Below are 138,265 nucleotides of genomic sequence, written 5' to 3' on the forward strand. Positions count from 1 at the left end.
TTTGCTGTACTTACGAGAGTCCTTCGCATTGCTACAGCTGGCCACGCCCCACTTGCACTTTTTGCCACAGACAAGGGTTGCTGCTTCTGCTGCTGCTGCTGCTGCTGTATGCTCTGCGAGTCCTTTATGCCTGTGTGAGCGTATCCTCGCATGTATGCCAACAATAGCCTGAGTGGCGCACATATAAAAGTCAAAAGGACATGCATAACTCAGCTCGCTTTCTAAGCTTACATAGCGCTTAAGCACACTCCTCCCTCTTTCAACAGCACAGCCCCATTATATACTACACTTGAGCTAAACGTGGCTGGTGACTGGTGGGTGGTGGTTGGCTTGGTGAGCTCCTGGTAGGGATATCAAGTAAATAAGTCATCATTGTCGCTTGTCGATAGTCGTCGTCGTCATCAGCGCGACGAGCACAACTAATTTGCGGTCATAATAAAAGTTAATCTACTGACTCTTGCTCGTTTGCTTTGCTCCTTTGCTGCTGCTTCTTATTATGCTACTCTTTTTTTAATAAAAACACTTGGCTGCTAAACACTTCTGGTAAAAAACAGCAGAAAGCAACTCAATTGTGATAAAGATATTTGCACAAAAGCTTTTTGAATATTCACAAAGCAATTAATCAACAAAAAATTAGCTACATAATTGAAATTTATTAAAATTAGTTTAGGAATTTTAACAATTGAATAAAGAGACATTTAAAAGTGTTCAGGACTATATTTGTAAATAAATTAATATTTTTTCAAAAAGCAGCAATGCGAATTGTTGAGTAATAGCAATTATTATGCGTGTATAATTTATTATATTAACTTGATTTATATATATTAAAATCTTGAAGTATGCATTTGCACCACTGTGCACGCTGGCAAAGGCATTCTAATAAGTGACTGAACAACAACAACAGCAATAATAATAATAATAAGTAAGGCAAAACAAAATGGAGGCAAGCCGAGGCAGTTCAGTTCAAGGCAGCGAACAAAACAAGAAAATTAAATTTTTATTGTTTTCACACAAATAAAATCAAATAAAAAGGACACAACAAAAGCGAGGGCAGCATTCAGCAAGAGCGACAGAGAGCGCGAGAGTGAGAGTGAAAGAGAACGCAATTGCTAGTACATAAGCATGCAACGCGTCACGTGCCACATGCGGCGGCGCTTGGCGACTGGGCAAACAGCAACGACCAACCACCGTGGAGCAACCCCTAAATGCCAAAGGACTCGACTCAGCTGTGCGCAGTCAAGCTGCTGCGAGGCTAAGGCTACAGTTTGAAACCGTCAACAGTTCAGTTCGGTTCAGTTCAGTAAGCGCTGCTGAGTCGAGTCGCGCATACGAGTCTCGCGTACGAGAAGACGCGTTGCAAGTTTAGAAACAGTTTAGAGCGAGTGTTAGACGTAATGTCGACGGCATTTCTGATGGACAGCTTATTGCATGCACAGCAGCAAAGTCAGCTAAAGTCGAGTCTGAGCGAAATGCTGCTAAGTCGCGCAGCTAGCGAGGAGGAGCAAGAGGCTGAGGCCGAGGCCGAGTCGGAGTCCGTAACTGAGGCAGCCACCACATGTGGCTGCAACGCGCGCTACAAGTGCGTCAAGTGTCGCGAACAGCGTGCGGAAAGCGTTGATAGCATTGAGGAAATGGATTTGGAAATGGAGCTGGATGAGGAGGACGAAGATGATGATCCTGAGGTGCTCGATGCCGAGGAGCTGCCCAGCGAGGCGCCACTCAAAATGCCCAAGCTGGAGCCCAAGCAGACCAGAAGCTCGCCCAGCAGCGCCACCACCACCATACTCAAGGACAACAACAGCAAGCCCATACTCAAGTTTAGCGTTTCCGCCATCCTGGGCGATACGCGTGAAGGAGTGCGCGTACGCAACGGTAAATTCAACGTTTGTGGCATGCAACCAACAGACAATAGCGCGCGCTTAAGCCCTTAGCAAAACAGAAGATAAAAAAAAAACGTATTTGATTCACTTACTATTTCATGCTCCTCGTTCTCGTTTTGTATTTTGTTATTTTTTGCTGTCCTTAAGCCCCTTGAGGGGCGCAGGCTGTAAAAACAGTAGCCGCTAATCATGTTTAAATTATTTCCATTGCTCAACCAAAGCAAATGCGCACAACCAGTTCTCCCTACGATCCTTGGCGAGTCCTTTTTTTATTGCCAGGATCAGCCTCGCACACAAAAAAAAGTAGGCGTGACTAATACGCCATCAGTCAATGCAACTGCGCAACGCATTTGATTCTTTTTTGTATTTTTGTCTCTGCTCTGGATTGTGGGATTTAATTGTCATGCGATTAGGTTTATCATGTTCTTTATGGCCTCTTTTTATTATTAATGAGTGGGCTGTGACCTGTTCTTTATGACAATTGCAATAGTTGCTTGCATAATCCTATTTTGTGGTGAGCCAAATTTATACACGCGACAAATGGTTATGGCTTTGATATTATCCACTAACAGCAATATTAATTCATTTCAAATCAAATCGAATTCATTGCAAATACTTTATGCATATTACAATTGCAGAAACCAATTTGATGGAATATCTATCTATATAATTACTATTACAACAAAGGTTTAAAGAATTTAGTCTGAATCTCAAACCAATTCGTAAGAAGCGTAGAACATAGAGATAATTATCGCTAGATTTTGATTTGAAAGTCTGTGGCACCCCAGACTAATTTTATGAATATTATAACTGTTTAAATAAATAGTTCTTGAAGTCTTAAGTCTAAAGATAAGAATGGTTTGCTGCTAAAGTATGAGCAATAAATCAAATGCTTGCCTGTGTAATCTAAGCATAGCACATGCCTGTAGACTAGACAGCTTTATAATCAGCCAAAGAGCCAACTAATTTCAATCAAACATCTGCCAAACTATCCTTAATGGATCTCCAATAACTGTAATCAACATAATCTCTATCAATTAAATCAGAGCGCGTTTGCCGCACTAATTGCCTGGCAAAGTGACTTTTTGCATAAAGCACAAACCGCAAAAAGAATTTGGTTTTTGTTTTTGTTCTTCTGCAAATCAAATGCTTAAATCAACAACTTTTTGCCCAAAAAACAGACGAGGCGCAATGTGAGCAATTATAACTTAATTTGTGCGCTCATTAGGCGCTCAAAGCGCGCACACATGTGGCAGACACACACATACACACACACATGTGGCAAGTAAAAACTTTGGCCACAAGTGCGTGGAATTATCGAATTAAGGCAAACAAACAAACGCACAAACAAACTAAAGAGGCGTTAATACGTTAATTGTTTCAATTTCTCTCTCTAATCGAATTAAAATCATATCCTGCAGCGTCTGTCAGTGCGCGCATGTATGTGTGTGTGTGTGCGTGTAAATGGCGTCTGCTGTATTTTTGGGGGTGTTTAATTAGAAAATGAAATGCAGCCCCAGCCCCAACCTTAGACTCCAACACGCGTTACCAAAAGCATCAAAGGCACTAAAAACTTTTGTTTGCCTTCCACATGAACTGAATTCAACAAATGTAGGCGTTGATGGCGTCTGCTTCCAAAGGTGTGTATGTGTGCATAAAGTTTTTAATATATGTGTGTGTGTGTGTGTGTGTTGATGGGTGGGGCGTGTTAAGCTCTGCTGCTGTGCTGGCTTTTGGCGCTGCGAGCTGTTTAATTATGCCAGAGCTTGACACTTCAAAGCAGCATCCTGTCGGCTTGCCAACTGCGAATATTCGCCAAGGGTATTGCCAAGCACACACACACATAAGCATATGCAGATGTCAGCTATAGATAATATGTGTGAAGCATATGAGCAGCCAAAGTGTTAGGGGAAACTTTTGAAAATGTGTTTTGGCTTTGTTGGAAATCTTTAGGTTATTTACAGAAGTTTACAGATTCGACTTTTACCGAAAGTCAAGCATATAAAAATAATTTCATTGAATTAAATTGTAGCACTTAATAAACTCCACGCATTTGTTTAATTAACAGAGTTTATGCAGCCGCAGCATATATGGCCTTATCTACAACAAAACTTTATGCAACAGCACTCACATCAATATGCGCAGCAGCAGCATCAGCAGCACACGCCGCCAACGCATCATCAGCACCATCAGCAGCAGCAGCAGCAGCAGCATCCACATCAGCAACACCATCATCCATCGTTGCCACTGCCATTGCATCCGCATCATGTGCACCATGCACACTTTCCGCATCCCGCATTTCTAACGCATCAGCAGCACCAACACCAACAACATCAACAGCAACAACAGTCGCACGGCAATAGTTGTCAACCGCAAACCACATTGACGACGGCCGCATCCTCGTCGTCACCTGGCAGCACAATTAGTGATAGCGACAACAATCACATCAACAACAACAACAACAGCAACACCAATAACAACAACAATAGCAGCAGTAGTAGCAGCAATAGTCTGTTGGATGCTCGACCGCATGATGGCAGCGACCAAGACAACAGCAATCGAAGATTAACGCAAGAAAAGCAACAACAGCAACAGCAGCAGCAACATCAGCAGCACCAGCAACAGTTGCTAAGTGGTCAAGCAGTCAACCCGCCAACAGCAGCGTCTGGCATGCATCCAGTTATAGCCAAGCCTATGCCGAGTCGGCCCACACCCTTTCTACCCCACACGCTCAATCATCCGCATTTGCATTCGTTGCTGGCACATTGTCGCAATCCCTACATGAGTGGTAAGTAGGAGTAGCTCCCCAGACTCGATTTCTAATTGCTGGGCACCCCAGTGTGCAGTTTAACAAGTGTTTTGGGGCTGCATGCCTCACTGCCTCACGGCCTGCATGAAATGCATCTATTAATGCATTTTACTCACAACAATTGCAGTTGGCGCTCAAGTGTTTCCCCTGCCGCCGGGTCAAGGCTTTCCCTGGGCGCATTCGACACGTGGCAAGCCACGGCGTGGCATGATGCGTCGTGCCGTTTTCTCAGGTTCGTAGTGGAATGGGGGGACATGGTCAAGTGTTGCAACTGTTGCTTCTCATTCTCCGCAGATTCACAGCGCAAGGGACTGGAGAAGCGCTTTCAGCAGCAGAAGTACATAAGCAAGCCGGACCGCAAGAAATTAGCCGAAAGACTGGGCTTAAAAGATTCTCAGGTGAGTTCAATTTAATTGGCTAAGCAGTCAACGCGAGTCTGAAATTTAGAACAATTGCAATTTCCATGCTTTGATGAAGCCAACAACTTTTTAACATAAACTCGTTGTAATCAATACGACAGCTATAAACAAAGCGCTTAAAATTCAACACAAAAGTAGCTATAATGCAAGCTCATAATAATAAATAACAAATAAAGTTATGCAGAAATTATATACATACTTAGCTATATTGTTAAATATGTTGCGGAGCAAAGTTTTCAAATCAGCTTTAATAGGCAATGGCGAATAACAGTATATAGACGTATATACACGTCAAAATAAAACTCCGCCCTTAAAAAGCTCTCAGCAATGGCTGCGCAGCTCAAAAATGGTAGCAGACAGTGGGGCTGAGCGAGTGAGACGGGGGGTGGGGAGCAAGACTATAGGGCAAGTGTATAGCGTTCGCTTTACTTTAAATGCGCAGTCGCTTGTCTTGGCTTATATGTATATATGTGTGTGTGTGTGTGTATATATAAAGGTCGAAATACATATAATGAAATTATAACGAGCCATAAGAAATTCATTTGAGCTTACCATAAAGCAGTTGGTGGTGTGGCGGGTGGGCGGCTGACTGGCAGACAGCTTTTATTGATTGCGCTGGCAGCGCTGTCCCGGATGTGGCATACATAATTAAATTAAAAATAAAAATTTCCCTTTTGCCTGTTTTATTGTTGTGCAACTTAAAAAATGCCAGGCGACATCATTTTCACATGACTGCAACAGCAGCAGCAGCGGCGGCAACAAGAACAATCATTTTGGTGGCATAACCAATTTGGCCTTGTCAAAATGCAATCGATCACAACTCAATCACAAAACTGATGCACTGATGAGGGGTAGTAACAGTGTCATGCCAAATTAGTGCAGCGACTGCAGCTTCTTCCTGCTTTTACTTTTGTGCGTCAGTTCGTTAGTCTGCTGTGGTATAATTCATAAAAATTTCATAATTACGCAATAAGCGTGTCCAGTTGCATTTGTCAGCGGAATATGCAATGCATTCATCAAGACCGAACATCATCAGCATTATTATCAACTCATTGCCTTTGCCACGTTGCAGTTGCTACGCCCATCTCTGGGCTCATCCATCATGCCAGATCTTTTATCCTAATGATCGTATAATGCGCGCTCATTCCTTTCTGCAGGCCAAGCTATTGAAATTCAAGCAGTTACCTATGTAATCCCAAATCGGTTGGTGTAAAGTTTGCTGCTCTTTAATTTTAAATACATCATGTAATTAAATTCAACGACCGCAACAAGACTCTTTAGATACTAAGAGCAAACTGTAAGTGATTGTTAAGCCATTTCAAGTCTGCAGCTTATGCGCTTACGATTATTTGATGATTATTGCCCACTCCATAAATATTTGCCTTAGAATTAGACATTGAGTGGTGTAGGAAAATCCAAAGCATTCATCAATTGCACTTTGTCAAATGGGAAAATGAAAATGTCGACGTGGCTGGCTGACCAGCGGCAGCAAAAACAAAAGAGAAAAATGAAAGCTGCAAAAAATAAAAAAATTGAAAATGTGGAAAAATGTCAGAAAAACTCACAGTCAAATCGCAGCAGTTGGTCCAGCTCCAGCTTTGCTGGCAGCCTTGGGGACAAAGGACCAAACAAAGTGTTGACCAGCCGGCGGCAATGGTGACACCCACCAATGGCTCCATTAACAAGAATGTGAAGCAGTGTGGAGTGTGTGGCAGGGCAGTTTGTGGTGCCACACAACGGGTGGTGAGGCTGATGAACGAGTGCGGATATTCACACTCAAGTGACACACACACACACACACACACACACACACGCGCGCGCAAACATGTGAAGTTGGGGCAGAGCTCTCGTGTTGAAATGCAACGCGCGTAGTGGCGCCTAGTTGTATGCAACATGATTTAAGAGGCAACGAGGCAGCGTGTCCTTTAGCTGCACTTTTTTGCGGCCTGCGCTTTTGTTGTTCATTTACTGTTTGGCTGCCATAAATATTCGCACACAGTGCATTTGGGGCCATTGCAACGGCCGCCGCAGTGCTTTGGCAAAAATATTTGTCGCGTGTCCTGTGGTTGACAAACAAAACGAAAAGCAAAAATAAGTCATTGCATTGAACGTTCTCGCTTTGGCTCGCAGGTGATTCATCATCTCGAGTGTTGTTCATTGCAACGTTTATTGCCATTTTTACAAACGCACTTGAAAATTATTTGAAGCGTTTTTCATTCCCCCCGCGCGCACTGCCCCCAGTCAATTAAATTCGCGTGCGCGTGGGTTTCATTGCAATTGCATTGGCAATTTTTGTGGCTTCTTCTCAAACGTTCACCACTTGTTATCGATAAGTCCTTACATAATTCTGCACTAAATAATACTAGCTTAAATACTAACAAGTAGATTAAGTATACGTGCACTTCAAACATATTAACGATTCCCTTTAAGTCATAAATATTTATTTACTCTAGCAATAGAGTTTGTGTCTGCAATTGACAGCCACGCACGTCTCATAATCCAAGTAAATCTAGCTATAAATTTAATTGCCATTAATGACACTTCAAAAGGCAAAGGCGAGGACTGCAACACGCCTGCCAAGCGCAGCGAGTGGTAAACGTTGTTAAAAACATCTTGCGGCTAAATTTCTAAAGATCACATCATCTACCAAAAACTGATTTGCATTTTTAAATCAAAGTTCAGTCGCGCTGCTGTTGCTGCTGCTCAGTGCCCTTGGCTAAACGAGTTGTGCGTTCGCTCTTGCGCCCACAAAGAGCTTCAGCCTAAGAGTCATCCCCCACAGCAAACACACACACACACGTGTCTGTGTATTGAAGCCGGCAGCAACTTTTTAAGTGTCATGTCCAAAACAAATTCGTCTGTTTTTGATTTGTCGAATTTTCGTGGGAGGGCAAAGGCATGAGAGCAAAACGATTCCAAGAGCGGCAACGCACATCAACTGTAAAAATGTTGTTGGGTACTTTTGGCATTTTGCACGTTATAAATACAAATCTTTTTTAGCTTTTATTTTATTTGTCTGCCGCGGGAACACATAAAGGGTAGGAGTGGAGGAAGGCACAGGCTGTGAGGGGTGCAGCTTATTTACTTTTTTATTATTTGTTTGCCGTTCTGATTTTGCTGCCATTTATTTTTTATTGACTCGACAAGGCTTTAAATCAATTTGTTGGATAAGCAGTCGCATGAGGGTTTGCTTAAGAGATTTAATGTGACCACATTTGCAGTTAGAGAAAAAGGTTGCAAGGATTAATTGATATTAAATTTATGATTGTAAATACATAATCGATTCTAGATACTATAGATAGCGTAGCTTACAGCTCATTTCACCATTTATTGGTTATAATTGATGCCAAAACATGCTCCTTAAGCACTCCTTAAACGTTTGGGCAATCAAAAAGCACTTGAATCGAAAAACAATTTGCACATAACTCGGATTTCATTTCCTATGCCGCCACCACCACCCGTAACCCTTATTTTGAGAAACATTAAAAACCATCATTTGCAGCTTTGGTTACAAAATAAATCTATGACAAATTGCCAAATAAATGCCACAAGCAAAAGAGCGAGAGAGAGAGAAGGAGAGAGAGTGGGGAGGGTTGGCAGTACACAAATACTAAAACAATAAACGCTGCTTGAATAAATTGTCCAAACTGTTTGAAAGTGGCAAAAATTGTTTGGTAACCCAAAACGCACTGAGAAACTGCTACAAAATGACTTTGGCAAATACTTTGGCAGATTGAAGTTTATATAGCAGACTATTTAATACGCTATTACGGCAGCATATCGAATGACAGAGCGAGAGGAGAGCAGCTTGCTCGCAATGGTTTGACAAAATCACCCTCGAACTGCCTCATTAGTTAACATATGTTGCCAAGTTCTAACCGTCAGCTCAGTTCAGCTCAGGACTTCCCCCACCTTTCCGGGAGAGTGAGCGAGAGATACAACAGCTTGCGCTCATTGCCCGAAAGTCAATTCTCGGCCAAAGTCAAAGTGAAAGCAATTTGAGAAACCATTTGCCACACTCCCAAGCTTCCCAGCCAACTCCATTTATATCAGCATTGCTGCTTTATAAAAACTTCAAACAAATGCGGAGCGATATGTCAGAAAAATGTGTTACTTGCAGGCCCAACAAAAACTCAGTGCTATAATATGATATGTGGGAGGCAGGCACACTTATTCATTTAGTTGCTTGATGGAACAGCAATATTGTTGCTTATTTATTAAAAACTAGATAGTTTGGGCTAGTCAAACATAACTGCCTTTCAGTCGATTGTCCATTAGTTGCGAACAATGCACAGAATTATTTGCATAATTATGCAAAATGCACATAAAATCCAAATTCATGTTCAACATAATTTTAATAAGCTAGAAAAACAAGTGCAATATTTGTAAACAAGCTAAAAATGTTGTAGATAAATGTTATTTGTGCTAAGCGAACTATGCACATTTGATTGCCAATAATTTATATATTTTCTATTTTGTTTCATACCCAATTTAAATTCAAGACTGTTCTGTTGACAGTTTGAGCTTAGAAAGTTTAAGGCCTGGAGGCGCGACTAGTTGGACTGTTTTGCAATTTTTTTTATTTTTGCTTGGGCGAAACCGGACGCATACTAAATTGCACGCTTTATAATTAATTTCCATCAGAAACAGACGACGGCAACAACGAGAGACGATGAAAATCCTGTGCCAGCTTTCTGGCTGGCCAGAGCGCAGAGGGGGGTGGAACCCATAATCATTAATCTTATCGCCGCCTGAGCTTATTATTTCAATTGTGGGAGTATGCGTGCAATGGGAGGAGGCTGGCTGGCTGGTTGACTGGCTGGCAGACGTTTAAGTAAAAACTCAATGACCGGAAGTAAAGTAAAACAGCAAAATACAACAGCAACAACAAGAACAATAATGTGGCACGTGGCAGCAGCAGCAGCAGTGGCAGCAAAGAGTGTGAGCGAAAGGGGCAGGGCAGAAATCTCTGCGGTTAATCGCTTGTTTAACATGTCAGCATATTTGAGGATTTACTCTTAAATTATTTCAATTTGATTCATTTTAATTAACAACTTATTGCATTTGATTTAAATTGAAAGTTAGCCGGGGGTTGCGTTGCATAAATTGTTGCAAATTGGTTTTTAGCCAACGAAGTGCGTTGCCAAAAGTCCTGCTGTGTCCTAGACACGCAGCCAGCAACAACTTTGTGCCTTTGGTAAACACCCATTCGATAATAACTCAAAAACAGTCGCAACTTGGGCAGTTGTTCACTGGCTTTAGGGTTGTCAGAGCTGCCTGCTCTCAATTTGCGCTGAGTGTTTGCCGGCTACTTGTCTCTTAGCTGTTGCTGTCAGATGCAGTCGCAAACACACACAGGATCAACTTTTGGGGTAGAGCACAGTGTGTCAAAAGCTAAGCATATGATAATATTATGTGGGTCTAGTTTGCATACGAAATAAAAACCAATATTATTCTTTAAATGCATAAATTATAAATATAATAAAATTCATCGACGTAATTATTTTAAGCCATAATAGAATGTGCACCACTGTGCTCTCTCTAATCAATTTGTAGCCGTTTAGCAAAATGTCTCTAATTTGCATTTATTATGGATATGCCAGCGTCTGCTGTTGGCATTGCAGTTCAAACTTTTCTGCCAGAGCCACGCCCATGCACACGTTTACCGCCCACACCACCCACCACCCAATCTCGTTGTAGCCTTAGTTTTGCAAGTAACGCAGTAAAAGTTATGCTGACCAAAAGTGAAAGAGGCAGCAATAGCGAGAGACAGTTGTGCCTGCGGTTATGAAAACTTTTGGGTCAACTGGAACTGGGAACTGGGATGTTGTTGCCTGCTTTGGACAGGCATCCATCTTGCCACACACAGAGACATGCTTACCCTTGGAATTAACTTATGTTGTATTTTTTGCAGGTTAAGATTTGGTTTCAAAACCGCCGCATGAAGTGGCGCAACTCCAAGGAGCGAGAACTGCTGGCTAATGGCGGCTCACGTGATCAGACGCTGCCCAACAAGAACAATCCCAATCCGGATCTGTCGGACGCCAAGTGCGATCGACCGTTGACGCCGCTTTCGCCGCCGCTACTCTCGCCCAACGGCAGCGCCAGCTCACCCCCACCCCAGACGTCTGTTACTACAAAGGATGAGCCAGGAGCAGCAGCTGTCACGCCCAAGTCACCGTTGACTGACGGCAGCTCACCCAGGCCACAGCCCACACCTCCCGCCGCCGCCTCCTATGGTTGCCTGCAGATTAGCTCACCGCCGCCGTTGCTCAATAGCCTTAAAATGAGCGATCAATCAGCTGGAGCTACGCCTAGTGCCACGCCCACCACTACCACAGTATCTTCGGCTGCCTCCTCGCCACCCTGTGGCGTTGAGTTTCAGGCCAAGCTCAATGCCGAGATGCAGAAGCAACTAGTGGCCGCCGATCTCAAGTTCAAGCTCGAGTCCAGCATCCAGGAAGCCAAGCAGCGCCGCTTTGAGCAACTGCAGCAGCAGCTGCATCATTCGCCACACTTCAGCGCCATGCGTGAGGTCGAGCTTGCCGCTGCGGCCGCTGCTGCCCAACTGCATCATCATCATCATCAACAACAGCAACAGCAGCAGCAGCAACAGCAGCAGCAGCAGCAGCAACAACAGCAGGCCACGCCCTCTGCTGAGTTTATGAAACTGTATTACGATGACTACGAAGATTCCAATTCGGATAGCGATGAGGAGATTAGCGTGACGTGATCACCAAGCTTAAGTCCAAGCTTGCTGTAAATAAACTTAAACACACAGTCGACTTTTAATTGTAATTAACCTGCTAATTATAAACTTAATTAATTTAATTGAAACTATGCATTAATTAATTACTGTATTTAATGTATGCATATTTTTTCGAATTTAACATTTCAACGCGAAATAAAGCAAAATTAACAAAAATATAAAATAAATTTATAAAGGTTTTTGATAAGCATTAGACACTAGTAAAAATATACAATATATTAGTTGCAAAAAATACTGTCAAAAGTTAGGGGCAACCAACGGGTTAACCAACGTGCTTAGACAACTAGAAATAAAATCACTCTTTCGACTATGCTTACACATATTATAGGTATATAGGTTTATACATAAGTAACTATAGACTTGTTTAGGTTCGATGTCGACTACAGGCTACTACAACAACAACAGCTTTGTACATGGAGGTTAGCGTTACACTAGGAATAATTCGTCTGTTTATGAATTTTGATTTATTTGTCGCTTGTCTCATCGTCCAATCGTATGGCTAGATTAACATGTCCCTCGTCGCCGCTTGTGTCCAGGGGCTTAACCGTAGTACTTAACTGCACTGTAGTGGGCTCAGCCTTGCAGACTTCCTCCGACAGAGCGGGATTATCAATGCCCTTGCTGGTGATGCGCAGCACGCTGCGTCGTTCAATCATTTCAATAATTAGAGAGAAGAGCCAGCCTAGAAAGACTGTGAGTAGACAGCCGATCATGCTGAACCACATGTAACTCAGCCGAAATATGGACCAGGAGCTGCAAGCAAGGGAAACGCACAAAATTAAAGATGGAAAGCTGACATTGAAGTTTGGACTTACGCAAAACCCTCTGCTGGCAACGGCTGTAAGCTCTCGGTTAGCAGCTCTTCTATAATGCCAGTCACATTCATATGACAATTGCAAAGCTCCACCGAAGTGGGTAATGTTGGAGTCTCGACGCTGCCCAGCTGCGCCATGACGCCGATGAAGACGACCAGCGCCAGCGACAGCAAGCCACCATAGAAGGCGCCTTTGGCATTCGCCTGCTTGCAGGCAATGCCCAGCACGAAGAGACCCAAGGTCACACCGCCAATGAGTCCATTTAGTGTTAGCGTAGCCTGCAGCACGCCACCCAAGTGCTCCACTATGAAGACCAAACCAAACGAGGCTATGCCATAGCCCAGTGACATCCACTTGGCATATGTGGCGCCTTTCTCCGGAGAAATCTTAATGTTCAGTCCATTGATTAACAGATCCTCGCAGGTGACAGCAGACAAAGAGTTCAAGGCGGAGGCCACAGTGCTGCAAATCAATCTTATGTATAGAAGAGAGAGAGAGAGAGAGATGTCTTTGGCTTACTTACCCCAAGCTGGCGGCAAATATTCCTGCTACGAAGATGCCAGCAATAGTGTAAACCTGCTCATAAGTATTGATGACATAGTAGGGCAGCAGCTGATCCGAGGCCGTGATGCGCGACACGCTCAAAGGATCACAGTCGGCATAATGATTGAACACCATGAGTCCAGTATAAAAGTTGAGCAAGAAGACCAGGATTAGGCCTATGATGGCAAAGCCCAACGCTATTTTGGCCAACTTTAAGGACTTTAGGGACATGCATTTTTGCACTGAAGCCTGATTGGTGCAGAATAGCGAGGTCCAGTAGAAGAAGCCGCCAATAACCACAGACCAGACTGTATGCCGTGTCGTTGGATTCGGATCAAAGCTGTACAACCATAATAATGTTAAAAATAAATAGTGAAGATTGTAGCTGCAACTTACTTGAAAAACTCCAAGCGACTGCGATCGGCGGCGGTGCTGAAAATCTCTATGGGATCACCGCTATAGAAGGTGCCGAGACCCACCAGAAGCACCAAGGATACAGCCAGCACAGCGGCCTACAAACATAATACAAGACAATTACAACTAAGTACTTTGCTGATGTTGTGTAATCTACCTGAAAGGAATCGGCGATGACACACGCCTTGATGCCACCCATAGAGGAGTAAAAGACACAAACAACATAGATCAGCACAACGGCAATTTTGGTATTCAAGCCTGTAGCCGCAGACAAGGATATAGCGGGGGCTAGGACAGCCACAGCGGTATAGAAGCACATCTGATAAATAAATAAAGGAGTAAGTCAATAAATAGTATTTTATGCTGAGTCGAAAATGTTGCTTATTGCAAGCGTTCCCTGATTATAAAATAGTAATTATGAGAGTGGAACTCACCTGAATAACATAGAGCAGAGCGCCCAGTAGACGCAACTGTTTGCCAAAGCGTATACCCAAATACTCATAGCAGCTGGTGAGCTCCATTTTAAAATAAATGGGATAGAAGATCTTCACAGCTACCGGTATGACCAGCACCATTGGCACCACAATGATCACAAACTGTGTGCCCTGGAAATACATTTCAGCGGGATTGCCCAGCAGCTCAATGGCAGTGATGAAGCTGGTGGTCAAACTCAACGTAACGGGCAACAGCTTCATGCCCGAGCCAAGCAGAAACTCATCCGAAGAGCTGCCACCGGTTTGAAAGAAACCATAGAAGATGCCTATGCCCAGCGATACGACCAACATGGCCAATAGTATGAAGTAATCAATGAAGGTGAAGCTGGCCTTGTGACTAGGATCGCTGCATTCCTGCAGCGCTGGCTGCATTGTCTGCGGATGTGCATGCCTAAAGGCGGTCAGCAGCAGACTGGCGGCATCATTAAACTCCATTTGCTCCGTGCTGGATGTGCTCACATCGCCACGCACCAGCAAATACTTTTGCTCGGGGCTTATGGGCACCTGTTGCTGTTGCTGAGGCCTAAGCGTATGCGAGCTTATGGAATGCGCCAGCGCACAGAGCGTCAATAGTTTCAATATGGTGCCAAACATGTTCTCCAAACTAAACTGCAAATGCACAAATATTAAATGTTTATTAAAAATATTCACATCTCTCAATATAATTACAAGTTCGAGGTCTAGGCGGCAATTACCAAACACACACACATACACTAAAAGAAAAATTACTAAATTTTATTTTGTGTAAGCTGTGGGCGTTGCGAAGTCATTAATCAATTAAAGCCAATGCATTTATTGTATCTATGAGTTACAATATACATAACTGTAACAGGCTGTCTGTCTCAAGTTCAAGTGCAAGCAATTTATTAGTTTATTTTTATTTACACACACCAAAAACTTACAAAATTATAATTTTTATGTCAACATCTTCTCGGTCATTTTATTTAATGTATAAATGCAATTTTAGAGCTGCTCCCGCATATGCAAAATTAACCTATGGGTTAATACCATGAAGCACTCAAGCTACCTTTCGCCATACACTTTAACTTTGATGTGGGGCGCAAGAATCTCGCAACCCCTCCCACCCAAGTGAGCGCAATATGCAGTAAAACTAATTGCAGCTAATTGTTTCTCACACACACCCGAGGGTTCAGAGAAGTCAAGCGAGCAGCCATTAAATTCATAACTGATTCCAACTGATGAATATGCAATCCGCCAAACTATAAAACAAATAGATAGCAACAAAGGCAAATAGAGAAAGATGGAAAGAACTCAGCTCCTGGGCTACAGTTGGTCAATGTGCACGCAAAGCATTTAGTTTAAAGCGAATTGAACTGGTTTCCGTTGGAAATTAAAAGCTGAGCCCAGCCTGAGCCAGTTCTAACTAGAAGTTGGAGCAAAGGGAATGCAAGCCCTAAGCTGAAAGCATTTAAGGATGGCATATAAAAAGTGAGAAGCTAGTTTTGTTGCCTAAGAACGCCTAATAAACCAACAAAAACTGGTCTCAAAATTATGATAAGACGCGAAAAACAAAATACTTCACAGTTTACTTATCGTGTGACCACTGTACTGCGCTCTCGAGTTAATTGATAAGCGCAATTCTTAAAGAGCTTACAACAAACAATCGTTGTGTCTTTTATTCATAATAATTAATTCTTACAACATCCCACTGCCAACTGTTATAAACTGTTATACAGCAGCAATTTGTTTGTACATGCCATATACAAATTTATCACTATTACTTGCACTATATTAAAACAATTTTAAATATTTTTTAAAACAAATGCCAGCTGTTAATTACTATTGTAACTTATTAGCAAAAGGTGTAAATGAATTTAGAAAAAAAATGTTAAACTGCATTTGTCTATGAATTTATTAGATCGTAAGTCTGCCAACTAAATGATTTACATATACTGCACATACCTCGATTTATTATAAATAATTTACTTTTTTGTATAACTATTCAATTTTTGTAATTACTTTTGCATGCTCAACAAACATTACGCATTGAAAACAATCATTTTTTTAAGACCCAAAGCACATGAGATTAGATGGTAACAAAGGCTTTATACAGATTTAAAGCTAGTTACATTTTATAATTGCTGTCATAACAGGAAATGCATAGAATAAAGTAAATTGTTTTGGGGGCTCGACCCAATTTATAATATTATTAACTATAGCAATTCTTACCTTGTATATAACTTCAATTATCCTTGCACTGTTAATCCTTTTTTTCGACACACACACACAAGTTTTTCAACGTAAAAATGTTCTGAACTGTATTTGTAAAATAAAACCACGATTATTTTTGTATTTCATTAATTTAGTAAGCAACACTTTAAAGCACAAAATAATATTATATATTATTTTTGTTTCCAGTTTGTCCTTTTATTTATTGCATTTTCAACAGACACAACGCACGCTCGTATTAAACATTTTCGATCGAATGACTTTGGCCAGCGACTGCTGATCGGTTTTATATACCCAGGCAGATCGGACAAAGTGAGCACAAGCAACAACAACAACAAAATCGAGCGCATTGGCCAACAACTAGCGCTTGCGATATTTGTCAATGTGTGAAGTAAAGATCGCTGTAATGAGAGCAAATGCTGCGAGATGAGCTGGATGAACAACACGGAAAGAGAGAAGCAGAACTCTTAAAGAAACTTAAAGAAACCGCAGAAATGAATTAATATATATTTGCGTAAAAAATGTATTTAAATTAAAAAAAATTCATTTATTAACCCTGGTTTGTGGCCAGCCACTTCAATTACACTATGCTTGATTTTACAAAAATAAGCTCAAGCTATTTTTAATAATGTTTTTATTTAAAAAAGGAAAACATAAATAAACATTTAAGAGGCTTTCAATTAATTTGCATTGACACAGCATGAAAGTTCAACAGAATGAGACATTGAGCAAACTTGCCGCAGAAACTGGCAACAACCTCTTTCTGGCAGCTTAGAACAATCAATGGGCCAGCTTGCCACAACACACGCAATTTTGTTTTTAAGTATAGGCCAGTGGTAAGAGAAATATATATTTATTTAAAAATTACACAATAGTGTTAACAAGATGGTAAAAATATTCAAGCGTAGGTGAATCTATGAAGTAAACGTAAGCTCTGCCAATTAAAATTTTTCTTTAGCCTAAGATCTTTGATGATTTTATCAGTGCGCTTCAATTGATTCAGCTTGGTTATGTCTATATATATATATATATATATATATATATATATATATATATAGACATATATATACTCGGATAATGATAACGGGTTTGATCTAGACAAACATTACATCGCACATTGCGCTTTTTCTGTTAATAGAAAATTATTTGTTTACAATTCTTAGTTGCTAAATACTTAATTTTTATTGGAATGTATACGAAATTGGAATTGAAAGCGTCGCCGCAAAACCAAATGCAATCTATGCCTAATAAATTTTTATTTAAATGCATAAATTGTTGGTTGGTTTAAACAAATTTACACGTGTCTTTGTAATTAAGATTGAAGGCAGGCAGCACTTCCATCAATCAAGAAGATATTTAGAAAAATGAAAATAAAAATAAAAAAGAACAATTTTAGATGAACTCTGATCTGCTCTCGACTATACACACCTCTATAGAGAAAGCATCACATTCAATTAATAATTATTTTACAAACGGTAGTGGGTGTTGCAATTGCTAAAATTAACGTCTTGTGTGTAATTAAACAATTATGACTAAGTGCTATTATGACCTCTGCCAATAATAAACACCAATAAAAGCAATCTAATTGCTCATCTTAAAGAAAATGCGTTAAGTCAATTCAAAATTTCAAATTAAATCAAAGTTGATACCCGTTGATAGCCGTTTATACAATACGTTTAGCAAAGACACATACCCTTATGTGTGGCTAAAAATAATACATATATACTTTTTTAATACGGTCACACTTTGTCCAGAAATCCAGGCGTTAGCGGGAAAAAGCGAGTTTCGCAGCACTGCTGTGCATTAATAAGCAGAAGATTGTAATAAAATTGTAATATTTAACATAAAAGTTTAGCAAACCTATTAAATTATTACCGAAATGAGCGCTCCAACTGCTCTGACGGGTATACAATGCACCGCTGGTGCTATACCCGTACGAAATGAGAAAGGTAAGTAAACAATAACAACATGCACGGAATATAATTTTTGTTTACCAAATGCGTTTGCAGGCGAGATCTCGATGCAAAAGGTAAAGGTGCAGCGTTATATATCGGGTAAACGGCCCGATTATGCGCGTGCCGATTCTAGTTCGGAGGAGAGCGACGATGATGATTTTGTGGACAATCGCAAGCGCTTGGAGCGCCACAAGGCCGAACGACACAAACTGGAGCTAAGTCGACGCGACAGTGGTGATCATGGCGCACCTGCAGAGGATGAGGCTGAAGTGGATGATCCACGTCTCCGACGACTGCGTACGCGAACAGGAGACATGGAGGACTTGGAACGAGAGCGCCGTGAGCGTCACAGACATATACACGAACCTGAAATGTTAGACAGTGCCAGCGAAGAAGAGCAAGAGCTAGAGGACAATCATAAGATCGAGCGAGGTACCAATAAAATCACGCTCGCCTCAGAATCCGACACCGACTCGGAGTTAAGCGACACAGAGTTAGAGAAGCGACGCTCCAAATTGCGAGCGCGTATGCTGCAGCAGCAACGCGAGGAGGAAGTGCTGCAAAAGGAAGACGAAAAGCAATCTGAGTCCTCCGAATCGGAGAGCTCAGAGTATGAGGAAGAAACCGAAAGTGAGGAGGACAATGAACCTCGTCTCAAGCCGCTGTTTGTGCGCAAACGAGATCGTGCCACCATACAAGAGAAGGAACGTGAGGCACAGCGGCAAAAGCAGCTGGAAGCAGAGGCCAAGCGCGCTGCTAAGGAGAGACGACGCGCAACGTTGCGGCTGGTGGAGGAAAGCGTCAAAAAAGATCTAGAGAAGATTAAGCCTGAGACGAACGAAGCCAGCATTGACGATGTCTGTACAGCCGATGAGAATGATGAGGTAGAGTATGAGGCCTGGAAGCTGCGCGAGCTCAAGCGGATGAAACGTGATCGCGAAGAGCGCGAAAAGTAAGTACCAAGAAATACTTTAACCACAAACTGTTAATACATTTCACATTTTCAGTGCCGACCGCGAGAAACTGGAAATTGACCGCATGCGAAATATGACAGAAGAGGAGCGACGAATGGAGCTGCGCGCCAATCCCAAACTAGTCACTAACAAGGCTACCAAAGGCAAATACAAATTTCTGCAAAAGTACTATCATCGCGGTGCCTTCTATCTTGACGAGGAGAATGATGTGCTCAAGCGGGATTTCGCCCAGGCGACGCTAGAAGACCACTTTGACAAGACAATATTGCCCAAGGTGATGCAAGTGAAGAACTTTGGACGCTGCGGTCGCACCAAATACACTCATCTGGTTGATCAGGATACCACGAAGTTTGATTCACCTTGGTACGCAGAGACGTCGAACAATATGAAGTTTCATAATGAACGCGCCGGTGGCATGAGGCAACAGTTTGACAAACCTACGGGCTCTAAACGCAAGAAGCTGGAGTAAAAATATTTAAGTTCAATTACAATTATAATTAAAACAAAATAAACAAAACGAACAGAAATTTGTTTAACTAATGTCAAGTTTGTAGCTTTCAAGCAGCTCTACCCGATTTTGCACTAGCGCCTGCATGACGCCCTCCGTTTTGATATAGACCACATTATCACAGCTGTGCAGACTTTGGAAACTGCGCATATCATCTTTGGAAGCCACCATATAAAAACGATTTTTGCGCGGAGGTTTGGTAAATACTGTGCCGCCAGCGCATTCTATAATAGCTGCAAATCAAAACAAGTGACATTTACAATTTCGCTACAGTCGGCAGAATATCACGTAACGCACCTTTCAATTCCTGGGCAGAAGGCTGTATCTCAGTGCCCAACATGAAGTCTATGTTCCTTAATAGTTTGGCTTGCTTCGTCGTAGCCAAAGGCTGGAATTTGTACTGCGTTTCAAATTTGTCATCATTGAAGAGATGCGTTGGCTTAACTGTTATAGAACGTGTATCCTTTAGGGACTGCAGCCACTTGGTACAGAGTATGGGTTTGCCGCTGGCGACTGTTACTAGAAACTTATAAGTGCGCTCGCCACGGTCCATAATCAACACATCCGACCGAACGGGGTCTGCAGATAACTCTATAGCATCTGTAAAACATAATAGTAGATATAATTGATATTACGTTTATTTAAACGAACATACTTCTGAGCGAGCTAAGCAGCTTTTCCAATTGTTTAAGATTACACATGGACGTTGAGATTTTTATTTTGTGTCCAGAGTATTTAATGCTCCTTAAGTAGGAATTGATGTCTGTAAAAATAAGTGTTTGTGTTCTGTTGATTTTATTAGATGATTGTTTGTCTATACCTTTCAATGAGTGAAGCTGAGCAGATGCCTCGGAACTTGTTGGTTGCTCCGCCTTTGTTTTCTCTCCGTTTAGTTGGGATTTATTTAAAATTGCTTCAGCTGCTTGATATTTAAAACTCTCCGCCAACAGTGAACAATTTCTTATTCTAACCAGCCGTTGAGAGTTCAGGGAAGCTGCTTGTTTGATACTGTTAGAGTCTTCGCTGTCAGACTGTAAGTCTTCTTTTTTAGCAGCCACATGGACTTTCGTTGCTGGCGTAGAGGTAGTGGACTTAAATACTGCTTTTGTTTTTCTGTTGCGTGATTTCAGCAAGCGGTGAGCTGTAAACAGGATAAAAAGGTATTATCGGAAAGTTACCGTAGTTAGCATAGGTTTGTTACTTACACAATGCGGACTCAGAACCGCTCACTGAACTGTCTGTACTGACTGTACGCACTTTTTTTACTTTTGCTGACGCAGGCTCTTGACGAATGCGAAGTTGCTTGTTAGCTGCAAGTCGAAAGATAGAGATTTAGTTATACACTCATAAACATCTGTTTAAAAACTTGCCTGTTACTTCTGAGGTTTCAATGCTAGGTGAGGCACGTTTTCGTTGTAGGGCTACTTCACATGGCTTCAACTGCATATTAGTCTGTTAATAGCATTTCAAAAAATATGTTATCTGCACTCACCCCTGTCAATTCAAGCAGTCTGCTCTCACTTAAATTCTGATTGTCTGAGGGTGAAATCGACTGGTCAGCTAAGGCAACAAGCCCTATCAACTCGTTATCTAGTTCGTCGTACATGCTTAAAGTGTTGGTTATGTCCAGAGCGTTCTCGGCAACAACAGCTACTGTCTTTTCATTTTGTGGTACAAATAATTGCGTCGCCAGCATATCCTGCGTAGGCGGAGTAGCTTTTGGTGACACTGTAGGACTTGTAAACGCTTGCGTGGGTATAAAGTCCTGCAAGTTTTCCTGATGCTTGCGCTTCACAAATGGCTGTGTTGGTATAAAATCCTGTGCGTACTGATTATTGGAGTTATTTGTGGATATTGCAGACTCCATTACATTGTCAACTTTTGTTGAACTGAACCTGACAAATGGTTGTGTAGGCATAAAATCTTGATCATGATGCTCCTGCTCCTGTTGCTCTGTGGGCACATCCTCTGATGGTTCTAAGGCAGCTACACTTATAAACGCTTGTGTGGCAATAAAGTCCTGAAAGTTTCCCTGGTTGTCTACCAAGTCTTTCAGCTTTAAAAATGGCTGCGTTGGCAACAAGTCCTGGGCGTCCTGGTGATTGATGCTGCATCTTTTTGAGTTATTTGTGGATATTGCAGGCACCACCAAATTGCCAATTTTAGTTGAACTGACTCTGCGTGGCGGCTCCATCAGCAAGGACGAATCAAAATCATCGATGGCATCCTGCCTGACAAATAATTGTGTAGCAATAAAATCTTGCTCATGTCGCTCCTGTTGCTCTGTTGGCGTAGTCTCTGGTGTTTCCAAAGCAGCTGAAGCTTGCTGGTCCTCATTGGAATTATTGCCTTCCAGCAACTCCAATATATCCGATGTGCGCGGTAGATCTGTCGCTTCAGCTTTGCCGGCCTCATCCTGCTGAAAAAGTTCAGGTGTAATGCAGTGTCCTTCGCTACGAACACTCTGATGCTGATGCTTAGTGCTGTTCCTATTGGTACCAGTCCAATTCAACGTAGTGGTATCTATTTCCAGACCAAAGTGTTTATACAAAGGTTATTAATCAGTAAGCATAAGGAAAGATTCGAAAACTAACCTTTTACCTGGTTGCATTTGGATGCACGTGCCGGCTTCAGCAGCAAGGACGAATCAAAATCTTCGATGGCGTCCTGGGGCGTCTCCTCTGGCGTTTCCAAAGTAGCTGGCGCTTCCTGACCTTCATTGGAATAATTGCCTTCCAGCAATTCCAATATATCCGGTGTGCAGGGTACATCTGCATCTGGAACTTTACCAGTTACATCCTGCTCAAAGCGACCAGGGGTGGTAACAGACCAATTCAAAGCAGATGTATCTGGTTCCATAAATAATGAGTATCAGCAAAAAAGATTCAACAACGAACTAACTAACCTGTTGTCTGATTGAATTTGGATTCACTTGCCTGCTTCAGCAGCAAAGACGAATCCAAATCATCGAAGGCATCCTCATTCACCTCGTTAAAGTCCTGCGTACACATACGTATCTGTGACCCGAGTTCCGAGGAATCATCTTCGCTTACGTTTGGTTCTGGAGCGTTAGACAGAGCCGGCCGCACATCTTGTGTTTCGGGTATAATAAAATCATCACACATGGCAAAGTTAACAGCCTGTGTTTCGGGTATATTAAAGCTGTCCATGTTGCTTGTAGCGTTTGCCGAGGCTGGCGCCGTTTCTGGTATAAGGAAACTATCAGGCGTTATGTCAACCGAATCTTCTGCCAAGCCGGTGCTATTGAGTGCCTATAAAACCAATATGATTTAGTTAAAGCAACTTATAATTGGAATACACAACATTACCTCTTCGAAATCAATAAAGTGCAGTTTGGCGGCGGCATTGCCAAAACGAAGCTCTACCTGTCCATTGTTAGCGTCTGTTCTTGTAATGCGCCGAACTTCGGTTTCGCTTCCATTCACATAGATCCTGCCACCCACAGCGCAAAGCTTAACAGTGTCGTCCGATAGCAAGGTAATTGTGGCATGTGCCAACTCCATGGACTTCAAAACACATTAATTTATATAAAGTGAGATTATAAAAACTCACAAATGCCCACCTCATCGTCACTATGTAGCTCCAAGCCTGATCTGCTGCCTATACGGTAAATAATATCTGGCTCTAAGAACAGCATGGGCTTTTCGGAAGCAGTAAATCTAAGAGTTACCATTATGCTGAAACCTATAACACTTTTCCACTTATTACTCTACAAAAAATTCTTTTGCTTCAAGTGTAAACAAATTAATGTTGTCACAACAAGCTACAATTTACAAATGAGCGGGAATGATAAAAATATATCGATATCAAACATTTGCTGGAAGTGTGGCGGCAGGTAAATTAGCCTGGGTGGTTTTTTAGTTGACAAGTAACGCATGAAAAAATACTTATCAAACATTTGCTGGAAATGTGGCGGAAGGCTAATAAAGTCGGGGTGTTTTTAAAATACGGCCACACTGTCATTAGTTGATAAACAACGCATGGAAAAACATATAGTTTTTAAATAATTTTCTCGACATATGTAAATTTAGCTAAGTAACAGCTATTGAGAAATGTCCGCACGTATGCTCAAGAAGCTGCAGGGCGACACAGACAAGCTTGGACCGCCGCCCGACGATGATGAATACGACAATGATCATCTCACAGATAATGACGAGCTAAATCCGATTAAGAATCCCTTTGATTTGGTTAGTATTAGTACACGCACACACCTGCACACATTTGCTGACGCTTACATTGGTACTTCTATATGGCAGCTTAACCAACAGAGTTTGTCAGAAAGCGAATTCAAGGAAGACGACAACGAGACGGAGCACCCATCGGCGGCTAATGCAGCGCAGAGCACTGCCGTAGCTAAGAAAAAGAAAAAGAAGCGCAAGAAGAAAAAGTCATCCAATAATCACATTAGCAGCGAGGACAACGAACGTCAGGATGATTATTTTAGAAAAGGAGATCCATTGGTGGGAAAGCATAATGAAGTGCCCAAGCAGCTTGAAAAGCAAGTCGCCTCAAGTTCGGCCAGCAAGAAACTATTGTCGGTAGAGCTGCGTCATCTCAATCAACAGAACGAGATGCGACGTACCTTTGGCAAGCGTGTGGTAAAAGTGGAGTAAGCATGCCTATATTAATGGTTGGCTCAGTTTCTTTGTAACATTTTTATAATTTTTTATTAGAAACAAACGGGGACGTCCTAAGACCACACTTAAATCCACCTATATAATAACTGCCAAAGATTCCTGGCCCCCACTAACCAAAAACATTATAACCATGAAGTTGGTACCCTCACCGGATACACCTATGTGCTCCAAAGGTGCTGATGACCAATGGTTTACCTTTCAGCATAGTCAGTACTATCAGGGTGTGCAACATATGTTTCTGTCGGCGCTGGAGCGCATCGATTCCGAGTTTTTAATAACGCTCATCAAACGCTGTCCTTACCATGTCGACTCGCTAATTCAACTTAGCGAAGTATGTAAGATGACAGAGGATTTTGCGCTTGCCTCCGAGCTAATCGAACGCGCACTGCTGCTGTTGGAATCGTCGCTGCACATTAACTTTAGTCTGACGTCGGGCAGTTCGCGCTTAGACTATCGCCATCAAGAAAATCGGTCCTTTTTTATTGTGCTCTTTAAACATGCACAGTATCTGGAGGAACGCGCCTGTTGCCGCACCGCCTTTGAAATTTGCAAGCTAGTGCTTAGCCTTCAGCCGGAACAGGATCCTTTGGCCATGGTGTTGGTTATTGATTACTATGCGCTGCGCAGCAAGCAACACGCTTGGCTTGTAGACTATTATGAGCAATACAATACCACACGCAATCTTGCCCAGCTGCCCAACATGGCCTATTCTTATGCACTAGCACTCTACCTAACGCAAGGTGACTGTGAGCGCGCCAATGAAATGCTGCAATTTGCTTTGCTTATGTTTCCAGGTGTGCTGCGTCCGCTGCTTGACGAAATGTCTGTACAGACCGACAAGCGCGTACTCGCCTGTGCCTATTTTTACCCTGATGTCTCCGGCAAGTGAGTCTAAAGTCACCGTTGTAAACCATTAATAGCCTTTATCTAATCTAAATTGTTTATCATTAGTCAATCACCTGCTTTGCATCAGCTAGTCTGTTTGTATGTGTGCCGTGCCAAGATTGTATGGCGCCAGAATGATGTACTCAGCTGGTTAGAGCGTAATGTCAACGCTGTGCTGGATCGCATTGATGCAAAAGATCCTATAGTTCAGGATTGCAAGGATAAACGTATATTGCGCTATGGCGGGACACCACCACGTCCCATCTTACGACATGTTATACTCTCGGACTACAAGGAAAAAGTACCCTTGGCTATCTTTGTATCCAAAGAACGTCAAGCAATTATGACATACGATCCGTTGCCTCCCGCCGACACCGTCAATTTCTATCAACAGTAAGAGTGTTTTTTTTTTGCCTTACGCTTATATTTATATCTTGTATTCATTCGCACAGGCAATCATCTTCCTCCAGTAGTCCAACCAGCAACACCAACAACTCTGTATCTATGTTTTTCCAGTCGCTGTTGCCCACATTTAACTTGCAGCAAATGCAGCAGGCAGAAGCTGTAAATGATGGTGCTCCGGGCGCTGCAGCTGCACCTGCACCAGATGGAGCAGGAGAAGGTTAAAAACAAATTTTTCATTGTTTCAATTTTAGCTTAAGCATTATATCACGAAAATTATATAAATGCATTTATTGTTTATATTTGATATATGCTTATAGAACCTGGACTACAGCAGTCGCTCAATCAGATCATGACCGGCATGTACGAGTTTTTACAAAACTTCCGTATTACGGAGCATTTGCGAGCTCCGGACGCAGCTGTACCCCAATCGCCGAGCAGTAGTAACGACGACGAAGAAGAGGATGAGGAATCTAGCGATTATGTGGATTAAAAGTAAAACTTCAACTTAAGCGCCGTTCTCTGTATTTTCGTCTCGCTTATATTAATCCAATTGGGTTTGGTGTCGCGCTTTATGCAATGGTTTTCCTTTGTTGGGACTTCAAACTCCCAAACGCTTGAAGCTTTAACCTTACAAAAACATGAATATTTAACTGAAGTTATTTGTCATAAATTATGCATAAATAAAATTGAACAAAATGTCCGTTTTAGCTTGAGCTTATAGAATGTTTTATTGATTAAATGAATGCATTTTTTTCAGTTACGCTTATCAATATAACAAACAGATTTTCATTTTCATCAATCAATTAATTTTGGGATTTTCTTTTCTCTCACTTTTACATATAAACCATTCTGCAATACTATGTATATAAATATTACTATTACAAGTACAATTTCATATATAAATGTGAGTGTGTGTGTGTGTGTGTGTTTTTTTGCGTGTTGAGCTGTAAATGAATCATTCATTTTTGATCATTTGATACAGCGCGTATAGATTTCTATAATTTTTTCAGAGTTTAAATGAAAAAACTTCAACTGGCAGACATTTGTTAGATTATTTTTATAAAGATCTTTTAGCTTAATTCAAAATTAGAATCACACAAAATTGCAAAGAATATATAGAGCCAAAGTGTTTACAAAACAAATTTAGAGCTTAACATATAGCAATACTATATAGCTTGGAAAATGATGAAAACGAAAATGCAAAATCATAATTAATTATAGCATAATAAAATAGGCAGGGGAAGCATTTTGATTCTGGATTATGTCATTGTGCCAAATACGGGATTATGACGACAAATGCTGGGTCCGTATTCCTCATAAGCAGCCTTTGTGTGACACACCTGATAGAATTCGGGCTGTGAAAGAGAAAAAGAAGAATTAAACTGGCTCTGGATGAACCATCTATGGGTTTTCACTCACCGTTGAAGCCAGCATGCTGCCTCCAAACCAGACGGCATAGCGTTGCATGTGATGGGTAATCACCTGCACATCAATGGGTTTTGGCTGCCAGATCAAAAGCAAAAAAAACAAAAATGTTAAAGTGAGTCAGTCATAATGAACTAGAGAAAGTACAGTAAAGCCTTACCTTAATACGTCCCTCGGATAAATTCTCGCTGATGCGCAAGCGAGTGTCTACGGAACGTTTTATATCACGCTGCAGACGACGTCCAAAGTCCTTAAACATTGTGGAGCCGCCGCTTAGCACAATATTGTTGTAAAGTGGTCGACGCACATCAATGGGGCAGTTTTGTATGACATTGTCAACGATTTCGGAGAGCGGTATGGTGAAGTCAGGATTCGAGAATTCTGGATGAAAGAATATCTCTGGACCAAGGAAGCGCTCGTAGCCCACATCAACGCTGAATGGTTGCTGCGTAACCGTATTTTGGCCTGTAAAGTTGCGTATCCACTTGCTAGGCTCCGCATCATACTTAGCAAACTCTTTGGCAATGTCTGGACAGATGTAGCAGTGTTTCTCCTTTATGGCTTTCGCTGTCTCTAAACTCTGTTCGGGCGGTATGCCCACCTCGCGTTCACGCAACAAACTTTGTATAAAAGAAGTAATATTGCGACCTGCTATCGGTATATGCTTGATGCAAGAGCCAATCACATAGCCCTCAGCCTATTGACAATGCAAGATAAGATATGCGGTCGGTCGAGTAGAAAATGTTTAGCCTTTGTTATGCTTACCACGGGTATGACGTGTGTCACACCATCACCGCTATCCACTACAATGCCTGTGAGTGTGCGCTCTTCAGCAGAACGCGAAGCCCAGCTGGCGGCCAGTGCAAGCACTGCCTGCACCGCTATATAGAGACCAGGCACATTAAAGGTTTCAAACATAATCTCAGCCGTATATTCACGGTTTTCAGGGGTATTTAGTGGCGGCTCGGTAAGCAAAAAGTAATGATCTTCAGGCTCGGCCCGCAGATACTTGAATATACACTGCTCCAGAAAACGCTCCATAAGATCCCAATCTTCCACAAGACCATGACGTACAGGATACTACAATTTAAGCAGAATAAGAACTGTTTTCTTTTAGCTAAAAATTCACTTACTTTGATAGAGTAACCAGTGGCATCAAAGGCTTCATCGCCTATAAAAAAGTCTAAATCCTCAATGCCTTTTGTGATGCGGCGCGTATTAGTGTCGCCCACGCGTGCCGACTCCTTAATCGCAATTGCCGATGGAATAATGAATTGTGGCTCCTTGTTGCCAGCAAATCCCAATTTAGAGTATCTGTATATATGTAAACATTAGATTGCTGACTAATATACACGCACAGATAGACACACACACATTCAAAGTTAAACTCCAATTTGTAGCTGTAAACTTACCCGGTGCCCACATCAATTACGCATGCCGGTAGCCTGCCTGTCATGTTGACTGCGCTTTTGTTATATATGCCAATTGTATTGGTTAATTAAAGCTCTTGGCTGGCGTAGTACAGCGTTTGCAACTCACTTGTCACTCTGATAAACAGTTAACTTTATAAATTTTCAACCACACCTCCGATGTGTCATTTAGAAAACTTCGCTCTTTGTCATTCACACACCAGCGCAGACACCAGTGTTGGATCGTTCGTGAATAAGCGAATAAAATTTACTGAATCGTTCATCTTTTTCCGTTCTTTTTGTGAGTTGTTGTTGTTTTGCTTGAAATTCTGGCAGCACAGTGTGACTAGATAGTAGTGCTGTGTAAGCAGCGTTCAATTCGCTGAATAAGTTCGTTCGTTCGTTTTTAAAAACATGTTCAAACATGTTCATTATTCGTTGTTGTTTGATCCTTGCGCGATAAACCTATGTCCGTATTTCTGTTTACTCTTTCTAGAATATTGTTATACAATATCTCAATGTTTAACAACAAGCCTAATTTTATTTTTATTTTAGGTGCATAACACAAGTAAAATAACAAACAAAGCCAGCAACACCAAATGAACGACGAAGGGTGAACGATTAATTTCGTTCACTTTGGTGAATAGGTAAATTTAGTTCGTTCATTTGGGAACGACCCAACACTACTACAAATCTCTGCGCTGTGTGTGTGGCTGTGACAGCCTTTTCCACGTTTTTCCTATTCGCGCATATTATTTTTTGCAATTTGGCAACGGGGCCAGCGTGTTGCTAATAATATTTACAATCGTTGGAAAAATTTGTGCATAATTGCGAGAGTTAGGCGGCAGCGCGCTTTGTTTGTGCAGCAAAACCGGCGAATAATAGGAAGACTCAACCTCAACCACGAAAATGGAGGCACAAAAATTGACAGAACTGTTGCGCGCGACCATTGATCCGAATCCTGAGCAAAGGAAAGCGGCAGAGGATCAATTGGCACAAGTAAGTTTTATGTCGGGGCGGTTTTGTTTCATATGTAAATCTGTAAGTGGGTGCTTGACTTCCAAGCTGAAAAGCAAAGCAAACCATGTGCTTTTTTAATTGTTCGCTTTTAACCTCCCTCTCTTCTGCCCAACCTAATGCTCATCATTCATATCGTATGCAAGTGTGTGTGCGTGAGTATGTTTCCGATAGCTGAGAGCCATATAAGCCTGATAGTCTTAATAAGTAAAATGATATTTGGCCAAAAAGCATTAAAAAAAAAGAGAGACTAGAAAAAGGGCTTAAGGCAGGCGGCAACAAGTACCCACACAAATACAGTAAAATATAGCATGCTCATGTGTATATGTATGTTTGCGTATGCACATTATGGAATTGATTAAACATGCACTTCAAAATATAGCAAAAAGTGAAAGATAATGTAAATATCTACTGAAGCTTTTTTTTTTATATTTTTGGTAGTTTACCGTATCATCAAATATTTAATAATTATCACAGTAATAGCAGCTCAAACATATATGCATTCGCACATGGAATTTAATTAACATAATATACTCAACACTTTTGTACCAATGTGCGGGGCTAGTGTCTGTGGCGCTGAGTCTGAGTCAGCATCTAACAATTTGCATTGCCCCCTCCCTTGTCAATCGGTTAATTAACTTTATCAGCATTTATTGCAGACTATAAGCATGCTACTCACACCTCCACAGAAACACACGCACGCATGTGCTTAGAATTTAAATCAAGAGACATCCTATAAATGTATTTACACGTATTAATATACATATATACGCTATTGCCAATTGTTTTATCAATATAATTTAGAAAATGCCATTACCCCGTTCGCTCTGCTTTAAACAATTGAATAAACAATCCAGCGAAAAATATTTTACTTACATATGTTCATTTTCAGATACACAAAATTATTGGCTTTGTGCCCACCATATTGCAAATAGTAATGCAAACAACACTGGAGCAGCCGGTGCGTCAAGCTGGTGCTGTCTATTTGAAGAATCTGATCAACAGCAGCTGGTCGGATCATGAAACGAAACCGGGTGAGCCTATACCTTTCTCCATACACGAGCAAGATAGAGCCATGATACGTAGCGCCATTGTGGATGCCATTGTGCATGCACCCGAATTGATCAGGTAAGTAATTAGCATGCCGTCCTTCACATACAAAGTTTTAACTAATTATTTAACTTCTGGTCAGGGTGCAACTCTCTGTCTGCGTTAATACCCTCATCAAGGCCGATTTTCCTGGTCGATGGCCCCAGGTGGTAGATAACATTAGCATTTATCTACAAAATCCGGATGTAAATGGCTGGAATGGCGCCTTGCTTACCATGTATCAGTTGGTCAAGACCTATGAATATAAACGATTTGAAGAGCGCACACCATTGAACGAAGCAATGAATCTACTGTTGCCCATGATTTATCAGCTGATGATGCAGCTGCTTAATGATCAATCGGAGCAATCAGTGCTGCTGCAAAAGCAAATACTCAAAATCTATTATGCGCTTACACAATACAGTCTGCCATTGGAACTCATTACAAAGGAGATCTTCTCGCAGTGGATGGAGATTTGTCGTCAGATTGCGGACCGTGCTGTGCCTGATTGCACGCATCTGGATGACGATGAGCGCACCGAGTTTCCCTACTGGAAGACCAAAAAATGGGCACTACACATTATGGTGCGCATGTTTGAGCGGTGCGTAGTGAGAAAAATGCTATTTAGCAAGTTGGAAGTTGAATTTAATTATCGTTTTTATTTATAGCTATGGAAGTCCCAGCAATGTGGTTAGCGAAAAGTATCAAAAGTTTGCCGAATGGTATCTACCCACATTTAGCTCGGGTGTGCTGGAAGTGATGCTTAAGATACTAGATCAGTATCGCAATCGTGTCTATGTGTCACCACGTGTGCTGACCGACGTTCTCAACTATATCAAGATTGCGTTAGTTGCCACAACGAAATTTCACAATTTAAAATTCCGTATTTATATCATACATTTCTCTACAGTGTGAGCCATGCCTACACCTGGAAACTCATCAAGCCACATATGGTGGCTGTCATACAGGATGTCGTCTTTCCGATTATGTCGTTTACGGACTCCGATCAGGAGCTCTGGGAGAGCGATCCGTATGAATATATACGCCTCAAGTTTGATATCTTTGAAGATTATGCTACACCTGTGCCAGCAGCGCAATCACTGCTGCATTCGGTCTGCAAGAAGCGGAAGGGCATACTGCCAAAGGCCATGGCCACCATTATGCAGATCATTACCTCACCAAATGCAGATAATAAGCAAAAGGATGGTGCATTGCATATGATTGGCACCCTGGCCGATGTGCTGCTTAAGAAGGAAGTGTATCGTGATCAGGTGGAATCTATGCTAACCACATATGTGTTTCCGGAATTCCAGAATCCGGCGGGTCATATGCGTGCGCGTGCATGCTGGGTGTTGCACTATTTCTGCGATGTCCAAATCAAAAATCCTCAAGTGCTGGCCGAGACCATGCGTTTGACTACGAACGCCTTGCTCACCGACAAAGAGCTGCCCGTCAAGGTAGAGGCTGCAATTGGCCTTCAAATGTTCCTATCGTCACAGGATGAGGCGCCACGGTATGTGGAGTCGCAAATCAAGGAGATCACCAAGGAGCTGCTCACCATTATACGCGAGACCGAAAACGAAGACTTGACCAATGTCATGCAAAAGATTGTCTGCACATTCACGGAGCAACTGCTGCCAGTGGCCACAGAGATCTGTCAGCATTTGGCCACCACCTTTAGTCAGGTGCTCGAATCTGAGGAAGGCTCAGATGAAAAGGCCATTACAGCTATGGGACTTCTTAATACAATTGAAACGTTACTCAGCGTCATGGAGGAGCATCCTGATGTATTGCTCAATTTGCATCCCATTGTCATCAATGTGGTAGGCCATATATTCCAGCACAACATTACCGATTTCTATGAGGAAACCTTCTCGCTGGTCTATGACCTCACCGCCAAGTCCATCTCATCCGAGATGTGGCAAATGCTGGAATTAATTTATCAGGTGTTTAAAAAGGATGGCGTTGACTACTTTATCGATATTATGCCGGCACTACACAACTATGTGACAGTCGATACGCCTGCATTCCTATCCAATCCCAATCGTCTGCTCGCCATATTGGACATGTGCAAAACGGTAAGCATAGAAATACGAAAAGCGCTGTGGCTCAAAGGTATATGGTTAAGAACTTTATTCAAAATGTATATAGAAGTCAGTCATGTGCATTTCTAAATGCTGAATTCACTTTTTTAGATGCTTACCAACAATCCAGGCGAGGATCCCGAATGCCATGCCGCCAAGCTTATGGAGGTTATTATATTGCAATGCAAGGGACAAATTGATTCGGTTATACACATGTTTGTCGAACTAGCTTTATCCCGTTTGACACGCGAGGTGCAGTCATCGGAGTTGCGTACCATGTGCCTGCAGGTGGTTATTGCGGCGCTCTATTACAATCCGCAGCTACTGCTCTCCATACTAGACAAGATGTCGCAGCCAAATAATGAACCAATTAGCTCGCATTTCATCAAGCAGTGGCTGCATGATACAGATTGTTTCCTGGGGTACGCTATTAACTGTTGTAATGTATATCCATTATAATCTTGTACACATTGTAGCATACACGATCGCAAACTTTGCGTGCTGGGTTTGTGCACGCTAATCTCGCTTGGTGACGCAAAGCCGCAGGTGCTAAGCGAAGTGGCGGTCAAGATCGTGCCGGCGCTCATACTGCTCTTTGATGGACTTAAGCGTGCTTACGAATCACGCGCACAGGAAGAGGAGGAGGAAGAAGAAGATGAGGACAACGATGATTGCGAGGGTGAGTGCACACATCGTATTCCTTTGATATCAATTTGCTAAGCTATATCTTCTTCACAGAAGCATTATCAAGCGATGAGGATGAAATGGACGACATGGCACCCAATTATTTGGACAAATTGGCGGACTTTGCGAAAACAAAAGGCACTGCCGCTGGATTTGAGGTAAAAGCTGAGCTCAAGGACGATGATGAGGACTCTGATGATGAAGCCGAGGAGTCTGTGGGTGATCTTAACGAAACTGGCCTTGAAACCTTTACGACACCAATTGATGACGAGGAAAATGACAGCGCCATTGATGAATACTGGACATTCAAGGAAGTTATAACTGGTTAGTTAAATTGTGCCAGAAATTGTAGAACTTCACTAATTCGAAATCACTTGCAGCACTTTCCGCACAAGATCAGGTGTGGTACTCGCTGCTAACCTCTAATCTGACGCCTGACCAGGCCAAGGCTTTGCAGGAGGTGGTGGTCACAGCGGATCAGCGCAAGGCTGCCAAAGAGTCAAAGCTAATTGAAAAACAAGGCGGCTTTGCATTTCCACAAACCACCGTTCCCTCATCGTTCAAGTTCGGATCTTAATTGATAGACAAATACCCAGGGATGCACTTGGACACGGACAACTTGATAGTTTTTTTTAATTTTCTTTCAAAAAAAAAAAAAAAAAAAAACAAAACGAAACGATAACTAGTGGCTGGCAATTAATATAATGGCTGTTAAAGCATTCTCTAGATTCTCGTATATATATACGATATTGTATATATATACCACAAACACATACATCATGTGTGCGTATTCAGCGTATTGTTTGCGGGTAAAAAAGTAGATCGCTGTATATTTATTGTAGCTTTATATCTTGATTAATTTCTATGATTTTTTGGCAATTCCATGCCAACAACTAAATTATAATAACTTAAGTTCAAAGTCTATTGTATATCATTGTATGTAAACTAAACAAACCCCAACTTAGGACTCAGCTCATGGAATGAGATCGGATTCCTCCCACTTCCTCCCAGCTAAAACAAACATCGAACAGGCACACAACACTCTAAGAAACAATTATTTTAGAGTATGAAATTCTAAGGCAAAGCATTTCACATTAATTTGCCTTTAACACACATACGAAATATACTTATTATAATATGTAATAGATGGAGCGATATTTTTGAAAAATAAAAAAAGCATTTTTAACGTTTGAATGGAATGTGTTTTTTTGTTGGTGTTTTTGGCAGTCCAAACTGTAGCAGCTGAAGCAACCTTGGAGGGCCTGTTAGATGGCACGAAGGACATTTGCTTTTCTTTTCAAATTTTAGTTTGGCGCTTAAAAGCAGTCTGCACTTTTTTTATCAGTATAAAAAGTATGACCAGAACCAAAGCATATTCGTTCTGCAACACTGTCTCATTTTGTTTACACTTGGAAAGTTAGATTTGTGCATAATTCTGCATAAATATGAAAATTGCTATAGAAGGCTGCGCCCATGGTGAGCTTGAAAGAATCTACGAGACCATAGAAGGAATAGAGAAAGAGCGCAATATTAAGATTGACCTGTTGCTATGCTGCGGTGACTTTCAGTCTACGCGCAATGTGGAGGACTTACAAACAATGGCCGTTCCGCGAAAGTATCTGGACATGTGTAGCTTCTACAAGTAAGTTAGGGACAAATGGGTAAACCGTATTATAATGCTTGTCTTACAGATTTTATAGTGGCGAGCGCTTGGCGCCCATACTGACCATCTTCATAGGCGGTAATCATGAAGCATCCAACTATTTGCAGGAGCTTCCCTATGGCGGCTGGGTAGCACCTAACATATTTTATCTCGGATATGCGGGAGTGGTCAATGTGAATGGCATACGCATAGGTGGCATTAGTGGAATCTATAAAGGTCACGATTTTCTGCGCGGACACCATGAGTTTCCGCCGTACTCGGAGCAGAGCTGTCGTAGCGTCTACCATGTCCGTCAACTGGAGGTTTTCCGTCTGCAACAGTTAAGCGGAAATCTGGATATATTTATGAGCCACGACTGGCCTCGAGGCATACAAGAGTACGGCAACAAGGCGCAGCTACTGCGTTTTAAGCCGCACTTTGAGGAGGACATAGCGAACGGACAGCTAGGCAGCCGTCCACTGGAAGAGCTGCTAAAAATGCTGCAGCCCAGCTATTGGTTTGCGGCTCATTTGCATTGCAAATTTGCGGCCTTGGTGCCACATCATCGAGGCAAAAGGGTAAGGGTAGATAAAAGAGATGAAAGCAGCAGCAGCAGCAGTAGTGAGAGTGAGGATGAAACTGAAAAGGAGCAGCAGTGTTCCAGCTCAGTTAAAGCTGTACCAGTGACTAAATTTCTTGCCCTGGACAAATGCCTGCCAAAGCGACGTTTTCTGCAGCTTCTCGATCTACCTGTTAACGTAGAGGGGCCACCTATTTTGGAGTATGATGCTGAGTGGTTGTCAATCTTGCGGACAACCAATCATCTACTATGCGTTAAGGATAGCAACTATTATCTGCCTGGTAAGAAGGCAGGTAGCTTACAGGAACGTTCTAATTTCACACCTAGCGAGGAGGAGCTGGAGTATATACGCCAAAAATTTGAAGACTTGCAAGTGCCACAGAATTTTTGTCAAACTGCGCATACATTTGATGCACAGGAGCAATCAAACTATAAACACCAACATGTATCGCAACCAGCGGCTGTGCTAAATCCTCAAAGCAATGATTTCTGCACCAAGCTGGGCATAGATGATCCACTTTGTCTGGCCATACTGGCAAGTGGCAATCAGCTCCCAAAAACTGCCAATGTGCAAGAAACGACATCAGTAGGTAGAAAAGTCCAGGAACATTTACTAGTCGATCAGGAGACAACGGTGACAACGCCCAGCAAACGTAAGATGAATCTGTCATTGCCAGCGCCCACAGCCAGAGTGGAGATAGCGCTGCCCGCAGAGGAAGAGGAGATGCAGCTAGTTGAGCAGGTGAAGCAAGAGCCACCCTCGGAGTTACCTGCAGAGATATCACTTAATCTTGACGCAAACAGTCCACTTATCAAAAAACTTAAACGTCGTAATCAAAGTATATACCAAACAGTGGATAATGAGGATTAATCTTCACAAATAATAAAAACTTACCAAATACTAACTGTTTAAAGGCACTTTATTGAAATAACACAGACGCTTTACATATATGCATGAGAGCCTAGGGGATGTGTGGGGAGTAGTGGAAATAAATAAGGAATACGTTACGCGTATTCACTGCATATCAGTGACGTGACTGCCATGCGCCTCGTTGGCGCATATAAAGCCGCACTTCAAAACAGTGTCCGGGGTTTCGGCCAAATCACAATAGTAGCTAGTTGGAGAAGGGATGCGCTGTAGCTCCATTTGGCCATCCACGTCTGTTTTCGGTCGATAGAAGCGGCAGCGGCGTGGCCCATATTGCGGCATATTGGCATCATAGGGTGGACTGAGTATATCAAAGAAGGCAGCAACGCCGCTGCCCAACTGTGTAATTTGATGATAGTTGCGTTTGCGAGGCGTGAGCAACGCACTTACAGTGTCCGCTGTTATAAGGCTGGGTTCCTCCGCATTGACTTTGATGTGTGTCAGATTCTTGTCGTAGACAAGCGACTCCTGCGAGCCTAGTTGCTGTGTATAGCTCTGCACTTTTAGCTGACCCCAAAGGCCACGCAGCAGGCCATACATAACGGGATGATCATGCAGGGGTATGCAACTATTGGCGCGCAATATAAACAAGCTCATACTGAAGTTCTCATCCTCAAAGATGGGCATATAAATGCAGGGAGCTCGCTCTATACTAGGCACATCATCGCGAAAGAGTCCCTCGTTAATATGGAGATCACGGTAGGTAAGCTGATCTGTTAACTGCTTAAGTTGTTGCAAGTTGGCATTAAAGCTGGCAAGATTGTCTCTTTGGAAGGTCTTGAAGGCTTGCCGAAGAACGCACTGGAAATGTGCCGACATTGCATTTATTAAATTATTTCCGTGAGCTTTTTTTTTTGCTTATCAGCAATGCAGTCACAATGACTGACGTCAACTATATTTATACTGAACAGCTAGACACAGTTTGAACACAATTGCGTTCAAACTTCAAATAAAGTAAAGTTAAGTTATAGAGATAAACAATACTAAACAGCTGCGAGCGCAGTGCTGCCAGGCTACGCGGAATGGTGCTGCCAGATTATGCAAGGCAATTGTAAACTTATTTAAAAATCTTTTTATTTTGTATTAACAAATAACTAACTAGTAGCCCCTTTCCTTGGACTGCGTGGCATGCGTCAGGATCCAGGATTTGTAGTCGCGCTTCTTCATAGACATTTGTTTGTGACGCGGATGCGTTGGACAAATGACATAACCACGTCCCTGTCGGACTACCGTATAACAATCCTTGCACCGGTGCTTGAGACGTCCCTTTACCTTAAAACCAGCCACCTGCTGCAGAAAAGCATTAACGGGTGCCAAGAGCGAGACTATCCCTTTAGTTGCGGGTATCAAAGGCTGCACAGGAATTGGATTTGGCGTAACTGCAGTTGTGCGCATTAGTATGTGATAGCCACGTGTAGCACTGATGCCCTGCCATAGCCGCGAGCTGCTTTGCAGCAGTCTGTGTGTTAAAAACATCTGTAAATATGATTTTAATTAAACTTTTCTTTAAAATTTATACCAGCACACACTTTTTCTTACTTCTCGAACAGTGTTGCCAGTCTAACAAAAGAAAGAGTTGCCATAGCTTATTAATATAAATTTGATGTTAGAGCGCACTTAAAATACTCTTTATTTTGTTAAATTAAGGTTTTTTTGCATATATAAATCAATCAATACTGATGACTTCTACACAGGACGTATCATCATCCAGTTTTGTGCGCTTTCTTTTTGTTGGTACGGCCGGCTCTTCGTCCGACGAATCGAGTATTTCCATGATATCCTCTTGCTCCGATTCAATAGTGGGTTTTCGTTTAGCGGCAGTCTTGGGAATGCTTTCCACGCTAAGCTTAGCTGTGGCATCGCTTACCACTTCAGCCACATCATCCAGCTTAGATTTCTGCTCCTCCTCCGCGTCTTCATCTTCTTCCACAACCAGACAATCGTCGTCGCTGTCGTCAATCTCCGTAGGACGACTGCGCTTCGAAGTTGAGGGACCTTCATCGGTAATATCGGAGCCATTGGCTGCACGTTTTCTAGAGCTGGGCTCCTGCTCCTTCGGCTGCTCAGGCTCCTCCTCCTTGGGTTGCAATTGACTTTTATCAGCTATAACTTCGAAAAGAGCTTCATCACGCTCGGCATCAAAGTGCGCTATAATAATGCTAAGCTCATAGTTTTGAAAGAAGTCATCGCATTTAAGTATAACACCATCGACAATGTTCATCTCGCTGAGCAATTTTGGTTCATTGCAAGTGGTTTCCCCTTCCTCCGAGGAGATGGCTATTGAGCCCGTAGATTCCACGGTAACATCCGGATTAAGCATGTTCAAGGTTTTAATAAGCACATCATCACGGAATGCTTTCATCTGCACGCGCTTGGTATCAATACGCAAAGTGATGGCCGGATCGCTCGCGCACACATAACAATTGGGATTGGGTGGTGGAAAGAAGCCGTCGGGAACGAGAAACTGTTGACGTCCATTAAGGCGTAGGCGCGCATAGACAGCCTTGCACTGTTCCCACTTGGCATTAAGTACGCTAAAAGCACGCATGACTGAGATGCCTGCCGTAATTGCATTTGTTGTTGCTATGGCGGGTATAATGTTGCCTGCCATGGATTTGATCTCGAAACGTGTCTTGCGCTCTATATTGAAGATTTGAGAGCGCACATTTGCGCATGCTGCCACAAAGTCCATGGATGGCGGAAAGTCCTTGTCCCAGACCAAAATATTATCCGCCTCCAGCTTGAGAGCAGCACTTAATTCCTTAAGGGCATGCGCAAACACTTGTGCACACTCCTCCACGCTCCAGAGCTTATGATGCTGACGCGCAAGCTCTGATAGGGATTCAGTGTTAGTTATACCCTCTGGGAGTAGTGTCTCCCATTGCACGGGCTCTGGCGCCTTGCGGGTCTTCCAGAGATTCGACATTTTCAGCAAATAATTGATGTCATCATTGAAGAACTTATTAAACAACTTGCCCGCATCATAGTTACAATCCTTGGCCCACTGGCGAGTATTAATGCGCACCACATTACCATTGGCAGACTCCACTGCCTTAGACTCGAGTTCAGAAGAGGCATCTCCATCTGCCTGTTTATCAGCATCTTCCTGTGCTTCCGGATCAGCGGCATCGGGCGAAATATCCTCATCCTCAACAGATTCGCCAAAAAGTTGACTGAAAAAGTGGACACAGTTAGTTATACATTTATAGATCTGTTCCAGGACATGGCAGGCTACTTACTTGAACAAATGCTTGGCCCAGACAATGCAGTGTATTGGCTCGGATGGTGTATTGCGTATGGTACAACCTGGAAAACTGCGTTGTTTCTCCTTAGGTGTGCACTCATAGCACTGAGTAAGGCCTCGCTTAATCAACTCCACTTGGCCATTGTACCCAGAGGTTCCGCTTTCAATCAATGGAACGTCAGCATTTAAGCACATGCGATTCACATGATTACGCGCCGCTCGATTATCCAAAGCACTGAGCACCACATCAAATTTTTTGAAGAAACTCACACCATAGTCCGTACTGCAAGTATACATAATTTTTAAATTCAAATTCAACCCAGCCTTTGGTGCACACTTACGAGGTCACACTGTCGTGATATGCTGTTATATTTGCATCCGGATTAAAGCTGAGCGCACTCTCTTTTGCCACGCGCGCCTTTGACTTGCCCACATGCTCGCGATGAAACAAAAACTGTCGATTCAGATTGCTCAAGTCAATGGTATCCAAATCGATCTGGAAAACAGACACCACACATAATTATGTTTTCATTGTATACAAACAATTTTTCCACTTACAATTTCAATTTCTGTAAAGCCGCTAAGTACAAGATTTTTCAGCACCTCACAGCCAATGCCACCGGCGCCCACAACCAGAATTTTTGATTTTTTTACCAATTCCTGTAGTGTTGCAGGCAGCACACCATCAATTGCTGCAGCCATTACTTTTATTTTCTTACAATTGTTGTGAAAAAATAGCAATTTTTTCGCTTTGCAAAATGACGCCGGCTCGTAAACAGAAAATGTTAGTCATAGCAGAAAATGTTATTCATAACAGAAATATTTTGAATTCAGCATTGCCAAACACTAGCCTTCCAAACGTTTTAGCAATTTTACGCTAGACTTAGATATTTTTTAATTGCAATAGCTAGAAAAAGTGTTAAATTGTTATTATTATTGAACTATTTATTTATTTTAAATAAAAAATCTCTAAAAATAGTAATTGTTTAATATTTTTTATATATATTCTGATTTCGGAATTGTTTAATATTGTTTCACTTTTAGCTATTTCCAGCCATATAAATCTTATCGATTTAGCTGCTTTTCCTATACAATTCTGGTAACACTGCTTTACAACTCAAACAAATTGAAAGAATAAAAGTTAAGCAGACAGGCGCTCCGACAGAATTTTTGAAAAAATTAAATCTAAGAAAATCAGTGGCGCAAGTAATTGTAAATAATTGGCACAATGGCCGAAGTACGACGTAGAAAGCCCGAAAATGAGGCAGAAGAGATTGGTGTAGCTGCGGGTGCTGCAGGTTCTACGGGTGCAGATTCCTCCGACCATGTAAGTTTAAGGTGTTCTATTAAAATGATCAGGTGAAGGTGTAAGCGGTAGCGGGCAGGGGCAATAATGCAGAGCAGAGTTCAGCTTTGTTCTTTACCAAATTTGCATAATTAATTCAAGCGCAAAAAGCCTGTAAAATTGTATGTATACTCATTCAACTAACGTTGTGTTCGTGTGTGCAACTGTGTATGTATGTTTGTGTGTATATGTGTGTGTGCAGTGTTTTTGTTATTCTCTGACGCAAAAGCAGGTGGTAAAACCGATGTACACAGAGAAAGCAAAGAGAGCGAGTGAGAGATAGAGTGGGCGCAATAAAGAAACCCAATGCCAAAACTGCGCCAATAATTTCCAAACAAATCCAATTAGATGCAACCATAACGGAAGCGTTCTTGCCTAACGACAGCCACCACCGCTCCGAGCCACCCACTGACACAGCAACAGCTGCCAGATACACTGTCTCTTTGATTTTGAATATACTATAGATTTGATTAGACTGTTCCTTAGCATTAGCTTTTGAACAATTTACTTTCTTATCGCATCCCCTCCAAATAATAAAAAAAAACCACGTCGCCCAAGCGACCAACCACATGCTTGCGTTATTTTTCGTTTTTGCCAACCTGGATAAATAACTTAAATGCTTACTATCTGTTTGATTAAATTTTCTATATACATATATCTACATGTACACAAGCGAACGCTTGGACTTTGATATTTCGCGTTCGCTAATTTATTAATTGTTTTAATGGGATTTATTCATAGGTTGATTCAGAGGAGGAAAAAATTCCAGAGGAGAAATTTGTCGAAGAGCTGGCCAAAAATTTACCCCAAGGCACTGACAAAACACCAGAAATTTTGGACTCGGCTCTCAAGGACTTGCCCGATCGGTAAGTAGAACTATTTGTATACGTAATTTGTGTATATTCTTATATATATTCCTATATGTGTGTGTGTATGCTAAACCAAAATATTTAGGCGCGTGCAAAATTCCAAAATTATTTGAATACAGCTGCGTACATACTGTAAACAAATTTACACTAACACTAATATTAAGAAGTCAAACATTTTCCTATATTATATCTTGTTGATTCTTTTGTGCAAACAGATGGAAGAACTGGGTCATTCGCGGCATTTTCACATGGATTATGATATGTGGCTTTGCATTAATCATCTATGGCGGTCCACTAGCCTTGATGATAACGGTATGTTTACTCAGACTGTTTACTCACTGTATCTACTTATGCTTAAACGATTTTCATTGCAGACACTGTTGGTGCAGGTGAAGTGTTTTCAAGAGATTATCTCGATTGGCTATCAAGTGTATCGCATACATGGACTGCCCTGGTTCCGTAGCCTCTCCTGGTATTTTCTGCTTACATCCAATTATTTCTTTTATGGCGAAAATCTAGTAGACTACTTTGGAGTGGTTATTAATCGTGTGGTAAGTATTTTCATGAACTAAACTAAAACTCCAGCTAACGGTCGTTTATTTCTTAAAGGAATATCTCAAGTTTTTGGTAACCTATCATCGTTTTCTGTCCTTTGCGCTATACATTGTGGGCTTTGTTTGGTTTGTGCTGTCGCTGGTAAAGAAATATTACATCAAGCAGTTTAGTCTATTCGCCTGGACACACGTCTCGCTGCTAATTGTCGTCACGCAGAGCTACCTAATCATACAGAACATATTCGAAGGCCTTATATGGTTCATAGTACCCGTGTCGATGATAGTATGCAATGATGTCATGGCGTATGTGTTTGGTTTCTTCTTTGGACGTACACCCCTCATCAAGCTAAGTCCGAAAAAGACCTGGGAGGGCTTCATTGGTGGTGGCTTTGCCACTGTGCTCTTTGGCATACTCTTCTCGTACTTTTTATGCAACTATCAGTACTTTATATGCCCCATACAGTATTCGGAGGAATTGGGTCGCATGACAATGTCCTGTGTGCCCAGCTATCTATTTACGCCGCAGGAATATAGCCTTAAATTGGTAAATTACTCTAAAATCAATATTGATTTTGTTTAAACTGATTATATGATTAATTTCAGTTTGGCATTGGCAAGACCTTAAATGTTTATCCATTTATCTGGCATTCGATATCGCTGAGTCTGTTTAGCTCCATCATTGGTCCCTTTGGTGGTTTCTTTGCGTCGGGCTTCAAGCGCGCATTTAAGATTAAGGACTTTGGCGACATGATACCTGGACACGGTGGCATAATGGATCGCTTCGACTGTCAGTTCTTGATGGCTACGTTTGTTAACGTTTATATCTCCAGCTTTATACGAACTCCATCACCAGCCAAACTCTTGACGCAGATATATAATCTAAAGCCCGATCAGCAATACCAAATTTATCAGTCATTGAAGGATTCACTTGGCGATTTGCTGAACTAAATCCCCACACATACAAAACTTAACTAACTCTAGACAACAACAATAGTTTGCTTTATTGATTACTTCTCTATATATGAATGTTTAAGGCGGTCGAAAAGAAATATATACACACATGTATATGCGCATATACGACCTAGATCCACTCGGAACAAGTACACTATATATATGTATATGAAACTATTAGCTGACATAATTGTAGTTAATTTTTGAGCATAATTTTTTGTTATGTTTTATTTTTTAGTTAGACATTTATTAGTAGACATTTGTTATTACAATTTTAAGTTATTTCAAATTACGTTTACAATTACTTAATATTATGATTATAATGGCATTCTATATAGTGCAATCTGTAATTAATTTTGTGGCTGAGCGATTCCATTAATTTTAAACAAGCCAGAGATTGACTACCAATTCTCATCAAATTATAACAAAAACCAAAACAATTTAAAAGCAACAAGTAAAAATAGTAATTGAATTTAATAAGTCTGTGTACGCTCCACATTTGTGTGAATTTAATATATATCAAAAATATATAAATATATTTAATAAGCAAAAGTCGCCTATGTGCATTTGAACAACAAATGAAAAATCGATTTTATTTATGAAAAAACAAACAATTCAACTTATTATCAATATCTGAAAATTACGAACCATCTATTGATAGAAAGTCGACTTTTGATTTAACTTTATACTTATTATTAATTTAATGCTGCGTCAGCTGGAATTTAAGGATAAATTCGTAAGACAGTTCCCTAGCAATTATCACACTATATACCGATAGATATATATACTTTGCATAAATTTTTGGATGCGTTCTTAATGCTTTATATTTTGTCATCTTTAGTTTGTTATATAAACTCACTATAATTTATATCAACTATAATTTCTAGTGCAATATAATGCTAGTAAAATATTAAATATGAAAAAGATATGTACTACTTTATTTATTCATTTTGTTTTCATTTAGATTACATTTATAGACATATAGATTGTTAATTGACAAATGAATTGACGATTTCAAAATAATACTGAATAAAGTTAAGTTTCTAGCATTTGGGCGAAACTTTAATTGATGTTATGAATAAATGTGTGTAAAAAAAAATGTTATACATTCATTATATATCGTTTCACAAGACTACATACATATATGTAGCATATATATATATATATATATATTTGGCACGTACGAAGAAGATTGTTATATGTAAATATTATATATACCTTGTATATATGTTTTTTATACTAGAGTCACTAGACTTATGCTTATGTGTCATATATGTAATTGACACGGGTGTAATTTGGTCAAGCTTTTGATCTTTGCTGTTTATCGGAATCCTGATCGCTGTCAATTGAAATGGGCTTCACCAGTAGCTTGTTTATAAGCGTGGCTTCCAAGTTGTCTACATCGCTGCGCTGCAGATCAAAGTAGACGTGACGCTGGCGTGCATCATTTAAAAGATGTCGCCACATGTCCACGGACTGGAAACAAAGGTTTTGAATAAGCAAAGCTATAGAACTTTATAGTAAATGACAATCTTACTTGCAGATCATCAAAGTTTCCGCAAATGATGAGACAGCGTTTAGGTCGTGTGATGGCGACATTGAGGCGCTGATAGTTGGTCAGGAAGCCAGCGCCACGTGTGCGCGCATTAGATAAAATAATAATGTCACGCTCTTGCCCCTGATAGGCATCCACAGTTTGAGGACGTATGTTCATGTGCGGCGGTATAAGCTGGTTTAGCGTATAGCAATGATTGCTATAAGGTGAAATTAGGCCATACTTAAAACGTTGAGAGGGCATGTGCTTGTCCAGCTCTTGAAGCAATTTGGATACAAAGCGTGCCTCCTCATCGTTGCTAATGCTGCGCGTCTGTTCATTGCTGGTTTCGCTGGTGTAGCTTAGATTTATGACACAGTAGGGCAAAATGGGCGCCAAGTGACGCTTGGTGCTGTCTGCATTAACTAGCTGATCCTCATAGAAGTAGCTGTTGGGCCAACGGCAAATCTCTGGATGCATACGATACTGGGTGCTTAGCTTAAAGAGTTTGGTGTGCACTGTTTTGTGCACGCCTGGCTTGTCCAGATACTGCCGCAGATTACACTGTATACGATCAAACATCGATTTGGCCAAACCATAATCAATAGCCTTCTGCGAGAGCACTGTTGCCGGCAGCTGTTGGGTATCGCCGACTAACACCAAACCACGCACGCCAAAGCACAATGGCAGCAGCGTCCAGGGCTCAGTGCACTGAGTCGCTTCATCGACAATGCAAACGTCAAAGTAGTCCACAATCCGGTTTAGCTTAACACAGCTGGAGAGCGTGGTGCAAACTACATTAGCACGCTTTGCGAGCATCTGACTGAGCTCTAGTTCCTCGCGTGGCGTTATCGGTGGATCCAGCTGGTCGCACACTCGACGCAATTGTTGTTTCTTGTTCCGCACCTGCTGTTGCACATAGCTCACCTGAGCCGCGCGCTGCTTCAGCTCGTCCAGCTCATTACGCAGCAGCTGTTGCTGCTCCTTGAGATTCATTACTTGCTCCGCGCTGAGACGGTTGCGCTTCTGAGCACGCGCCAGTATTAAATGCTGTTCGATGGACACACAGCGCACTTTGGCATCCATTCTTTCAAAGTTGCCAAAACGCAGTACTTCAAATTTATTATGCGCCATTAAGCATCGTATGTTTAAAAGAGTCTGCGTTATATTATCTACTGCTGCATTGGAATGTGCACAGATCAGCACTTTACGATCTAAGATGGGCGTGCATGCACCATACAAGCACTGCAGCGTGAGATTCGCTATAACCGCTGACTTGCCCGTGCCGGGTGGTCCTTGTATAAGGGTTATACTTGGCGTAGCGTCATCTATCAGGCGACTCCAGGTGCGCTGGCATACATCCACTTGTTGTTCACTGAGACGCGTAAAGCCACGATACTGCGTGGGACCAATTGCCTCTTTGGGCTCTATATAGAATACATTTTCGCTGGGCTTGAGTATGCGTCGGAAGAGCAAAGAGCGTTGCAAGCGATAAACAGCATTAAAAGCACCCAGTTCCACGCGCAAATTATCCACCACTGGGCGTACTGAGAGCGTCTTAGCCATATGCAGCATATGCATGGTTATATCCTTCTGGGGTATCTCAAAGATCAGCTCAAAGCCATCTAATGCAATTATAAATTTTACTAATAACTTAACAATGTTTTCTAACATCTTTCTTACCGCCAACTCGTAGAATATGTGTATGAGAAGCAAAGGTTTCCTTAAGGTTCTTACCACTGCTCACAGTGTAGAGATCGAAGCGTTTCTCGGGCCGCTTGGGAGCTGAATTTAAAATACAATTATTTATAAATAACAAAGAGTTCTGTTCAGGATATAAATTTTTACTAACTTTTGGTAACCAAGCAGTAGCATTCGTTTTTATCATCTTTGGAGTAGCTCTTGAGTTCCACATTAAATGTGGTTTGGGACAATTTATAATCACGCTCAATGCTGGCCAGAAATTCGATCTTCATCAGCGGCGTTATAATGCTGCAATTGTAATAATTTATCATTAGATTTTAACTTACTGCAGCGCTAACTGTCTAACATACTCTTTATACTGTTTAAAGCTGCGAAATTCTGTGGGTATATGCATAAGCTTTTCTTTCTCAGCCACAGCGTCGACAGTCCCCAGCTGTAGCCACTGATTGCTCCAGGTAAGTATATTGCCCATGCTAAGACGATCAAAATTTTCCATTTTACCAGAGGCAAGCGCCCATTCGCGACGCTCGGGATATGTGCTAAGGGATAACTTCTTAGTATCCTTGTTGCTGCGCACATGCCGTGTGTTTGGCAAGCGTTCAATTATTCGTATTTGGGGCACATTATTAAAGCGCACATGGCGTGAACTCTTGGATTCCTTGTCACGATTCTCAAGCAGTTGAAATTCACGATCCATTTCGGCAAAGGTAACGCGATTGCAGGTGCGTTGCGCCCTTGCACGTTCTGCATCCTTGCGCTCTGTCACACGTGGAGCATGCGTGGCTGGCGTGGTCCTTATCAATGCTGCATCGGCTGCCTGCAGTTGCTGCGAAAAGGTTTCCACTTGCGGGCTGGTTGTTGTAGACTTGGGCTCTGTTTCCAATTTCTTTTTCTTTGGAGCAGGTCCAATTACATCTTTGGTAAGAAACTCGCCGCGGTTTCCAGTGCCCAAGGCATGCACACCTGTGTGCCTACGCTTGGTTTGCTCCTGGCAAGTGGAAGCTGCAGGCGCTTTGCTCTGCTCCTGGCAAGTGGAAGCGGCAGGCGCTTTGGGTTTCTCGCTAAGTTTTTTTAACAGCTCGAGCCGTTTTAATTTGTTGTTTGCCAATTCCTTTTTCTCCTCGCTGGGCTTTTGATACCATTTGGCTTTTAACTCAGCCTGATAGTCTGCCGAGCGTTGTCTAGACAGAATCTGCTGGCGTCGCATCGTTTCTTTGCTTGTTGCATTAACGCCGCGGTACTTGCCACGCCCACTGGGCAAATGTGGTGCATCGATAAGCATGGGACTGCGGTCGCATACAGATTGGCTTCGATTGCGTAGTGACGTTGATGTCGGCTTGTCTGTTTGGACTGGAGTCTGTTCATGACTGGAGGTTTCTTCATTCTCCACAGCTATAGTCTTTCGCCTGTTTGGTATTTTATAGGTTTCTGGACTGGAGCCGTCTTCTTGATGTTCGCTGGTTGTCTTGCGGCGTCCCCATTTCTTTTTCGGCGTTTGGGCTGTCTGCCTGGCGCTTATTTCCTCTTCTGCTTTGCTTGAGCTCTGCTCTTTGGTAAATGTGTTGCGACGTCGACCCTTGGTCAAATGTGGCGCATCTATTAGAATAGGACTACGCTTTGGAATGGCTGGGTTTCCAAGCACGCTGCGGTCGCATACAGATTGGCTGCGATTGCGCAGTGACGTTGATGTCTGCTTGCTAGGTGTCTTCTTAGGCCTGGAGGTTTCTTCATTCTCCGGTAAAGACTCTACTGCTATAGTCTTTCGCCTGTTTGGAATTTGAAACGATTCTGGACTGGAGCTGTCTTCTTGATATTCGCTGGTTGTTGTCTTGCGGCTTCTACATTTCTTTTGCGGCGATTGGCCTGTCTGCTTGGGCGTTTCGTCACTGCTGGATCCTACTTCCTCTTCTGCTTTGCTCTGCTCTTTGGTTAAGGTCTTGGGTCGTCTGCGAATTTGCTCTTTGGGCATTGATTCATCTGTCGACGTGCTCGATTCCAATTTGTTGCCACGAATAGCCTCAGCTTCATTGTTTATTGACTTCGGGTGCAAGTTGGATTTGCGAAATTTCAGCTTTTGCGGAAAGCCGCTGCCTGTCGTTAAATGCGGAGGCTCTAATCAAAAAACAAACTTTAAAAATAATTTCAATGCATTACCTGTTATCTTAGTTGCTTCCTCTTCACTGCTAGAGCTGCTCTCAATGCGCATGGCACGACATTTGTGTCTTATGGTTATTGGTGCATTATATCCATCGCTAATTTTAGGTGTCTGCTGTGCTTCTGGTTGCTGCTGATCCTCCTCTTTCTCAGGCTCTGGCGCATAGATCTGCGACATGATCCTTTGTGAGAGCAGCCTGGATGACCAGTCAGCCACCTTACTGTTAAGCTCCTCCTCGTCCGAATCATCAACCAATATAAGCTCATCCTCCTCTACTTGTATGGGCATCATGTCATCATTAACTGTATCAATTTCTGCTTTGATTTGCCAGGGTTGCAACGGTTGTGCATTATCCATGTCCAATTCATTGTCGCTTAGATCATCCCTGACATCATCGGCAAGCTCCTCTTTCATTTCGCGCAGCAAGGCTTGGGACATGGCAAAGTTTTCATCATAATCTTCATCGTCCAGTATAATCTCTTTTATTTCTGGTGGTCGGATGATAGCTCCTGACAAATCAACGCTTATTTTTTCAGCAGCCGTATCCATATTAATATTATTATTTTCACGTCGCAAGGTCTCCGAGATTGCAATATTTTCTTCATTTTTACTATTGTTGTTTAGTATATTCTTATTTTTGAGTAGCTCAGGCTGTGCTGATGGCATGTCGTCCGGCAAATCAATAGTATCACCATCGCAGATTTTCTCCGCAGCCGTTGGTATATTACTATTATTATTTAATTGATTGAAGACATAGGGATTAATTTGTAGCACCGACTCCAATAACTCTTCATTGGGTTCTCCAAAAATGTTTTCAATATCTTTGGTTGCTTGTGAGAGTAGCTCCTGCTTTACATCCGGCAGCTTGGGTAGATGTAAGCATCGTGGCTGGCTATTTTCAGAGTGTGGGTTCTTGTCAGATTCGGGCTTCCCGTCAGAGTCGGCGCTCTTACTGTCATCTTTAGGCTCTTTTAACTTGCCCCTTAACTTCAAATCTGGCTTAGTAGAATGGGACTGTTTATCGTCCTCATCAGACGATAAAACGAGTATTTCGCTTGCATTTGTATAATGTTGCAGAAGTCGAAATATGGCAAAGTCCGCTGGACACGCACTATCTGGCTCACCCGGTGGCTGATGCACACCCAAGCCAATGATATCGCGATCATTTAACACACATGACATGCCGCTCTTATAAGGTTTCGTATTCACGTAGACGCCATTCAAGGCATTCTGCATAGAAGAGCCTATTATAGGTATTTATATGTATTTTATACTTTAAACTTACCAGAACTGTTACGCTAACTTCATTGTTAGCGTTCACACTGAATCTAGCGTGAATGCGAGATAGGAATTGGTAGTCTACCAAGACGAATTTACTGCTGGAGTGCCTGCCAATGGTATTATCCGAGCCGGCGAGCACAAGCTTAATTCCTGTACTCAAATGCTCCAAGAACCAATAGTTGAGCCCAGCCATATTTGGATTTCCATGCAGCTGAAACGCTGCTTTGTTTTTACTTTTGGGAACGAACTGGAGCAGTTTTAAAACTGAACTGCATGTACCCTTTTTAACTGTTACCTGTGGAGCTGCACTACATTCGATTAAATTTGTTAATATAAACGTTATTCGTTACTGATGCTCGATGACAACTGCACATTTTTGAGTTATTCGTTACACGATAACAGCTTATCGTTTTCCGACAACTTTTTACGCGCAAAGTTTTTGCAAGTGGACCAATGTGAAGAAAGTTTTATTAATATGTCCAGAAAACATCACTGAACTGTAGATCTAACGCCCGAGCGTGATAAGACTTAATAAAGAACTGCATGAAAAATGCGCAAACTGCGAGACGAGATGAATATGTTACCTGTTACTTCTTGGGATTATTACGCGCTGCACTTTTCCAAACACTTTGGTCCTTAAAATAACTAAGCTAGTTATAAATAATACTTTGACTATTAAGTCAACAATTGTTCTGTCTGGAGTACTTTTTAATTATGTGTACCCATTTTTGCTGTTACCTGTGGAGCTGCACTATGTTCGATAACAATAGCTAATATAAACGTTATTCGTTACTTATGCTCGATGACAACTGCGCATTTTTGCGTTATTCGTTGCACGATAACAGCTTATCGTTTTCCGCCAACTTTTTACGCGCAAAGTTTTTGCAAGTCTACCAATTTGAAGAAAGTTATATTAATATGTCCAGAAAACATCACAGAAGTATAGATCTAACGCCTGAGAGTGATAAGAATGTAAAACGCACCTGCGCCGAACGTAATCAACAGTCTGCCATTAGTGAAAGCCACTTTTGGCCCGACAACGATGCAAGTTTTTTCTCAAATGTCAAACTGGAGGATATTTTTAATGGAGCTGGCGTAGTCGAGACGGCGCCTTTCAATAGCCAGGCGAGTGATAACTTTCAGAAGAGCGACTCCGACGATGCCCTCTTTCGGGACATACCACTTTCCAGTCCCGATACGCTGGCAAACAGCTTTGAGGAAATTGATTTATATAATCTAAGCCGAAATGAGATAGACGACATATTCCACGGTGCCGAAGACTATAGCGAACCAGCGGCCCAGAATACGCAAGCATTTATGGATACGATTTTCAAAATACCCAAAACGCCAGAGCGCACATTGATAGCGCCGCCGTTGGGAATCAAAGACGAATCGTTCATTTCCAAATCAATTTTGGAGGGCATAGTGCAAGGCACACAATATGAGACATGTGAGCAACTGAGGGACCGCAGTATGCCACAGACACAGCAGGAGCCAGAGAACGTGGATAATATGGACTGGAAGTCACAGACTTTTGCTGACTTTCAAGTTAAAAGCGAGACGCCCATCCTAACCAGCAATGAACTGCACGAAAAACTAAAGGTAGAGAACGTGGATAACCTGGACTGGGATTCGCAGGCTTTTGCAGACTTTCAAATCAAAAATGAGGTGCCCAGCCTTCCCAGCAAAGGCAGCTTTTATGGACTGCCTGAGAAGGTAAAGCAACTGATATTCGAGCACAAGGGTATTAATAGCTTGTATGGTGAGTAATTGCGGCATTTCAAAACTACACTTAACACAACATTTTGTCACTTGCAGAATGGCAGGATGAGTGTCTAAACCTGCCGGCTATACGAAAGCGCAAAAATCTCATTTATGCATTGCCCACCAGCGGTGGCAAGACCTTAGTTGCCGAGATTCTTATGCTGCGCGAGCTACTCTGCTGCGAACGCAATGTGCTTTTCATACTGCCCTATGTGTCCATTGTGCAAGAGAAGGTGAGCGCCATGGCGCCGTTTGCTATAGCACTGAACTTTTTAGTGGACGAGTATACGGCTGGCAAAGGCAAATGCCCGCCAGTGCCGCAGCGCAAGCTACGGACGCTTTTTATAGCTTCAATTGAGAAAGGAGCCGTGCTAATGGACAGTCTCATTGATGCGGAGCGTCCGCATGAGATTGGTTTGGTGGTTGTGGACGAGCTGCATTTAATAGGCGAGCGTGGTCGTGGCGCCACCTTGGAGGCATTTCTTACAAAAGTTATGTTTCTTAAGGGTGAGCATAATAATTGAATCAAGTGTTGTTCTATTAAAGTTTTGTTTTACTTGTAGCCAATATACAAATTGTTGGCATGAGTGCAACAATTGGCAATCTAAATGAGATTTCCAACTTTCTTAATGCGGATGTTTACACACGTGGCTTTCGACCCGTGGAACTGCGAGAGTACATCAAATGTGGTACAGATGTGCTAGAAGTTAAAGCAGCGGGCGCAACGCTTGAGGAGATGTTTGTGCCCCAACGCACAGTCAGCTTTAATGTATGTCAACAACATAGCTTTATGTATTGTTTATTAATCATTATTTATTGTAAACAGTATAGCCCTGAAGTACTGCGCGCTGATCCGGATCACCTGGCTGGGTTGGTGTGTGAATGTTCGCCCGAGCATTGCTGTCTAGTGTTTTGTCCCACTCGCAAGAATTGCGAGAATGTAGCGCTGCTTTTAAGTCGCATTGTGCCCAAGCAAAAGTTTTTGGAGCATCGGCAGAGCGAAAAGACGGATCTTATGCAGGCGCTGGATCAAATGTGTGGCATTCTTAGTCCTGTGCTGGCTAAGACATTGCCCTATGGCATTGCCTATCATCACTCTGGCCTGACCACGGACGAGCGCAAGTACATTGAGACAGCATATCGCTTTGGCGTCATTACTGTCATCTGCTGCACATCGACGCTAGCAGCTGGAGTTAATTTGCCAGCAAAGCGGGTTATCATACGTGCTCCATATGTGGGCCAAGAGTTCATGACGCTTTGTCGCTACAAACAGATGGTTGGGCGCGCCGGACGTGCCGGATTGGGCGAGGCGGGTGAGAGCTTTTTGATAATACAAAACAAAGATAATCGACAGGTGGGAGATATGCTCTTCTCGCCTATGGACAAAGCGTTAAGCTCCTTGGATCAATTCGATGCTGTGGGCTTGCAGGTGAGTCTATATATATATATATGAGATGATTACACACATTATAAACATAATTCTGGTTTTCAGTCTCTCATTCTGAGCGTTATTGGCTTGAACTTGGCTGACTGTCGTCGCGATCTCATACGTTTGGTAAATAGCACGCTGCTGGCTGTGCAGGCGGGCTCCATGGAAATAGCTGTGAATGATTTGGTCCTGCGTATATTGCGCGATATGTTCAAACACAAGGTGCTGGTGCTGAACGAAAGTGCACGTAACGACAAAGCCAACGCCTCGGATATTGTAACTACGCAGGACATAAATCAAAGCAGTCGCTCAACGACTACAGATCGTCGCTTGTTTGTTGGACAAACCACACGCTTTAAACTCACCAGCATTGGACGTGCCGCCTTCAAGGCGGGCATTGATTATAAGCGCGCCTTTGTCATATACAGAGAACTGCAGGTGGCCCAGCAACAACTCATACTTACCAGCTATGCGCATCTGCTTTATCTGATAGTCAGCTTTAATTCCAACGAACGTGGCGATGAGCTCTTTGCTGCCGATGCTGGCATACTCTTTGCCGCCTACACTGCTCTGCCCGCGCAAGAGCAATTGCTATTCCATCAGCTGGGGTTTACTGAAGCCCAAGCAGCTCGCCTGGCCAAAACACAATCGGTGCAAGGTCCACTAGCGCTAAAGCTCAATCGCCTATACAAAGTGCTTATACTTGCGGAGATTTTAGCGTTGCTGCCTCTGCCTCAGGTGTCCAGCAAGTACAAAGTGGAGCGTGGCACACTGCAGCAGCTCATCAACCAATGCACATCCGCCGCTTCGGCCATCGTGCGACTCTGCGAGCAACTCGACGAGTTCTGGTGCTACAAAGCGCTCTTTGAGCGCATAAATCATAAAATGGATCGCTGTGGCACGCAGGAACTGGAGCCGCTGCTCGAGCTGCCCGCTGTAAAAATTGTGAGTGAAGCTGTACTGATTCTTCACTCCAAGTCTAATACTAGCAATGAAGCTTCTATTCTGTTCTATTTGTATAATATGTTAAACTCTTTATAGAATCGTGCCAAACAACTTTATACAGCGGGCTATCGCAGCATTGCCGATGTGGCCAAAACACGTCCCATGGAGCTGGTCAAAGCTATAGAGTTTATGCCACTTAAAGTGGCCACTGAAATAATCTCAGCGGCTAAGGTTTGTCAGCCTTACTAGTATTTTTGTATTTATTTGTATTGTCACATGTATTTTAATTGATATTTTAACATTTTCTTTTGCATTGTAGATAATTTTAATGAAAAAATTGGATCATCTGGAGGAGGAAACCGAGGCGCTTAAAAGCTGCCTGCACACAGAGTAGAATTTGTTTATAGCAATTCAAAGTGAGTTGAGTTTTTTGATTTGTTTTTGTATATAGTATATATATTTGTTGTTTAAGCACTCGACTTGAGCTTAGCACATACGTATAGCTTAAATATTGTGCGCATAAATTTGATTTCACTTGTTTTATATTTAATTTAAATTAATTTTATGTTTAATCTTTTTTAAATAGTCCTGCAGTGGGGCGGCTTACATTGAATTGAGATTTAGTTAACTTTTCGGGAAAAACTGCAAGGGTATTTAAACTTCGGCTTTGCCGAATGCCATTTTGAGTTTCATTTTGTATTTAGCTAAAACATTAAAAACAGCGGCTTTTGTTATTTTGCTTTTTTTTTTTTCTCTTGTTGAAGACAAAATATTCAAATTGTTATTATTTTGCTGGATTTTGTCTCGACTACTATCACGACAATTGAGTATTTTACAATATTTATATAGGTTTTTGTTTAAAAAATTTAAACGCAACTTGCTTTTGTTTTTACCGCTATAACTTTAACTAAGAAAAGGAGTGTTTTATAATTAGCTTGCGGATAAACGACTAAAGTCTATCAAAAGTTTAGAGTAGCATAGACGTTGTCGGGGAGGCCTTATAGTTGTTAAAAGTTGTATATACAGCTGAAGAGACTGCAAATGAAAATAAAAAAAGTGTGATTGGGCTTATCAATTAATAAATAAATTAGTTCAATTTAATTTATTTTTGAATAAACAAGTATAAAAATAATTGTTTTTTTTTGAGCTGATGTGTAAGAATATAATGTTCTAATATTCTTATTTTCACTCGTCTAAATGTTAAGTTTATTTTGGGCCCTTACCTTGTTGTTTTACAGACTAATATGTAAAGTCATCATAGAAATGCTGAGCGCCCAATGGGGCGTGTCTGGCAGCTTGTTGTTGCGGTTGTTGTTGATGTTGTTGTTGTTGGCTCAGTGCTTCTCCGGCCCGGGGAGTGTATTCGTATCGATGCGAACGCGCGTTGTTTTGCGCCGGAGCGACTGCGCGCCGGCGTATATCTGTCGATGAGAAATAGGAATCACTGTGATAGTTGTTAGCTGATGATAGCTGTGACTGTGACAGCGACTGCGACTGTGACGGTGACTGCGATTGCAATTGCGAAGCGGAGGATGCGATGGAGGGTGATTGATTGAGATGCTGATGCTGATGCTGATAGATGTTGGCCTTTTGATAGAATGGATTATAGCCAGGTGGAGCGGCAGGAGCTGGAGCATATGAACGCAGTGGTTGCAGCTGAAGCTGATGCTGCTGATGATGATGTTGATGTGGTTGCTGTGGTGTAAGCGGTTTAAGCGTAGGATCTAGCGCGTCGTTTAGCGTCACGTCGTAGTCATTCTCATACAGCTCGTCGAGCTGCAGCTTGACGGAGCGCGGCGGTGCCGGCGGCGGCGGCGGAGCGGGCGTAGTGGGCGTGCCGCTATCGCCACGCAGCAGCGGCGCACCGTGCTCCAGCAGACGCACACCCGATATGGTCGAGCCCATGTCTATGGGTGTGCTCTCTGTGCTGGGCGCTGGTGGTGGACTGGGCGTGGTCTTTAGCTGTGCCAAGCCCACGGGCTGCAGACCGCGTGGCAAATAGGGACTGCCGCCGCGAGAGGGCAAGAAAAGGGACGCTTAACGACACGTACCGAGGCGTTGCGTAGTGGCTTCAATGGTGCCACTGGCTCCTCCTCGGGCTCCACAGCTGCTGGCTGCTGCTGCTCTGGCTGCTCCTCTTCCTGCTCCTCCTCTGGCTCCAGTGGCAGTGGCGGAGCTGCTGTTGTTTTCGAACGTTGTCGCGCAGCTAGCGCCAACTTCTGATTGCGTCTCGCTGGCGTCAAGGCATTGCTGCGTGTGCGCTGTTGTGGTTGTGGTTGAGGTTGCTCTGGCTCTGGGTCTTGCTCGGCGGCTGTGGGTTGTCTGGGTCTGGGTGCAAGCTTGCGTGCGGGCACAGCTTTGTTCCGTGGTCTGATCGGAGCACGTGTGGCGCTTGCCGCTGGTCGCGCTGCAGGCGTTTCCTCATAATCTGCTTCATCCACAAAGTCCACATCAGCGGCGGGCGCACGTGCTCGGCTGGACGTTTGCGCCTGCGGACGTTTGCGTCTTGGCGGCGTCACTGACGCTTCCTCCTCGTAGTAGTCCTCATTGAGCAGCGGCTTCTTGTCTGTTACAGGCTTGCGTAACGTGCTACGCGTGGGCGCTGACTTAGCTGCAGTGCGTCTACGTGGAGCTGGCTGTTCATAGTCCTGCTCGGGCGCTGCGTAATCGTCTTCTGGGTCCTCCTCTAGGCTGCTGGGCGTGGTTGCCGTATTCTTTTGCACTGGATACGAATACTTTTGCTTCTCATTGATGGGCACGGGTCGGGCAATGCGTGGTGGGGCACGCGGTCTGGCATAAACCGAGGCGGCAGCCGCTTTGGGTGTTATATACTCAGTCAGTGGCTTGGGTGTGGTCTTGACCTTCTGTGGTGTCTGCTCCTCGGCCGCCTCCTCCTGATCTAGGCCGTAGGGCTTCTCGTACTCATCCAATTCATCCAGCACAGATGCTGTGGACGGCGTTGTGCGTTTGTCGCTGCTGCGACGTCTGCCCGTCGCTCCACGTCTTGGCTCCTCTTCGTTGAAGCTGCGTCGCTCATCAACGCGCGCTGGCTGGCGTGGCAGCTTGCCACGTGGCGTGGGCTTGCCCCGTCGTCGCTGGCGTTGATCCTCATAGTCCTCCTCACTTAGCGCATCCTCTTCTCTGTAGCGATTGCGATTGCGTCGCGGCGGCTTCTCTTCCGCCAGCGCGGGCTTATCCTCGTACTCATCGTCGTAGTCCAGCTGCACTTGCGGCTTCCTTGGACGTGCACGCGGCTTCTGTCGTCGGCGCTCCTCATAGTAATCCTCCTCCAACTCATCCTCATAGTAGTAATCATCCACGGGGCGACGTCTGCGGTAGGGACGCTGAGCTCGTCGTCGCAGCTGCGTTGGCGGTGGCGCTACTGTTGTTGTAGTTGTTGTACTCGTCGAGGATGTTGTGGTGGCCATATAGAGCTCATCGTTGCGGTTCCAATACTTCTGCGAGCCCTCACAGTCCACATCCGAGGCAAAGTGGCAGATGAATGTGCGCTGATCAAAGGCGGTGAAGTTCGCGCAAAGAAAATCGTGTCGGATGCCATAGACGCAGTGATGATAGATCTGGGAATAATAAATAATAAATGATTTTGAATGAAACGGAGTAACAGACTTTTGAATGCACACATTTGCTCCAATCTGAAGCTGAATCATTAGCTAATCACTAGTACCTCACTAGTCACACTATTTAGTCGCATATATTTACTAGCAAGTGTGTGGGCAGCTGTTTACTTGTTAACTGGACAAACAATACCGAATTTTTGGGTCAAGATCGACGCGCAAGACAAGTTTTTTTTTTTTTATTATTATTAAACTTTTATTTTGCTTTTTGGCTTTGCCGTTGGGCACGTAACTAACCAGACGATGGCACAGAAACGGACAGGCCAACCACAAGAAGCAGTATAAATAAAATTAAAAGAGAAATTACTGGACGGTGCGCATTACGTGGTAGCTTGACCAATTGGACTAACATAACCAGCGACTGTGTCCCGTGCCACGTCTGCAGCAAGGTCAGCAGGTGTAACCATTTATTAATGAAATCATTGTAAGCGAGACAACATCTTGGAAAGGAATTCCCTAAATCTTATTCGTTTAGCCACATGCATTTATTAAAATTATTCCTGCATTGTCTTCGATTACTTCTTCTCTTTACAACTCACCTGGCATTTGTACTCAATCGAGGCATAGAAGCCGTCGTGAAGACCCTCGCACTTAAAGTGTATCTCATCCGGAGTTGGCACAGTAGACAAGAAAGGGTAGCTCGAGAGATTGTAGCTGCAGCAAGCGCATTTGAAAGTTAAACGAATTACTTTATAATAATATTTCTCCACTTACCCATGCAGCTCACGCGGCAAATTTGGATCCCAGATATAATCAATTTGCGGTATGCCTGTTAGCTTCGAGTTCTTGGACAGGCTGCTGTTGGCCGCCTAAAGTAAAGTGGAGAGAAGTGGTCAGAGTGGTCAAGTCTCAGTGTGCTCGACTTAGTGGTCTACACACCTTTGGCTCTTCAGCCTCCGCAGTGGGTGGTAGTTGCTCCTCTTGCTCTGTTTCAGTTTCAGGCTCTGTTGTCGTGGTGCTGGTGGTGGTGGTGCTGCTAGCTTTGGATTTTGTGGCGGGTGTTTTGGCAATGGAGACCTTCTTGAAGGGCAGCGCAGCATCTGTTGAGGATAGCACGCCCAGCAGCAGCACTACCAAAAATAAAAATATTAAATTGCATAAGCTTTTGTTAATGTATTAAACAATTTACCTGTCGCTGTCATGAACAGCCAGCGTTTGCCTCGCTTCATTTTGACGGCTCTTCAGTTGCGCTTGTCTTTAAAATTTTCCACTTTGGGCTGCAAAAAAAGAAGACAAGGCAACGTTCGTATTATGTAAATTTCACAACAATAACAACAACAACTGCATGTTGTAAGGCAAGAATTTGCCAATAAACATTAATACAACAGGCAGCAACATGCAGATTTATAAACTCTTTTGTAATGGGCTAAAGTCACTGAACGCTAAAAAGACCAAATGTCTTTGCTCTGCTGCGTTCTCTTCGCCTCTCTCTCGCTCTCTCTTTGTGCTTCTTTCACTTGGTAAGCGCTTGCTTAGTATGTAAGTCACGCATGCGCGTCAGTCTTGAGGTCTTGAGCTTATATTTTTGGGTGACTTAACTGCACCTGCTTGAGTATCATTCAATCAATCAATCAATTGCTTGCCATTTAGCAGGCGGAAAGAAAGGCCAAGCTAGCAGCATATTTGGCAATAGAAAGTATTCTTAATGAAATTTTCATAGTTTTCATTTAAATGCATAAAAACTTGCAGCTAAATTTCGTTTTGCTCTATGAGATAGGCTTAGTTATTTTAACTATTATTAATTGCTTTGAAGCTTGTGATAAATTATCAAGCTCGGCTGCACAATGGCTTTAATCAATTTGCGTTCAGTTTCCGTTCATTTATACTGAGTAATTGCATAATTAGCAGCTGGCTTCAATGTCACTTCACTTACGTAAAGCGTAAAGTGGCGAAAGGGCACAAAACTGACACACATTATGCTATAAAGCATAACTATATCAAATTGAAAAGCGAACAATAGTTAAAATTACAATTACAATGCTCTGCGCCAGACTTTCATTTTCAATGCGTTTTAATGGCAACTGCAAATGGCAAAAAGGCACACAAAGCGAAGAAAAATAAAATCAAAATAAAACGCAAAGTAAAAATTGAAAAAAGCGGCAGCTGCCATAAAAGTAAACGCTTTAATTATTTTTATTGATATCATTTAGGCATAGAGGCAGACAAACGAGTGTTTGGTATATTGGCGTGGCTGCAAATAGTTGCAATTGATATAGTAAACAATATTGCAAAATAATGGAGAGCTAGCGAAAAGTAAAAAGTCTATATAACGAACTGAGTTTATTTTTATATAAATTCTTCAAATTCGCCCAAATGCACAATGAGAGCTTCATTGTAATTCGTTGGCTGCGCATTGTCTGCACAATTTGTTATTGTGAAATATAGCATGTGCTTAAGATAACAGTTTTTATTATGCATTGTTTATTGGTTTTCCTTGAAATCGCTTTGCCAATCAACAGGGCGTATGCGCAATGCAAATGTCAAACGTCAATTGCACGCGCTTTTTGCTGTTGTTTCATTTACTTTACTTGAATTTCTGCGCAGCTCGAGGTGCTCTCCAGCTTGGCACCAATCTTTGTGTTTTGTTAAAGTTTTAAGCCTGAAATTTGTATGTGACAGGCGTTTGGGTTTTAGTTGATGAGACGAGTTCAAAGATTTGCCGTTCACACCCTCCTGGCGGCACAGCCGAGAGTTGAGAAGTGTGTCGCGCATTTTAAGTGGATTTTCTTAAATGTTTTTCAGTTTGTTTTTTGTCTGTGTGTGTGTGTGTGTGTGTGTGTGTGCGTTAAGCTGGCTTGTCTCAAGTGCTGTGCAGTTTCTGACATTTTGAGCTTCAGCTTTAGATAAATAACTGACAAAACATGGCCATAAGTTGCCAGACAACTGGTTCTATTTATGTGACATCTCGCCACAAAATTGCAAATGCCAAAGGGTTCTGCTGGCTGTCGAAATTGCGTAAAATTTGTAATTATGGCATGAACTAGAGTTGAGCTGACTCAATGACTCAAACTGAAGCATGAAGCATGGGCTTAGTTTTTGCCCAACAGCTGTTAACTCGTATCAATGAACTTCTCGCGTCAGAGACTTAGAATCATTTATATGTGTATCTAAGTCGGTACATTATCTTTTTCTTTTGGCTTTAACTGCTGGCTGAGGTCAAGTTGTTTCGTTTTATGGCACTTATGATAAATGAGCGTACTAAACGAGTTGAAATTTATGGCTTTTATTTTTTGTTTTAAGCTGCAATTTGGCGACCACACAATGTGGCTATACATTAATATTGTTCGTTTTGATTTTATTGTCTGCAATATAACAATATAAATATATATATATGTATATATAGCTATATAATATGTTTTTCAACGGCCCATTAATAAGCGGAGAAGATGAGTTTGACGCTGTTGTTAGCTCGCTCGATGCTTCGATGTTTGTTTTATTAGCTTAGCCAAGTTCAAATTCAAGGCTAAGGTTTAACAGACTTACAGACACACATTTGCCGGTGAATTTGTTATTGTTTTGGCTTTTAATTTATAGGCATATTGTTGGCCATTGCTTTGATTGAAGACCTAATCACACAAAATAATTTCTTATTCCCATTTGTTTTTGTACTTGTCGAAATTGATGGCATCAAATTTGTTTGCTGCTTTTTTATGAGCCTGAACTCCTTGAGATTGTGCAAATTTGTCGAGAAGACACGCAACATTTTGCTGAATTTTTCACATAATTCAACACTAAATGCTTTTGTGAGTGGGCTGCATATAAACATTCATACATTTGTCTATTTCCAGTTAAGTTTGTCGAATGACTTTGGCTAATTAAAATAGCAAACAATAGGCAAGAGAGCATGTCTAGAATCGCATGGAGGAAGAACTTAAGGTCAGAGTCATAGTGAGCTAAAAAATACATGCATACTTATATTTTGTTTTTTTTTTTTATTATTCATTGGGCTCATACATATCTCTCTATCTATTTCATCTATAGCTAACCACAAGTCTAGTTTATAATTCAGTCGAAAAACTCTCGATTTCATTTACATTTCTAATGCGTTCAACGTCAGCAACTGGTTTTGCATGTTCAGTTTTTCCACATCAATAGCTACATATATATATTATTTTAATATTTAATTTATATACCAAGTTGGCAACAACCGGTTGACAGAAGACTTGACTTTTGCCGGTGTGACGAGCGCTCAAATAACAAGAAATTAGCATCTCCAGTTTAACTTTTCTCTCAGTCTGTTTGTTGCTGTTGTTGTTGTGTAGATTTGTCTTTCAAGGTCGTGGCTCTTTTATTATGTATGTTTCTGTTGAATTTTGTGGTGCAGTTTTATTTTTATTATTATGATTTAGTTTAGTTTGTTATTATACAACCGAATGTGGGCTAAGCTAATTGACTTGACTGATTTATGTTATATAGGCTACCACTATTATATATATTATATTTATTAGACCACATATGACAGTTGAGCTTTTGCTTTGTGCCTTAGACTCTTTGCTAAGAGGAAGCGGAATTAAGTTATCAGGCTGCCTTGGAATTAATAGAGCGCTGTTTATACTTAAGATCTAGCGTGACTAATGTGAGTTAGTCATAGACCTTCTGTATGCTTATCCCTATAGGTGTAAATATAAACTGAGCTTCAATTCATTGTATTTTTTGGAAATTTGAGTCTGCAGCATCAGCTGCCTTTTGGTTTTAAAGTGAAAACGCAGTTTTCATTTTGGGAATAGCAGAAAAAACGTTTTCAATTGCAATTTATTTTTATGTGAAAAGCTTTCTGTCTTTGACGTGACGCCTAATCGCCAATTCCGGTTGCAATCTATTAAAAGTTGATTCGCTTTGGCCAGTTGGTTTTTTCTTTTTGTCAACAGCTGAACAATATGCAAAAGGAGAGCGATGGCGCTAAATGTTTTTAAACTAATTTAATTATTGCAAGGTGAGAAAAGCTACCAAATTAACGGTTGAAATGGCAAACCGAAAAAAATAAGAAAAATGTTCGAGAAAAATAAATAGTTGTACATAAAAATCAAATGCATGAAAGACTGGCGGGCAGCGTAGATGAATGAAAGTAAAAATTTCAAAATTTTAACTGTGTTGTTGCTGCTGCTGCTGCTGCTGCTTGTTGTAGTTGTTGATGATGAAAGTAAAATCGGCCGTTTTGGCCAAAGATGCGCCACGCTAAGCAACAACAACAACAGTAGCAATAGCAACAGCAGCAGCAACAGCAGCAGCAACAACATGTTGCATAGATGCTTTGTCTGTTTGTATAAACAAATTATTTGCAATTGTTTGTGTTTTTTTTTAGCAAGTAATGCAACAACAATAACAGCAACAATTTGAGCTTGTTGTACATGGCAAACATAATTAGCAACGCTTGAGATAATTTTTTTATTTCTATTGCCTTTTTGCCAAGCGTTTTGGCCCTGAGCAACAGCAAAAAAATTTGTCAGCCGGGCCAACAACAATAGCAACTAATTTTTCAAAAAATTTGTTGCCTTTATGCAATTTTGAAAACTTACCTTATGGCCTGACTCTTGACTGTGTGTATAATCCACAATTTAAATTTAACAAATTTAATTTTTTAACTAAATAAAATTATAAAGAAACTGCATTAACACAAACACACACAAACAAAATTATAAATTGAAACCTGCCGTACTAAGCGAGATAGCAATAGTTTGTTTGTGTGTGTGTGTGTGAATTGCAGTTTTTATTATTGCATTTGTCTGCGTGCACTTGTATACATGCACTATAAATAGTTTTATATATTGCTTTGTTGTATTATTTTATTCGAATGGATTTTTTAAATTTTATTGCAACACACACACTCGCACACATACACATGCAAATGCATTTGAACACTTAATACGTTTGCAAATGAATTTTTTATTGCTCATTTGGCATTATTAACATAAACAATTTGCATCGACGCATATGCTTTGATTTTTATATAATTTGTTGTATATTTAATACACACACACACAAACACACACAGACACTTATTACGCATACGCACATGCGTTCGAATTTGAATTTGCCACGCCCACTTACTGTTTGCCAACCTGTCTTGGCTGCCGTTCACCTGGCTGACCGTTTGCAGACTGAAATTGCAGATTCGTTGGCCACCTTTGTCTTGGCATCGAATTCATTTTTTATTTGTTGTTGTCTCTGTCTCCGACTCGACTTAAGCTTTTCTACTACTCGCTCGCTAATTTGGTCTCCAGGCGTCGATGTCGCGCATGTCTCTTTTCCAAAACTGGTTTCGTGCCGCTTCGGCGCATGCGCAAGCGCTGAGAGAGCGCAAGACAGACAGAGAGAGAGAGAGAGAGAGGGCAAGCGCTTTGAAGCTTTTGCTAGTCGTTACAGTTTTTCCAACGTCTGCATTCTGCAAAAGTTTTGAAGTTTTGTTTTTGAATTTAGCTTTGTTGACTTTGCGTTTGTGTTTGCTCTGCTCTGATTTTTATTTTAATTACAGCCTCTTAAGTTAATCAACAGGTTTACTGATGAAGACTTTTGCTTTTTTCTTTCCTTTTTTTATGTTATGCTCCTGGCAGAAAACTTGTATGTAGATAAAGCTTATGCAAACGTTGTATATTTAAAATCTGTCCCACTATCTGAATCCTTAACTTGGTCAAAAGTTGGTTAATTTTGCTATTCTATTTTCTATGAGAAGGGTGACTGCTTTTACTTCACTTACAATTTAATATGTATAGTATTTCAAGTTAACTTTTTTTTCTAAATCATTTAGGCAGTGGGTAGATCCTTATCACAGCTTGAGGCGTTTTTTATTTATTTATTTATTTATTGCTTCTTTCTTTTGTTGGCACTATCAGAGCAGCCCCAATTGATATTCATAAGCGCGTTAATTTTGAATTTGAATGGCGTTTGCCGTTTTGATTTGCTGCCTGCTGCTGACCGCAATGACATAATAACAAATAATACAACAAATTGTTACAACAACAACTGAGCGTCAGGCATTTCAATTAATGAGCCCCAAACGTAGGCCAACACCACCATCTGTCATTAGTCACAGCAACAGCAACAGCAGCAGCAGCAACGTGGACAACAAACAACCGTAATACATGAAACGGACAAAACATAAATTGCTTAAACGGCTCATGAATTATTACGCATACGCCGCGTGTTGCGCGCTGCGCGCTGCGCGCTTTGCTCGCCTTACAATTAAATTTTGTCTTAAGCTTAAGCATTTCTTTTTACTGCCATTGCATTGCACATTGGTAAATGACTAAATCAACAATAAACAATTCGACTGAATGCAAAATAATGTTAAGCACTTAAAAGCGGCGCATAATGAAATCAATCAGTTGCTACGCTTCTTGTTATTGTTGTTATCGGTTGCGGTAACTGCGGATTATGGCATATATATATATATGTGTATGTGTATGTATATGTATAACTTGAGGGTGTATTTGTGTCTATTACGTCAGAGCGCCAAAGTACTTGGATTTGTTGTTGTTGTTATTGTTGCTGCTGCACTGCATCTGAGCGCATGTGAAAGTTGAATTTGATATTAACGCAGCTTTACTACCAATACACACACACAAACACGCACACATGCATATATATTGTATTCAAATTGGAGCAATCACAGACGCAAAAGCTGCGGCTCTCTAAACGCGGAATTGCCGCTTTAACTTTTATTTAGCTGCTCGCAGCTCGCAGCTCCACAGCTTACATTCAGTTTTCATACACACACACACACACACACACACACATACATATACTATTAATAAACCTTGCTATATAGTTGCAGCAGCTTTACTTACGTACTTTACTTTATTTTTGTTTTAACTTTGTGGATAGTTGAGAACGGGAGCAATGTGTCGCCCGCTTGCATTTGTATATTGGGCCCGTGCCTTGCCTAACCGGTATTCCACACACACACACGCACACACACACATGTGCATACATTTGCACATGCTCTTATAAGCTGCGCAGCTTGTCAGTTTAGTAAGTGTTGTAACTGCCTAACTGGTCGCCAGCTGTTTTACTTTTTTGTTGTTGATCTCTTAAAACTATTTTTCGTTGCGATTTAATTATATGTGCAATTTTTAACTTCAACTATAATTAACACAACAGTAGCATGGGTAGTTGCAAATCAGCAGCTTGCAGAAAAGTCTATTAAAAATAAATATGATAAACTGATAAAAATTCGCAACTTATTTGCAATTTGCCTGAAACGCCATTTTGGCTAAATTTACCGTTGCGTTCACTCAATTTTTTTATATGACACTGCAATTTGTGCGGTTTACCATTGGAACAAACATAAAAACTCAGCGCTCTTAAGAAATCAAAGAATAAAATGTTGCATGCAAAATGTTTATTGTTAAACGAAAAAACGGCAAAAGTCGCTCAACTCGTTTTTGTTATTTTTTATTGTAATATTGTTGTTGTTGTGGTTGTTGTTGCTGCTGTGATTGTTATTGTTATGGCTATGTAATTGCAAGTAACAAAAGGAATGCTTTTGTTGAAACAACTGAACTGGTTACTGGAGCTTAAGCATTCTCTGAAAGGCCTTGAGGGGACCTGCCTGCCGTTCCGTTCAAGCAAATCGAATTGTGATTCCGTTTTAGATTATGAGCTGACCTTCCAAAATTTATAATATAATAAAGTTATAAAGTATACAAGAAGTTAGAAAATAGTACTGATAGTTGGAAAACAAATAGATAAAGTACTAAAATTAAAAATCCTGCAGAGTATTTGTGTTAGACATCAGTTTCTTTGCTCGTTGCTTGTTAGAGAATCAAAAAATTCACTATAAAGCGAAATACTTTGTTGAGCGTGCTATTGGAGCCAGGTCTTTGGTTCTCATCGACGCGTCCATCCAGCTGATCCTCCAGCTCGACACCGTAACGTGTTATGTACCACTCGGCCACAAAGTAAATCACTATCGTCAAGAGCACAAACTTTAAGTAGATCTTGAACATGCACACTAAGTTCACATAAAGTTGCTGCAGCAGCTCCCAGGCGTCCATCTTGAGCCGACAATTGCAACTAATGTGTTTTTAAATTAGAAATGAGGTCAGACTTTGGACAGACTTTGTCGCTGTAGTGCGGCGAAAGCTTATGCAATTGCCTTGAATCGAATCTCAGTTGAAGATGCACATTTCTTGGCGCTTTGTGAGCGGCGTCGCTTCATTTGAATTTGTGGCTGCTGCTTGTTAATTTTACTCGTAAGAGGTTTTGGGTTACGCTGTTGGCTATTTGTGTTTGAACTTGTTGTTGTTGTTGCTGTTTATTTTTCCATCTCTCACATTGTCATTTGCGCATTAATTATGCTAATTCGTCAGTAGTTTTGTTTTCTTGTCAGCCGCATTTTATGTTGTGTTGCTTTTATTTGCGCGCCCTGTAAAAGTTTTTAATTTGTTAGAAAATTAATTTGTTTGCGGCAATATTAATGTTGCAGCCATAAATAAAAGCCAGCCCACGAGTGCTATTGCCAAATGTTACCGAACTGGAGCATTGGCTAGAGACTGGTTTGATATTGGGATAGGTCTATGTATTCAAAATTGATTAATTAAAGAGAATGTGTTGACTGCGGTCCTAAGTAGCTACAAATTAATGATGTAGCCAAGATTAATGTGCTTGAGATGAGCGCTAACAATGTCGAACGTCGTTCGATTAAATTTGATCGAGTTCTTCATCGTTGGAGTTCAAGTAGCCCAAGCACCGTCCCTGACACTGACACAGACCTTCAGTCGCTTCAGCTTCTACAATTAAACCAATGTACGAGTCTAAGCTGCGTTTGCAGCTTCACAAGCTTCACTTGACTTCAATTGACGTACAACGAAATCTACTTAACCTTACGATTTGTAGTCAGAGCTCTTTCCGTGATAAATGCAGCAATTTGATACGCAGCCTACGACATCAACTTCAACTTGAATCAGCAAATATCTTACACTACATTTCCATTTACATTTACCACTTCCATTTAAAATGCAAGACAAAAAACCCGCATAAACCTGTCGCGGAATTGTGGATTGCCTTCGTTGCCTTGGCGCATCCTGACCTGCCACCGAGCGCTGAAGTCGCGTTGTCGCATCAACTGGACACACACTTGGTAATGGTATTGGACGCCTGTCTGCCCCTGCTCAAAGACCCTGACAGCTTGTTGCTCATAGACTCGACTCGACTCGACTTGACTTAACTTGACTGCGGCTCTAGCTTCAAGCCGAGTTTTAGTTTGAGTTTCTGTGTTGTTTGTCTTTCGGTCAGGCAGATGTACCGGACCGATATAAGCATATGCATAGGATCTATAAGTATGCACAGCAGTTACCGGTTTCACATTTTTTTCACGCACTCTGACATTCTCGGCTTGCAAAATATAAACGCGGCTAGCTCTTTGTCTTGTTGGGCAATTAATAGAGGCAACAGTTTGGGAGTCTCTAGGGATTATCTTTGCGGGATTCTATTGATTAATTGCACGAATTGAATATAAATTTAAGCGCATGGACATTTGCGTCACATGGCAAATTATTTAGTTGCATATTAATTAGTGAGCACTGCCTCAAATCGTAACAGCGCTAAATGTTGCTTGTGGCTTACATAAGGCAGGCGTTAACATAAATTCAGCTCAAGTCAGCTCAGCCATTGTCGTTGTCGTTGTTGCTGTCTCTTGGCCACTTGGCAGTAACCCATAAAAAATGTGGGTGATCAGGCAGTTGCCTGAACGGCGGACACAATGGGAGTTGTAAGCATTAACAAACAAACTAAATGGGTTTATAGTAGTTTTTATGCTCGGGCGGGTAGACTGAAACGCATTTGTACTCGCTAATTGCACAAATTGTGTCACTTTGGCTTTGCTTAAGGCACGAAAATTGTAATTGACTTGTAATAAGTTAATGTGCCAGTTAAAAAAGAAATGAGTTGACTTTTGCAGCTTAAGTTAAAGACTTCCGCATGTGGTTAAAGACTTGTTAAGGAGCCTGGCTGAGTTATGTGAGAAGAAAGGTTTTTATAGTTCATCAACTGACAATTAAAAATTTATTAAACTTACAACAACTTTTTTTTAACTGTGATGCAATTAACACAAAGTCTTATTTTTATTATGATCAATATCAAACAATATCTGCTTTGAGTAACTCTTCAGCCCTGAAAATATCCAAAGCAAGCGCTAACTGTAAACACAAGCGTAGCCCAAAATACAGATACACAACCAGAAACACGAAAAAGTCTTCTACACGAAACTTGTTTCCAGAACCAAGTGCTTTTAGCTTTGTTTAGTTTGTTATTATTCCATTCAACTATTTGTATCTGCATTGAAATATTTACCGCATTGTTATCAGTTTGTTGTCGAGTTAGCCATATAAACAAAAAGGCAAAGTAAGCAGCAGCAGCAGCCACACGAAAAATCAACTAAAAGTTCGCTTGACAATTGGAAGACTGGAAAGCGATTTCCAAAGCTTTCGAGCATATGATCAACTCATCAGCTGAGCTGCAAGCAGCGCTTTAAGAGCGAGACGACTAGAGTGTGAGCAACTGAAGCTTTCAGCTTTGAAGCTTTGGCTCAAGTCAAGCAGCCACAAAGTATGCTTTATATTTATTCAATTTATTTAATTCAACATTCTGTACACTTTTGTTTATGTTAAATAAGTTTTATTTGCAGGTTGATGTGTTTTGAATTTTATACAGAATGAAGTGTGTGAATTTAGCTGTAACTTATATATCTATATATATATATATAGTGAACAACAATTACAAAGCTTTTATTCTTTACTGTTTATGCCTCACTCAATGGCCTCAATTATTTCATATTCTTCGTCCAAAGAATGATCATAATCGATATTGTATTTATTTTTAATTTTACTTTTATAATCTTTGAGCTCGTCATCGTTTTCAAATCTATTCAAATTATAGCGTTGTCCGCCTCGTTGGCTTTTGTAATTGTTGTTAGTACTGTTGTTGTTGTTGTTGTTACTCTTGTTACTGTTGCTGCTGCTGCTGCTGTTGTTGTGCTGCTGCTGTTGATTGCTTGAGGTGCGATGCCTATAACTATTTCTAGTTGGTGTATTACCTAAGCTACTAGTTTTATTTCTACTGCTTTGCTTACGGCTATTGCTGCTATTTTTTCTACTTTGATATTCGCTATTTTTACTAGAATTATATTGCTGTTGCTGTTGTTGATGTTGCTGCTGCTGCTGCTGCTGTGATGATGAGTACGTTGATTGAGCATTCGTTTCAAATCTCATGCTGCCTCTATAACTATTTTTGGTCATTTTATTGTAGTTGGTTGCTGCGGTGCTATCTACGATTTTATTGCTGTGCTGTTGCTGTTGCTGTTTACTGTCCATATTGTTGCTGCTGCTGCTGCTGCTGCTCTTGTTGTGCGCCAGAAATTGTCGCTGTCTGCCATCGCGTTGACGCTGCGCTTGTTGTTGTTTGCCCATTTTATACTCATCATCAGCCTTATATCATACCTCAGTCTGCCCCTTCTGCTGTTGCTGTTGCTGCTGCTGCTGCTGGCTGCGTTCTGGTATGCGATAGAGCTCATCGTTGTTCTGGTAGAGTTGCTCGGAGCTGGCGCAGTTTACGTTCGACCACCAATCGCAGACGCGCACTGCTTGATTGAAGACTGTGCCATTGGGACAAAGGAATGAGTACTGATGTCCTGAGTGCAGGCACCAGTGCCAGACCTTGCAGTGAATAAAAGAGGGGGCAATAATTATTCAGAGCTGGGCTTGCTTAAATGCAACTTGCTTACCTGACATCTCGTTTCAGTGTCCGCGTAGTAGCCTGGCTGACGTCCTTGGCAGTTGAAGGCCAAGCCCTTGGGCACTGCATCGTAGGCGGGGTAATCCTCACCGGCGGTGTAGCCATCAATTTGCTGCAAAATTCAAATTCAGATATTGTTCATATGTGAGAATTATCTCATCAGCGTGTGCGACCTTCGCCAGCATTTGGGGTTTGGGGTCTGTGCGGATTGCTCAAGCGAGATCACATTAGAATCGTGGCAAAGCGCTGTCTAAACAATAACAAATTTTGACGAGCTTGCAACAATTGCCACATAGATTCATTAAAACACAAATTGAGCTCAAAAAAAGCAACAAAATTTGAAATGCAAATGCAACGAAAATCTGTCGAAAAAAATCATCAGAGATTAACAAAAGAACCAGTGAGTGTTGCGAATTTGCAGCCCGGAGCCCAGCGGGTGGGTGGGCGAGACTGCTTGATGGTGGTTGGTGAGTTGACATGAGCAAAAACAACAGGCAACTGTCAATCTCATGCGTATGAAACCATGAAAAGTCAACACAGAGAGTCCGCAGAGCGTGGCACTTGCAACGTCGCATGACACCGCATCGACAAGAGCGGAGAGCTCTTGGCGCTTTTTGTTCTTTTGTTTAGACTTGCAATAATTCAAATAGGAATTCATAATGCGCATATCTCTGGTGTTGTTGCTGCCGCTGCTGCTGCAACATGTTGCATGTCACTAGTCTATCTTGCGCTTATCTTGATCGGCACCAATTGCATTGTTGCTGCTGTGCTACGCTTCAATAACTTGCAACAGCAACAGCAACAAGAGGGTGTCAACACGCCTGGAAGTTGCCAACGTCAGTTTAGAGTTATTAATAAATGTTCGCATGATAATTAGAAATCAATTTAGTTGCAAATGCTTGCAGTTGCAATTTGTGTGGTGGCTCGGCTTATTGTTGTTGTTGTTGCTGCAGCGATTTCCTTTAACATTTGCAGCTGCTGCCAGTTGGGGCTTCGCCGCTTTGTTTAAATACCAAAGACATAAAAGACGAGGCACCAACAATAGACAGCAATTTACCTTTCTTTTATGTTTTCTAAAGCTTTTGCACCAAGGCTAATTGATAAAGAGTTGCTAGAAGCAGCAGCAAAGCAAACGAAGCGAACTGATGACGACACCTGCAGGCGCTGCAAGCGAAGCATGCAGAGCAAGAGAGTGCGGGACTAAGTGGGGCGGGTTGGGATAACTGGTCTGGTGTGGACGTGAGAAGATGTCTAACACTTGGCAGACAGCGCGACGTCGTCTGCACTTGCAAAATCGCTGGCTTGCTTTTTTTGGATATGTTGTTGCTGTTGCTGTTGTTGTTGTGGCAACTATTGTTGCTGCTAGTGACTGCAACTGACGCTGTGGCTGCGGCTGCAACTTTGCGTGGGAGTTTTGTTGTTGTAGATCTTTATCAGACAAGAGACAAATGGTGTGCGCAATCTTTTACTTTTGTGAATGAGTCTAGAAATTATCTAAGATGACACTTTTTTCAGTTGTTGTTGTTGCCCTGTACTGCATGAGCAATATACGTAATTGGGTTAAAGGTAATATAACTGGCTTGGAGTTCGATTGAGTGAAAAGTCTGCACATGTTAAATGTTAAATGAATTTTCATTGCAGCTACTTGATATGCAATTGTTTAGCAATTGGGGATCAGCTGGCCTGGCCTAATAAAGTGATCAACAAAATGTTCCCAGGCGCATTGAGTTTTATGAGCCAAGCCAGGCCAAGCGACCTGGTATAGTTAGTAATTGACAGAGCAAAGCAATAAAAGGGGGCAGGCAGACAGTCTGTTTGACTGGGTTGTGGGGCAAGTCTATTGCTATTGTTGTTGCTATTGTTGTTGTTGATGCTGTTAAAGGGATCGCTTGCTTACCCCATTGACACAGTTTCCTGCCAGCAGCGCAGCGAACACGATCAGCAAAACGTTGCTGCAGTAGATGAGGCAAAGGCGACTGTTGCTGTTGTTGTTGTTGTTGGATTCCAAATGAAGATGCTGCTGCTGTCGTCGTTGTTGTTGTTGTTGCTTTGTTGATTTGTATGCTTTTGTTGTTGCTGTTGTGGCTGCCATGATGTCTGTGATTTTTCTTATTTTCGGCTACGCGGCGTATACGTAATTTAAATGTACGTTGCTGTTGTTGTTGTTGTTGTTGTTGTTGTTGTCTATCTAAAATACTGAAAAATCGACAAAGAAAACAAGCTTAAGCTGTAGTTACAAGCAGCTTTTATCTTCTATATATTTTTTAGAAAGGAAGCTGCAACTGCAAGCAGTAGCGTGTCTTCTTCTTCTTCTTCTGTTCGTTTTGTAGTGTTCGCTTGGCATGTAATTAGATTTGATTTTTATATTTTTATTATTGCTGTAGACATGACTCGAAATGTTAATGGATTTTAGTGGTTTGTTGGCCAAAGGAGCTGCTTCTCTTTGGTATTTGGAAACGTTTTTACTTTTGGGTGATTATGTTTAATGGCTGCGAATTGAGCGCTTGTGGGCATTATATAAAGCCACACTCATAGCTCTAGCAACAAAATTAAACAATAAATGCGATTTGTCAAGCTTTATGTAGGTGAAGGGAATTGAAAGACTTTGTGCAGCGATCTTAAATACATTATCGTATGGATTATAATTTGAATTAAAACAAGTAACTTCAATAACTTAGACAAGCGAGAGTTCTGTTGAAAGATATGGCTTCTGTCTATTCTAAAAGTGTATTACGTTTATTTTTAAAGCAAAATATGGCAAAATACTTATTTATTTAGCTAGCTGCGCTTATTTTGGAGCTTTAAGAGTTTTTATAAGAAATATGTCATAATTAACTCTAAGCGCAATTCAAAAAGATTTCAATTTTTGTAGCTCTAGCAATTAAACGTTCATATTGTGTTACTCAAATAATAAACATTTAAATTGCCATATAAGGAAATATTTTTCTTAAAACCATCAGCACTTGAAACGTTGCAGCTTATGTTCTCTTATATTGCTGCTATTCCGCATAAATTGCAAGTGTCACTTAAATATTTCGTTCGTAGTTAACTTGTTAAATATTTTCACAGCATATTTTTATACATTTGCAATTGCAAAGACACACACACACTTGATCTACGCACACTTGTTATTTGTATACTCTTGTTTTGTGTATTTTTTTTGTAAATCTATTTCTTTTTCTCACATACGCTTGTGTTTTTGTACGCGTTGCGCGCTGCACGTGTTGCCGCGTTTGGAGTTGATGCAAAAGTTAGAAAAAAATCCGCATCAATTTTAGTTTTATAGTCAAGAGCAGGTCTTCGAGCTACGCTGCTGCTGCTCCGAGCTTCGCGCTGCGCTGAGCCAATAGATGAGCGAACCGCTAGCCGAAAATGCACAGAGTCATCGTGGAGCCGCCACCAACACCAATTGCCAAAGAGCAAACTCATCGTCATTGCCAGCAACCAACAACCAGCAACAATAATAACAACAACAAGCGGCGCTAACGAAACTGAAACTAAATCATTGTTGAAAATTGGCGCTCTCGTTGAATATTTAAACAATTTTTTGCTGCTTTTTGTTGTTGTTTTTTCTTTTCTTTTGGGGGCAAGCAGATGGCATAGTGCTACGTTTATGCGCAAAATTAGTGCAAAAATATTAAATTGTTTATTTATTACAATTTGTGCGTAGCAAACAAAAGACTTAGGCAACGAACTTGCGCTTCAACACAAAGTCTTGGGTAACAAACTTTGTCAGCTAAAAATTGTAGGCAGTAATGAGAGCAAATGTCATTGCAAGTATGTTGTTGGGGTAGTATAGAGAAAATTAATTTAAAATTTAATTTTAATTTAAAAGCAGACATTTTACATTCTTCAGCTTTAACCTTAACTGTTCCAAGCTTGGAGTTTGTCTCCTAAGCTGTTAGCTAATCCCCATAAACTTTGTTTTGTAAGCTTCAAAGTAGAGTCTTAATTACGCGACGAGAAAAATTAACATAAATTGCAGTAATTAAAATAAAATGCAGCAATAAATTTCGCTTTAATGACAATGCGCTCTAGAAGTGAGAAGGCGCCCTCTCACTTTCAACAAAGATGAGGCAGCAATCCGGTTCGACAAAATCAAAGTCTCAAATGCAATGAGACTTTGAAGACTGCAGCCGACTGCAAGCTGCAGACATTGCTGAGACATATTCTGGTTCACCTTCGAGAGAGGCAACAACAGCAGCAGCAACATCGACAGACAGACAGCGACCAATGTTGCAGCAATGCGGCTGCTTGGCTCAGTTTTGCAGTTATAAATTTTTGTTTTGCTGCGCTGACTGCTTTGATTTTCGTTTTTCTATACATTTTATTTTCTGGTTGTCTTGTGAGAAATTCCCTTAATCAGCGCAGGCATTGCAACTGCAACACAGCAGCAGTTGCAACAACAAGAAAGCAACGTACTCAGTTGACGGTCTGTCTAAAAATGGCAGCTTCGACTTTAAATTGAATTCATTTCACAATATTAATAAACTGAGCACTGAGCACTGAGTGCGTTGTAATTAATATAGCCTAAGTTTATTATAGCTCTATATATGTGTATGAATGGTGTACACATAGATATCTGGTCTTACATTAATAACCGATGATTATTCACACGCTTGCCTTTTGATTATTTTTCAGCTTAGGCTGGCTGCGTGCCCTTGAGCTCTCCAGTCTTTGCCATATAATGTAGCATGCACAAACATGTGCCATCATCCGCATAATTATGTTGCTGAAGGGGGGTGTGAGGGGAGTGAGTGGGTAGCACATTAACCTTGACTTTTGAAGCTTCTTGTTTTCACACTTGGACTTCTGTTATTATTATTTTAAAAATTATTTTAAATACGTGAGGCAAGCGTTGATAATGTAATTATCAGCTGTTCTGCTTTGACATTTGTAGCTGCCACAAAACAATAAAAACATTCACTTATTCTTGGCTTAAGTCGTATAGATAGTTATATAGTTATAGTTAGAAGGGCTTCTGTGTCTAGTTTACTAATGGAGTATAATCTTTTGACGAGAAATGAGTTTCGGAAACAGCTTGCAACATACTCCTTGCTGCTTGGCTTGCAAGTTGCACAAAGACAATGCCACTGAATGCTACTTGATTATTGTGCAAATAAAAGTTCTAAAGATATTTTGGTCTTCTTTTTTTTGGCCAGCAACAAAGCGAAACTTTAGCTTAATTAAAGACTTTAGCAGCAGCACAACACAAAGCGAGGAATTATAATTATCACGGCAATGCAATCAGCAATGAATATGCTAAACAGTTTGTAGAACATCCTACAACAACAACAACAACAGCAGCAGCAACAAGTAGGCACATGCCACATCCGTTGCAGCCACATTCAGTTGCATCTCCAAGTCGAAGCCTTTGCGCAATGCTGGTAAGAAATGATAGAGGGGAGGAGTTCGAGAGGCAGTTAGTTCGACCTACCGCCTCCACAAATTGTATCATACATCATCGCAAAAGGTTGCCAAATTATATTGGCGCCGCTTTTCTGCTGCTTCTTCTTCTTCTGCTGCTTTTGCAAAAATTGTGTAAAGTTTTGTAATCAAAACTTTTGTGTGCAGGGCGCTATTTTTACTACTTATGCTTCAAAGGTTTTTCGCTCAACTCTTTTCTATCTTTGCTGCCTCATGCATACGTTGATGTTGGGCTTAAATTGTTGACAATATGTTTTTCTATTGCCTGAGATGCGTTCATTAGTCCAAGTGACTTTATTTCAATGGCAGCTTTTGAATTGAATTGCAATTTGCTTGTAGTTGACCTAATTGAATGAATGCAGTAATAAAATTGAAGAGAAAATAGGATTAGGGAATAATTAATGTTTATCAACGAAGCTTACAGCAGCAATATATTTAGGTCAAGACCTAGCCTTAACTTATTAGCAACAATAATATTGGTTGCTGCCACAAATGCCATCGAAAATTTATTGAATGAATCATGATGATGGACAGCTGTAACTAAGCAACAACAATAAACAAAAATGATTGTTAAGCATTGTTAAATGTTTCTAAAATAACTGACGAAAATCATTAGAAGGCCGGACGGACAATGGAGCGAGAAGTCGATTGAAAAATTTTGACAAGAAATGTGCAGACAAGTAGAAAATGATAAATACGTCGTTGATAGACAAATGCTTTGGGCCACAAAAACTCAAAGCAAGCATAAAATGCCAGCAAAGACTTCAACAAATTATTACAGCACAAATTGCGACCGAGATGCTGTGGCTGTTGCCAGTATTGAAAATGCCAGCTGGAAGCGTCCAACGCTTTAGATTTGGCCAACAAGGCGCGAACCGGGTCAACGCGATCAATTGGCCATTGGCTAGAAAATATAGAATAATCGTAAGCGAGCACTCTATAAATTGCCAGACCAACTTGGCGACAAAAGTCGCTTAGAGCAGCTGCTTGTGCCATGTGGCATGGAAAGAGCTTTGGCTGTTAAACTGTTGCAAGGTCGTCTTGTATAAACCTTAAGCTAAGCACTCTCTAGTAATTGGCTTGAACATAAATATGCATTTGAGAAAAACCTTATCAAGTGCTTTGAACGCTTCACTGAGCGTCCGCCGTATCGTGTGAATATTTGCGCCCCTTTTGGCCATCAGTGTCTGACCTTTGGTTCGTCTGTCGATTGGTCTTGAATTCTCCGCCTACCGATCACGCGCATTGCATCAAAGATGACACCTTCAAGCTAACTTATGAATTCTTCGTCTTGTTGTGCATGAGTCAGCGTTTAGTATTGTTATATAATTTAACAAATATAAATAAATAATAAAAAAAATGACTCGATTGGACTGTAACAATTAAAATACTGGCCAAGTGTCTTCGACTTCAATCCTTACTGCCATTTACTGTTATTCGTTTATTAGCCAACATTAATTAATTGTTATTTTTTATTATTGCAGGGACTGGACAAAGCCAAAATTGTATTCAACAGGTATGTAGATAGTATTTTAAAAACTTTATGAAAAATGGCACATTTAATTTCGGTGCTGTGTAAATCTAGCAAATATTATTGAAATGCTTAGAAACAGGCTAACTGCTAGCGCCATCTATTGAAATCGTTTTTTTTTTTGGAAATGCCATCTACTGAAATCGAAATGCTGGAGACTTGTTTAGTCTTTAGCGTCATCTATTGAAATCGTTTACTAAAATGCCATCTACAGCAATCGTACAGATGGAGACTTATTCTTTAGCGCCATCTATTAACCTAATTGTTCTCGAATCTTTTTCTATGGGAATCATAGTGCTATAAATTTTCTTTTATATCGAATTACTATTAGCGCCATCGATTGAAAGTGTTATTTTGGAGACGCTTTTATTTTTGGTACTAAAAATAGCGCCATCTATTGTACATACACTGTTATATCTTAAACATCGCCTGCCATAATGCAGTCTAATAATTATCCGCTGAACATTTTGCTACCAAAAGATGGTGCAACTTTTAACAGTTGTTTAACATTGCTCGCTAATTCGATGAAAATATGGTTCTTGTCTTGCGAGCACTGTTGAATTTGAATTATTATTAAAACAAATTTAAATTGCAATAAAAGCAGTATTATTTAATAAATTTGCAATTGTTATGAAAACTTAAGCTACGCATAAGTTTATTAATGCTCAAGTTTGGTGAACCACCTGCTCCTTCGCTTGCCTTGAACTCTTAAACATGCCTATGAAAATGAGTTGATGTTAATTCATAAATTATTGTTTCAAATGCTAATTTCACTTTATGGCTGCAGCAATGCAGCTCTTAGTAGCTACTACCTCGGCTGGCCTCTGCAAAATAATAAATAATCGAAACTTGAACGCGTTTTGGTGCTGGAGCACGCAGCTCTAGGCATTTGACATTGGCCACAAGTGAGCTCAACGTGTTCCCTTCGCTATGAACGCTTCGGTGTCCCCAACGTTCTTGTTTCAAGCCCAACCAAGTGTTGAGTGTGATTAATGAAATGGCCGCAAGCTGGGACAAGTAAACAGCGGAGAGCGAGAAAGAGAGGCAGAGAGAGCGGTTCAGGTTTGTTACTGGGGTTAAATGGAGTTCAGGTTGAAAGTGTGTAGTTGATTTTGGTTTGGCTTGGCTTTGGCTTTGTTGGAGCGCTACACTTGATTAATTTCACTGCATGAAATATAATTAATTTGGTATTTACAGCCAAGGCAGGCAGGCAGGCAGGCAAGTCATTAGCTAAATTGTTGAAAATATTTTGGCGACAGGTGTTGTCACAGTGTTGAAGCCAAAAGGCGCAGCCAGCACTGACTGCTGGACTAGTTTAAGGGACAAAACACTTGAGAGAGTCAGTGGGCGCAGTGGGTCATTTAAATTCATTACACAAAAGCAAACTTGAGGCTGGCAAAAAGCGACCGTTAATTGACCACAAAAGTGGGTCTCTCTGTTGCAAAGAAAATGACAAAAGACGACGCGAACGAGAGCGAGAACGAGAACGAAATTTTCATGAATTTTCATTGCCATCGTTCTTGTGGTCGCTGAAAAACTTGATGCCCATGGCTTAGTGTAATGGACCAACTGGCCCCAAAAGCGTGACATTGAAATCCTTTCACAGGAAATGACAATGGCCACGCAGCTGCCAGCCTAAAAGCCCAAAGAGTGAGACAGATGAAGGGAGGCTCGCAGTTTATTTCGCTGAGTTACAGTTGACAATAGTTTACCCTCACTACCCCCCACCCCACCCAACAAGTATGCTAAGCACTTGCGCTAAGTGTATGCTGTCCGTCTGTCCGTCCATTGCTACGCTTCGGTACGCATCGTTAGTCCAGCAGCTGCTTCACGAAAACTATGCCAAACTCAATTGTTTTATGTTTGCTGGCAACAACAAATGCTGATTGCATGTTAAATATTTAATTAACCGGATTGATTTGCTTAATTCAGTGCAGAGAACTCTATGCTAATCAGACTAATATTTTTGATTAGCACAAAGCTAAGCTCTGGCTGGCTTATGAATTTCTCAAAGCTCAGACCTAATTGCCGCAGACTTGTCAAAAGTTATGCTCGCTTGTTAGTGCTGCTTGCAACATGAAGCTTGCAGCTGATTTGTGTCGCAGAGAGAGAGAGAGAGAGTGGGAAATCCAAACAAATCCTAGTCAAAGTAACAGAATCACGTCAGCTTTTGCACACACACTTAATAATTGATTAGGCTGGCAGATGTAAGGCGCTCTAGCTGGCAGTGACAGCGTCTGGGAGTGGGAACTGTGTGTGTGGTCTTCGATGACGGATGAGCTGACGATTGGCGGGCGTTGATGTGCTGCTGATAGGCGAGAGCGGTGGGCGGGTGGGGGCGGCATCGTAAATCAGCGCCCGTTGACAGCTTGCCACAAAAGTGAATCCCAAGCTGTAGTTAAAACTGCGCGAGCGCTTGTCAATGCCAGCAAATGTTTGCGAATTTTATGCGAATTACGCCTAATTAGCATTTTTGTAAATGCAGCTGCAACTGCAACTGCTGCTGGTGCTGCTGCTACTGCTGGTGGTGCTGCTGGCTGATTATGTGCACGATTGCGTATGCAAAACATAAGTGCCCTTTGCTGAAAGCTGCAGCTCTCAGTCTGTCTTTCTGTCCCCCGCGCATTGCGCCTACAAAAAAGTTTGCATTGGGGACATGTGTGTGTGTGTGCGTGTGTGTGTAACTGTTGATTCTGTTTGGCCCCTGTCATCGAAGTCAACGTCAGCCACATTCGCAGTTGCAGTCGCAGTCGCAGTCGCAGCCACAGCCAGAGCGCAGGCCAATAAAATTATGCGAAATCCGTTGCTGTTCGCTCGAGTGCGGCAAATTGTGTTTGCAACATGCTGCGCTTTGGAGCCGCTGCCACAGCTGGTAATGGAGACACGACCCGTGGGTCAATAATGTTGACTTAGGGCTGCCTGCAGCTGCCAGCTGAATGTTGCTGCATGTTGCACGTTCGCCCATTGTGGCGGGCTGGCTCCTTAGGGACAGCCTAATGCTAAATAGGCGTGTTGTTGCTAGATTCTCTATTCCTCTATTAAGTGAACTCCATCAGCTGCGACAGACGTGAGGGTGGAGGCGTCGTCAGTTTTACTTCTATATAATCATTGCTAACAATGAAAGCTAATAATTTATTAATATTAATTAGGTATGTGGAAAATTGCTGTAAGTTAAACAAGACAATGAGAAAGGCACCGAAAATGGCGGTAGGTGGAGACACTCTACTGATAGTGTGAAAAAATTAACAAAACCGCTAACGATCGCCATTGTCATGCTCATTTATGCGCAGCTGATTATTGTACTGGATGACACTCTGTGCCCAAAACCTTTTCGCATGCGCAGCTTGTGCTTTGGTTGTGAATATTTTGTGCTTTTTTCTGTATTTTATGCTAAAATGTTTAGTACAAGTGTAATATATTGGTAATTAGTGTAGTGCGGTAATGAGAAAAGCTAATGCGCATATAGCAATCAGTTCTTTGCCACTTGTAGTTTGTTTTCGCAAACGGGCCTGAGCTTGTTAATGATTTGATTTTAATTTGTACAGTGCAATATGCAAGTGTTAATTAGAAATTAATAAAATGCGTAAATATCAAGTTAATGCGCATTAGTTGCTGTTTTTCTGCTTGCGCCGTCTGCTTATGTTGAGCTCGTTCGTGTGTTGTGCGCTCTCTCAATCTCTTTATCAGTGCGCGCGTTCACGAGTTAATTGGTGTATTCCTTTTCTTTTAGTTTTCTATTTTGTGTGTGTGTGCGTTCTGTTTTTTTTTTTTACATCGGTGCGCGTGGTGCTAATAAATTCTCGCTACATAGCAGCAGACGCTTTCTTATGTTGCTGTCTCGTTCTTACTTGGTAAGCTTAGCTTGTTTTTATGCGTTTCTTTTAAGTTTTGCGTATAGAACTATATTTATGTTCAAATTGTGAAATAAAATAATGGCTATTGTCAGCATTAAAATAAACTAAAGTTACTTTGTTGCCAACTTGTGGCCACCGCTGATCTGCAGCTTCATTATACATTATGAATTGAATTGCTCATCATGGGTAATCTTAAATTTCTGTGTGGCAATGTGGCTCATATGGATAGGCTCAGTCATAGTTACTTGGGGCGCTTGGGGAATCGCCCTTGTGCAACAGTTGCCAGTAGCAAGTTGCCAATTTCAACTTTCAGTTGCAGATGCGGAGTTTCCATAATTGCATTGGAGCCAAAGTCGGGCGGGAGTTGCGGCTGGCATTCGTCAGCGGACATATCAAAGGCACGCACATTTGCTATTCAGTTTGGGGGGCAAAAGATTATGCTGCAGCGCTTGTTGTTGCACCATCGAACGAGCGAATGTGTGGGGGGAGACTGTCTTCAGTTGCTTTGCTTGCTTGCTGGCAGTCAGTCGAGCGTGGCTGCTATTAATGATTAATTAAAAAAAACTGCAAAAGCAGGAGGCGCACTGGGCGGCACACTGGGCACTTGGCAATGCGAGAGGGAGTGGGAGTGGGAGTGGGAGTGGGAGTCGGAGATGGAGCGCGTAGCTTCATGACATATGTGGCATTTAATTGGGCAAACAAAGCAGGCGTCCCTTAGCCGGCAACAAAAGCGTTGCAAGTAGGTGAGAGGGAGAGGGGGAATGGGAGAGAGAGAGGCAAAGGGGCAGCACTTTCCAATGCCTTACATTCCAGCGAAACCAGTTGCGCCAATGTGTGCGGAAGTGCGGAACGTTGTGGGAATGGAACATTAAGAGTAACTCACTCGGTCTCTCTCTCTCTCTCTCTCTTTGACAGTGTCGCAGGTCCGGGTAAGCGTTGGGTCGAGCCGAGTTGCGTTTGGCAGCGCTTTCGTCCATCGTACCGCCGACGCCAAAAGTGAATATATATATATATTTTAAATTTTGTTGTTGTTGTACTTTTTTGGGTTCTAAGCTGGCGCAACTTGCGGCATGGCGCTGCGTGCTACAGAATCAGTCGTCAGTTTGTCTTAAGCGGATTTGGTCGACAGCGAGTGAGTGTGGGTCTCGTATGTGTGTGTGTGTGTGTGAATATTACGTATACGCAACGCAACAGAATCACATTTACAACTTGAAGCGCATTTCGCGTGAATTTAACGCTTGGCATAGGTCACGTAGCACACGTCAGAGCGTCAGCAGACGTTGCTTGCTCTTGATCAACTTTGTTTGTGTGTGTTTATGTGTGTGTGTGTGTGTGTGTGGTTGACATTCGATTTACTTCATCATATTTTTGGGCAGCCCAACAGTCGAGTGTGTGTCAGGATATTTGCATAAATAAAAAACATTAAAGCAGCAGCTTAATGAGTTTATAATACGCTGCCACATTAACGCTTTCAACTGTGTGTGTGTGTGTGTGTGTGGGAGGAAAAACTAAAGCAAAGTCAAGGCGAATTCTTGTTTTGGGGTAAGTTGTGGCACTTAGCATAAGCATACGCTTAGATAATCCAATCCAATCCAATCCAATCAATTTATATATATTTAGCTAAAGCAACAAATGCGTTGCCGCAAATTCAAATATTAAATATTTGCCAAATATTGCAAAACGCAAATTGTGCAAATAAATTGCCTTTTGATGTCTGTGTGTGGCCAAAAATTATTATTACATACATAATTTAAATCGTATGCGTATTTGTTGTTCTTACCCGGCAATTGGCCTGGCCGGCAACTGGCAACTGCAAATTTTTACTTAACATTTTAATTGAAAATTGTTGATATGCAAATATCACATGTCAAATTTGCTTTTGCATTGTAATTAATTTAATTTTAATTTCCAACTGTCATCAAGCCTAAATTGCAATTAATTTCATTGCAAATATTTAGCTAAACAACACCAGACAGCGCAAATTCAAAAATCACACATTTGTTTGTTTGCTATTAATGCAAACAAAATGTAATTAATTTCAGCGAGCAGTGAGCTGCGTCAAATGTAAAATCAAATACCAAATTAGCGTCGACAACTCCATGAACATTGATGCAATTATTTGAACTTTATTTCTCTCTCGATCAGTCCTTTTGTCCTTCTCTCTTACAGGCTTGTCTGCTCCTTTTCGCTAACTCGTACTAGTCTAAACAAATATTGCTGACAAAGCTTGAATGAGCCACTTAAATGTTATTTTGTTAATTTGAACATTTCAATTATGCTGAAAGAATTGCATTTGACTCTAGCAGCTATTAGCTATTTATATGCCCGATGTACGTATACGTAACGCACGTTTGCTTAATGGCTTTTTGTGAAAGTTGTGTGTGTGTGTGTTGGGCCAACGTCACGTATGCGTAATGTGGCGACGGACTAAGTTTGGGCAGGCGGCCTTTCACATGCAATTTGTATACGATAAAAGCAAGAACAAAAATAGCCGTAGCACATGGCATGCAATTAAAAATAATTATTATCAATTTACGTTGGACAACTATTTTCAATTTAAGTTTTTATTTTATTTATTAAAAGCGCTCAATGCACTTGCTTGCCACTTATTGTTATTATTGACTGACACTAGCACTACACACACACACACATACAATATGTGCATGTGTAAGTGCGTCTATGTCTATGTCAGTGCATAAGTGTCTTCGTTGTTGTTGTTGTTGTCGTTGACTGGGCTCTAATGTCAGGCGGTCAGCTTCACTTCAATTTTGAGCGTCGTCTTGCAACTTTTATTGCACTTTATGCTCATAGCGATGCCATTGATAGCTACAGCTGAAGCCACATGATTGTTTTGCCTGACGAGCCATCGCATGCCAGCAAATGTCCACCCACACGCACACACACACACACAGACACCACACACGCATACTAAATGCGAATGTGAATGCGTTTGTAGAAATAGAAAATAGCAAATCCAGCAGCATAAATGAGAAAAAAAGAGCTACGGACTATGCGAAGCAATTAGAAATTTTATGCTGCACTATGGGATACCCAGCAATTTATTAGGTGCAAAATGAATACCCTAATTATCGGATGTGCTTGCATTTTAGTTGCTAAATCATTTAAATTGCATTAAATTGCGTTTGAGCAAGCAGACAAATGACCCATAGTACAACAATTGGCTATACTTGAGTGATGGCTGCTCCATTTTTATTTTGATTGCGAAAAGTTTTTGTATTTTGCGCTTTGTAAAGCGTAAACAAAATTCGTTGCTGGTCATTTTTGCGCACCTGCTTTCGCTTTTGCTGCTGCTGCTTTCGGTTTTGCTTTTGCCATTGTCAGCATTTGAGGCGAACCTGCAATAAATCCATTGAATTTCAATTAAAATCAGACTGCATTGTGTGTGTGTGTGTGTGTGTGTGTGTGGCGAGCTGAACTCGAAAGCAAAAACAAAGCTTCGGCTTTATTTGATTGCTGTTTACTAAGCCCAAGCTAAACAAGTTCATGTTAAATAGTATTTTTGATTGCCACTCGCCTTTTGCTTTATAAGCTTCATTACCAAACTTAATGGCTAGATAAACAGTCGACTGAAGTTTGCAACACAATTGCCGGCCGGTCGGCCCTGGCCAAAAATAAATGTTATTCCGGCCAAGGTCCCGCTCAGGTCCGGACCCGTCCGCTTTTAATTGAGTTTTGTTCGCAAATAAAATTGTGCGTGTGAAAGGCGCAAAGCGAAAATTAATGCGCTTGGTTTGGTTTGGTTTTGCTTTTGCATTTTATTTCTGGGTGTGTGTCCTTATGTCGAGTGTGTGTGCGTGTATTAACTTTGATTGTGTGTGTGTGTCGCTGTGGAAATATTTAAAATTCATTGGCTCTGTTGCTCTTCGCCTGTTCGCCTTACGCTCTTACATTTGACATTTGCTCGGGCTCCCGCGGCACATCCTTATGCAAATCGCATTTTAATAAACTTCCCATTGCCGCTGCCGCTGCCGCTGCCGCTGCCGCTGCCGTTGCGTCAATTTTCATTTACAGTTGGTCCACAGGGAAGTGAAGGCGCGCTCACCAAACAATGCCGACATAAAAAGAATCCTAATTAAATTTAAATTAACTTTAAGCATTTCGGGCTTTGTTAGCTTTGCTTTTCAATCAAACACACACTAGCAAAGCTTAAGCTGGCCCTGAGATGCTTCAAGAGAGTTCTGCCGAATGCAAATTTCATTATTAAAATAATGCTCAAGTAATATATTCCTTTTGTTTCCCCTAAAAAAAAAACAAAAAGCAATTTGTGTAAGCAGTTGCCTACGCTATGAACGCGACTTGGGAATTAATAAAGATTTGCAGCACATTTCACATGTCCACAGACGTCTGCTCACTTCAACTGATCAGCACAAACTAAAACTAAAATGCTCTAACAGCAGTCAGCGCTGCTTCAATGCACGAGCTCCAGAGAGTGAGCGTCGCACTCAGTCTTAACTCTCTAAGCATAACGACGGCTGCGCCCCATAGTACCTCTCGCCTGGCATTAGAGCAGCCTAGGCATATGATCGGGCAATGTGAAGGCATTAAATATAAAGAGAGAGAGGTAAGAATGTTCGCTCTAAGCATAACGACGGCTGCTCCCCATACAATGGTCGAGCGCATCTCTCGTACGAAGCGTAACGCTCTTAGCTTTGCCTACTACTTCTCGCCTGGCATTAGAACAGACAGGGCGTATGATCGGGCAATGTGGAGAGTTTACATATATAGAGAGAGCTATGAATGTTCGCTCTAAGTTGCGGCAGCGCTGCTTGCAGAGAGTCTCAACTCTCAGTTTTGCTTGGCATGAGAGCAGCCTCTGCTTATGATCGGCAGTGTCCTAATTGGAGTCTGGACAGCATTTAGCCCTGCCTTAAGGCTTGTTGAGAAATAGTGAGTCGCATCAATTAGATATATAACCTATGCAGCTCATATTGTTTATATATTTAATCAGTCTTGCATAATATTCAAATGTTTATAAACACTCCCCAGTTGGAAATCCCGCGCTTGGGTGTTGCTTATTTAGAAGCTGGAATTATTTACTTAGATACTTACGTATGTATTACAAGCTGTAAGCGTGGGATGAAGACAAAAGTGAGAGAGATTATTTATTTTGGCGCTTGGTTGGGTGTGTGCTTGTTATTTTTATTCCCCTGTTTAGATTTTTGCCTTTGCATATGTGTGTCCTGTCATTTGGGCTGTTATTATTTGTTGTTATTTGGCTGCTTTTGTTGATGGCTCATTAAAATGTGAAATGAAATTTCAACGCACTTACAAGCGCATGCAGAAATTTGTGTGTTGTGTGAAATTGAATTGAATTTAATATCAGCTTACTAATGGGGCAACTGGAGAGGCAGGCCATGGCTTGAATGTCTGTGCTATGGATGAGTAAACCCCAAGGGGTGGTGGTGGGGGCGGCGGCCTTAGATGCAATAAATATGCTAAGCAAATATGCCGTAAACAGATAAAACGGCGCAAAAGCTTTTGGAAATCAACGCTAAACGCGTTAAGTGATATTTAAAGTACATTTAACAGCAAAGCATAAGCGCTGGCTTTGACTTTCACGCACACACACACACACACACAGCCATACACACGCACACATGCTTCGTTTTTTGTGCTGTTATGTAAAGCATTTTGCCTTTTGCTTGTGGTTAGCATCAGCAGCAGCATCGAGCGTAAGCATCAAACTACGTGTGGTGTATTGACAAATGAGCAGGGCATGCTGAAATACTTGAACTCGGCAAAATACTTTGCCACACACACACATTCAAACACACACACATGTAGGCGCATACACATGTTTGTAATTTCGCTGTTATTTGTTGGCTGCTTTGCTTTGCTTTTGGCTTTGGCTTTGGCTTTGCCTTTGGTTGTCTCTCAACGCTTTTGGACGCTGATAGATGATTGTTGGGTTAAAAGCAGCGATCAAGCATAGAGGCACGCTTAGTATGCGATAAATGTGCGGCAAAGGGTTCACTTGAGTGTGTGGCATTTAGTTGAAGTTGTGGCAAACGCTTTAACGCTTTAAGATTGCGCATACGCAGTGTGTGGCTGGCTGGTGTCTATAAATTAGCTAGCAAATACTTTGATTACTTAATCAGCACACGAGACAACAAGCAGTCTAAACGTTTTGGCAGCGCTTAAATGTGCTTTAAGTATGCCCCAGAGGCAGACGCTGCTCTGCTCTGCTCTGGCTCTGGCTCTGCAACTGTAGCCAAAGTGCAAGCAAAGCAGCAGCAGCAGCAGCAGCAAATTTAATTGAAATTGAAAGCACTTTAGTGTCCTTCTTGCCTTGCTCTGGCTCTCGCACTGGTCTGGCTCGATGCTTGGTTGGCTGGTTGGCTGGTTGGGTGGCTGGTGCTGCATGCAACTAATTTGTGCCACTAATGAATTTATTTGCCACTTGTATGCTGCCGTACGTGGGCGTGTGATAAAAATGTACAGCGTGCAAATGAAACTAATATAAAACTAAGAACAGCACAGAGCACAAGAATTGCAGCACTTGCGAGGCTTTTCGCTATAACAAATGGCAGAAGCAGAAGCAAAAGCAAAAGCAAAGCAGCAAAATCGTTTGAAAATTAATTTGCCATTTTTGCAGCTTGTGTCGCATTACAATTTATTGGCTGCTAAGTGCCAAAGACGCCTGTCAAAGACAACTACAACAACAACAACAACAACAAAAGCAGCAGCAGCAACAACAAAAGCAACAAAAGCTCTAACAAAGCGTTAAGCTTAAAGCATTTGAAGTGTGTGCGTTGGAAAACTTGCTGACAGCTGCAAAAGCGCACACACACACACACATTTACAAAATCGAAATTGCGGCAAAACTAAAAACGAATTGCGTTGATGTTGCAAAACTGCAAAGTGCAAGCTCAACGTGTAAACAGCATCTGTTGGCAGCTTCTCACTTATTCTTTTAATTAAACGCGCATAGGTAACAAAAAGAAAAAGAAAATCAAAAATTATAGCACGTGCAGCAAAGTGTGAGCTATGGGATGCTATGTTTTAAAAATTATAGCGCATTTTATTTATTATACAGTGGAATTCCTCATAAACGGACAAAGCAATGGAATATGTTTCGCTTATAGAGAAAATGCTGGGGGGAACAACTTTGCTTGAAAAATGTTTTTAATTGGCGATTGCTTAAATAATGATTGTTGATTGTATAATTATAGATATTTATCGATATTTTTGAACGCTACCAAATCATTTTTAGTAACTTGGGTTAAGAAAATTAGAGATTAGACATATACTGACATCGTTTTGGATTGAATTCACGCCTTACATTTTTATCCTGCATTTTTTTTTGTGTAGCTCATGTGTGCCTAAGCTTTTGCTGATTTCTAGTCATGGTCCGAAACGTGCATTATATCTAATTGAATACTCAGCAAGGGACCGAGAGAGAGATAGAGAGAGAGAGAGCGAGCGAGCTGTAGCTGGTCGCGTAATTAGACGGACATTTTTCATACGTTTACAGCACGAACAATTGGGGTCAACACTGCATGTGTGTGTGTGTGTGTGTTGCAGTTGCAAGTAGCCTAGACGGTTGCTGGGCCCAAAGTCCAATTCATATATTTGATTGGCACTCTTAGGCGCATTTGCCTCATGTTGCACTGAGACTACACAACGAACGCTGTGCAATTTCCATGAGTGGCACTCGTGCAAAATATACTATTTATTTCGCTACACACACACACACACACTCTCGCACACTCACACACACACACAGGCACATGCAGGCCAAAAATAAAACAGCAAACGCGCTGAGACTTTGAGCGTTGAGTCTTCGTGTTTTTGTTGCACTTGTGAACTTTTGTTGCATGTTACGTAAAAAGCTTGTTGAGTGTAAAACGTCGAGTTAAGTATGTGTGTGTGTGTGTGTGTGTGTGCAGCAACAACTCGAGTGGCACTCAACTAGTGCGCGATCTCATGTTGTATTTGTTGCACTGGTCTCTATGTGCCACCAAGTTGAGACTTTTAGCTACGTCTCACTCTCTGCCTCTCTTTCTCTCTCACTCACTCACTCTCGCCGTCTATCTCTGTGTGTGCGTCTGTGTGCATTTGTTTGGTTTACGTTTTTGCGTTTCCTTTTTGCTTCTTTTTTTGTGTTACGTGTCGTCCTTTTTGTCTGTTGTTTTTAGTTTTAATGAAATGTAAATGTTTAGTTATACACACAGTGTGTAGGCAATATAACTGTAACTGTAACGGCAACGGTAACGGTAACTGTATCTATGCATAAGTGTGTGTATGTGTGTGGCTGAGTTTTGGCTGCTGCATGCAAATTTATGTTAAGCTGCTGCTCTGACTCCAACGTCATAACTTGCCATGCAAATCAACTTTTGGTTTCGTTTTTTGATAGCTCGGCCCAACTAGTACTTAAAGTTGTAAGGCCATGCTAATTTGTTGTTAGCAAATAGCTTTAATATATTTTTAATGCAGCCATTTGTTGCGCTCAGGACTTGCACTCTATGCACTATGCCCGAGAAAAGTCTAAAACTTTTTTGCTTTGTTGCTTGAATACAACAAAATTGTTTCGCAACAGTCTTTACTTTAAAGTCCGGGTATTAAGTAAATTTCAATATTTTTAAATTTTTAGCTCCCAATACTTAGAGCGTCGCATTCATCGGGTTTATCCATTGACATTGTATTTCGGCAATTGGCAATCAAACATTTTTATTTGAATTACCGTCAAGCCAAACCGCCAGCCAGACCCAAACAAACATAGTAGCAATTTGCAAACAACATGAAACATGGGCGGGGGTGCAGCGGGGTACAGCGGCGGCTTAAGAGGTGTTGGCTGCATGCAGTTTGCCCTAACGCGCTTGTCAGCGTCGCTTAAATGACCCCGTCGAGAGTGCAGCGAGTTTTATATGCGCCACTATGTATGTGTGTGTGTGTGAATGTCGGAGCGGGAGGATTGGGATTGGGATTTGGGTGGACTGCGTGACAGAGTGCGACAAAATAGCATTTCCTTTTGCATGGCGGGCGCTTGGGCGGGCTATTTGGCTTCTTGTACGTATTTTCCGCCGGATTTTGTTTACAAGCCGCGCACACAGAGCACAGAGCGCGGCCACGAAAACAAATTGAAAATGCGCAACAGCAGCCCCGAAGAGGCAACAATTGTTTGTAGCTGTTGCAGTTGCAGCCGCCCCCCCAACACCAGCCCTGACATGCCCGTTGCAATTGCATTTGTTTGTTTGCTTTTTGTGCGGCACCATTGTTGTCAAATTTATTAAGTTACTCATACGGCACGTTGACCCCAGTGCAACCGCAAACAAAGTGCCGTCTGTCCAGCACTGCATGCAAAAACCACATCAGGCCTACACCAGCTCCCCCTTCCCACTGAGCTGCTGCCGTTCATTGTCTATTTTGACATATCAATGTTGTTTACGTGTGTGTCATGAATGTCATGCAAGCGCCCAAAGGCAAAGGATGCAGTCAACATTCAAGTGCAGCAACAAGCGTAAATAAGTTAAGCAGTTATTGCTTCTATAAATGCATGCAACTAAAACTGAGCGGGTCACTTTAAGCGAAGCCTCAATTGTTATAAACTTAAAGGCAACACATGACGCGAGCCTCTTATTCCAATTTAAGATTCTAATTGATCTTAGTTACAATGCTCATTTATTATTAATGCCGCAGTCTTTCTACGAATAGATACGCTGCTTCTAAAACTGCCATAGCTAATACATTCTGTTGAGTCTGCCTGCCCCACTGTGCTCAGATCATTGCTGCTTGTAGCTTAAGAACCTTCAGCTATAAGTAGATCTCATTTGGCTGCGAGTGAAGATTTCATTTATTTTGTGTCATGTCTGTTGGGCGCTGCCTGCTGATTCGTTGGTCGTCAATAAACAGCAGACAATTGGCAAGTGGCCACTGTACGCCCACATACTTACAAATGCAGGCACACACATACACTCACATGTTGTAACTGTATTGTCGCCAGTGGCCATAAATATAAGTCGAAATATGCTGGCCCAAGCCCAAGCGCAAGTCCGAGCAGCTGCCTTTAGGGCCGAAATCTGTCTTAATATGCTGCTCGACAGTCGGCAGTGTGTTTAGCTGTTGCTATGTCTATGCCTATGCATGTGTGTGTGTGTGTGTTAGTTACTTACCGCTTGTGTTGATGGGATTTATGTTTTGGACACTGTTTGCCAGCGCTCGCCAATGTTTTTTATGTTGAACTCCAAGACACAGCACAGCACAAGTAGCAGTTGCCAGTTTTTTCTGCCACACACTCCCACCCACCCAACACACACACACACATACCAAAAGTTGTTGAAGTTTGCTGGCTGGCGGGCAATGCTGCTGGACATTCAACTTAGTTGGCAAACTGTTTTGTTTGTGTTTTATGGTCATTTCTAATGTGCTTTGTTATGCGAGCGTTCGCTTCTGTGTGTGTGTGTGTTAGTGTTGGGTATGTGCACAAGTACTTAGTGTTAATAAACTTTTATAAATATTCTCTTTGACACTTTTAGCACGAAATAAAACTGACAAATAAATCTGATTAATCATTGCACTTTGTGCGCTTTAATGGCCGCGCTCGTATTTTACGCCCAAGTGTAGCTGTAACTGTTGTAATACCTGGCGTATGCGCAACTTGACAGTCAGCTAGTCATCCATGTGTATTGATATGTAAATGGCTCTTAGCCAAAATGCAACCCAAATAACTATGAAGCTAAAAAAGCAACTGAACTGAACGAAATGTTTGTTAGTTAGTTGGCTCGCTCATCAAAATCCAATGAAAAATCAAAATCTGCCCGCAGGCCAATTGGCGTGGCATCCGTTTTCCCACTGACCACGCCCACACACACACACACACACGCCCACACACACACACACACACGCCCACAAACGTAGCTAGAGCGATTACTTTATGTCCGATCGTCACGACTGTGGCAGCAAGTCCACGCACAAGTGTTTGGTCTGCGAGGTGTCGCGTCTCTTCCAGGTTAGTAGCTTAGATGTAGCACTTGGCAATTGTTGTTTTTCATTTCATTTGTGCCTTTTTCTTTTCTGCTTTGTTTTTTTTGGGGGCAGCAAACGCACGCGGCTTGTTTTCTCGCGTAGTTCGCAGCCACGAGCAGAGGTCACACTTAATTTCCGCTTCCACAGCAGTCGCAGTTTTTGCTGCCACCGCCAACGCCGCCAACGCCAATGCCGCCACCGTTGTCATTGTTGACGTTGGGCAAGCTCTCGTGCCATAGCCAGAGCCAGAGCCAGAGCCAGAGCCTGTGCCTCAGACCTGATGCTGTCAGTCTCGCTGAACTTTCGAACTTCCGCTTTTCATTTACAAACACACACACACACACACACACACATACGCACACATACAGTGTAAGTGAGCTAGGCTGTTTTTCGTTGCTGCTGCTGCTGCTGCTATTCGTGTTGTTGTTGTTGTTTGCAACATCTGTTGATTATTTTGGCGTTGCTTGTTTTTTGCACTTTACATTTACACTGCTGCTGCATGTGTGCGTGTGTGTGTGTGTGTGTGTGTGTGAGTGGTTTGTTTATTGCACTCACACACACAAAGCACATGACGCTAAAAGTTTTTTGTGTTTGCCCATGTGCCACTTGCCCTCACTGCTGCTACTTCTTCTTCTTCTTCAACGCATACATACAAGCCTCACACACACATTGCCCGCATGTCAGCAGCAAAATTGATTATGAAATGATTTATTGGCCTCAAAACTGCTTCAGTATTGATTAAAGTTGCTGCTGCCTTTTGTTGCGCTTCTTTTTTTTTATATTGTATTCACTTTTTTATGCGCGGCATTCATTTCCTGCGCACACACGTCGTATGCGCAACGTCGCTTAACCATTTAAATGCATTTTGGTTTTTTGAGGCTACCAAATATCCGCCGCTCGCTCAGCTCAGCTCTGCTCTGTTCTGTTGTTTTTGACAATTCCCAGTTATTTATTAAAAACGCTAAAAGACACAAAAAACAAAATGAAATGTCGACTGTTTGGCTCTGTGTGTTTTATTCGATTGCTAAAAATGTGGGTTAGCACGAGAAGAAGAAGAGTTCATATGAATACGTGTATTGCTATTAAAAAATATATACAGGCTTTATAGGCGATTTTATGGCTGAAGAAGTGAGCGCAGTTTGGCTGTCAGATACACTTTGACTTATTCGACTGCTGCTTGAGCTCAATCTTAATATACCCATCTTTGCTGCATGGCAAAGTGTATAACTGGCTAACAACTGACTTTTAATTTTGTTATACTTTCCATCGATTGAATTTAATACTTAACTTAATACACTACACTACAAATCTATTGTATACACATAATATTATTTTTTTTTTCTAGCTGTCAACACTTGTCAACAACCTCAGCCGCCGCCCTTGCCTATGCAGCGGCTGGGCGTGGCGGCCCAGTTATGATTGTAGTTTGTAGCGTTAAATCATTCATGTTGATTTAATTATTTTACGTATCGCGTTTGTTTGTGTTTTTTTAGTTGATTTATTTATTTGCACGTTAGCGGGTTTTTTTGCAGCTCTCCTCAGGCTTAATGTTGTTATTACGAGCTGTTCGCTCGCTCGCTCGTTCGTTGGCTGCTTTTAAGTGACATCATCAATCAATCAAGCGCGTCATTTGCGACAGCTTCAATTGCAAACAAAATGAAGGCTTAAAAATTGCCGTAAATGTAGAAATTTCCGCTGAGCTTATGCAGGCGGCATATGAAAATTTAATTTACATTTAAATCAGCTTTAATTGAGGCGCAGGCTTAACACAATGTGCATCGATATTAAATGCGCATTAAAATAATTTTCTATTTTATATTTAAATTTAAAATTCTTTTTTCTCTCTTTCTTGCAGTTGCTGCACCAAAAGTTGAGCTGGGTAAGTGCAAACAACAAATTGAAATTCTATTGAGCAAATAAGCAAAAAAAAAGTTTTGCTTTTTTAATGGTTTAAAAACTGTGCCGGCTGATTAAAAGTGCAGGGCGTGAAATGCAGCGCACAATGGAACTTAAATGATTTGCGCTCAAGCAAAACCAAATGGCACTTGCCTTGGCTTTGGGTGGGGTGGGGTGTTGAGACTTTTTAGGGATTTATTATTATGATTTGCAAAGTGCACAAACCACTCGAGGCAGAGAGTGAGAGAGAGAAAAGCGGCAGCAGCGGCGTTTTGGCAGCATAATTGGCACAATCAGCCAAAGGCTGCTGCGGCGATATAATCTCGAGACTCGAGACGCGGCGGCGAAAGCTTTGCCAATGCCACTTGAGTGGCAAAGTGCGAGTGAGCGCGAATTTAGCGCGCTCTATTTTCATTTATTTCCCCCGAACAAACTTTCGGTCGAAGCCATAAAAGCGTTGCAAGTTGCACACGCAGTTCTATGGCAGCAGCAGCAGCAGCAGCAGCCTTTGGGGTTATTCCTTTTTTTTTAGCTGGTTTTGTTTTTAATTAAGTGACAGAACGAGGTTGAGTGCGGGGCTGCTCTACACATTATAATGAGCGTAAATCAGGCGTGGCGAGTCAACAAATAAACAAACAAATCGCTAGCACAACAAACAAACAAACAAACAACACAGAGCAGAGCAGAGTGCTACGACTTTCACTCAGACGCTGTGATTGAAAGAAGTCTGCAGCAGACACACGTGGGCCTCATTAAAATGCAACTGTGTGTGTGTGTGTATATGTGTCTCTGTGTGTTTGTTTGTGTGTGTGTGTGTGGGAGGGATAAAAGAATCGTGCAATAAAAATGCTGCAGCAGCCAACTGGAAATATATTTTTGCATAAAAAAGCAAAGCGTGTGCGCCTGCCACAAAATGTGGAAAAAATACTGTTATGGCAGCAGAGCCAGCGAGCGAGCGCACGTTTGAGGCAACTCTCCTTGTCTGTCAGTCAGTCAGTCCGTCAGTCCGTATGACTGTCTGTCTGTCTTGCTGTTTTGCCTGCGCTTGAGTGAGCTGTATCTATGCGCATAGCTTGAGCGCTTTTTTCGTTGCCTTAAAGCCTTAAAGCCAAGCCAGCGAGCATGTCTATTGATGGGACTTAGCTGCGGCTTAAAGTCAGCGCAACAGCTCAAAGCATTGCGTATACGCAGCGTTTGCTAATTATCAAAATTCAAGCTGCCTTTGCTCTCGCTCATGTTGTTGTTGTTGTTGTTGTTAACAGCAACGTCTTTGATAATATATAAACTGCACGCTCGCAAGTAATTAGCTTTTGTTTGGCCACAAATTGCCGCTGGTAATTCAAATTTTTCGCTTGACTTTGCAGCCTAACAAAAATTTAAAAGCTAAAACTCTGCACCTTGCCACTTGCCGCTTGCCGCTTGCCGCCTAATGCTGCCAGACTAATAAGCTCTGCAGCAGCTGGCGATTGGCAAAATTGCTTGCAGCTGTCTGTTGGGTCAGACAAACATCAATAAATTAGAAAGTGTATAAATAAATAAGCTCTGAGTCGAGTCGAGCGAGCGCACGCACAAAATAACAGTAGCTAACGTAGCTATAGACTAAATAATACTTGAGTACTGAGCAGAGTGGGGGTAAATAAATCACCACAATAAATCTTTTTGGGGTGTGCGTATCTGTGGCCAGTGGGCGACGACCCAGCCCTAGCCCTAGCACTAGCCGCAATGTTGCCGCTGCTGCTCCTCACATTTTTCTACTTGACATAAATATCCAACTATAAATATATTTATGCATACATGACATAAGTTTGTTCTGCATAAGCAGGCAGAACGACCGACGAACGAAGGAACGAGCGTTGTGGCATTTGGGCACTGGCCAGAGCCAGACAATGCTGCGAAGCTGTAAATCTGAAAAACTTTGACTAACTTAAGAGCCAACCACAACAGCTCAACAGTCAATAGGATGTGGCTGTGACTGCGAATGCATCGCTCGCTTTGAACGTGAGCAAATCGCATTAATTTCGCAAATTTGACTAGCAAAACTTTTTCTTTTTTCTTTATACTCGGCATGCGGCACTTGAAGTTAAATGCCACTTAAAGACAAAAGATACACTCGAGGCAGGCAGAGCTGTTGCATAAAAAGAGAAAGGCAAAGGGAAAGGCAAATCATAGACGTTTTGCTGTAAAGGACAAAGTTTTGCTGGCCAAGTGTGCGTTTAGTGTAAGCGCGAGAGTCCCAATGAGTGCAAGTTGGACGAGTGTCAATCACTCCATTAGCAGTTGATATTGTAATAGAGTTGGAGTAATAATCGATAATGGCCAGAGGCTGTGCAAGAAAACTCAAGGAAGTTTAATCAGAATATATGGCCGTTAAATAGTTTTATCGTTTAATTGTTCTCGCTATTATCGATTGGAGGCTTTTGGTTTTAAGTAGCTACAGTTGTTACTAATAGTTGTTTTTCACACGTGTATGCTATCGATAACTATCGATATTTACATAATTCATTCTGCGGCCCCGCACTCAAAGCATTATTAATAATTTACAAGCACATTGTCTGACATTTATTTGAACTCATAGTCGACACACACCCACTCACACACACACACACACACACACATACGTATGTATATTATGTGGTAAATTAATCAGTCGCTGGCTCTGTAAGTAGGCGCCAAAGCCCCCGCCTTGAGCTGATGGCATGGCAGGCGACCAGTCAACTGCATAGTAAATTTACATTTATTTTTCATAGAGCTCCATAGCTCGTAGAATATGCACTCAATTGGAATTTATGTGATTTGTGTGCCTGTTGGACCTGTTTGGGTTATCAACAACACGCCAGCAGGCTCTACAAAACGTATCGAGGCTGGCCTGGCCTGGCAGTCTGCCCATGACTTTGGACTTTTGGCTTGCCAGATAGACGCCCAAATAGTTGAATATGTAATGCTTGGAGTTTTGGGGTGCTTTAATTAGCAGTCGGAATCGTCTAGAGTGTGGGCTTGGCAACTATTAAAGTTCTTTTTGTTGTTTGGGCGCTTGACATTTTAATATTGTCATTCTCATAATTGAAATGAAGCAGCAAATGTTGTTGTTGCCTTTAAACAGCAGCGACCCAAGTAGATTTTTGTTGTTTCAAAAGTTTGCATGTTTTACCTTTTTTCGTTATTGTTGTTGCCGTGTGTTAGTTTTGACCCAGAAAAAAGTGTTTTTTGGGCTAGCGTTTACCTTTATAAGCGGCTTTGGACAATTTGTGGCAGTGTGTGCGGGTGTGTGTGTGTGTGTGTGGCAGCCAAAGTGCGTGTGCAGCCACGTGGTTGTGGGTTGTGGTATACACGGGCGTACGGGTGGCGGCGGGAAAAGTTTTCGCTTCGACTGGGGGTAAGAGCGGTTTATGCGGTAGCTTGTTATCATTTATGGTTAACACATTTACGCAGCTAGCGGAGCTGCTGTTGTCACAGCTAACGTAATTAGCCAATGCCAATGCCTTTTGGCTAATTACGTTAACGGTAACGTAAACTAACTACGCGTAGCGTGTAGAGCGCTGTCAGCCACTCAGGCTTAATTGAAGCTGTGCAATACAATGGCGCAATCAATGGATTTTATTAAGCAATTACTGTGTGGGGCCAGCAGCGAAACTGGGTCAATTTGTCATTATTTATACGCAAATGCATTGGCACTGAATGCCAAAATGCGATTTGACACACAAACAAATAAACCAACAAAAAAATACAAGAAATTTGCCAACGCTGCAAAGTTTTTACGAGCTAAAAATTTGCATATTAAACAAACAGAAATATGCACACACACATATGCATAGCGGATATATAAATAGCTGGACTAGGGGCATGCGAGCGCTTAATAGTCGAAAAGGACAAACGACAAAATTCAAACTGCGGTCGCGCTGAGCTGAGAGCCAAACGCGTAGCACATTTCGTTTGCTTTATGCTCAAGCAATGAACTTTTAATGCACAACAACTGCAACAGAAATAAACAACAACAACAATGGCAGCAGTATGTAGTAGTAGTAGTAGTAGGTGATATATCACAGCTAAGCACACACACACACACACACAGCTATAAGTAGCGATAAGAGCCACACACGCCCACATTTAAACACAGCACTGGCGCGGGAGTGAGCTCAGTTCGCAAGTTGTTTTAGCTGTTTTTCTTTTTTTTTTTTTGTTGGTTACATTGGATTTATGGCGCAATGACGTCGACGTTAACTGAAAGAGACAACACACTACATATGAATAAATATATATATATACATGAGCTTGTATGCAGGCATATTGACAAACAGCTATTAAAGCTTATATGCTATGCATTAAAAGCAGTCAGCTGTAGGCAATAGGCATAAATATATAGATTGGATATGCGAGTTAATTTACAAATATCCACGCTCTAAAGTAGGCAACAACATTTTTCACTTTTACGCCCTAGTGTATGAGAAGTTCGTTGATAGCTTTGCCTTGGCTTATAATTAAAAAATAAGAGCAAGGCAAGACTATGACATTACCGCAGCTAATAGCATCTGTATTCATAACCAGATGCCTGTGCCCAAAATCTGGAACAACAACAGCAGCAGCAGCCACCAAAAGTGTAAGAAGTAAAGCAACGCGCTTTTGGCTTCAGCTGTGCTTGCTGGCTTAGATTCAATGCTGGCCACATGTGCCTGGCTTTCATGTCGCTCACTTCTACCTCCAACTCTCTTTGTGTGTGTGTGGGTGGCTAATTAATTGCCACCACGTTGAAAATATTATTTTTAATTGTGTGTTTATATACGAAGTTGTAGCCATGAGGGTTGGCAGCTAGCTTAAACTGAGTCTATGCTCAGCTGCTGTTATAGCACACACACACACAGACATACGTGTGTGCGCAGTGGCTTAGCTGCGTCTTTGGCGCCGCTACAACTTTAATATTTATGAAAATTATACTTATGCTGTGGCTTTTTAAGATGCTCATAATTTATATTTAAGTTAAGTTTAGTATGTCGCCAACCGAACCACAACAACAACAACAACAACAACCAGAGCAGGCAGCTGCCTGTTCGTTCGGCTTGTTTATATGCATTTGAGTTATGTGTTAGTGTAAAATATGCGTGCCATGTTTAATGGCGGAAGCTGTTTAGTGTCGTGACTGCAAACATAAATCTCATCTCTGTGTGGAAAGGCTTGCGCGCCTTGCGAGAAGTGTCAACGCTTTTAATTGGCGAGCGGCGAGCGTAGAGTAAACCTGACCGACCAGTCTCTGCTTTTTGGCTGGCACTTCAAATATTTGCCAACTTTGAGCTGAGCTCAGTTAGCTGACCAAAGCAGGCCAAGTTAGCACTGCCAGTGCCAGTAGTGGTTGGTGGCCATTAAATAAACGCCAGCTAGCGTTACAAGTGCCTGCCCGCCCGCCCGCCTTACTGCTTGTCTGCTCTCTTCGCCCACCGTATGCAAAGTAATTTCCACTTTGAGCCAACGAAATCGTTAGCACTTTGCCGCTCATGCATGGTGTGGGAGTCTTGGCTTTTCGACAGGATATGAGCATTCAAATTTATAGTACTGCGAGTAGCAGCGCACTTTACTGCGTTTTGTGTACATAAATTAAGCTCGCTCGCTCGCTCGCTTGCTTCGCTTGCTCTGCTCTCCTCGTTGCTCGTTGCTCGCTGTGGTGTCAAAGCAAATGGCAAACCGCAGAGCAAAATTATTAAGACAACTGCTGCTATGATAGTCAGACGATTATAGTTTATGCAGGAAGTGCTCTTAATTGAATTACGTTTTGAAAGAAGCTCGAAGCGCATGCTTAAGAGCAAACTTTAAAATAAAATACATGTAGTCTTAAACTAAAATAACATTTTTCAGATTTAGCAACACTCGTTATAGTATAATTATTATTATTTGGAGTAAAGTGCGCTGCGATTTATTGTGCCTCCCACTGGTAGATGAGTTAAAGATCCCAATCCAGCCCTATTTTGTGCAGAAATGTCAAAATCTGTCCTCATCTGTCTTGTATCTAGGGTAAGAGTCCCCAACTGATTAAGTCTGACTCTGCAGAGCGCAGGACACTCCACCAGTAGGTGCTTTGTAGTTTCGTTATGCTCTAGACAGAGTCTGCATAAGGCATCGTCCACAATTTTTAGTTTGTGCAGATGTTTACGCAGTCTGCATCTCGTTATAGTATTATGTATATAAAATTAAATTAACTTCGCTTTAAACTTCTCCAACGTCCTCTTCTACTTCTCTACTCAACTTGCTACTATTCAAGCTTGGACTTCTACTTCTCAACTGCTACTATTAGCTACTCAATGCTTGCACTTCTTCTACTGCTGATCCTCTACTGAATTGCTTTTCGTCAGCCCTGCCAACTGATCTCACTTCTGCCTACCACTGCGTGTCTTCCTAACACGATCAGCTGGCTCTAGAGTTCGCTCCTTCATTTCTTAGAATGAATCTAATCAAGGAGCGCTATAAGAATATTATTTTCTTTTATTAGTCTACTACTTGAATTATTGATAAATCAGCAGTTTATAGCCAGTTTATTGCTCATTTCTATTATTGACTATTGCTGCCCCACTCTTAACGCTCACTTATGTGCTTAAGCTTAAGTTTATTGTTTTTCTATTAACATACTTGTAGCTCTATTTATGACTGAGCACACAAATGTTAATGAACTCGGCCTTTTTAAATTATTTAAGCGGCTCAAAATGTGATTAGTGCTTATAAAAGCCAAACACAAACAATAATTGTTATTGTTGCTGTCAGCGCGCTGCGCTTTTTGCTTTTGTTTGTCATTTGCATGGCACACACAGGAAACAAAAGTTTTGTTTAATGAAATAAGCAAAGTAATCGATGCGATTATTGTTGTTGTTGTTGCTGCTGCTGCTGCTGCTGTTGATTGTGACTTAAACTAAGCGCCTTTGAGCCGCTGCACAGCGCAGAGCAACAATCAGCTAAGAAGCATGAAGAGAGTGTGGGGTGGCGTGGGGGATTTGGGGTTTATTTTCGCCTGTTTATTTGTTCAAGTGTCGTATCGTTTGCGGCTGTGGCTTAGCTCAATGCTGCTGCTGCTGCTTCCATTTGTGTGTGTTGTGGTTAAAAAACGGCAATTCAATTAATTTGCATTGCTGTTTAAAGCCGTAATGAGCATTTAAATTGCTTTTGAGTGAGGTTTTTGCGGTGTGGCGCCGCAAAGCGAACAAAAGGCATCGAGCAATGCTATTGAGCGAGTCGCTAAGTGTATTGAATGCGCGCTTAATAAATGAATACGCTGAGGTATAAGCGCGCAACACGATTTCAGGCGATATAACTAAATCAATGTAGACTTTTGTTCAAGTCACAACTGTCAGGCTGTGTCGACCGAGTCCGAAGCTAAAGTCGCGCTAAAGATTTATGACACTCAATGCGAAATCCATTAAGTCCAAAAGCTTGTAGCAACTATTGAAAGTTTATTGAGACGACGAGGCCTGGGCTAACCCTAAGGCTATTGAGCCAAGAGCCAGCTACTGTGGCTTTCATTACGTATGCGTTGGGGGCAATGCGCATTATTCAATAGCCAAAGAGGCAGCGGCCATTCAAACTGATAAACGTTTACTACAGTGCGTGTGTGTGTCTGAGTGTGTATTGTCAACAAATTAATCAATGTTTATTTGCTAAGTAAGTTTACCCTTAAGGCGGGCTACACAGTCAGACAGACAGACAGAGAGACAGAGAGACAGACAGTCGAGCTCAAAGGTTTTCTTACAGTTGGCGGCGGCGCGTCGTGCTAATGTTTTGTTTCCTTTTGCCATTTCCTACATCCGGTTGGTGTGTGTGTTCGTTTGTGCGTGTGTGTGTCTCCTTGTATGCGTGTTGCTTTGTGCCTTTGTATTTGTGTAACTAATCGTGTTAATAGAGTGGATAATACGCCTCAGGTATGCAAGCCGCCGCCGCCGCTGCTGTGTGTCTGCCACATGCCTTTGGCGTTCACAAGCTCACACTATTTACACCTGTGTGTGTGCATGTGTGTGTGTGTGCGTCTAAGCAACTGATTAGTCGCTGTTTACTGACGCACGTATTTGTGTCGCCTCTGTAAAGTTCACGCTTGCGTATGCGTAATTTATAATTTTGTAAGCTCTTTAAATTTACCATTCATTGAAATTGCTTTTGTTTTGTAATTGCCTGTGAATAACACAATTGATTGCTATTGATTTTTTCTGTGCCACAAAAGTGGAGCAAACAATGGCGCTTAAAATTCCAATAAATGAGCAACAATAAACAAATTATACCTATAATATTATAGCATAATATTTGTAGTTTAAGTTGCACATATATTATTTATCAGCACTTGATTTATTTTCGTAGTTCTTGTGTCTTTAAGTTTTAGTTTAACAACATCATTGTGCGAAACTTTCTTTCTGCTAGTTGCATTTCTTATTTGCCACAGCAAACGAGCAGCAAATGACGCAGCAACATTGTCAAAGCAATTGTAACAAATGAAGCCAACGCGTCTATGCGCTGATGACGATGTTAAGCTTAAACTCAAAGCCGTTTACAGCAAGTTGTCTTTTATTATTCGCCTGCTTACCCTTTCTTAACTTTATTCGTTTGCCACACTATTAATATGAGGCGTACATAGGTGACTGCGTGGCTTCAACTTACTCGACGCTGTGGCTGTCACATACTCAGAACGGGGAGCCACAGCTTGTGTTCTCCAGTTGCCTTCAAGTGCCTGGGAAATGTGAATTTATGGCAAACACGGAAATGTGAGCCGAGTGCAGACGCTGCCACTGCCGCTGCCATTGACGGCAATGCAACACGCGCTGATTATGAAATGCGCCTCATTAAAAACACCAGAACCCACAAGTCAAGCCTCCCCGCTGAAGTAAAATTGCAGCTGTGGCTGCTGTCGTTGGCAACTGCTGACCTAATTCGCCCTAAAAAGTGGGAAAAAAAAACTTTTTGGCGCATGATATGCACAAGCTGCGGTAAAAAAAAAACATCATCAACACTCGCAATTTTCCAATCTCCAGAGTGTGCACGTCTGTCATACGCCCTCGCAAATATTTTGATATGCAGCTGCTGCTGCTGTTGCTGCTGTTGCCCAAAAACCAGAACTACAAATTGGCAACACATTTTTGCCACAATATTTTTACAGTTGGCGCTCGAGACTCTAAATATTTGGCTGGCGCTTATAATTCTTGTGGCCTGGCCGCAGCTGCTGTTAAAGCAGAACTTTAATCAATTGTTCAATATGCTAAACTTGGCTACAGTTCACAATTTGTTTAAAGTTAAGATAACTATTGATAGTTTCAATCACAGATTGAGCCCAGATTTGTGTTGTCTTGGCCATTTAACACTTTTGCCTTCTCTACGTTTTGCCTTTAGGGCTCAAGATTTTTGCTTAACATGTTGCCAAGCAAAGTCGCGCATATATAAATTTCATTCGTTGTCAACTGGCAAAGCCGCTGCCATATTTGTGACTCCCCAGGCGAGCATTTTGGGCAATGTCTCTGCTGGGGGTAAGCAACATGCTGCTGTTGTTGTTGTTGTTGTTGTTGCTGTTATTTACTTACCTTGCTGTTTGTGCTGTTGTTTCGTTGGCAGGCAACAATTTATCAAACAAAATATGCACTTGAAATAATACTTATGTGTGTAACTGTGTTGCATGCAGCGCATGCTGAGTGCATTTTTATTCAATTCCTAGAACGTGTCTGCAGCTTTTAATGTGGCCCAATAGACTATAATGCATAGCATAATATGCGAGAAAATCTCTCTCAAGTGCTAAGGCATTTTTAATGTGCCTGCAATTGTTTGAAGAGGCTTGGCAGGCAATAAATACAATGCTCGAAATTTAATAAACTAATTCTCACGCTCTTAAGCTTTAACTCGATGGCATTCTACCTACCTCAAAGTGTTATTGATTTCCGCTGCGCTAATGCAAGCTAATAAATCTGCTGAATGAGTCGATTTGTAGCTACATGTGGGACTTATATACAATTTAGGTCTACATATTGACAATGAACTGTTGCTATTGCTTGTTATTTGTTTTTATGGCTCTTGTGTATGCTTTTTATTTTATTTTGGGTAATTTGTCTACATTTCTATCATTAAAATAACAATTAAAAGCTTGTATTGTTTGCTGCAAATGTGTGCAGCATTTGCGGTCTCTCTCTCTCTCTTATTTGAGTGCGTGCGTGTAATTTGGATTACTAGTTTTATTGCTTGTAAACATTTATACTTACATTTAGCACAGACACAGACGCTGGCTAAAACAAATGACATGTTTGTGCTTGTTTGAAACTATTGCGAGCGCAATAGTCAATCAATAGGCATAGCTTTAAGCTTCCCCCCTTCCCCCATGCAGAGTAATGACACCCAAGCGATGCACTTAATTGGGTTTCTGTGCTTTTTTAATAAGTTTGCATGTTTGTAGTGCATAAAACTAGCTGCAGGGCTTATGTGGCGTATGAGCAACATGTTTTCAGACTCTGTAGAGCAGTGCACAAATGGTCTACTAGCTTATGGGCTGGCACTTGGTCTGCTTATATTTATTTGTACAGCGTCTCGTGCTGCTTGTTGCAGCTCGACTGTTTAGCTCGACAACATGAAAATGCTTTATAGCTATTAAAAGCAATCATACATAAAATGAAAATACTACACAATATTAACTCAACTATGCACAGGCAGCAGTAATATGCAAAAAACAAGCTATCAACTCAATTCTTGCTGCTGCTGCTGCTGCTGCATGACAAGTTTAAATGGCAAATGACATGCAGTCAGAGTTTGCCAAAAATCAATAACACTTTCCACATTCCTAAAGCAAGTTTTGTGGTTAACTTGTCATTGCGAAAGCAACTTGTGTGTGTGTGCGTGTGTGTGTGTGTGGGCGAATTGTTGTCGAAAACGTTTTGTAGAATTGCATTGTCAAATTGTAGGTGAAGGCAATTGGAATTAAATGTCAAACAAATAAAAACACAGACAGCAGCCACACACACACACACATGCACACGCATGTATAGAAAATCTCTAGAAATTGTTATTTGTGAGCGTAGCCGTGGGCTGGGCTGACAATTTAAATGCCGTAAATTTAGCAATGTGAAAATAGCAAAGTATTTTGTGTAATACACACGTTAAGCTTATGTATTGATCCACTCAGCATTTGTATTGCTCTCTCGCTCGCACACTCGCTATGGTTTTGGAAGTTTTGGCGAGTTCGCGCGACGCCATTTTGTAAATTGTCATAGACCATTGGACAGCGTCTAAACAAATGTATGCACATGTATTTGTGTCTGTGTGTGCTGTATAAATACAAGTGAATAAACATTCGGACAAGCCAAAAGGACAGTTGACATGGCCACATATGTAGCTATGTCTATATGCAAAATACTTTGCATAATTTGACTAACAATTAAGCGCAATTGCGCACACAGACAGACGGACGGACGGACAAACAGACGTCAATGCGCTACAAGTTAATGAAGCACTGCAAGTTTTTTGGTTGTTGTTGTTTGTTAATTAGTGTTGCCTACTTAGCTGCGCAGCCAGCACTTCCCATTTGTTGATTCATTAAAGTGTCAGCCAAAGGCTTTTAGCAGCTTAAGGCTGCTTTGCCATAGCATAGTGCATATTTTATTTTATTGAATATTTCATAAATTTATATGCATGCTGGTTTGTTTTTATTTGCCAAAAAGGCTTTGGTTTGCGACTTAAAAGATTTTTTGTTTGTACTACGCACACACACAAATAGAAACACAAACTACTTTTGACATAAGACGGGCTCTGATTGCAATTTGGTCTGTGCGTAATTCGGAATATGTCCATTTCGAAAAATCATACACAACACACACACATAAATGTGCAGGCCGGACTAGTTTAAAACTATTTGCATAGATGTTTGTTCATATTGTGTTTGCCTGTGAGCTTCAATTGATTTTACTTTGGCAAATTGCAAATACCCAAATACAAAGTTGAGCCAGCAAAATGATTTTTCACAAATATTCTGTATAATTTATGTAGGCAGCTTATTGCATATAGAATAGTCTATGATAAGCTTAAAAGCTTTAGGCAAATTGCCAGGCGAATGCCAAGCAAGGCCCAGGCCCATTGCGTTGGCGTTAATTAGCCAACTTGGCCAGCATAGTGGGCATGCCAACGTATTTTTTTTAGTGCTTGCAATAAAGCAAAGCAAAAAATGACGCACAACTTTGCTTTGTAATGCAAATGCTGGGCAAATGTTGAGCTAGAGCGAGACAGCAATAGAGCGAGGCAGGCAGACAGTTCGCGCCTTTGGGTTTGTTGTCGTCAGGCTGCTATAGCAAAAGGGGTTTATGCAAAGTCAAGCAACCTGAAAACAGACACATTTGGGATGCAAATATTTTGTGCTCTTGTTGTTGCTGTTGCTGTTGTTGCTGTTGTGTGTGGAGGGCGTGCGAGTTGCTAGGGTAAGCGTATAAATCCGAGCAGAGAGTTCTTTGCCTTTTAGCTGCCTTGGCAGTTAGTTGTCAGCACAAAATGTATGCAACAGTTTTGCAGCAGCAACTGTGGCAGCGGCAGCAACAGCAGTGGCAGCTTTTGTTTGTGGCACGCAAACATTTGGGGCTAACAAATAATTACATATGCATGACATGATAGTCAAAGCCAAATCGTTCGTTCGTTCGCTCGCTCGTTCGGTGGGCGTCACACCCGTCTATAGATATTGCGCATACGCACCGTGAGTGCGGGAGTGCGGCAGCGTAGCCTGCGGCATTTACCTAGCATAATTGTTGTTTTAAATTAATTAATTTAATTTTCATTAGCAGCAATAACAACAACGAACGACACCGAAATTTATTAAAACGTTGCGTTGCTTTTGTCTTTTAATTTTTATGTGTTTTCATTTGGCAATTGCTGCTGCTGCTGTTTGTGGCATTTAAAGCGATTTACGCGTCACTAATTATTATTTAAAAATTTTGCGCCTGGCTCAACAAACAAATGGGATTATTTATATATAAAATATATGTGTACACACAGTCAATGCATATCAGCAATCAAGTAGCTAGCGAAAAAAAAATGCGAGCCCAATTAACGGCTCAATTTTCGTTACAATTTTTGCAACAATTTATTTAAACCTTACTTTTAATATAAAAAAATGTGTGTGTATTTTTTTTCTGCTAAGTGTATAATATGCTACGGCTTGTTGTCAAACAATTTGGTTTTTGCCGCTGCCGCTGCCGCTGCCGCCGCCGTCGCCGTCAATTGCAATTATTTTTTATCTCTTTGGGCAATTGGCGTTGTTTATTAACTCATTTTGCAATGTAATCCCGCCGAATTGGCAAAAGCTTTCATGCGTGTCTAGCAAGGGGGTGTTGTGGAGTGGGTGGGGGGTGGCTTGGTGGTGGGCGTGGTGCCTTACAATGCAATTATAGCAAATGCAACTTTGTCTGCATGCGAATATTATGTCTAAAGCTTTAATGCTGCGGAAAAACCGAGCGTAGGCGAATATTGTTAGTACGTGCGATGGGGCGTGGCTGCGTTGGGGTTTGTGCTTTTGGGTGTCAAAACAAAGTGAAATTTTAATGCAAACTAATGCAAAATCTTTCAATATAAAGCACAACACACCAACACACACACACCAACACACAACAGCAAAAATAAATTGAAAAGCAAAATGCAAAGTGCGCGCTGCCTCCCTCTTGCCCCTTAACTACTCTTGGCGCAGCCAAGACAAATGAGTCTGCATCAATCTTAATTAATTATTTAAACGCAGCGGGCATGGAAAATGTTTTTTGCAGCCAACATTAAAGGAGCGCCAGTCAAGTAAGCAGCTCTTGTTGCTTTCGCTGCTGCTGCTGCTGCTGCTGCTGTTGCCATTGCGTTTGCTCTGAGCTTGACTCTGACCCCCGTGTGCTGTAGTAGAAGCCACAGCTTTTGACTGCCTTTGGCTTTGTTGCTATTTTCGCGCTCTACTCTCTTTTTTTTTGTTTTTTTTTTGTGCGCTTGTCTTGCTGCGCGTAATTAAAAACGCAAGCCTTTTGATATTTAAATTTTTTCATAAATTGCAAACGCTAATAGCTAACTAAGGCGTGCTTAAGCTGTATTTGCTAAACACAGTTGAGAGTATTCAACAAAAAAAAAGTTACTTCTATGGTAAAAGCAGAGATTTGATTAAAAAGCACATTTAAAGTAAAGAGCAAATACACGAACTGAAATCAGTCTATATAGTTATATTAGCCCAACTTTAAAGTCAGAGCAGCTTCGTCTGTTTTGGGATTTGGCAATTGCGCATTGGATTTTATTGTTTTGAGTTTCAATTCAATTCAAGCGCCAACATGAGGTTAATTTTCTGTGGTTTTTGTGCTTAAATTAGCTTGCTGCGGCACTAAAAGTCACAACAGCAACAGAACAGCACACAATACAATCAGAATCTCAACGCTGTTGAGCCATAAGTGCTATAAACAAATAAGGATACACTCCAAGTCTGTTTTCTGTTGTTGTCTGCTTAGTAATTATGATTAATCTCATTTAAATTAAATGGCTTAATTGTTTGGCACGCGCGTCTTGCCATTAAATAGATTTTTATCAGCAACATAAAATGTAATTTACCTACCTTCCGCTCTTCCTGCGTCCTTTTGTGTCAGCTGCTGCTGCTGCCGCTTTTGTCTACAGTTTGTTATTGTTTGTTGGCTGCAACTGTTTAGCTGGCATTTCAAAAAAGAAGCGCACATTGCATAGAAATTAAATTCATGCTTTTAGCACTTAATCCTTTTATCACTGGTCACGAAACCAACGCGTCCAACACAGTTTACAGTTTGTTTTTGCTGCTCCCGTTGCTGCTGCTGCTTCTTCCTTCTGAGCGTAAAGCCGCTTGCAGCGCATTCTGTCACGCCAGCGCCAAAATGAATCCGATTTGGCTGCGCACATATTTTTACACTAAAACATGCATTGTCATATTGTCAGCTCTTGCTGCTGGGTGGGTGGGGTGGTGTGGTGTGGGTGATGATGAAGCCATTAGCAGCTCAAATATTATTTTAACAAATTTTAAATGCAGAAAAACTTACTTTTTGCATTGCTGCATGCAGCACGTTGCACAAATTCCACCCAAAGCTGTCGTTGTGACAAGATTCTGTTTTTGTTGTAGCCTGAGCTGTTAATAAAGCAATTTGTTTATGCATACAACAATTTGCAAAACCACAAGCGCAAGTGAACGACTTCAATATACACTTTTCAAAGCAATGAAGATAGCTAAGCAGCCTCAATTGTGTGGAAGCAATAGATATGCACTTTATGGGGCTTATAGTCTTTATTAATAGACAATCTTCAGTTCATCTGTAGTATGCACATATATCGAGAGTACATTGTAAGCAGTGTGGAGTGAATTCAAGTGAAGAATGAATGAGTCGTGAATTTTAATTGTGAATTGTACTACCGAAAACTAGTGCAAAGCAGTCCAGATTGCTGGCAGGATCAGAAGAATGATCGCTAGAAGGGGAAGCAAAGTTATGCGCAATCTACAATTTATTCTTTGCTTAAATCTATCGAATGCTGTACGATCTTTTCTCAAAGCTGCTAATAATCGATATGACCAAGCATTTGTCATCAGACTACAATTTAATTTGAATTGTGGCACAACTTCAGTATACACTTTGACATTCAGCTTGTTGCAAAGTGTGCACAACAGATTCCGAGCAAAAATATATTTATTATATTTACATATAAAATGTTCTGCTGTGGCTGACAATAGCATGTGAAAGCCAATAAAGCTACTTTGGCTGTGCGAGACACAATTATACGTTTTTACGGCTGAAATTTGCATTGTCATAAGTTTGTTGCCATTTGTTAGGCACAATTTTGTGGACGTTGCTGCTGCTGTCTAGACCCATTGATGATGATGTCTGAGCTGCGAAATATTTATGGCGCGACGCAAATCTGCTAAAAATACACGTATGTAATTGCACACAATATGGCATACATATGTGTCTGTGTATGAGTGTGTGTGTGTGTGGCGCAAACCACTTGGCTGGGCAGACAGGCGAGCGAGCGGGCAACAGCCAAAACAAAAGTGGATAATATGTGGATATTTTTGGTCACGTTTGAATTTATTTGATTGCCTAGCACTTTTAGGCATTGTAGTCCTGCTGACTGCCTGCCTGACGTTTTATTTAATGCCATGCCAGCAACAATAATAACAACAACAACAACAATAATAACAGTGGGAACAGTGGCAACATCGTCTATGCCATATACGTTGAAAATTGCTCAGGAAACGTACAATTTATTTCAGTTCATTTCTTTTTGCCACCATTTTGGCGCCGCGCCCACAAATTGCTGTTGTTGTTGTTGCTGTTGCCTACTTTCGATTTTGGCATGTCGCGTCGCTCACGTTTTGCAATTGTTCCGTGTTCCGTGTTCCGTGCTCTGCTGTGTTGTCCATGTTCATGTCCAACTTTACCATGTCTTTGCCCAGCCATTGCCATTTGACGGTCGTCGTCCTCGGCATAATTTGAGCAGTTTCAAGAAAATCTGCACAAAAAAATAAAACAGAAAATACTGTAAAAAATATTGTAACCTCGTCGTCGTCGTCGTCGACACACACAGAAGTTGCCAAGTTATCAGCCAGCCAGACAATGAACGACACCGAACCCACCTGGCAAAAGCCAAACAGGCCATTTGATGTTTTCATTTGGTTTTGTTGGCCCATCAACTTTCAGTGGGAGCGACCACAAGGACTAGACTCCCAACAGTTAGCAGCGGCAGCCGGAACGGGAACGGCAACGGCGGGAACCTTTTTTGTTTTTATGCTCTCAATACTTGTGTGTGGGGGCTGCCAAATAACTGAAAGGCTAATAAGCAGAACGAATGAAGGTTGCTCTAGCATTGGTTAATTTAAAAGTTAAATGTTTGCTACGCTTGGATTTGATTTGCTACGCTTTAGACTTGGACGTCGAAAGAGCGCAAAGCGTCTCTAAGTGGGTCGGATTTTGTTTTTCGACAGAACTCAATTAAAAATCAATTACTTGAATATATTTGCATTGGCTTAACTTGAATTCAGCTCCAGCCTACGCCTACGCCGCCTTTGTTTGCATAGTGTATTAATATTTATAACATTTTGCTAATATTTCCGACTCTTTGGGGCGTTGCCAGCAAGTTGAGCACACAATTGCTTTGCATGAAGCGCTTGCGACTTGTGATTCTCTTTCCTGCTTTCTCTTTTGCTGCTGCTGCTGCGGCGACATTCGTGACAAAGGCAAATAAATTGCAGAATTATTTGCATAAAAATGCGAGCTGCCTTGCCTGAGTGCGAGTGACAATGAAATTTAAATATTTATGCTATACGCTTAATATTATTAGAGTCTTGCCTCAAAAGAAAAGGTCCTAGAAAACTTATATTAAAACATATTTTGCTAAATTTTTGTATAGAGCGTGACGGCTGGCGCATAAAAATCCACAAAAAGTTGACTCATAATTTTAAGCATGAGCATGTTGCAAGTTTAAAGCGAAATTTAATGAGACAGACAAAGCAAAAACTAGAGCGTGCTTACCAAGTGCCTGAGAAGTCAAAGCAGCAAACCAGCAAAGCCATGAATCAGCCAGAGAGCGCCACACACACAGAGGAGTCGGCGTTGGAGTCTATAGCAAACAAATTCAACTTAAAGTGAACTCGACTTCGAGTTGACTTTTGACCGTCAAACAAGCGACAGCGAGCGAAAGTCGAAGACGCCCAACTGACCTACAGTTTGACCCAACAGCGACACCAAACTGCTGCTGCTGCCACTGGGGCAACCTTTTCAACCCCTCACAATGCTCCCTTCCTTGCCTCGCCTCGCCTCGGACGGGAGCAACCGCGTCATTGCAGTTTAGTTTAGCAAAAGTTTTCGAAAAGTATTTTACACCGTTGCAAGCAGGCAAACTGGTAACTGATAGCAGACTCTTAATAAATGGCAAAGTGCTGTGGCAAATTTGTGGGCGTCTGGGCGTGGCGGTTGCTCAAGCGTGCGTTGCAATCTGAAGCAAGCCGAGCTAAAGCAAAACGAGATACACTCATATCAATTAGAATCCTTTTTTTTCGATTTGGCAATTTTGTAAAATGGATTTGCTCAGGAATGGGGGCAAAGCAATTTGAAAATTAAATTTGAACTGTATTTGTATTTGAGAAAAAATAGCTGCAATTAACATTTGTGCGTGTGTGTGTGTGCGTAGTTAATAAATTAAATATTTAAACGAATTTGTTAATCAACAACAAAACTTCAAACAAGTGCCAAGCTAGCTAATTAACATATAAATAAATAGCTATTAAATGGTTTAAATAACTGCGCATAATTAAAAGCAACAAACAAATGCACATACAAACAGTTTAGGAAAAACGCTGCATGCTGAAAAAGTAAAAAGCACAACAACAACAACAACCGCAACAACAACAACTCGAAATGTTTTTTACAAAAAGCATTCAAAGCGTGCAAACTGCAGCAGTAGGCAAAAGTCAGTAGCACGACATAAAAATGCTTTTAAAATGTCAAAGCGCGTAAAAGAAAAGCCCAAAAAGGGTTGAGGGGAGGGCAGGCAGGCAGGCAGGCAGGCAGGCTGAGCTTTGAGCTTCACATTGCGTATACGCCGCTTGTGCAAAGTCAAATACAAGCGGCGGCGCCTAATCAAAAATGCTTTGCGTGATGTTTGAAGTACACTCACGCACACTCTCACACAGGCTTATATACATGTGTGTGTGTGTGTGTGTGAAAGCATTGGGCATACGCATATCAAGTATACGCCGCATTGAGCGCTGCTTAAACGTTGCATTGTGCTCGTAATTTAAAGCGCGCTATTGATGATTTGAACTGAAAGTAAGTTAATAGAGAGTCCTGCCAGCTATACAAGGTCGTTAGGTCCTATGCAGTTTATGACTTGACAAAAGCAGCGCACAAAGGATTTCTTCTTCTTCTCGCTTTCTTTCGCTGTCTGTCAAAAAAAGCGCGTTAAAAAATTATTCATTCCTTGCGCTGTGCTCTGTGCTCTGGGCATGGCACTGACGTTGGGTCGCCATCAACTCATCAGCAGGCCATCATTCTGAGCCCTTTTTTAGCTGAGGGCTGCTGCCGCGTCTCAACGTGAATAATTTGGGTCACTCGCGCGGCAGTTAGTCAGTCAACTGCATTGTTGCTGCTGCTGCTGCTGCTGCTACAGTTGCTGCTCCAGCTGCTGCTGCTGTTGGTGGCAACTGGCAACTGCGGTCGCGTTTTTCATTGTCGGCATGCGGCAGCGGCATTTTTCAAGCATCCCCATGCTGCAGAGCCCGCTTAAACGCCTTTAAAACTGAAAGAAAGACGACATAATTAATTAAGCAAGTCGGCTTGACTGATGCTCGGTCGGGCGGAGGCAGAGTCATCAGCATTGTTATGCGTGCCGCGTCCCACAGAAATTTAGTTGCAAGCCTTTACAATTTTGTTGTCTGCCTCCGCATCGCAACGCGCGCTGTGCTGCTTTATTATTATTAAAATGACCAGTGTGACCCGAAAAACAAAAAAGTGCGACATATACTGCAAATTTATGCGGCACAGCAGGCCTCAGCCTATAGTGGGGCTTATAAACTGCCGCTGCCGCTGCCTCAGTCGCTGTCGCTGCCGCTGGGTGCAAGTGTGTGTAATAATTTAATAAAACGCTCCAGCAGCAAACGCTGCATGTAAATGTGAAAAGTTTTCAAATGTTTGGACAGCCAGCAGCTAAAAAATAAAAAATAAAAAACAGCAGCAGCAGCAGCAGCAAGAAAATAAATAAAGCGGCAACTTTAGCTCTAAAAGCTAGTTCCGGAAGTGCTGCAAGCCAAACGCTGTGATTGCTAACATGTTGTGCATATGACTCTTTCTCACTCTCACACACACATACACACTCTCTCTATGTGTGTGTGTGTGTTAATTTTTAAAAACTGCCCAACAGCTAAAAATTTCCAAAAACTCTGCTACTCTCTCGTTCTGTCTCTCCCTCTCTCTTTCTCTCTCTCTCTCTGTCTCTCTCTCTCTCTCTCCCTCTCTCTTCGCTGGACTGCAAATGAAATAACAGCAAAACCGTTGCTGTGATTACATTTACCAGCGCACTCTCTGACTGAAAGCGCAGCGCATTTGCAGCTAGAGCTGCCAGCATTTCAACACAAAAATAACTACTATACATTGTACATGTTGCAATATTAATGCACCGCTCGCTTGTTTAGCCTTAGCTATGCAACATGTGTGGAGTGTGGCTGGGGCAATGAACCTGAGCTGCTGCTGCTGCTGCTGCTAACCATTGAGTCAGACATGAAATTGTTTAAGAGTTTTGCGAAAAGCTTATAAAACTGCAGCGGCCATTCGAGTGGAGCCTATAGCTGTGTTAAGCTTAAATATCTGCTGAGAGGCTTTGTTATTTAGATCCGTAGATCGCTTGTTAAATTCGAAATTGTTAAGAATGAACAGTTTAATGTAAATAACACAGACAACAATTTGTTCATTTGTTGATCAAATGAAACATATAGTGTTTATTTATACTCTGCTGTATTTAATGTATCTCATGTATGCATAAAACTCTTGAATCTGAATTATTATCGCTGAGTTACAGTTGAAAATTAAGAACAAAAAACATGTTGGCTGAATCGGATTATTAGCCATAACTTTTTTAAAAATCATGCAATTCCTGAATGTTGTGCTGCGTTAAGTTTGTATTGATGCTAAAAACAAAGTTGCATCATTACATTTTGGATTTAACAACTTTTTAAATTTAAGTAAGGGGTAACACTGCAAATTGTGTCAAAACTTTTAAATTTGAATGCAGTTTAATTTGTATGCATCTCACGAGTCTAGCAAGGTATGGAACTCCTAAATCAGTTGCCATTTTCCTGCGTTACAGCTTCTCAAAGTTCGATATTTCACATAAATTTGTTTTGTTTGTTCTTTTGTTCATAACATTGCAAGTTAGCTACGATCGCTTGTATGGATATGGATATGGATATGGATGCATGACTATAGCTCATTAAAATTTGTTGTTGCATGTGAAATGACGCAGGTGCTCATTGCTCATTGTCGGTTGGCATTGGCATCTTTTGTTTAACAACTGTCACCGCAAAACTCAACTTGAAGCGCATGTCAGACCAACTGTTAACACAACAGTTAATTGTATTTATTTATTTCATTGACAATGCTGTCAGCCAGCCAGCCAGCCAGCTATCCAGCCAGTCAGCCAGCCGACCAGGCAGGCACTCAAGTATGCATGTCCTTGCTGGTCAAATGCGATTACGTCGCTGTTGTTGTTTGCATTGATTGCCAGCCAAACTGTCAACTGCTGCTCTCTTTAATTTGTATGCTATATATTGATATTTATATTTATTTTGTGTTCATATTGTGTGATGACGCGCCAAAGATATTTCTCGCGCGCTCTACAGTGTAAATTAATTGCATAAATTAAGTAAAGTGTAAAGTGCGCGCTGCTCAAGTGCGGCGCATGCGGTGATACATTCGTATTATATTCAGCAACAGCAGGTGATAATTGATTCGTGCAAAAGGCATTTCATTCACAATAAAAAAAAAGGACGCGTGCAAATAATTATCTAAATAATTGAAAACGGCAAAGGGCAGACAACGAACGGGCGAGCGAGCGAATTCGCTTGTCAACAAGAGCCAAGCGAGAAGTTGTAAAAGTCCTGGCCGGGCGCTGCTACTTAGCTGCTACTTAGTCTGTTTCATGCTGTTTATTGTTGTTGTTTTCTTTTATTTTTAATTACAAGGCAAGTCACAAGGCGATGCGAAGGGTCTAAAGCTATCCCTTTGTTTTGGGTTCCAGCCCCTTTATGCATTTGCGCTTTCGCTGTTACCATGAGCTTACGGCTCTTTGATTTCCTTGTGATCTCTTTCTCTCTTTTTCTCAATCTCTGAACAAAGTTTGTGGGAAAAGTTTAAAGTAAAACGCGCTTTCAAGTTGCTTCACCTTTAGCCTGACTGCGCCTTTTAATGGCTGCTTTAGGTTGTGTAAGCCAATTAGTTCTTAATTTGCAATTTGTTTTGCTGCAGTTGCCAAAAAAAACGAAAACACAACAGAAAAAACGTAAAATAATTTGAAAAAAATTAAAATCAAGCGGCAAAGGAGTTAAAGCCAAAAGCCGAACGCCAAGCAGACGAGCATATTTAAAAAGTTTTGTTTTGCAACTTTGTTACCAATTTGCTGTTGTATTTGTTGTTGTTGCTGTTGCTCTCTCGCTTTTGTTGTGCAGAACTTTTAACTGAATTAATTTCTTTTTACTGCACTGCTGCTTATCTGGCTTACAACAAAATGAGCATTGAGGCGTTAACTGTAAGCTTTTAACAATTTCTACTTCAGCTGATTAAAATTTTGTTTTAATTTTCACTTCCTCGATTAGAGCAAATGCATGAGGCGTTTAGTCTAAGCATTTTACTTTTTTCTCTTAAATTTTGCAAGCAGCTCAAGTGCACGGCCATAAATCATGCAGCGCCACACGCGGCGTATGCGTAATAAAACAGCAAATTAATATTTCAGTTTGGCCTTTGCGCTGCTGCGCCCACACCTGTCATAAAAGCCAATGTCATAAAACGACATTTGGCATACAAAAGAGAGAGAGAGAGAGAGAGAGCGAGAAAGAGACCGCAAGTAAAAAGGATGCAAGGCGACGTATGTTGTGCCTCTCAAGCTGATATCAGCGCGCTGGCAAAATTGTCAGTGTAAGTGAAATATTTCCAAAACAAATAAAAGCAAAGTGCGCTGCAAAACAGACAGAGAAAGACAGATAGAGAGTGAGAGGGAAAGAGCGTGCATAAGTAAAAAGCAGGTAACATGACATAAACATGACATTTGACTTTCGTTTTGCGTTTTGCGCCTTCAGCTGACAGGGGCGCCGCCACAGTCTGGATGGAGCCGGAGCCGGAGCTGGAGCCGAGGCACGTGACTTAGCCTTGTGTAAATTATATGCACCTTTGTCAAGAAATTATAAGCCCGTCACCGCCGCAAACGAAAACATGGCACGCAAATCAAAAATGCACGAAACATTGCCCAACAACAAATATAAAAAATGCCTCAAGTTGAGCTCGAGAGCTACATGAACTAATATAATGTTTATTTCAAGTAAATAAACGTTCATAGCTCAGCGATTGCGATTGCGGTCTCGACTTTTATTAAATCAACACACATTATTATAAAGTTTATGCTTATTGGGGTATTAATAAAAAGAATTCTAAATAAGGTAACAATTTTTATTTGTATAGCTCTCTATACGCTTTATATATGCCAAGTGTATGCTTGAGTTGGTTATAGCTTTATTATTTTGTAGGCTATTGTTAGCAAAGCCTCTTACATATTTCTTATATATTTTAAACAAGTACTTATTTATTTATTTATGCTTAGCTTAAGTTATCCTTTGCCGTTGCCATTTGTTATTAATTTAAAAGCCTGCCAGTCAAACGTTTATGTTGGGCATGTGCAATTTTGCCAAATTGCTTGCCAGAGCGAGAGTGAGCGAAAATTTAATGTGCGTCTCACATGAGAATTCAAATTTATATTGAGTGTTCGTCCCTACGCAGACAAAACAGAGTCGCAAAAGTTTTCAATAAAAATAAAGTGGCAGTGGGGGCGGCCAATCAAATGGCCAAATGCCCATTCAAGTTGAATGCAATTTGGACTAAGCAAACCACACATTGAACCCCCTCCCTCCCTCGACCATAATATTCAGCAGAAACTTTTGTATTACGCACAGTTGTTGGGCTTTGGGGGGAAAATTGTTGAGCACTGGCCAACATGTCGGCAATCGACAGTTGGCCATAATAATTTGCCACATCATTAACAGCTCAGTGCATAAAAAGTGATGGGGCCGACGACGCCCAAGATCAAAGCGTCCAGCGACTTTATTAACGCCAAACAGCCAGACAGTCTGTTGGCCAAGTAACTTTTATTTTATACATTTTTGAGTACAAATTAAAATGGCGCTAAATGCGCGCCCGGTACCCCACCCCGCCCTGTCGCTCAGTCTGTGTGAAAGTGAAAGTGAAAGTAGACATTAGCATTCTTAATTTCCAATAAAAATTCCAAACCAAAAGTATATATAGATATATATCTGGAGAGCCGCACAAGTAGGCGATAAAAAATTAATAAAGCTGCGATTATACAGACTGAGAAAAAGATAGCGTAGCCTAGCTTCAGTGTCAGTCCATGGGAGCAGGCGTCAACAGTGGGCGTGGCCACTAGCGAACTGAGAGTGCTGTGGAAAATAATTTGAAATTCAATTTTCGACAATGGCACACAAAGGAATCGCGCGCAACACAAGCAATAAGTGTGAGTACAAGGCGAGCTACGGCTCGTTAGTAAGGTAGACCTTGTTAGAGACAGAGACAGCGAACGACAGAGAGAGAGAGCGAGTTGAGCCGGCGGTCAGGTTGGCATTTACTTTTCTTTTTGGTGCAAACGCTTGTTGAATGACCGACAATTGCAATGCCCCATGGCCTGCAGACAGAGCTGAAGCTAAAGAGAGAGAGAGAAAGGGAGAGAAAAGTCAGCGAGAGTTCACTTGTAGCACGGAAATTTACGATTTTATTACTCAATAAATGCAAAAACTTGGCACTCGTAAAAGCGCTGGAGTCACTGCACTTGCTAGAGAGAGCGAGCGAGCAAGAGAGTGAGACAGCGAGCAGCTTGTTAAAGCAATTTTAAAGCCAAACGTTCTATCTTTAAGCTCGCACCAAAGACACACTTCAGACCCAAAGACGTCAACCCACCGAATTCTCTAATGTTACTCCCACTCCCCACTTTTCTAACATTAATGCTGGCAGGTGAAAATTTCGAAATCCCTGGTGGTTAGCTGGAGCTCGCGTTCTCGCTCGCTCGCTCGCTTGGTCATGCATAATTTAAAATTAATTTCGCTCTATGTAGAAATTTTCTACAGCTACAGAGGGGTGACTGCCTGCCCGCCCGCCCACAAAGTTGTGCGCGCCCAAAAACAAAATAATGTATTTCCTGTTTGGCATTGTGCAAACGTTAGTGTTAATTTCATGTTAGAAATTGAAATTTGATGAGCTCCCAATGAGCTGGGGCCAGTCAATTTGGCAGTTTGAGCTCGTTCATCAAAAGTCAGAGTCAAGCGCTTTGGTTTGTTGTTCCGCGTCTAATGTCAGCGCTAATATTTGGACAAGCCACAGTACAATGGGCTATTAGCGGACTTTTGTTAGCCACAAATTGAAACATTTCATTGCACAAATTTAAGTTCATTTCAACTCAAGCTACTACAACTTAATAAGCACATTTAAAAGTGTTTAGCTACCCACAGTGCAGCGACTGATTGAGTAGTCTACACACACACACACACACACAAACACAAACACACACAAAGAGGAAATAATTATGAAGTTTGCCACAAAAGTTTGCTTTAAAAATTTTACACTGCACACTGCAGTTGCAGTAAGTTTTGCTTATAGCTGCAATGAAATTTTATGACTCAACGCACACACACACATACTATATTTATATATTTGGCAAACAAATGGCCCAAAAATTACCAAGCGAAAATTCGAAAATAGTCGGCAGCTTGCTGCAGTGTCAAGACTTTTAATTGCAACAAAATAATTATGGCGCCTTGGCCCAACAAAATGGCAACGTTAGCTTAACAGACGCTCTCGCTCAATGTTGCACTTAAAAACTTGCACTGCACACACACACACAGAAAATTAAAAGCAAATAAAACAATAGAAAGCCCATAACAATAGGGGGAGAGGGGGGTTGGGGCCCACAGAAATAAACACAAAACTCTGTGTGGCACACGAAAATTGTTGGCACAAGTTTAAATACAGACAGACTTGGGGCATACGCTGCAAAGAGTTGTAAATTAATTTAAATGAAATTTTTGTATAGACGTCAGACTGGGGCTGCAAGCTTAAAGAGTTGCCCAAGCTGTGTTTACTTTGATTAGTGAAATCATTTTGAAATGAGTGCAGGCACTCAGAAAATTCTTGAGCACTCATTTTATAGAGTATATTACCTAAGGACAACAAACAATGGTTGGCAACTCTTAAGTACGCCGCGAGCGGAAGTGGCAAAGGGTCTCGCAATCGCAATCGATAGTTTTCTTTAGGGGGCTTTTTGCCTTTGCCATTTTGGCTGCCTTTTTGCTTAAAGCCAAGTCAATGGCTCAACAGCTTGGCTGGCCAAAATTTATTGGGCCAGCTGCTGTTTTGTAGTAATTTTTAGTGCGCAGTCTTTTTACAGTTAGTTGGCGTTACCAGCGCTTGAATTCTTTTATGACTGCGCAAAGTGTGTGAGTGTGTGAGTGTGTCAGTGCGTGTGTGTGCGTGTGTTGGGTCCAAAACAATGCCCTCGATTTTGGCAGGCTGCGTGACGCGGACGTGGCCGTGGACACATGGACAATGTTATGGCATCTGCAGTGCACTTCAAACTTTGGACGAGCAGCAGCAGCAGCAGCAGCACTCAACTCTCTCAAGCAAGTGTTGTCTAAAGTTTCAGCGCCACTTTGTTGACTAGCCCCAACCAAGTGTGCGTGTGTGTGTGTGCTTGGCGCTGGTATTTGGACAGTTGTTGGAGTAGTCTATGTACATGGACAACTATTTTGTTGCGAAACAAAAACATTTAAAGCAAAACTTGGTGTTTGTGGGGCCTATGACAGGCGCAGCACAAAATGAAATATATTACGTGATCTTATTAACTATATAGTCTAAATACAAGTTTATTTCTGTGTCTGTTTCTGTGTCTGTGTGTGTGACTAATCGTAACAAGGATTAACTGTGGCGCGGCATATAAATGTTGCACGTGCCGGCAAAAACAGCTTGAAATTTATAACAGTAAAGTTAACGCGACTAACAGCAAAATCAAGGTAACCACTTTCCCACTCTCTGGGCCTTTTGTTCAGCACGCAGTCCATTCTGAAAGTTGTTGGAGTTTTACGCTAGAACGCCCTCAGCCCTGCGTTTTGCTCTGACTCTGAGACTCCGACTCCGACTCCGAGTCTGGTATAAATCTTGTGCCGGTTTTATTTGGCTTAATGACCAACCAGACGTGCCACGCTCGGTCCATGGTGGCTACATAATTTACGTTACAGCATGTAGATGAGCGTTAGACAAAGTAGGCAATGTGCTGCCGCTGCTGCTGCTGCTGCTTGCTACTTGAGGCAACATGTTGCGCTTTTACTGCCCCACTGTAGTCCGTGCAACAACAACAACGAGCAGGCGAAGGGGCGTGCATTTGGCGCTATCTCTACTTTGTCTTACTTTGCGCTACTTTGTTGCGGCTTTTAATAGAAATCCTTTGCACAGTTTTGCGTTCACCTGAACTGAAGCTCCCCAGCCCCCAACCCACGCACACTGATTATCTTTCACTGCCAAAGCAATTTAACAAGACTACACAGCGCGAAAAACAAATAGAAGTTGCTGCAAAGCAAATAGAAAATTTGCATTTGAACTTTGACTTTGATATCGAGTTGTCGCTTGTTGATTTTGCTGCTGATGTTACCAATTGTAGTTTAAGTCAACCTTTGGTGACTTATTTTTTGCAGTGTATGCATAGTATGCGCCCTTAGGCCCCACAAGCAATGAATAGAGTGCGGTGTATGGCATTGTAGCTAAATCTCATAATTTATTTAATTGTATTTTAGTATATTCAATAAATTTCTATTAGAGCAACTGTCAGCAGCAACAACAATACACAAGTGAAAGTGTGCGTACGTGTGTGTCTGTATGTGTTGCATGCCACCCGCATTGAAGTCACGCAAACCACAAAGCAGCAAGCAGACATAACAATATAATAAAGCTGGTGCTGCTGCTGCTGCTGCTGCCGCTAGTGCGAACAATGACTGACCAAATATTGACATAAATGTCAAACTCAAATTAGAGCTCAGGGTCAAGGATCAGCACAGAGTCACCACCAAACAAAAAAAAAGAAAGGGAAGAGCAGCAAGTTGCTGCTACCCTCTGACGTTGCTGCTCTTGTTTTGATTGCAGAGGGTTGCGCCGAATGCGAATGGGCTAAGCCTAAGTAAACAGACGGACACGGACACGGACACACTTAAAGCCATTATGCAATAAAACAATGCGCTAAGGTTAGATGCGCAGTTAGCTAACTGGGATGGGGTGGGGGTGGGTCTGCGCCTTGGCTTAGTTGAGAGCTCTAGCTGGGATTATATAGCGTAAGCATATTGAAATTGTTTGATGAATAAATGCAATGCAGCCCTAAAAGACAACAGAGTGCGCGAGTGTGAGTCTGGGGATTAATGCTAAGTACGCGCTTGTGTGTTGCATGTGTATTTGTGTTGCATGTGGCATGTGGTACTGACTGCCTGGCAAATGAGCAAATTGCACGCTAATGCGGCGCATTATGGCAACGGGCTCTGTTTCGAGTGTGTTTGGCTACGTTTGTTTGAATTTCGAATTTCGAGTTCTGTTTGCGCGCTATTTCACCTCTAAGCCGCACACACACACACACACATGCAGCTTATTTAGCTGCATTATTTATGGCATAAAGTTTGCCTGCTAATTGTCTTATTAACAATTCATAATTTATAAACAATTGCAAGTCTTTCTTCAGCTATTTGTTGTCTAAATATTTTAAACCTCAAGGCCTGACTTGCATAGGCTGTGGCTTGGCTGCTGATACAGTTAAGCATATCAAATTAATTGAGTTGTATTATCTGAACTTACGGTATTAGTATACACAAAACCCCAAAGTAGCCTTCATGCATTATAATTACTATTGCTATTGTTGTTGTAAATGAAACCGAAACATTTGACAGCCTCAAATGCAATAATATTGCACAGCAGCAGCAGCAGCGTCGAGTAGCAACCGCAACTACTATTGTGTGTAACACACACACACACACACACACAAATACATCAAGTAAGCTGCTAACTAACAGACATGCTAAATATTGCACGCATCTGCGTTTTGCATTGTGTCCATGTGGCAAATAATTATGGCATTAATATTCCTATGCAAATATGCTCTCGCTCTCGTATGTGTATTGCTTTGTTCTGCCCTTATCTCTATACATGTGTCTGTCTGTCTGTGTATGCGTGTGTGTGGGAGTGGCATTCAGTGCGCCCATAAGTGCCTGTGTTCATTAATATAATTAGAACTGCTGCGGGCATGCCGAACAAGTTGTTATTTTTGATTTATTAGAGCCAAAGCATTTAAATTCATATTGCAAACAGCATAAGCATTTGCTTATGTTTATTATTGTTGACGTTTGCTTTGCTTTGCTTATTGTTTTGATAGTGAAAGCTCATTTAATTGCGAATGAACGAATAAATATAAATATAATTATAACTGAGGGAGGTCACTTTAAGGATTGAAGTATTATTAGGTTATCACTAAAGCGTAAGGGGCTTAATATAAAATTCGCATTGATCTTGCTGATTTGTTTGCTGCTGATTAACAAACTTATATCTTAATTCAATTTTGAAACTATGAGACGATATTCTTCTTATAGTTATAGTTAGCCAATGATCTCATAGCGAGTTCTCTACTAGCAACTTGCTGACTTCACGACCCTTTAGCGATTACTCTTTAACCTCTTTGGCGATTACTTGGCAACTGCTAAGAATGAGCGCTCCAAGCGACTCTTATGTTGACTCTGATCAACTCAATCTAATTCCCACACATGTTTTTATTTATTGCAGCGCTTTCTAGTTTCACTTACTCGCAGTTTTTCACTAAAATTTGACTATTGACTGCTGCTAAACAACATAAGTTGCAAGCACCGCAACAGCAACAGTTGCTGTCAGTCTCTCGCTCTCTCCTGTGCCTTGGCTGCGCTTTTGTCTGCTGCTGTTTTTGCCAGTGCAATGCGCACTGCTCCGATTCTAATTAACCATGTGTCCGTTGCCATTGGCAACAATTAGTAATACATATTTGGCAAGTTAACAATGCATTGAGCGCAGTGGCAGCAGCAGCAACTGATACGACAACTGCTAGCATGGGGCACAGGCTGTGTTAAGCGAGTTGAGAGTTGAGAGTTGGTGGCGCCTCAGTGTGCAGCGCGCTTTGGTTATGGATATGCTTATATGAGAATTATCTGCCTGCTCAGATTGCAGCACTAATGAGGCTCAAATACACTGCAGGGGCAAGCGTATGTGTGTGTGTGTTGCACATGTGTAAAATTACTTGCCGCTGGCAACAAAAGCGCTTTAATTGGAATACAAATATGCGAGCAACGCGCACGAAATGTGCAACTGCAACTGCAACTGCAGCTTGCAATTTCAGAGGCACAAAAAAAGCGGCGCAGACGCGCAATTAGAAGCCTATTAGGCATTGCCTTTGTAGTAGTTAACTGTTGTCGTTGTAGTTGTAGTTGTTAGCCATAATTTGCAACATCAAACGTTGCTAATTTCGCCGGCGAGAGAAGAGAGCAGAGCGCAACTAATTATACCAGCGACTAATGAATAAATATCTAAATGGGGCCAGATTCGAAGTTCCCAAACCAAATTGCAGTTGCAACTGAGCAGAGCAGTCGATATTCAATTTAAAGCAGCAGCTGCAGCTGAGGCTTCCTCATAGATTTAAACAGCCGTCGTGTCTATATTTAAATTCTAGTTGCTGCTTAAAGTGCCAGCGGATGTGGCATGGGAAGGGGTCGCGGGTTGGCTTTTGTCTGCGCATTAATGCAACGACTCTCATGTTTATTCACACACAAATTTGCTGCAAATGCAATGCACACACACATACACACACACACAGAGACTTACTGCGGGCGTTAGTAAAGCGTATGCGTATGCACACAGATACACACACACACACACATTGACAAGCTGCTTGCTGCCCTAGCAGCTTTAGCTGGAAATGCGCTTTACATTTTGCACACGCTAATACAATTTAATGGTCGCATTAATTTGGCGCATCTGTTGCATTTTAAAATACACCCACAAAATGCGAGTGTGTGTGTGTGTGAGTGAGAGAGACAGCGACAAGTGAGTGCGACCGCAACTACTTTTACACAAAAACTTGCATTGTTGCCGCTCTGCTCTGCTCTGTGGGGTTAAAACACTTTCCAGCTGCCAACTAAATATTAATTTTGCACAATTCTAAGTAATGGGGCGTGGCTCAGCCCATTACCAATTGCAGCTACAGCTACAAATCGCTGAGGCAATAACTAGCGCTTAAGCCCCGAAGGGTGCTAATGGTCCAAGATAAAGCTGCTTAAGCTGCTGGGGCAATTACCACACTCTGCTGCAAATAGCAGAGAGAAATCTCTCTCTACACAGAAGAAACAAGAGAATGAATAAAGTATTGATTATAATGGTGATCAGCTATATATATCGGCTTCTTCTATAGCTCGCTTACAGTTCTTTTTATATATTTGACATGTGTATAGCCAACAATTAAGTTAGTCATTCCAATGTGCACTAAAGCTAATCAGCTGGCCACAATATTTATTAAATGATTAGCAAATGTTTTGCCATAAATTATCTATTGATAATCACAAGCCATTCGTTAGTTTAGTTGGCCATAAATCTAAAATTTGACTAACTAAAATTATTATGCAGTCAGCATTGCCCAAATGGTAAAAGTTAAATTTAGTGATTGTTGCCAAATTATGTTGCGCATTGTGTTTTCTTTTTTCCAACATGTTTGCATATTATTTCTGCCTAATTTCGCATATTCGTTGACATTATATGGCGTCTCTTTCTATCGCGCTCTCTCTCTCTGTGTGGGCGCATTTAATAACACGCTGAATTTGCATCAAAAATTTAAATATTGAAAGCGACAGCGAGCAGACAACAAACTTGCTACCAGCCAAACAATTTCTCTATCCCTCTCTCGCTCGCTCGCTCGCACTCTATCTCTCTCTGTCTATGGCAGGCGTTTGCAGTAAGCGCATAAGCGCTTGTTAAATTTTTAATGCATTGCATAATTTTCGAGTTTTGTGCGCATATTTTGCTAACAAAATATTTTAATACAAAATTTATGCTGCAGCATTTTATTGTGGCATGCAACATGCAACATGCTGCCTGCCTGCATGACTGGCAGAAGTTTAGCTGCAACACTTCAACAGGCTATCGATGATAACGTGATTGTTAATGCGCCAGCTCGCATAAGAAATGATTATTTACATTAATTTTTACACTCTCTCGCTCACTCTCTCTCTTTCTCTCATGCGATCTCTGTCTGTCATTCTGCGTTTTTATCATAAAGTCCTTGATAAACATTTTTCAATTAATTTTTATTTGCTGCTGACGACATTTCTTTGTGCCAGCCACGCACTCACACACACACACACACGCATACGCACACGCACACGCACACGCACACTTATGCATATGAGCTTCTCATTTACATGTAGAGTTTTTGTCCTTGTTGTTGTCCTTGTTGTATGCCAGCAACAGCAGCAGCAGCCAGGCAGCTTCTTTATCTGTTTTCACGTATTTCTTTAACGGATTTCCACTTGGCTCGCTTTGTGAAGAAACTTGTCAGGATGAGGCAGCGGCAGAGGCAGCGACAGAGGCCGCAGCCATAGTGACAACAAATGCATTTAAGGCCTTAACAGTAATAAGCTCAACATTAAATAAAAATATATATTTATTTATATACAATATTTGCAATGAATTTATATAAAATGTGACTTTTTGTTTATGTTAATTGGTTGAGTATAAAAAATATTTATTAAGCACACACGCAACTTAAGTACAACAGGTCGCCTTCCTGCCTGCCTGTTGCCTGTCACACACACACACACACATGCAAATTGAATTTAATGTCTTGGTATCAACTGCTGCTTGCAAGTTGCAAAAGTATTGCACAAATAAATATACTCAAGTACATAAATTTAAATTATTTCTCTTATTTTACGTGGTTACATTTTTGGTCGTCTGCATACTCATTATGCCTTTTATTTTATTACGTGTGTGTGTGTGCGTGTGTCTTGCCTTAAGGGCAGCCTGAGCCTTGGCAAGACATCAAGACTTTGTCGTAACCGTATCTGCTGTAACTGTAGCTGTCTCTTAGCCAACTATGCGACCGCAGCAACAAACACACACACACACACACACACAGACAGAGACAACTTGTGAGTCCTGCGAGGTCTCGGCATAAAGCATGTTAACTGGGATTTGACAGCTCGTAAATAATATTTCGCTTGTTTTGTTGCGCTGCTCTTTGAAAGCGAGAGACAGAGAGAGAGAAAGAGAGAGAGAGAGAGAGAGAGAGAGCGACGAGCAACGACTGTTACAAGGACGCACAGTGGCCTCAGAGTGCATGAAAAAATTATATAAAATAAATAATTTTGACAAGACAAACAATTTTTAAGCAGTAATATTATTTAATATTTTTCTTTTAATTTTTCTCGCACTGCATTTTGCTTCGCTCGTATTTTTTCTCTCTTACAGTGCAACGCATTTCATTTTTAAATTTCTTTTCTTTGCTGCTTGTTTGCTGCTTGTTCTCAAGAATCTTTTTACATATCACCAGGGGTCGGGGCGGGGATTGGTAGCAGGTCACAGTCGCACGTTGTCATCATTCGGATATATGTACGGCTGGAGATAATGGCATGTTGCTTATTAAATTTTCATAAGACTGATGCGTTGGGGGCAACGACGCATTTGGTCGCTTTTAAGCTGAAAATGGATTAAAATTAAAGCCCCAATCGCAAACATCAAACGGGGCGTCCCTTAATTGCAGCGCTAACGAAATGAACGAGCATGAAAACTGACCGAAAACTGTGCAGAAAACAAAAAACGAACAAAAAAAATGAAAAACTGTAAACTGAATTGAATCGCCGACAAAATCTAAAACAAAATGTGAAACCACAAAAGAGATTTTTCAGCTGGCAGTTCAAGAAAAAGATATAAAAACCCGCAAGATGCGCTCAATTGGAAACGACGACGACGACGATGGCGATAGCAAGCCATGTCTGTGTTAGTGTATGTGTGTGCATGTGTGTGTGTGTGGGCGTGGCCGTTGGCGAATCTGACATGCGGCAGCTTGAGCTTGTGCTTCGGTGTAAACGTTAACGTAGCCCGATAAAATATATTACAAGAGGCAATTTGGATTTATTGACAGGTGCTCGACTTTATTGAAACGTTTAAGTTGAAAAATGCCAGCAGGCAAACACACACACACACACGCACACGAACACAGAGATATAAATACAGTTATCTAGATAAATTGCTATGGGCGCGACATATGCAAAATTGTGCAAAGCGCTGAAAATGATGAGCGGGAGAGCAGAACTGGAGCTTGTGGGCTGGGACTTAATCATAAGGCAGTTAAGAAGTAAGTAAGAGCAGCTGGGTCGAGACTCATAGAAATTCAATAGATGCTTAGAAATAAATATTAAACTCTTTGGCAGTTTAATAATTTAAAAATTGTGGGAGGCTAAGAATGAGTTCAGCTGGGGCTCCAGCTATAAATGCTTCAGTTAAATATAAATCGAGTTTAGATGAGTTGAGACTACATTGGTTGGTAAATAAACTCAACATAGTACGCTAAATAAATAAACAGATTATAGACTAGTTCTCTACTAAGTATTCGCACATGTGTCGTCTGCTCTACTTTGGCATAAGGTTAAGCAGGAAGTGCAGGTCTGTTATTTAGTAATAAATTTAATTACAATACCAACATAACTTAACGCACATCCTGCGACACACATACACACACACGTAGCCATAAAATGCCAATGTGCATTTAATTCTCTCTACACTCCGCACGTGCCACAGGCTCTCACATATCTATGTGATCCTAGCTCTGTCTGTGTCTGTGTGGCTTTTATCAATGCTGTGGCATTATTTAATAATGAAAATTGAATAGTACTAATGCAGTGCTGTTTGATAAGGTGTACTCGTCGCCACGTGTCGCACACACACACACACTAACATACACACTTATGTCAGCGGCAAGGGCACTCAATTGTGGTTTTCCTTTTGTCGCTTCCGTTTCCGCATAATTTTTAGCAAACGGAAGACTTGAGCGCAAAGCGCTAACAAAACATTTGTTAAAACGGAAGACATGACAAACTTGGCTCAAAGGGCAGGCCAAGCAAAAAACACACACACACTCAGACACTCAGACACACACACATGTAAACTAATGCTGCTTTTAAGCTTATATAATTTTGTACCTTGAACCTTCAGCCTTCAGTCCAAATGCGTGCACGTACGCAAAAAAAAAAGTAAATATGCGAGCCTTTCTTTTCATTTTTGGCCAAGCGAATGTCGCACAGGTCTTGCGCTTCTCGCATGTGATTTGTGTGTCAGGCGCAGGACTCAGCTTCGCTGCTCAGGATGTGCCACAGACTATATATTACTGACGCCGACGCTGACGCCGCCGCCCGTTCCCGGCGACAGTTACAACAGTAAAACATTACGGCAATGTCTTGGCTGGCGCTGCTTCTTCTTGCCAACCACATGCCTGGGCACGCACCTGGGCAAATGGGTCGAGCACCCCGCCTGGCTGTCCTGACAGTCCTGGGCCCGAGATAATGAACGATGCCTGGCATTTTCTTGTTATTTTTTTTGCTGCTCGCGAAATTATACTTGCAGTTAATGTCAGTAGTCACACATCAGTTTGTAAGCCTGCACAGTGGGGCAAGAGCATAAAGTTGAGAAATCAAATCAATCACTTGGAAATGTTATATAAAGAGCGTTCAAACTTTTTCAGCTATTGCTTGAATTTATTTATTTTACAAATTAAATTTATTTTACACCACTGTGCCGCCGCTACCGCATAGCAAATATAATGCAGCTGTGTGCAGCTGCCTCAAGTTGCCTTTTGGCTTGGCGGTTGACTTGCAAATATGGCATTACGCATACGCCCAGCAGTACAGAGAAGACAAGACAGTCGACAAGTCAGCTTGAGGCATAATGACAATGACAATGCATTTAAAATTTATTAATTGAAGACACTTACGACGCAGCGTTGTCTGCCTGATTAAGCTTGAGCTTGATTAAGTACGTTACATTTATTTGCTTTTGCATTGCGGCTACTGCAATTACAGAGGCTCAGAGGCTCAGACAGCATAAGAAATATGCAGTTGGCCCGGCTAAGGCATTTCGCATGCATCGAATTAAAATTTATGAACAAAACTTTGCTCGTCTCGTGCAATTAGCTGAGCGGCTAGACAAAGTTTCGCTGCAGTTGACAGTTTTGCTCTTGGCCATGTTGAAGGCTTTTTAATGTGACCATGTGCATGCCACAAAACGTTTGTGTGGTGTGGCAAAGACACACGCAGCGCTGCCGTTGCCTAAGCAAACTGTGCGTTGTGTGCTGGCATTTGTGGCATGCCACAGTGAGTCGGGGGTCGCTGTCGATTTTGCTATAAGTATAAAAATACTTCAATGTGCTGCTTATTGGCTGAGCGTGAGGAATTTTTATATTAATTTATGGCACTGCAGCGACGGCGAGAAACTGCGGGGCGTGGTCAAGCCCGAGCCAAGCAAACGGTTTGCCTCCTTTTAAATTATGAATTGAATTGGCGCTAGAAGGAAACTCTGGGCCGTTCGCTCGTTCCGACCAGGCCTTGCAGTCATTGCCTTTTGCGGCTCTTTCCTGTGCGCCAAAGTTGCATTTACTTTGCCTTTTTATTTTTTTGTTCACAGCTACGATTTTAATGGCTTTTTAAATGCCAACTGATAAATGGGCGGCTGCATGACAAATGTGATTTCCGTTTGTTTAAGTGTTGCCAGAGCAACAGCAACACAAACAAAAAAAATGTAAATTGTTCGCTTGGCTCATTGGCTGGGAGCGTTTTATAAACTTGTACGCAGCGCATTAATAATTTTACATTTTAAGTGAGTTGCATGCAACATACACAATAAACTGTGTGCTGGTAATTGAAATGTGCTTAAAATTTATGAAGCTGCGCTGGCGTTTTAAAGCAGCAGATATTGCGCATACGCCTGTTGAGCTCCAGTTACGTTTTATTCCCCAGCGTTCTCTTTCGCCATCAAAATTAAATGGCAGCTGTAACACAAAAGGGAGGCAACTAACAAGTCAAGGACACACAACAGAGCGATACACACAGCTACTTGTCTCCTCTTTTTTGTCGATTGAGCTCCCTTGAGTTGCCCTTTGGCGTCGCCTTGCTGCCGCACAGCAACTCAGACAGACAGACAGACGGACGGACAGACAGACAGCGCAGCTGAAGCTGAAACTGAAGCAACTTTTCGCGTAATTTCACGTATTTTGCGCAAATACACTCAGATATGCCAAGAACAAAAACAAAAACAATAACAATGCAGACAAACAAAAACATAGCAAGCTTATTTATTTTTTTATTTTCATTTTTGTCTCCGGACTGCCAACTTGGCATTTGGCATATTTCTTATTCAGAGTCCCTTACACTGCTAACTGCTAAATGTTTGTCAGTTTTTACGAAAAATTAAATTTTATTTATTCATGTCATCCGTGAACGTGCATCGCGGCCATAAATTAACGCATTTACAATGGCTTTTAAATAAATTGTTAAAAGATAATAAATACGTATTGGTAATAAGCTCTGTTTAAATCAACTAATGGCTTTTTAAATTAATTGGGTCAGAGACAATCACTTCCTTCCGTTTGGTTAGCAAATAAATTCTCCCAGCTCAGCAAAAAGCGCAAGCTCATGCGTATTTGTTGGTCTCTTGACTGCGCAAACAATGAAACTGCATAGCAAATGGCAAAAACAGCAAGTCATCAGTTAAAACGACTCCAGATTTAATATTGATGAGAGTGAAAGAGAGAGAGAGAGAGGGAGAGGGAGAGCCGCTTTAAGTTAAAGCACATAAACTGACCTAAACACAATTGCAGAGACCGACCCCAAGCTATGAGCTTGAACTTACTTCTCTGCTCCATCATTTGCTGCTTAAGTGATACATAAACAAAATGTAAAAAAGCAAAAGGCTTTAGTTTTCATAGTTATTGCTGCAATGGAACTGTCTAAGCTTTGAGGCGATGTGTTGTAAAGATAAAAGTCTAAACTGATGCTCTATTCAACTATTGGATAATATTTATTTTGCTTTCGAGTCAAGCTAGCTCATGTGGCTGTATAAATAGTAAAAGCCAAAATGAAACAAGATACAAAATTGTAGCATAAATCCAGGCGCTTGGCGCTTAAACTGATTTTTATGTCTGAAAGTCTGGGCTCGGCACTACGATTGTGCGTAAAGCAAATGGGCAAACTGTCTATTAAACAAACAGCAAAGGAAAAAAAGGGTTACAAGGTCAGCGAGAGTTGAAGGCGACTTAACGACAACGTACATTTTATATGGTTGGGTGGGAGGGGAGACTATAGACAAAGTCTGCATAATTTATGCGCCATAAAAATGAAATCGAATTGCAGACGCAGCGACCTTTTTGTTTTGCTTTCTGTTATTTTTTTTTTCAAGAAAGTCATCAGCTGGCAATTTATGGCAAGTTGACCACCACAGGCAGCCAGCAGGACATATGTGACTTTAATGGCGCCAAAAAGGTGAGCGCAGTGCTCAATTTATGCAAATTAGTTTTCAAATGCCAGCAAAAGTTTCACATAAATTTAGCACACACAGTGCGCAATAAAAATAAATTAAATTAAATAGAGTTGCAAACGCCAGCGTAGGCAGCAATGTCATTCAAATATTTGTTTATTGGCTGTGAAAATAATTTGGGTATTTTATATATTTGCAGCCAGCGCATTGATAAAAGCTTTGCTGGCTTTAAAACGCGCAAGCGGAATTTAATTGAAAGATAGTTTTTGCCCATAGCAAAGGCGAAGGCATATGAAATTGCAAAAATCTCGCGACGCAATACGTGATCTCGTTTGGCAATGCGTTTTACCCATTGCCAATGCCATTGTCTTGACTTTGCTTGGGTTTGGGTTTGGGGCTTCGGCTGTGTGGCAAGGTGACGTGACTCGACTTGAACGTGCGCCCATTAGTGACAACTGAAGCGCTGCTGCAACAGGGCAACATGGCAACAGGGCCAGAGACAGAGACAGAGACAGGACAACAAGCAGCAGCAAGTAAACATGATCAACATGCATGCGGGCGCGCGCTCAACGTTGCCGCATGAAAAGTGGAAAATCGGGTTAACAGTTGCCCCAAAAAGAGAACGAAGAAGACGTCGCCAGACAACAAGAACGCAGAGCGATAAATCAGCAACAACAGCAGCGCGTTGAACAATTTTGCCAGCTTACAACGCTTCAGCTTTCAGCTAACTGTGCCAACGTGGCACACACACACACACAGACAGACACTAACACAGCTTGCCACAAATAGATTTTAAATTTATAAATTATGAGCATTTGTTGCGGCAAATTGAAATGTTACGTTTGCCGCGTGCTTGATATTTTCTATATAAAGTAATAAATTGCAACAATTGAAAGACAGTTCCAAAATGAGACGACTAAACTATAACCGCCAAACATAAATCAAGCCTGTCTGTGACACCATTGTGGGTGTTGAGTTTTTATGGTCAAAACCCATTCGGCCAATTGCCACATAAAATGCAGTTAACAGCAATTAAATTTAGGGTCGACACTCTGTCAGTCCTAAAATATAAAAACAAATCCGGAATAAATTTATGTTCAAAATGCACTTTAATAAGCTTTAAAAAATTGAACTTAATTTCTTCAATTAATGGGACGAATAAGCATTTGAACCATCTTAAGCGATTTGTAGTCAAACCAGTGTATCGATTGATAAGCGTCTGTTTCAGTTTTAAAGTACACGCCATTTAAGTTACTGCAATTAAGTAGATAATTATTTACTTGAATGCACGATAAGCAGATCTTAAAGACTTACCAATGGGTACACGACTTATGGTACCACCAGCCTCCCGAACGGATTTCCGTTGCACAGTTACGCCACCAGTTATCATTATCCTGATCATGAGTTGTAAACTTGTGATGCTCGTGATAACGCAGCTGATCTTCAACGTTCACCATGTCTACTGCACCCAAGGACTGCAATTCAAACTTATCATTCTCGCTTCCCACCGTAAAGTTGTCATACCGAATGTGGAAAGTCCCGCCCCTGAATGTTTGCATATAAATAAATAGTTCATATCTCTGCGAGTAAGTTAGACGATGTATTCTCTGAAGTCCTAAGAAAAAATCTCCGCTGGTTTTGTTCAGTCCAAAGCCATCGCGATAAGCTTGCCAATCCTGGTGGAAATCCTGCTGTCCGTTTATTCTTTGTTGGATGATGATCCAACCAGGACCCGCTATGCTGCTGTCAGTGCAAAGTACCTCAAAGGCTTCCAGCCCGGGCACTTTGATCTCATGTACTCCCGGCTGATTTGCAAATGGCTTACAACTGTTGGGAGTGGTCATCATTTTACCTTCCCCTGCACATTTTTCCAGCTGAGCTTGTAGTTTGCTAAGCTCTATCTGATATTTTTCCAGCGCGCTGTTGTGTTCTTTCTGCAGCTCTTTCAATTTTAAGGCAGCGATTGCAGATTGATTGTGAAGCAGAATAATCGTATTATTTAATTTTTCAGTGTTTGCAAAGGCTTCAGTTAAATTGTGTTTTAGTCTGTTGATTAACTCGGACTGTATTAAGTTTGATTGATTAAGTTCTTTTTGTAGCTTGGCATCCATTGCAGCCTCAGACTGGAGAATTGTTATATTATTTTTTAAACTATTATTGTTCGTGTGTGATTCAGTTAAATTGTGTGTTAGTTGTTCAATTAATTGGCCTTGATTTTGTTTTTCCCTTTGTAGTTTACTGAACTTTTCAGCGTCGTCTGCAGATTGAGACTGATGCTTTTTAATTAACTTATTTAGATTTTCAATAGTCTTTGATTTAATGTTCGCATTCGTTATATTATTAGCCCAGTCGCTTATTAACTTTGTTTGCTTTTGGTTTAATCGTTGCATTTGCGCATTACAATTCGTAAGACTTGCAACATTATTTCTGTATTCAATGTTTTGGTCTTTGTTGCTAATTAATGCATTAAGCATCTCATTACTATTTTTACATGAATCAAGTAGCGAATCCTTGGCTTTGATTGATTCATTTAAGGCGATAAGCTTATCTTTCAATTGTTTGTTTTCTTCAATTAATTCATCAACCTTATTCTCGTCTAGTTTTGTTTGCAGCAGCTTTAGATACGATAAGATCGGCTTTAATATATTATAAGCATATTTGCCGCACTGTTTGTCGATGGGTTGAGATGCGCTGCAAAACTACACAAATTTGTTTATAATCAATCTTAAAGTTAAATGCACTTGCTGCTCTCACCATATCCTGTTTGCTAGCTGACGCTTCAGGGCAAGCTGCTAATGCCAGAATAAGTGGAATCAATAGAGGAATCCCCCTCATTGTATCGCTCAACAAACTGCACACGTCTTGAGCTAAGATTGAACTAAAACTATAAACAGCTAAGCATTTAGCATCAAAGCTATTTTATTATAATTTTTTAGAAAGCTAAACTGATAAGAGATATGCGTATGTCAAGTCTAGAGATCAGTTGTCTATCACTTTGTTTCAGCAAGACTTATGGTCACTTAAGTGATCTTTTGAGCTTGACTATTTATAACAGAATCAATGCCAAATACACAGCTCAATTAACAAGCAACCTAAACTTATATGTATTTTCTTCTTCTTTCTCATTGCAGGTAAGTGCTGGAATTCTGATTGTCATGGGTATTTAGCATTTAGACTAATTAATTTACAGCAATTTAGCAGACAAAATCAGTAAGAACAACAAGAAGCGAAAGTTTTCCTTTTTTTTCGGGGGTTTGGTACTTATGCTAATCAAACAAAATCCTGACCTTAGGCAAAATATGTTCGAGCGCATCGTCAAAGACAAACAAATAGAGACCTAAAAATCTTGAGCGCAGTAGCAAAGGAGCGGCAAGCCAAAGTTGTTGCTGTTGTTTATAAAAATAATTAAGAAATATTTTCATGTTTTATAAGTTTTTGGCGCATGAAGCGCAAAACTTTTTAAATAGACAAACTTTTTGTAGCTGCCGTCGTCGTCGTCGTCGTCGTCGTGGCTGCTTGTTTGCTTATAAAATGTTCCCGCAGCCCTTGAAGCAAGTAAGGGATCCCTTGCAGCTGATGCTGATACATTTGGTAAATCTCGAAACAGCTAACAACATACTTCATTATAATATTTTCACTTTTAACTTGCCAGCCCCGAACAAAGTGTGTCTGGCTGGCTAAGGCTCGGGCTCTGGCTCAAGTCCTTGCCTTGTTATTGCGCTTGTTATTGTTATCCATGATGCTGGCTGGCTGGCTGGGTGGCTGGCTGGGCCTGGGGCAATGGCAACGCCAACGCCAACGCCAACATTGGCGTCCAAGTTGAGTGTTCCCTTGACAAAATGTCTAATTTCCGTGCAGGAAAGCAAGAAATTACTTTATGGTTTGTTAATAGCGGGCGGCCTTTTCAAATGCGTACGCTTCGCTTTTGTTGTAAAGGCGCCAAAGCGCCATTGTTTGCGCTCTCTTATTGTTGTTGTTGTTGTTGCTGTTGCTGTAGCTTAAATATTGTGACATATTTTGGTGTAGCAAACTGCGTTTAATGGAAATTTAAACGGTAACAATTACACTTGCGACAAGTTATTGTGGAAAGCGACACCTGCCCCAGCCCCAACGCAACTGTCAAGTCAATGAAACTTTTGCAGCTCTATTGAAATTGTTGGCCAGGGTGCTGGCGCCGTTGCTGCCACCTGATCGTAACACGTGCCACATGGCCAGCATCAACAACTTTGCATGAAGTTAAATGTTTGGCCAACAGGCAGCAGCATGTACCTTTAGGCATCTTAGGAATTTTCATCATCATGTTGTAAGTTCCTTTTTCATTTTGTCTATGTGTCTGTGTGTGTGTGTGTTTGGTCTGGTTTGCTGGCTTTTATATACGCATGGCGTATTAATGCCTTGGGGGCATTTATTTGTGGTCAGCATTAGGCATGCAAAAGTAGCTTGACAACAACATCCTGCGCCTTGGCATGGGCAGGGCATGGGCTTGGGCATGGGCATGGGCATTAGCATAGGCCTGCCTGAGGCCTTAGATTAGAGTTCGCTTTATGCTCTATCAATAAGCCGAGCTAAGCTGCGGCTCTGGTAGTAGCATAGCAACTGTTAAGACTCTTGTTTTTATTTGTCGTTTATAGATGTCATGTAATTAAAGTTGAGTGATGGGTATACCCTAAAAAAAAAGCATTCAATTTGCATTGAAGTCATTGAATTGGAATTAGAATTGAAGGATTGAATTAGAATTGAATCAATGCAATTTAAATGCTTCAAATTCATATTGGACATGCATAAAGAAATCTATAATTCCGACTGTTTTAAATATTTTACAACATTCCAGTTGAAGCCTCCAGCTTTGTGGCTTTTTGAATTTGAAGCAATTCTAATTTCTAACTAAAGTTATTTCCTTTGCTGGCGCACAAACAGTTTATTTGGAATACAAAAATCTCTAGGGACAGCTTATTAACCTAACATCAGACACAAACACAAACAAACACACACACACTTGCATAGAGTGTGGGTGTGGGCCAAGCGCTTTAACAATTACCTCGAATTTCATGCCTTTTGTTAGTTTTTGGCCTGTGTGTGTTTGTTTTCCTTTTTTTCCCTTAGCTATATATTTGCGTTTCTTGTCTGTTGTGGCCTGGCCTGCATATTTTTGCCTTTCAGGGGTAGCCAAACGACTTTTTCGCACACAGCGACCAGAGATCTTTTTAGAGACTTTTTGTGCGCCTAATATGGCTCCAGCCCCCAGAGCAGTTGTCTGGCCACAACCAGAGAGAACTGGCACAACGTTCGCCTCGCCAGAGAAACTAATTTCTTTGCTTATTTGTTATTTGTTTTTTTTTTTCTCTCTCTCTCTTCTTCTTGGGTGCTGCTGCCCTTTTGCTTTGCTTGTTTAGCCCCCGCGGCTGTTAAGTTTTTACGTTGAAAAAACGCAACGCAGTTTGTTGTTGTTGTTGTTAGCTTGTTAGCCAAATGGCATTTCCTGCTAACCGGCGGGCAAAATATTTAAATTATTGTACGTGCATTTGATTG

General features: G+C 41.5%; 18 protein-coding genes across 22 annotated transcripts; 7 read left to right on the plus strand and 11 right to left on the minus strand.

Moving 5' to 3' along the window:
- Positions 1 to 1,394: 1,394 nt before the first annotated feature.
- Positions 1,395 to 11,909, plus strand: LOC108599247 (alpha-protein kinase 1). Its single transcript, XM_017986044.2, has 5 exons — positions 1,395 to 1,872; positions 3,949 to 4,668; positions 4,817 to 4,921; positions 4,984 to 5,087; positions 11,023 to 11,909. The coding sequence occupies exons 1-5, from the start codon at positions 1,395 to 1,397 to the stop codon at positions 11,839 to 11,841; spliced, it is 2,226 nt and encodes a 741-aa protein (XP_017841533.1). The 3' UTR covers positions 11,842 to 11,909.
- Positions 11,910 to 12,059: 150 nt separating this feature from the next.
- On the minus strand, positions 12,060 to 16,477 carry LOC108598689 (sodium-coupled monocarboxylate transporter 1). Its single transcript, XM_017985409.1, has 7 exons — positions 16,334 to 16,477; positions 14,084 to 14,752; positions 13,807 to 13,968; positions 13,632 to 13,747; positions 13,216 to 13,575; positions 12,693 to 13,154; positions 12,060 to 12,630 (listed from the first exon to the last, which is right to left on the minus strand). The coding sequence occupies exons 2-7, from the start codon at positions 14,735 to 14,737 to the stop codon at positions 12,342 to 12,344; spliced, it is 2,043 nt and encodes a 680-aa protein (XP_017840898.1). The 5' UTR covers positions 14,738 to 14,752; positions 16,334 to 16,477; the 3' UTR covers positions 12,060 to 12,341.
- Positions 16,478 to 18,142: 1,665 nt separating this feature from the next.
- LOC108600932 (microfibrillar-associated protein 1) lies at positions 18,143 to 19,783 on the plus strand. Its single transcript, XM_017988769.2, has 3 exons — positions 18,143 to 18,282; positions 18,343 to 19,240; positions 19,296 to 19,783. The coding sequence occupies exons 1-3, from the start codon at positions 18,213 to 18,215 to the stop codon at positions 19,729 to 19,731; spliced, it is 1,404 nt and encodes a 467-aa protein (XP_017844258.1). The 5' UTR covers positions 18,143 to 18,212; the 3' UTR covers positions 19,732 to 19,783.
- LOC108600930 lies at positions 19,749 to 23,509 on the minus strand. Of its 2 annotated transcripts, XM_017988768.2 has the most exons (12): positions 23,462 to 23,477; positions 23,354 to 23,415; positions 23,100 to 23,297; positions 22,676 to 23,042; positions 22,365 to 22,619; positions 21,263 to 22,293; positions 21,141 to 21,210; positions 20,976 to 21,080; positions 20,591 to 20,911; positions 20,426 to 20,533; positions 20,068 to 20,370; positions 19,749 to 20,003 (listed from the first exon to the last, which is right to left on the minus strand). In XM_017988768.2, the coding sequence occupies exons 3-12, from the start codon at positions 23,292 to 23,294 to the stop codon at positions 19,795 to 19,797; spliced, it is 2,964 nt and encodes a 987-aa protein (XP_017844257.1). In that variant the 5' UTR covers positions 23,295 to 23,297; positions 23,354 to 23,415; positions 23,462 to 23,477; the 3' UTR covers positions 19,749 to 19,794. The 2 variants fall into 2 exon arrangements, with proteins under 2 accessions (XP_017844257.1, XP_017844256.1); XM_017988767.2 differs by having other exon boundaries at positions 23,354 to 23,509.
- A 248-nt stretch (positions 23,510 to 23,757) lies between these two features.
- Positions 23,758 to 26,427, plus strand: LOC108600685 (transcription factor 25). Its single transcript, XM_017988397.1, has 6 exons — positions 23,758 to 23,978; positions 24,048 to 24,400; positions 24,465 to 25,313; positions 25,380 to 25,706; positions 25,766 to 25,935; positions 26,036 to 26,427. Exons 1-6 carry the CDS (start codon positions 23,844 to 23,846, stop codon positions 26,206 to 26,208), a joined length of 2,007 nt encoding a protein of 668 aa, XP_017843886.1. The 5' UTR covers positions 23,758 to 23,843; the 3' UTR covers positions 26,209 to 26,427.
- Positions 26,428 to 28,772, minus strand: LOC108600686 (actin-related protein 3). Its single transcript, XM_017988398.2, has 6 exons — positions 28,556 to 28,772; positions 28,277 to 28,457; positions 27,909 to 28,223; positions 27,304 to 27,840; positions 27,138 to 27,221; positions 26,428 to 27,073 (listed from the first exon to the last, which is right to left on the minus strand). Exons 1-6 carry the CDS (start codon positions 28,597 to 28,599, stop codon positions 26,978 to 26,980), a joined length of 1,257 nt encoding a protein of 418 aa, XP_017843887.1. The 5' UTR covers positions 28,600 to 28,772; the 3' UTR covers positions 26,428 to 26,977.
- Positions 28,773 to 29,234: 462 nt separating this feature from the next.
- Positions 29,235 to 34,103, plus strand: LOC108600947 (importin-7). Of its 2 annotated transcripts, none has more exons than XM_017988793.2 (9): positions 29,235 to 29,551; positions 30,462 to 30,697; positions 30,762 to 31,259; positions 31,327 to 31,503; positions 31,569 to 32,736; positions 32,854 to 33,164; positions 33,219 to 33,421; positions 33,484 to 33,750; positions 33,807 to 34,103. In XM_017988793.2, exons 1-9 carry the CDS (start codon positions 29,462 to 29,464, stop codon positions 34,001 to 34,003), a joined length of 3,147 nt encoding a protein of 1,048 aa, XP_017844282.1. In that variant the 5' UTR covers positions 29,235 to 29,461; the 3' UTR covers positions 34,004 to 34,103. The 2 variants fall into 2 exon arrangements, with proteins under 2 accessions (XP_017844282.1, XP_017844280.1); XM_017988791.2 differs by having other exon boundaries at positions 29,237 to 29,551; positions 33,481 to 33,750.
- Positions 34,104 to 34,804: 701 nt separating this feature from the next.
- LOC108600620 (lariat debranching enzyme) lies at positions 34,805 to 36,539 on the plus strand. The gene is made up of 2 exons (XM_017988304.1): positions 34,805 to 35,068; positions 35,118 to 36,539. Exons 1-2 carry the CDS (start codon positions 34,872 to 34,874, stop codon positions 36,517 to 36,519), a joined length of 1,599 nt encoding a protein of 532 aa, XP_017843793.1. The 5' UTR covers positions 34,805 to 34,871; the 3' UTR covers positions 36,520 to 36,539.
- A 29-nt stretch (positions 36,540 to 36,568) lies between these two features.
- Positions 36,569 to 37,602, minus strand: LOC108600622 (2-aminoethanethiol dioxygenase). Its single transcript, XM_017988306.1, has one exon. It carries the CDS (start codon positions 37,393 to 37,395, stop codon positions 36,664 to 36,666), a length of 732 nt encoding a protein of 243 aa, XP_017843795.1. The 5' UTR covers positions 37,396 to 37,602; the 3' UTR covers positions 36,569 to 36,663.
- A 72-nt stretch (positions 37,603 to 37,674) lies between these two features.
- LOC108600624 (39S ribosomal protein L36, mitochondrial) lies at positions 37,675 to 38,179 on the minus strand. 2 transcript variants are annotated; one of them, XM_017988307.1, is made up of 2 exons: positions 38,106 to 38,179; positions 37,675 to 38,052 (listed from the first exon to the last, which is right to left on the minus strand). In XM_017988307.1, the coding sequence occupies exon 2, from the start codon at positions 38,050 to 38,052 to the stop codon at positions 37,675 to 37,677; it is 378 nt and encodes a 125-aa protein (XP_017843796.1). In that variant the 5' UTR covers positions 38,106 to 38,179. The 2 variants fall into 2 exon arrangements, with proteins under 2 accessions (XP_017843796.1, XP_017843797.1); XM_017988308.1 differs by having other exon boundaries at positions 38,116 to 38,150.
- A 13-nt stretch (positions 38,180 to 38,192) lies between these two features.
- On the minus strand, positions 38,193 to 40,600 carry LOC108600621 (SUMO-activating enzyme subunit 2). The gene is made up of 4 exons (XM_017988305.1): positions 40,379 to 40,600; positions 40,162 to 40,316; positions 39,816 to 40,103; positions 38,193 to 39,749 (listed from the first exon to the last, which is right to left on the minus strand). The coding sequence occupies exons 1-4, from the start codon at positions 40,520 to 40,522 to the stop codon at positions 38,243 to 38,245; spliced, it is 2,094 nt and encodes a 697-aa protein (XP_017843794.1). The 5' UTR covers positions 40,523 to 40,600; the 3' UTR covers positions 38,193 to 38,242.
- Positions 40,601 to 41,048: 448 nt separating this feature from the next.
- LOC108601166 (phosphatidate cytidylyltransferase, photoreceptor-specific) lies at positions 41,049 to 43,794 on the plus strand. The gene is made up of 6 exons (XM_017989098.2): positions 41,049 to 41,147; positions 41,907 to 42,031; positions 42,250 to 42,346; positions 42,409 to 42,585; positions 42,644 to 43,132; positions 43,192 to 43,794. Exons 1-6 carry the CDS (start codon positions 41,049 to 41,051, stop codon positions 43,534 to 43,536), a joined length of 1,332 nt encoding a protein of 443 aa, XP_017844587.1. The 3' UTR covers positions 43,537 to 43,794.
- A 934-nt stretch (positions 43,795 to 44,728) lies between these two features.
- Positions 44,729 to 50,406, minus strand: LOC108598007 (probable helicase senataxin). Its single transcript, XM_017984622.1, has 7 exons — positions 50,218 to 50,406; positions 48,932 to 50,162; positions 47,128 to 48,868; positions 46,926 to 47,065; positions 46,757 to 46,858; positions 45,077 to 46,698; positions 44,729 to 45,015 (listed from the first exon to the last, which is right to left on the minus strand). Exons 1-7 carry the CDS (start codon positions 50,404 to 50,406, stop codon positions 44,839 to 44,841), a joined length of 5,202 nt encoding a protein of 1,733 aa, XP_017840111.1. The 3' UTR covers positions 44,729 to 44,838.
- Positions 50,407 to 50,927: 521 nt separating this feature from the next.
- LOC108600487 (helicase POLQ-like) lies at positions 50,928 to 77,658 on the plus strand. 2 transcript variants are annotated; one of them, XM_033293769.1, is made up of 8 exons: positions 50,928 to 51,975; positions 52,032 to 52,484; positions 52,541 to 52,746; positions 52,804 to 53,406; positions 53,470 to 54,351; positions 54,448 to 54,582; positions 54,671 to 54,767; positions 77,627 to 77,658. In XM_033293769.1, exons 1-7 carry the CDS (start codon positions 51,009 to 51,011, stop codon positions 54,743 to 54,745), a joined length of 3,321 nt encoding a protein of 1,106 aa, XP_033149660.1. In that variant the 5' UTR covers positions 50,928 to 51,008; the 3' UTR covers positions 54,746 to 54,767; positions 77,627 to 77,658. The 2 variants fall into 2 exon arrangements, with proteins under 2 accessions (XP_033149660.1, XP_017843603.1); XM_017988114.2 differs by lacking the exon at positions 77,627 to 77,658 and having other exon boundaries at positions 50,930 to 51,975; positions 54,671 to 54,987.
- On the minus strand, positions 55,080 to 64,073 carry LOC108600488 (proteoglycan 4). Its single transcript, XM_017988115.2, is given in 9 exon segments — positions 55,080 to 55,386; positions 55,575 to 56,379; positions 56,382 to 57,929; positions 58,526 to 58,640; positions 58,701 to 58,795; positions 58,866 to 59,056; positions 59,116 to 59,203; positions 63,503 to 63,568; positions 64,035 to 64,073. Coding segments are annotated over 6 exon segments (2,778 nt in total). The 5' UTR covers positions 59,156 to 59,203; positions 63,503 to 63,568; positions 64,035 to 64,073; the 3' UTR covers positions 55,080 to 55,386; positions 55,575 to 55,590.
- On the minus strand, positions 65,983 to 69,371 carry LOC108598765. Its single transcript, XM_017985505.2, has 2 exons — positions 69,276 to 69,371; positions 65,983 to 67,350 (listed from the first exon to the last, which is right to left on the minus strand). Exon 2 carries the CDS (start codon positions 66,977 to 66,979, stop codon positions 66,740 to 66,742), a length of 240 nt encoding a protein of 79 aa, XP_017840994.1. The 5' UTR covers positions 66,980 to 67,350; positions 69,276 to 69,371; the 3' UTR covers positions 65,983 to 66,739.
- LOC108598004 (probable serine/threonine-protein kinase dyrk1) lies at positions 69,731 to 72,822 on the minus strand. Its single transcript, XM_033293770.1, is given in 3 exon segments — positions 69,731 to 70,636; positions 70,705 to 70,827; positions 72,613 to 72,822. Coding segments are annotated over 3 exon segments (1,224 nt in total). The 5' UTR covers positions 72,808 to 72,822.
- Positions 77,659 to 133,878: 56,220 nt separating the features above from the next.
- On the minus strand, positions 133,879 to 134,583 carry LOC108598003 (ryncolin-1-like). The gene is made up of 2 exons (XM_017984619.1): positions 134,051 to 134,583; positions 133,879 to 133,990 (listed from the first exon to the last, which is right to left on the minus strand). The coding sequence occupies exons 1-2, from the start codon at positions 134,581 to 134,583 to the stop codon at positions 133,879 to 133,881; spliced, it is 645 nt and encodes a 214-aa protein (XP_017840108.1).
- Between the last annotated feature and the right edge of the window lie 3,682 nt (positions 134,584 to 138,265).

This window comes from Drosophila busckii, chromosome 3L, assembly GCF_011750605.1.
Source record: "Drosophila busckii strain San Diego stock center, stock number 13000-0081.31 chromosome 3L, ASM1175060v1, whole genome shotgun sequence".
Classification (NCBI taxonomy): Eukaryota; Metazoa; Arthropoda; class Insecta; order Diptera; family Drosophilidae; genus Drosophila; species Drosophila busckii.

Bases quoted from the DNA above. Each gene is read 5' to 3' on its own strand.
- LOC108599247 (XM_017986044.2), top strand. From the start codon at position 1,395: ATGTCGACGGCATTTCTGATGGACAGCTTATTGCATGCACAGCAGCAA. The intron at 4,669-4,816 runs GTAAGTAGGAGT...CAACAATTGCAG, and splicing joins TCGCAATCCCTACATGAGTG to TTGGCGCTCAAGTGTTTCCC. The intron at 5,088-11,022 runs GTGAGTTCAATT...TATTTTTTGCAG, and splicing joins TGGGCTTAAAAGATTCTCAG to GTTAAGATTTGGTTTCAAAA.
- LOC108598689 (XM_017985409.1), bottom strand. From the start codon at position 14,737: ATGTTTGGCACCATATTGAAACTATTGACGCTCTGTGCGCTGGCGCAT. The intron at 13,748-13,806 runs GTAGATTACACA...TTATGTTTGTAG, and splicing joins TCATCGCCGATTCCTTTCAG to GCCGCTGTGCTGGCTGTATC. The intron at 12,631-12,692 runs GTAAGTCCAAAC...CCTTGCTTGCAG, and splicing joins TTGCCAGCAGAGGGTTTTGC to CTCCTGGTCCATATTTCGGC.
- LOC108600932 (XM_017988769.2), top strand. From the start codon at position 18,213: ATGAGCGCTCCAACTGCTCTGACGGGTATACAATGCACCGCTGGTGCT. The intron at 18,283-18,342 runs GTAAGTAAACAA...ATGCGTTTGCAG, and splicing joins ACCCGTACGAAATGAGAAAG to GCGAGATCTCGATGCAAAAG. The intron at 19,241-19,295 runs GTAAGTACCAAG...TCACATTTTCAG, and splicing joins GATCGCGAAGAGCGCGAAAA to TGCCGACCGCGAGAAACTGG.
- LOC108600930 (XM_017988767.2), bottom strand. From the start codon at position 23,464: ATGGTAACTCTTAGATTTACTGCTTCCGAAAAGCCCATGCTGTTCTTA. The intron at 22,294-22,364 runs GTTAGTTTTCGA...GTCTGGAAATAG, and splicing joins CAAATGCAACCAGGTAAAAG to ATACCACTACGTTGAATTGG. The intron at 20,534-20,590 runs GTATAGACAAAC...TTATTTTTACAG, and splicing joins TCAGCTTCACTCATTGAAAG to ACATCAATTCCTACTTAAGG.
- LOC108600685 (XM_017988397.1), top strand. From the start codon at position 23,844: ATGTCCGCACGTATGCTCAAGAAGCTGCAGGGCGACACAGACAAGCTT. The intron at 23,979-24,047 runs GTTAGTATTAGT...TCTATATGGCAG, and splicing joins TTAAGAATCCCTTTGATTTG to CTTAACCAACAGAGTTTGTC. The intron at 25,314-25,379 runs GTGAGTCTAAAG...GTTTATCATTAG, and splicing joins TACCCTGATGTCTCCGGCAA to TCAATCACCTGCTTTGCATC.
- LOC108600686 (XM_017988398.2), bottom strand. From the start codon at position 28,599: ATGACAGGCAGGCTACCGGCATGCGTAATTGATGTGGGCACCGG. The intron at 28,458-28,555 runs GTAAGTTTACAG...ACATATATACAG, and splicing joins GTAATTGATGTGGGCACCGG to ATACTCTAAATTGGGATTTG. The intron at 27,841-27,908 runs GTAAGCATAACA...CATTGTCAATAG, and splicing joins TGACACACGTCATACCCGTG to GCTGAGGGCTATGTGATTGG.
- LOC108600947 (XM_017988791.2), top strand. From the start codon at position 29,462: ATGGAGGCACAAAAATTGACAGAACTGTTGCGCGCGACCATTGATCCG. The intron at 29,552-30,461 runs GTAAGTTTTATG...GTTCATTTTCAG, and splicing joins CAGAGGATCAATTGGCACAA to ATACACAAAATTATTGGCTT. The intron at 32,737-32,853 runs GTAAGCATAGAA...TCACTTTTTTAG, and splicing joins TATTGGACATGTGCAAAACG to ATGCTTACCAACAATCCAGG.
- LOC108600620 (XM_017988304.1), top strand. From the start codon at position 34,872: ATGAAAATTGCTATAGAAGGCTGCGCCCATGGTGAGCTTGAAAGAATC. The intron at 35,069-35,117 runs GTAAGTTAGGGA...CTTGTCTTACAG, and splicing joins GACATGTGTAGCTTCTACAA to ATTTTATAGTGGCGAGCGCT.
- LOC108600622 (XM_017988306.1), bottom strand. From the start codon at position 37,395: ATGTCGGCACATTTCCAGTGCGTTCTTCGGCAAGCCTTCAAGACCTTC.
- LOC108600624 (XM_017988307.1), bottom strand. From the start codon at position 38,052: ATGTTTTTAACACACAGACTGCTGCAAAGCAGCTCGCGGCTATGGCAG.
- LOC108600621 (XM_017988305.1), bottom strand. From the start codon at position 40,522: ATGGCTGCAGCAATTGATGGTGTGCTGCCTGCAACACTACAGGAATTG. The intron at 40,317-40,378 runs GTAAGTGGAAAA...TCTGTTTTCCAG, and splicing joins GCTTTACAGAAATTGAAATT to ATCGATTTGGATACCATTGA. The intron at 40,104-40,161 runs GTAAGTGTGCAC...GTATACTTGCAG, and splicing joins TATCACGACAGTGTGACCTC to TACGGACTATGGTGTGAGTT.
- LOC108601166 (XM_017989098.2), top strand. From the start codon at position 41,049: ATGGCCGAAGTACGACGTAGAAAGCCCGAAAATGAGGCAGAAGAGATT. The intron at 42,347-42,408 runs GTATGTTTACTC...TTTTCATTGCAG, and splicing joins CACTAGCCTTGATGATAACG to ACACTGTTGGTGCAGGTGAA. The intron at 42,586-42,643 runs GTAAGTATTTTC...TATTTCTTAAAG, and splicing joins GAGTGGTTATTAATCGTGTG to GAATATCTCAAGTTTTTGGT.
- LOC108598007 (XM_017984622.1), bottom strand. From the start codon at position 50,406: ATGGCTGGGCTCAACTATTGGTTCTTGGAGCATTTGAGTACAGGAATT. The intron at 50,163-50,217 runs GTAAGTTTAAAG...TCTTCTATGCAG, and splicing joins AAGTTAGCGTAACAGTTCTG to AATGCCTTGAATGGCGTCTA. The intron at 46,859-46,925 runs GTTAGTAAAAAT...TTTTAAATTCAG, and splicing joins CTACTGCTTGGTTACCAAAA to CTCCCAAGCGGCCCGAGAAA.
- LOC108600487 (XM_033293769.1), top strand. From the start codon at position 51,009: ATGCTCGATGACAACTGCGCATTTTTGCGTTATTCGTTGCACGATAAC. The intron at 52,747-52,803 runs GTATGTCAACAA...TATTGTAAACAG, and splicing joins AACGCACAGTCAGCTTTAAT to TATAGCCCTGAAGTACTGCG. The intron at 54,583-54,670 runs GTTTGTCAGCCT...TTTGCATTGTAG, and splicing joins AAATAATCTCAGCGGCTAAG to ATAATTTTAATGAAAAAATT.
- LOC108598765 (XM_017985505.2), bottom strand. From the start codon at position 66,979: ATGGACGCCTGGGAGCTGCTGCAGCAACTTTATGTGAACTTAGTGTGC.
- LOC108598003 (XM_017984619.1), bottom strand. From the start codon at position 134,583: ATGATGACCACTCCCAACAGTTGTAAGCCATTTGCAAATCAGCCGGGA. The intron at 133,991-134,050 runs GTAAGTCTTTAA...ACTTAATTGCAG, and splicing joins CATAAGTCGTGTACCCATTG to TAACTTAAATGGCGTGTACT.